Source organism: Cololabis saira, chromosome 16 (genome assembly GCF_033807715.1).
Source record: "Cololabis saira isolate AMF1-May2022 chromosome 16, fColSai1.1, whole genome shotgun sequence".
Taxonomy (NCBI): domain Eukaryota; kingdom Metazoa; phylum Chordata; class Actinopteri; order Beloniformes; family Belonidae; genus Cololabis; species Cololabis saira.
In genome coordinates, this window is record NC_084602.1 from 7,962,686 (window position 1) to 8,103,391 (window position 140,706).

At 42.9% G+C, this 140,706-nt stretch overlaps 7 protein-coding genes across 10 annotated transcripts in view; 4 read left to right on the forward strand and 3 right to left on the reverse strand.

The window, feature by feature from the left end:
* The first annotated feature begins 18,185 nt into the window (after positions 1-18,185).
* On the forward strand, positions 18,186-19,397 carry LOC133462663 (G-protein coupled receptor 151). Its single transcript, XM_061744005.1, has one exon. The coding sequence runs from the start codon at positions 18,220-18,222 to the stop codon at positions 19,357-19,359; it is 1,140 nt and encodes a 379-aa protein (XP_061599989.1). The 5' UTR covers positions 18,186-18,219; the 3' UTR covers positions 19,360-19,397.
* Positions 19,398-36,778: 17,381 nt separating this feature from the next.
* mavs (mitochondrial antiviral signaling protein) lies at positions 36,779-45,869 on the forward strand. The gene is made up of 5 exons (XM_061744293.1): positions 36,779-36,873; positions 37,145-37,267; positions 38,094-38,274; positions 40,785-41,371; positions 44,940-45,869. The coding sequence occupies exons 2-5, from the start codon at positions 37,145-37,147 to the stop codon at positions 45,534-45,536; spliced, it is 1,488 nt and encodes a 495-aa protein (XP_061600277.1). The 5' UTR covers positions 36,779-36,873; the 3' UTR covers positions 45,537-45,869.
* Positions 45,870-48,154: 2,285 nt separating this feature from the next.
* Positions 48,155-59,273, forward strand: pank2 (pantothenate kinase 2). 2 transcript variants are annotated; one of them, XM_061743794.1, is made up of 7 exons: positions 48,155-48,524; positions 50,648-51,000; positions 53,876-54,129; positions 55,223-55,399; positions 56,722-56,845; positions 58,464-58,589; positions 58,674-59,273. In XM_061743794.1, exons 1-7 carry the CDS (start codon positions 48,326-48,328, stop codon positions 58,722-58,724), a joined length of 1,284 nt encoding a protein of 427 aa, XP_061599778.1. In that variant the 5' UTR covers positions 48,155-48,325; the 3' UTR covers positions 58,725-59,273. The 2 variants fall into 2 exon arrangements, with proteins under 2 accessions (XP_061599778.1, XP_061599779.1); XM_061743795.1 differs by having other exon boundaries at positions 55,223-55,366.
* Positions 59,274-65,576: 6,303 nt separating this feature from the next.
* On the forward strand, positions 65,577-112,057 carry loxl3b (lysyl oxidase-like 3b). Of its 3 annotated transcripts, none has more exons than XM_061743433.1 (16): positions 65,577-65,793; positions 76,596-76,958; positions 78,300-78,463; positions 80,624-80,841; positions 83,164-83,229; positions 86,373-86,429; positions 88,942-89,149; positions 89,976-90,156; positions 93,292-93,446; positions 94,739-94,909; positions 102,626-102,785; positions 105,482-105,725; positions 107,933-108,048; positions 108,897-109,033; positions 111,449-111,560; positions 111,666-112,057. In XM_061743433.1, exons 2-16 carry the CDS (start codon positions 76,604-76,606, stop codon positions 111,740-111,742), a joined length of 2,421 nt encoding a protein of 806 aa, XP_061599417.1. In that variant the 5' UTR covers positions 65,577-65,793; positions 76,596-76,603; the 3' UTR covers positions 111,743-112,057. The 3 variants fall into 3 exon arrangements, with proteins under 3 accessions (XP_061599417.1, XP_061599418.1, XP_061599419.1); XM_061743434.1 differs by lacking the exon at positions 94,739-94,909 and adding an exon at positions 100,630-100,785; XM_061743435.1 differs by lacking the exons at positions 83,164-83,229; positions 86,373-86,429.
* A 3,622-nt stretch (positions 112,058-115,679) lies between these two features.
* Positions 115,680-119,451, reverse strand: mrps26 (mitochondrial ribosomal protein S26). The gene is made up of 4 exons (XM_061743478.1): positions 119,140-119,451; positions 117,142-117,288; positions 116,893-117,016; positions 115,680-116,056 (listed from the first exon to the last, which is right to left on the reverse strand). Exons 1-4 carry the CDS (start codon positions 119,355-119,357, stop codon positions 115,925-115,927), a joined length of 621 nt encoding a protein of 206 aa, XP_061599462.1. The 5' UTR covers positions 119,358-119,451; the 3' UTR covers positions 115,680-115,924.
* A 9,471-nt stretch (positions 119,452-128,922) lies between these two features.
* Positions 128,923-131,473, reverse strand: neff2 (neuronal intermediate filament family member 2). Its single transcript, XM_061743144.1, has 3 exons — positions 130,342-131,473; positions 129,557-129,681; positions 128,923-129,030 (listed from the first exon to the last, which is right to left on the reverse strand). Exons 1-3 carry the CDS (start codon positions 131,350-131,352, stop codon positions 128,970-128,972), a joined length of 1,197 nt encoding a protein of 398 aa, XP_061599128.1. The 5' UTR covers positions 131,353-131,473; the 3' UTR covers positions 128,923-128,969.
* An 8,812-nt stretch (positions 131,474-140,285) lies between these two features.
* Positions 140,286-140,706, reverse strand: part of LOC133462404 (nanos homolog 1-like) — an 895-nt gene continuing 474 nt past the window's right edge. The window contains exon 1 of the mRNA XM_061743638.1: positions 140,286-140,706. This exon is cut by the window's right edge and continues 474 nt beyond it. Coding sequence (XP_061599622.1) covers positions 140,389-140,706 — 318 coding nt within the window. The 3' untranslated portion in view covers positions 140,286-140,388.

Consider the following 140,706-nt stretch of genomic DNA (forward strand, 5'->3'; position numbering starts at 1 on the left):
TCTGAGTCTTCTGCAACAGAAAACATCTCAGAAATGATAAGTGTCTCATCACAAACTGACAAGGCTTCTTTCAAAAATGTATCAGAACCTTCAGAACCAGAGAGGGTGTCTGAACAAGAAGCTGAGAAATCATCACCAACGGAGCCTGAACACAGCAAAGACAAGATGTTAGAAGTTGTTGTAGAGAATAGCAACAATGAGCTTAACCAAGACTTTGCTGCAAACGTGGGGGTGTCAGGCCCAGAAGAGGTCTCTGAGCTGAAAATGACCACTGAATCGCAATTGGTTTCTGAAGTTTCTGAACAAAAAGCCAAGAAGCGTAGACGCAGAAAAAAGAAAAAGCCAGAGCAATCTGACGATGCAAATCAACCTGAAGATGGTTTACCAACAGCAGACTTGGTGATTGATGTAGAACTCACCGAAGAAAGTAACCAGCCTGAGGTCGGTGATAACTTGGCTGCAAAAGTGGGAGACCCTGAACCAGAAGAGTTGTCCAAACTGGTACCAACCCCTGAAACAACATCGGTCTCAGAACAGGATGGGGTTGCTGGACAAAAAGCCAAGAAGTGTAGGCGCAGAAAGAAGAAGTCAAAAAAATCTGAGGATGTTAATCAGGTCATTGAATACCTACCTCAATCAGAAGATGGTATACCAACACCAGACTTGATGATTTTGCAAGACTTGGCAATAAAAGTAGGAATTTCAGAACCAGAGGGCGTCTCTGAGCTGGTGGGGGCCAATGAAAAGGAATTGGTCTCCAAACCAGAAGATATTTCTCAACTAGAAACAGAGAAAGCGTCACCAGCGGAGCCTGGACCTGAGAATAACAAGATGTTAGAACTGAAAACTGAAAAAAGTGACCAGTCTGAGGTCGGTGCTGCAAAAGTGGGAGACCCTGAACCAGAAGAGTTGTCCAAACCGGTACCAACCCCTGAAACGCCATTGGTCTCCGAACAGGATGGGGTTGCTGGACAAAAAGCAAAGAAGCGTAAGCGCAGAAAGAAGAAGTCAAAAAAATCTGAGGGTGTTAATCAGGTGATTGAATACCTACCTCAATCAGAAGATGGTATACCAACACCAGAGGGCGTCTCTGAGCTGGTGGAGGGCAATGAAAAGGAATTGGTCTCCAAACCAGAAGATATTTCTCAAATAGAACCAGAGAAAGCGTCACCAGCGGAGCATGGACCCGAGAATAACAAGATGTTAGAACTGAAAACTGAAAAAAGTGATCAGTCTGAGGTTGGTGCTGCAAAATTGGGAGACCCTGAACCAGAAGAGTTGTCCAAACCGGTACCAACCCCTGAAAAAGCATTGGTCTCTGAACAGGATGGGATTTCTGACCAAGAAGCAAAGAAGCAGAGACGTAGAAAGAATAAGAGGTCAGTAATTACTGAGAATTTGAAACAATTTGAAGTAATTGAAGAACTCCCTGAACCGAAGGATGCTGTTATAAAAGAGGACACCAAAATGGTATATAATCCTTCACTGTGGAGACAATTTAAGAAGTTCCTCACCCCGGCATGTCTGCGTCAGTACAAGCACAAGAACACAGTCCAAGATTGAGTGCAAAAGCAACCGGGTTGTCACCAAGTAAACAGCGAAAACAAGATTGACAAAACAAAATTGAACAGTTCCAAAACCGAAGTCATACAAACTGGCACCCTTCACCAGGTCCAGTCATCACCCATAACCACCATCTCCTTCTCCGGTCAAGACATCAGAACTGTGCTGCCCGAACTCTGATGAAAACTCGTATATACGACCATATCACCCCTATTCTTCAGAACCTACACTGGCTTCTCATAACCTCAAGAATACAATACAAGATTTCCCTCATCACCCGCCTCTGCATCTACAGCAATGTCCCTCAATACCTCAAAGACCTCCTTACCGCTCACCAGTGACTAATGCGTTATTTAGTAACGTATTACAGTAATGCTGTTAGTTTTGGCGGTAACTAATACTCTAACACATTACTTTTTTAATTCAGTAACGCAATTACCGTTACCAAACGGTGCGTTACTCCCTTATTTCTGGCTACAGTGAAGCTTTTTTTCCCCGCACGCGGAGACCGGAGGAAACGTAGTGTGTGAGCATTCAAAAACATGAGCGGTCATGGCGAGCCAAGAGAGCAAGGAGAGTTTTGCAACGTGGATATATTGTCATTACAGTAATCCCTCGTTTTTCGTGAGGGTCACATTCCAAAAAGAATCCGTGATAAGTGATTTTTTTTTTTACAATTATTATAAAAGGCTTCAAATTGCGGAGATCAGCACCGCCTCGCACGTATTTCACTGCTCTTCTGAGCCGCTGCATCCTGACTCTGTAGCGTCTTTTTCTCCTAAAGCCCGCGGTGCAGTAACTAGTTACTATTTTTCAGTAACTAGCACAACACTGCCCCTCACTCATCCACCCGTAACCTCTGCTCACAAAACACCAACCACCTCCCCCACGACTCCGCTCCATGGGAGGCCGAGCCTTCTGCTCCGCTGCCCCCACATCTGGAACTCCCTCCCTGAACACCCACATCTGGAACTCCCTCCCTGAACACCTACGTCCACCCCAGTCTGTGGACACTTTTTTTTTTTAAAGATTTTTTTGGGCTCTAGTGGCCCAAAAAAAGGGGTAGAGAGAGAGAAGGGGGGAGACACGCAGCAAAGGTGCGCAGGCTGGATTCAAACCCGCGACCGCTGCAGGAGGACTGTAGCCTCAGTATATGAGCCGCTGCTTAACCCACTGCGCCACCGAGCGGCCCTGTGGACACTTTTAAAAAGGGGCCGAAGACTTTTCTGTTCAGGAAGTGATCCACTGGGCGGTGCCTCTCACCCTTCTTCTTTTCCCCTCTCTTCTCCTCTTCCCTTCACTCTATTCTCCATTTCCATTTTTATTTATTATAAGTATCTCACAGCCATCATTTTTGTCCATCGTTCCTGTAGTTTCTTGTGCTGGCCCCCTTTTTTCTCTTTTGTGCATATTTGCAGGCAGGAGCTTCAGGAGCTGCGTGCTGGCCTGCGGTCCCCCCTCTGGTCATCCCGCTGCTGCTTCCACCTGCCTGCAGTCCCCCCTCTGGTCATCCTGCTGCTGCTTCCACCTGCCTGTGTGGATGTCTGCTGTGTGTTACTGACATCCCCGACCACCCCCTTTTGCAGCACCGACCCCAGACTGATTACTTTTTTCAGTCTGGCCTTCGGCAGGAGGGCCCCCCCTTATGAGCCTGGTCCTGCTCAAGGTTTCTTCCCTCATAACCCTTCATTCACACTGAAAGCGTCACGGGCGTCATAAGCAGCCGGCTGCCATTCATTTTCTATGAAAACGCGCGTCGAGAGGCAGCGGGAGCAGCGCGTCAATTTGAAGTTGAAAAATCTGAACTTTATGCAAATGAGCAGCTGCGCTGCCGAGGCAGCGTCCAATCATAGACCGGGATTCCCGAAGCAAGAAGCCTCAATCTAGTTTGTACTTTCATGTAGACACAAACGTACACTCATTCACATGCGTACATGAGCAGAGCTGTGCACTAACAAACTTAGTAACTCAGTAATTAATATATTTCATCCAGCAAACTTACATTTTTGCTGATTTGACTGCCGTTTTTAATTCAATTCAATTTTCAATTCAATTTTATTTGTATAGCGTCTAATACAACAGATGTTGTCTCTAGACGCTTTTACCTGAACTGCTCATGTGAAACACGTAACTAATGGTTGAGGAGCTGTATGGTCTGAACGATTTTATTTGCTACATCGATCCAACGCAGAATAATTAAAAACCGTGCTTATTAACCACCCAGGTCCGGGGATCGGGCCTCCCCTGGCCGGGGGGTGCACGGGCGGGCGCGGCGGCGGGGTGGCATCATTCCCAGGTGTCTATGTCTTATGTTGTCAGTATGAATGGGAGGATGTTGGAACATTTCCCCCTCTGTCTGGGGGCTCCGGCGGCACCGGGGGCGCCCGTGGAGGTACGGTGGGGCCCTGGCCTGGCTTGGAGGGCCAGCCCCCGTCTACTGGATGGCCGGTGGGGGAACGTGGGTGTCTTACCGGGGCCGGCTCTGCTGGTCCTGCCTCCTGGCTTCGGCCTCTTCTCCCCCTCCTTCCCCCCCTACACGATTCATACGCACATAGGCTAAGGGGCGGGGGGTCCGGGTCGTGGGGGGCATTGTCCCGCGTGGCCCGGCACTCCCCGCCTCACGGTTTTAACAGCAATGTAGACACTGCACATTCAACACTTAATAAATACATTTGACAAGGACACGTAGTTCGGGAGGGGGGGGGGGGGGGGGGTCGGTGTCAAATCGATACTTGGCCCTCCCCCTCCCTGTTTTTATGGCATTAATCACATGCACTCAACACCAGGGTTAGGAGGGGGTCCCACATCACCCGCGTTCCCTCGCCGGCCTGGGATAGGTGGGTCGTGATGCCCGGGCCTGGCGGGGCTCGCCGTGCAGCCTGGGGTGCCTTCTGGCGGTGCTGGACCCCCCCAGGGAGGGGGAAACGGTGCGTGACTGTGTGTCTGTGTCGGTGAGAATGCGATGTGGAAGGGTCCTGCCATGGAGGATTTGAGCCTCCATTGGCAGGACAACAAAACTTAATAATTTATCAATATTATATTATACAAAGATGGTTATTATTATTATTATTATTATTATTATTATTACTATTATTATTATGTATAGTATATCTTATTATTAGTATAGGTATCGGATGGGTGAATGGATGAATGAATGGGATGCCTGGGTCTGGGGCCCTCCGTTGTCGGGCCCGTGCGGGTGACGCCCTGTTGGGGGGTTCCCTCTCTCCGGGCCCGTCTCCGGTCCCCCCCGCTGCCTCCGCGGCGGGGCGCCCCTATGGTCTTGGAGGGCCACTTTCCGCGGGCCCCCTCAATTAAATTTTATTTGTATAGCGTCTAATACAACAGATGTTATCTCTAGACGCTTTTACCTGAACTGCTCATGTGAAACACGTAACTAATGGTTGAGGAGCTGTATGGTCCGAACGATTTTATTTGCTACATCAATCCAACGCAGAATAATTAAAAACCGTGCTTATTAATCACAAAACACAGTTTAAACATCATGACCAAATCCGCTCCGACCCGGTGTGTCAGTGTTCACCGCAGACAGACTGCAGCTTCACCGGGACCAACGATGGTTGCTGTTGATCCGGGACCAACCTTGTTAAGGAGCATCAAACTCACTCTTATTTATGCGGAAATAACGACAAAATATAAAGAAGGCTTCCCAAAGTGTGATCTATGTTGAAATAGGAAACTGAAGATGTGCAGCTATATATTAATATGTGTAGACTATATACACTTTGTTCCCTCCAGTTCTGCAGTGGAGCTTTAGTCCCTCTCACTGCAGGTGACGACAGTACATGCAGCTTTCAGTGTGAATCCACCAAGCAGCGCGATGCTGGTGTCAGTAGACTTTTGACGCTTTCAGTGTGAATGCAGGGTAAAGGGGAGTTTTTCCTTGCCACTGTTTGGCTTAAGGTTTTTCTCCCACTAGGGGAGTTTTTACCTGCCATTGTTTATGTAATAATTGCTCGGGGGTTTATGTTCATGTTCTGGGTCTCTGGAAAGATCCTAGAGACAACTTTTGTTGTATAAATAAAATTTAATTGAATTGAATTTAAATTTTTCCCTGGTCTTTTATAGATGTTTCTATTGTCTCTGTGCTTTTATGATTTACTTCTGTTTTTTTATGTGTCTTGATTTTATTCCTTTTTGTTTATTTTGTTTGCTGGTATCTCTAGCACTTTGAGATTATTTTATGAAAAGTGCTTTACAAATAACATTTATTATTATTTTTATTATTATTAGATTAAGAGCATCGCAGAGGTTTATGTTCACTTTCAGTAAAAATTTTGGGTTTCCTCCCATTATTAACTTTTACTTCAAGAAAACAGTCCATTCCTAATAAAGAATAAATAAAAGGAGTTAAAAACGAGAGTTTTTTTCATAAATCTTTTCATCATACTGTGATTCTCGATTGGTGGGAAAGTGATATGTACAAATTATCTGCTCTATTGTGGATTTTTTTTCTGAAATTATTCTTCTAAAAACTGGTTATGTACATGGAGAAATCATCTTCAACATTACTGAATTATCATTATTGAAATTAAGAATACATAACAAAATACTTGAAAGGAATTAAATAATTTTTATTTTGTGTGTATTTATTGGATAAAGGCGTCATCCAGAGGTCCTACGTTTGCATCTTTTCCAGGTTGCAAACTTTGCATTTAACTTTGCTGTACTGGAGTTGAGGGGGATGAGGGGGGATGGCATCCCCCCTGAAATAAAAACGGTCCAAATCATCCCCCCTGTAAAACTGCCATTCCTCCTTTCCATCCCTTATGTCATTTCATCAATGAATGTGGTTTTACTGCTATTTCAACATTTAGAGTCATCACCAGAAAAATAACACCAGAAAAATGATTTATTTGACCATTTTCACTACATTTTCACTTGAAATAAGTAGGAAAATCTGCCAGTGGGACAAGATTTATCTTATTATTACAAGCAAAAAAAAATCATGTTTCACTGGAAGATTTTTTTTACTTATTTTAAGTGAAAATCTACTTGAAACAGGTGAAAATTGTTGTTTTTTCCAGTGATGAGTCTTGTTTTAAGTGTGTTGAGATTTTTTTACTAAAATTAGACATTTTAACTAGAAATAAGACAAATTTTCTTGTTAAGTCTTTGAGTTTTTCCAGTGATCCATTTTACTTATCCTGTGAAGGACAGAGTCATATTGATAAGTTCAGAAAAGTGTTTTTTATTGTTGTGTTTTGATGTATTTGATGTAAGCCCAGTGGATATTTAAAGCTTACAGAAGGCTGCATTTAACTGCTGCTATGTCATTCCTGCAGTATTTCTGCAGGTGTTTTGGTCACTGCTATTATTTGTAATATATTATATTATTTGTAATCAGCACAAATTATCTGTCCCCATATGATAAAATCCACCATCCCCCCTGATTTTTTTTTACAACTCGAGTACTGGTTGTGGCCACTGCATGTATTTGCTTTACTTACGCAGTGAAAGGTTTCCTGCATCAGGGTAGCTCTACAGGACAGACATTTGTCACAGCCATGACTGCTTTTTTATGATGCGGATCCCTTCGGACAAGAAAGTGCTCCTCTTTGTTGCTCTTCCAGAGCATTTCCAAAGGGAACATCATGGAGTTCAGCTCTGGCTGCTGTTCATGTGCTCTCCTCCTCTCCGTCACTCCCTTCACTATTGTTCTGTCCTTTTCTTGCTCAGTAAAGTCCCCTGGGGGTGTACGAGAGATCTGACTCTCGCACAATACCTACTCATGGAGGCTTGAGTGCTGGATCCAGAGATGGACAGAGAGAAGGAAGAGAGAACTAACTCATGGGCATTTGTGTGTCTTGGTTGTTGTCGTTTGTTTCCAGAGGTGGGTAGCCAAAAATTGTACTCAAGTAAAAGTACTGTTACTTCAGAATAATATGACTCAAGTAGAAGTAAAAAGTAGTCATCCAAATAATTACTTGAGTAAAAGTAAAAAAGTACTTGGTGTAAAAACTACTGTAAAAGTACTGATTAACTGTTGAGTAACGTCTGATTTATTTTTTACAACCATTCAAACAGACAAAAGTGCAAAATAATCATCTTCAGGCAAATTAAATCAATAAAATAATAAAATAAATTAAAATTAAAATTAATAAAAAATTTGAAATAGCTTAAATTAAAATAATCTTAAAGTAAATTCAAGTACTTTAATAAATAATAAAATAAATAAAATAATAACAGAATAAATAAAAAAATAAATAAAGCACAAGTAGCACAAAAATTCAAGCCTTTGTACTTTTGTTTTTTAACCAGGCTCCGCAGGCAGAACTAGAACCATGAACTCATATAAACTCTGTGTGTGTTTGAGTCTGTGTAAATGTGACAAAACATGCAAAAACAAACATTTTCCCAAAATAATTACTCAGTGATGTCATGAGATTGACGCGTACGCGGATAAAAGGGATAAAAGAAAAGTAACAGCTCAATGTAGCCTAATGTAGCGGAGTAAGAGGAACAGTTTCTTCTTCACAAATCTACTCAAGTAAAAGTAAAAAGTATAGTGATTCAAAACTACTCCTAAAAGTACAACATTTCCCAAAAATTACTCAAGTAAATGTAACTGAGTAAATGTAACTCGTTACTACTCACCTCTGTTTGTTTCTCGAGAAAAAGCTCCACGATAACGGCGTAGCAGACAGACATGTGGCATACACACCACCAGGCGACTAAAGCGCCACATCTGGAGCTGAATACTGTCAGCATGGGAACGGGGTTTTACTAACAACATGAATCAATGATGACAACGATTAAGTTAGAATCAACTAATTGCCCTTTGTGGGATGTTAGTCATCCCTGATAAATATATGACCCGGTTTCTTTTATGCATCTCACACATCGTCCTTGTTGTTCAGTTGTTTCTCCTTTTCCTCAGTTGTTCACTTGTTTGGTTTTGAAATGTTATTTTGTTTTTTTTTTTTTGCTTGAAATTCCAGCTTTAGGTTAGTTTGATGAATTCTTTTGCTGTTTGGGGATTGAGACCCGTCACCCTTCAGAGGGACCGGTTCCTGATCGACCCCCAACCCCCCTCTGAATGTAGATATAATATTATTCAAGAGAACTTTTTGGATAATTATCATTCCGTCTCTGATATTTGCTTTAATTTCACAGCTTTGAGGGATTCCTCCGTCATTGTGACACAGTCATGGGTCACCCGAGTCTAGTTTTTATTTATTCATTTATTTTAACCCTTTTCTTTGTGCACCATACAACCAAACTTAGCAGCAGGCCTGATGATCTTGAACCAGTGCACGCTGGTAGGAAGTCTTTCACCGTTTTCACGTGACATTGAAGTCTCTCTGGAACAAGCAGCTGCAGACAGGGCGGGTCAGGAGCTGCACACTGTCCTCCCGCTGCACCGACAGGGCCCATCTCCGTCCTGCATGGCTGAACTCTGCACCCACGCGCATCACACGCACTGTGATTTCATCCTGGGATCTTCAGAGTATCACTCCCAAGTATCTGATGTCTCTTTCTGCAAGATCGTGTTTTTGACATATTCAAACCATTTTTATATATATTTTTGTAACCCTCCTGGTCATGTAACGTGAGAATATTCAGAAGAAGGGCATCAAAAACAAGTTTCAGCTGGACCTCCAACATGATCACATTAGTAAACTCAGCCGTACAGTCAGCCGGCGGCGGTCGCAGCAGCTCTCTGCGTCGTTAGAATCTCAGCCCGCACCAGCAAAGTATTTCTAGAGATGACAGGACTGGGTTATGCTGGAAAACTGAGATGTACGGAGAAGAAAAAACAGTTCAGTCTCCCAAACCGTTGGTTTTTATGACCCCTGCGTACTAATCCCGCCAGGGTGACTTGTTTACAGCCACACAGAACCACCAGTAATGTGTAACTCTGTAGGACGCCAGTGGTCGCAGGTACCAATGAGATTCAGGCCCTGTTTACACGGAGCAAAAACGGTGGTGTTTTCATGCGTTTTGGCCGTTTGTTTACATGAAAACGAAGCTCAAAGTCACCAAAAACCATCATTTCTGAAAACTCCGGCCAAAGTGGAGATTTGCAAAAACTCCGTCTTCACGTTTGCTTGTAAACGGAGGGAAATGGACATTTAGGCTTCAGAACGTCACGTTATGTGACAGAAACGTCACCACACTGCAAAAACTCAAAATCTTAACAAGAATATTTGTCTTATTTCTAGTTAAAATGCTGCACTGCAAATCTCAAAATCTTACCAAGAATATTTGTCTTATTTCTAGTTAAAATGTCTCATTTTTAGTCAAAAAAATGTCATTACACTTAAAACAAGACTCATCACTGAAAAAAAGTGAAAATTTACTTGAAACAGGTGAAAATTGTCAAATAACAAGTTATTTATCTGGTGATGACTCTTGTTTTAAGTGTAATGAGATTTTTTGACTAAAAATGAGACATTTTAACTAGAAATAAGACAAATATTCTTGGTAAGATTTTGAGATTTGCAGTGCAGCGTCATGAGTGCGACCTGTGTTTACAATTTGTTTGGCCACAGTCAATATTTTCTTGTTTCTAGTTTTATATTCTAACGTCACACTTAAAAGTAACTCCACTTCTCTGTCACTCCAAACGAAAGACTCTCGTTCATCTTGGAAGTAACTGGAAGTTACTCGTGTCATTTGTTGATGTTTTTTTCCAGGATTCTGATTGGCTAGCATGACTTTATGCTTCTTGTTACACGGACTGTTTGGCTGCTCATAGCACCTTAACAGCGTATTTACTGTATGCGGGTTCGTGTAAACGAGGATATTTTTCAAAACGTAGAGGGGGAAATATCCATTTTTGTAAATACCCGGCTATGTGTAAACGTGGCCTCATTCCAGACCTGCTTGTCCTGCACCTCGGCATATCCATGACCAGAACTCTGCAGGGAGGCGGTGAGACCGGCCGGGGCCTTTCTAGTAACTCCAGCTCTGGTGCCGGCAGTCTCCTTGCACATCTTCGCAATGTCGTCCATCCGCTTCTTGTTTTTCCCAGAAAAAGATCCAAACCAGCAAACAAGAGAAAGCATTAAAACAGACTCAATAAAAAAAGAATTGAAACATTTCAAAAAACCATCACCATTAAAACTCCACAGTTTACAACAGAAATACTTGCGCTGGTGGGCCTTGGTACAGCGTGTGTTGAAGATCCTCAAGTCCAGCCGCAGGCCGGGAAACACACTGCAACGGTTCTGAAAGGGGCTTATTTGTCTACCTTAGCGGGACAGGAAGAGTCCTTTGGGACGTTCATGGTCTGGGATATTTGATTAACTGGAATCACGGTTGAGGGAAGATGGATGGGATGTTTTTTCTTCTGTAAAGCCGGGCATACATTCAAACGATATTTTAAATTGTTTGATTCAGCCCCATCTCACGCACGACTAGATCGCTGAGTTCAAAAGTTCACAGCCCACGATTTATGTTCTCACACTGTACGACCCGATGCTCTGATGCTCCGTCTGCTCACACTATACGTTCATAATCCTCACATCGGCAGGGGCGCAGCTTGTGAACAGGCAAGGCAGGAAACTGCTTGGGGCCCCGAGTTGTTGGGGGGCCCATGAGGCCCCCCGTAAAAGAAAAAAAAAAATGTAATTTTTTTTTTTTTTTAATTATTACTATAAACAAAGACCTATTTCCTGTCAGGGGTATTGAGGACTAAAAAAGTATTTTGAAGGCTGTTTTTACTCCACAGATCTCAAAATGTGGTAACCGCAAGGACCACATCCTCCTCCTTAAACAAACATAGGGCATTTATCAATGACATCTCAGTAGCCAGTAAGAAACCTCCCTCAAGGGCCCCCATGTCGTCATTCCCATGATCACGGATCATCCACCTGTACGCAGTGTCAAAAAAAAAAAAAAACTACACACAGTGTCGTGTGCACAGAATTTAACGTTCATTCTGGAAGTTTTAAATGGAGCCGATTCAGCTCAGCCGAAGGTAAAGAAAAACATAATTTGGAATAAAAAACAAAATTTCATAATTTCCTGGGTGCGCCGTGTGAAACTGATGATTTCAACCTCTTTCTGTTGTTGTTGTGGAAGACCCAACCCCGTCAGCCGGGCCGCCCCACAGACAACCCTGCTGCTGGTCCATCCATATCTAACCCAGCTCCAAACAATGTGGATAAATTCAAGTATTTGGGTGTCACCCTTGACCCAACTCTCAGCTTTAAAAACCATGTTAAAAAAATGAGAAATACACTGAAATTTAATCTTGCTAATTTCAGATACATAAGGAATTCACTCACAGTTGAGGCCTCCAGTATGTTTCTGAATGCTAGGATTATACCGCATTTTTTTATATTGAATTACAAGCTGGTCTCAGTCAAAACAGTTCAAAACCACTTGAATCATTATACAAATGTGCCCTAAAAATCCATGATAAAAAACCATGTTGCTACCATCATTATCATATACTCAACAAATATGAAATTTTAAACTTTGAAAATCTGATAAAGCCCTCAAATGTCTGCTTACTTTTTAAAATTAGCCGTAATGCTGCAGCTCCCCCCTTGAAAATGTGTTACTCTCTGCTCTGAGAAGTCTATCTATTTTAGTCTAATCTATTGTATCTATTGTCTTTTTGCTTTGTTCTGCTCTTTTACTTATTTTTTCCTTTTCTACACTAATTTGAATAATCATTTTTATGTACTATTCCATCAACCTGCCCAGGGACTACAGGTGGAAAATAGCAAGTTGCTACAACTTGGCACAATGCATATTCTCTTGTAAAAGATTAATGTCTTATTGTGCACTGTCCCTGTTTTGAAATAAATAAATAAATTACAAATAAATTACAAAATTAGCTCTGGGGAAAGGAAACGACACAGCCGTTTTTGTGCGGATTACATGAATAAATACTTTTCATTTGCGGGGAAAGATCTACAAAGATCTACAAAGATCTGCAAGCATTCTCATTTCTAACGATACGTAAAAATGAGGGAGTAACTCTTCCATTAGTTTCAGATTTCTTTTGTCCCAAAGTACCTTTTTATTGGCACCAAATCTGGATCTGGTTGTGTCGTAATCATCCTTCATTCAAGATAATGTGCTTGGTGGTTCAAATACAATATATATGTTTTTTTTCACATAACTGTGTAACTTGTTCGTGTTAGCTAAGGTAAACACACAACACTTAAATAATATGACACATTCTTTAAAAATAAGATGAAGATCATGATCATTTGCTCCCATGAAAATATGTTTTATCTCTTCTCACTTTGGACCTCTATTGAAAACAAAACTTAATGTGAAAAAATACAGTTTTCAGCACAACCTTCCTGTTATGTGTGTTTTCCAGCATCTACATCAGGGCTCGGCAACCCGCGGTTCTTTAGCGCCGCCCTAGTGGCTCCTGGAGCTTTTTCAGAAATGTTTGACCTTTTTTCCTTTTTTTCTTCTTTTTTCTTTTTTTCCTCTTTTTCTTCTTTTTTTCCTTTTTTCTTATTTTTTCTACTTTTTTTTGTTTTTTTCTTTTTTTTGTTTTTTCTTATTTTTTCTCTTTTTTTCTTCCTATTTCCTTTCCATTTTAATCTCGACATTTCAACTTTTTTCTCGAAATCTTGACTTTTTTCTCGACATTTCGACTTTTTTCTCAACATTTCAACTTTTTTCACGAAATTTTGACTATTTCCTCAAAATTTTGACTTTTTTCTCGACATTTCCACTTTTTTCTCGACATTTCCACTTATTGTGCATAATAAAAAAAAATCTTCCCCCAGTTATAGCTAATATAGAAACATGCAGCATGTGCTGCCTTCATTCTAAGGTTTATACAAGACTTTTAATTTTTTGCGGCTCCAGACATATTTGTTTTTTGTGTTTTTGGTCCAATATGGCTCTTTCAACATTTTGGGTTGCCGACTCCTGTCCTGAGTGAGATGGAGAGCTAGTAGCAGAGACCTGTTTGGATTCTTGGTTTCACTTTGTTCCTAATGTGCCAGTTATCCCTGATTACTGCTCACGGTCAGGCTGCACCTGCTCATGTTGTTAAATCATCCCTCTAAATGCCAGAGGAGCCTTTTCCTTCTCTTTTATTCCTGGGAGTTCAGCAGATCCGATGCTCCAGAGTCCCTTTAAGGCCTCTCCACACGTCCATCCTACTTCATAACACCTCCCATCGTCCTCGCCCCGTGCTGTGATTGTAGTCGCAGGTCTCCTAGCAACCAGCCCTCTTAAGAGGAGGTGACAGCATTTGAGTGGGCACCCTCACTTCTCCACATTCGACCCCCCCGGCCCCATCCTGTGAACCCCCCACCCCCCATCAGCATCTCACCCCCGCCGTCTGGATGCTCTTCAGGCGGAGTAAACACTCATCCCTCTGTGGGGCCGTCTGCTTCCTGAGCTTCAGGGCCGTCGGGATTACTCCAAACAACCCCTTCATTCTTGTTATTCCAAAAACAAATAAGTTTGAAAGTTTTGTGGCGCTCCTTTTTCCACATAATAATGTGTCATCCAACAGATGACACATTATCAGTGGTAAAATTATTGCTTAATTTTGTTATGAAATCTTATTGGCCGGATCATGATCCAGTCAGATGTGACATCATCAAATTAATTGTTTTCAACCCTTTTGTGCACTTTTAAATAAATGCTGTGTTTTTTGCCATTTGTATTTGTATTAGAAAACAGTCATTTCCATGCAGTAAAAGCTGTTAGCTTGTGTGCTAATGACACTAATTATAGATGAAACAGAATCGTAGGAACATCTCTTTACTCGTAGTTCCTGGAGTATCCAAATGTAGATTTGGAGGACGGCCTTCTGCTATCAGGAACCGTTACTATGGAACCAACTTCCAATCTGGGTTAAGGAGGCTGACACCACCTCCACCTTTAAAACTAAACTTAAAACATTTCTGTTTAGTAAAGCCTATAGTTAGTGTTAGTAAACCTCTAGTTAGTGTTAGTAAACCTCTAGTTAGTGTTTAGTAAACCTCTAGTTAGTGTTTAGTAAACCTCTAGTTAGTGTTTAGTAAACCTCTAGTTAGTGTTAGTAAACCTCTAGTTAGTGTTTAGTAAACCTCTAGTTAGTGTTAGTAAACCTCTAGTTAGTGTTTAGTAAACCTCTAGTTAGTGTTAGTAAACTTCTAGTTAACTACTACTAAGAGTGGATTTTAGGCAGAATCGTGCATTTGGTGATACAAGCATGAAAATTGGCATGAGCAGTCTCCATGGGTCAGAGATGGCAGCCATTCATTGAGATTGCCACCTGGATTTTTAAATAATATATTTTCCCATGTTAATTTGAGCACCTAAAAAGGCCAAGATTGGATCTTTTACTGTTTTTTGTCTAACTCCTCACCCTTGACCTGTCCGATGTGGTAAAACCTGCCAGGAGTTGCCTCCTAACGGCATAGTGCTAAGGGTTCAGTGAAGTGCACAAGCTCCCTTACCACGACAAGGTCAGTCACAAGGGAGGGTTTGTGACTCATTTTTTTTCTTGTCAAGTGACTCAGGGAGACTGCCCATGCCAATTTTCATGCCTATATCACCAACCAAACAATTACATCACTTAATTGATCGACCAAGGTGGCAGCCATCTTGAAAAATGGCTGCCAACTTGAACTTTCAAGTTGCCCGAACAATTTTCTTGTCAAGTGACCCATGGAGACTGCTCATGCCAATTTTCATGCCTATATCACTAACCAAACAATTACATCAATTAATTGATCAACCAAGGTGGCGGCCATCTTGAAAAATGGCCGCCAACTTGAAATTTCAAGTGGCCCGAACAATTTTCTTGGCAAGTGACCCATGGAGACTTCTAATGCCAATTTTCATGCTTGTATCACCAAATGCACGATTAGGTGACTTATCTGCTCCACTATTAGTGTTAGTAAACCTCTAATTAGTGTCAGTAAACCTTTAGTTAGTGTTTAGTAAACCTCTAGTTAGTGTTCGGTTAAGATCTGTCAGGGTTTGACATTTCCCCCAGTTTGTGTTTCTGTTTTGCCCCGCCTGTCTTCCATATGCGCTGATTGTTCACACCTGTGTCTCGTTATCCCCTGTGTATATCTGGTCTTGTCTTTCCCTTGCTCCTTGTGGTTCCGTACTGTGCTTCCCTCCATGTGTCCTGCCAAGTTTTTGCTTAAGTTTTTTGATCCCTGTTTTTTTGATCCTGCCAAGCAGCGCTTTTGGTTTTTGTTTTTTGTAAATAAACCCTTTTTTGTTGAACTCCTGCATTTCGCTCTCCTGCTTCTGGGTCCTCACCACACCAGCCTGACAGAACGGACCACCAGCATGGACCCAGCGGGAGAGAGTTCCACCTTCTGGGACATCGTTTACCGGGAGGCGGAACTCACTATTCCTGGTCGGCGGCACCCAGATGAGCTGGAATCCCCGGATGAGCATAATCTCCCTACCACGCCTGGCTTGGGGTGGCCCCTGGAGCATTCAGGCTCTGGACCGACGCCGACGACGGGGGCGATGCCAGTCCCAGCTAGCCGCTGTTCCGGCGGTGGTCATGGGCGCGTCGTCGGTGGTGGTCCCGGACGCATCAGCCCCTGCTCCGGTGAGGGTCCCGGACCCCCCCCGCAGCCAGCACCACGGACCCGGGTTCCCCCGCAGCCAGTGCCACGGACCCGGCCGTCTGCCAAGTCCCGAGGTCGGCCCCCGGAACTTTGGCCGTGTGTGGGCTTGGCCTTTTTTTGTTGAACTCCTGCCTTTCGGTCTCCTGCATCTGGGTCCTCACCACACCAGTCCTGACAAACATCTAGTTAGTGTTTAGTAAACCTCTAGTTTCAGTAGCAAGTTAAAATTTGTACCTGTCACAGCCTGTTCTTTCATGGGAGGCTGATGGAAATCCCAGTCCTTGTTGTGTGTATTTGAACAGGTGACACATATGAATACCCAGGTAGTGGTCAGAATCATGTCCTCTTTTATTCAGATTCCAGTAAGGGTCTTTCCTGTGTGGAGCTGACCTGAGTGGGTTTGTCTTCAACTTTGACTTCCTGCCAGTCAAAAAACATGAGCGTTGGCTTGACCGGTGGCTCTAAATTGTCCAGGTTGGAGAGGTGAGCATGTACTGCCTTTTGTCTTGTCTTTATTGTGTGTAAAGTGTTGTTTGCAGGGGATCGCAAATTTGGAATAGGATTGATGATAGTGGCCTCAAGGTGTTGCCTTCTATCTCCAAGTTTAAAAGACAACTAAATAATAATATTTTACTAACCTATATATAATATATAAATGCTTCTTCATGGACTGCTGGGATGTATGTGTATGATTGTATGTGTATGTAATGTTAAGTATGTATGTTAAGTGTTTTGGTGTACTTTGTATGCATTTATCCATCACCATCTCTTTACAGATGGTAACTGCTTATTCCATTGACTGTACCACTACCCCTATATGAACTATGAGCCCCCACCTATAAGCTTCCCTAGCTTCCTTGGGGGACCCATTCACTCTACCCACTTAATTCGACTGTATTATTGTAATTATTATTATGGTATTGTGAATAAATTCAAATTCAAATATTTGGCTCCTGATTTAAGTTATTTGTAAAAAATAAATACAATATTTCTTACTCTTCCCAAGGATGAAAGCATTCGAGGCAGTTTGAGTTTGCGGGGCTTGGCCTCTTTAGTGGAGCAGCGTGCCTACATTTCCTCTGCGTAATTGCCACGTGAGGTGATAAATGTGGGACATGTCACTGCTCTGCTGACTGATTTACAAGTTAAATTTGTATCTATATGAATAGATAAACAGACAACCCAGGAAAAAAAGGGGGGAGGGTTCGTCACTTTGACACTTTGCTGACATCAGTCGTGTCTCCTCCGCGTGAGCGCGGATCGCATCACGTTGCGCTCGCATTTGTGCAGGCTGCAGGAGTTGGGCTGCAGCCCGGATCCTATGGGCTCAAATTAAAACCATAAATATGTTATATCTGTAAATAAACTTTGTTCTTGTAGAAATACTTTGTAAATGTGTAAAAAATATTTGTACTTGTAGAAATATTTTGTGTAAAAAGAGTAAGTACCTCCATGATCCAGCACGTGCAGATCGTCCTTCAGCAGAAATCAGAACTTTGTTCAAACTTAATTTATTTTATCTTGTGCTTATTGTATTTTGTGCATGTGTAGAACATTTTTGTAGCTGCATGTGGAATTAATTCGTCTGTGTGCAAAATTCGATATACAAAGCTACAAACTTTTTTTTTACAAAAGCTACAAACTTTTTTTACAACTACGAATTATGGCAATGTTTTGACGACCTGAGAAACGGATAGAAAGAACTGTAGGGCAAATCCCACTGATTGTGATATTGTGCGTTGTACAATAGCCTTGGTAAAAACTCAAAATATACATAGCCTACTTCTGCCATTTCTTCTGCCATTTGCTAGTCGGTGTCGGTACAAATATGTTTTGCACATGCACAAAATATTTCTACAAGTACAAAGTTTATTTACAGATACAAAATATTTATGGTTTTAATTTGAGCCCATAGGATCCACGCCGGGCGAGTGACGTGAGCGGCTGACGACGCTGAAAGGCAGAACTTGAGAAAGCTTGTACCTGCCCGCCTGCGCGCCCGCGCACTCGCTGATGCGCAACGCAGTCAGACGCGTCTCTGGCACCGCGGCGAACAGGAGAGGAGAGGGAGCAGGGCAAGTTTTATCCAACTAAGGAATACCTGTCGAGGGCAAAGGAGATGGATGTGGAACGACCATCCAACGTGTCGTTCTTCGACTTCGTGGGGGGACTGCAGCTGCTGCGCGGGGAGGACGCGCGCACCGCCATGCCGGTCGTCCTGATGGGAATCTGCGTGTCCGGAGCGCTCGGAAACCTGCTCGTTCTGCTGATTTTCATCCGTGACTTCAGACACGGGAAGGGCTCCGAGGTGAAGGCGCTCCTCGCCTCTCTGGCGTGCACGGATCTGGTGATCCTGCTGCTGTGCGCTCCCGTGCGCGCCATCACCTACTACGCGCAGAGCTGGACGCTGGGCGGTTTTGCGTGCCGCACCACGGACTGGTTCCAGCACTCCTGCGTGGTGGCCAAAACCCTCATCGTCGCAGCCACAACCAGAGCCAAGCACACCCTGGTCACAGCCCCGGGGCCCGTGCACAGCCCGACGTGGATCCACGCAGCCCTGGCTTTTATCTGGATAGTGTCCATGCTGTTCCCCATCCCGCAGCTGCTTTTCTCCTCCCTGCTGCCTCATGGAAGCGGCTTCATCTGCGTCTCCGAGATGCCGGCGTGCGCGTCTGACTTCATGAGCCTGTTCTACAAGATCTACCCCACCGCCACCTTCGTGGTGCCGGTGGTCTGCACGCTGGGCTACTACACCAAGACCCTGCACACGGCGGTGAACCACGCCCCGGCCCCGCACCAGCACCCCAGGGTGATCCTGGTGCTGCTGTGCCTGAGCGGGGCCCTGGGGCTCCTGCTGCTGCCGGACTGGGCCGCCTTCACCTGGATCCGCCTCGGCTACAACCCCCCTCCCGTGGGGCTGGTGATGTGCGCGCAGGTGCTGCTTTACGCGTGCAGCTCCCTGTCTCCGGTCATCCTCATGACCATGTACGACGACGTGCGCCAGGGCCTGGTGGCCGTGTGGTTGTTGCTGCTCTGCAGGAGCAGGAGGAGCATGCAGAGCTCCAACAAGTCTCCAAAAACGGAGGGCAACGGTGCGGAGGTCGCGGCCAACGCCGTGGCCAACGCGCTGGAGCAGCAGGAGCAGGAGGAGGAGAAGACGATCCCCGACGTGGAGCACTTCTGGACCGGCCGCAGGGACACGCATGTGGACGAGCAGCACGACCCCATCCCCTGGGAGACGGAGGAGAAGATGCTGTAGGAAAGAAAGGCTGGAGAGTTCGTACAGCCTTGCCCAAAGGCTGTAGTCTATACGAGAGAGTATTAGGGCCATGCAGGAGAAAAAATATTTGAGAGGGGAAGATATTTTTTTATTGTGCACTTCGAGAAAAAAATCGAAATGTCGAGAAAAAAGTCAAAATTTCATGAATAAAGTTGAAATGTCGAAAAAAGAGTCAAAATGTTGAGAAAAAAGTTGAAATGTCGAAAATAATTTTGAAATACAATTTTGAGAAAAAAGTCTAAATGTCGAGAAAAAAGTCTAAATGTCGAGAAAAAAGTCAAAATGTCGAGAAAAAAGTCAAAATGTCGAGAAAAAAGTCGAAATGTGGAGAAAAAAGTCAAAATGTGGAGAAAAAAGTCGAAATGTCGAGATTAATGTTGAAATACAGTTTCGAGAAAAAAGTCGAAATGTGGAGAATAATGTTGAAATACGATTTTGAGGAAAAAAGTCGAAATTTCGCCTTTTTCTCAACATTTCAACTTTATTCATGAAATTTTGACTTTTTTCTCGACATTTCGACTTTTTTCTCAAAATTGTACTTCAACATTAATCTCGACATTTCAACTTTTTTCTAGACATTTAGACTTTTTTCTCAACATTTCAACTTTATTCACGAAATTTCGACTTTTTCTCAACATTTCGACTTTTTTCTCGACATTTCGACTTTTTTCTCGAAATTGTACTTCAACATTAATCTCGACATTTCGACTTTTTCTCGAAGTGCATAATGAAAAAAAAATCTTCCTCCTCTAAAATATTATTTTTATTTTTCTCCTGCCTGGCCCTAGTACTCTTCAGTATAGTCACTAGGGTTGCCAACTCTGGAAAACAAATAAGGGACACCTCATCGGCAGGGCCGGCCAACAGGGGCGCCTCCAAAAATGTTTCCTAGGGGGGACCAGATGGGGCAACTTAAATTCTTGGGGTGGACACCAAAACTAATAGCCATCATTACAGGATTTTATTATACGGAAGAGTATTAGGGCCAGGCAGGAGAAAAATAAAAATAATATTTTAGGAGGAAGATTTTTTTTTCATTGTGCACTTCGAGAAAAAAGTCAAAATGTCGAAAATAAAGTCAAAATGTCGAGAAAAAACTCCAAATGTCGAGATTAATGTTGAAATACAGTTTCTAGAAAACAGTCGAAATGTGGAGAATAATGTTGAAATACAATTTCGAGAAAAAAGTCGAAATTTCGCCTTTTTTCTCAACATTTCAACTTTATTCACAAAATTTTGACTTTTTCTCAACATTTCGACTTTTTTCTCGACATTTCGACTTTTTTCCTCGACATTTCGACTTTTTTCTCGAAATTGTACTTCAACATTAATCTCGACATTTGGACTTTTGTCTCGACATTTCAACTTTTTTCTCGAAGTGCATAATGAAAAAAAAAATCTTCCTCCTCTAAAACATTATTTTTATTTTTCTCCTGCCTGGCCCTGATACTCTTCCGTATAGTCACTAGGGTTGCCAACTCCCTCATCGACAGGGCCTGTGGCCAACCCGATTGCCTTCACCCTTCCTGGCGTGGTGAATTTTTTTTAGCCCCTTTTTTTGTAAGTGAAACGGTTTTTTTACTATTTGACTCGAACCTGAATTGAATTGGATGCATATTTATGAATGCCATGAATACATGGAAAAAAAATTATTATCCAGCAATTCACTTTAATACAAAATAACAAAATGAACTGAATAAAATAAGTATCTTTCTTAAACAGAAACTCGTCCTGCTTAACTTAAAATTGTATAAATGAATATAAAACAATAGAAAGAAAGCAGAACATCCATTCTGTAATAGTGCACATTTTTAGTGCAATAACAAAAGAAAGTCTGTAGAAAACTTGTAAACATATTTGTGTCTCAAAGGCCATGACTGTAGGCTACAGATGTAGTAAAACAGAAAAAATAACTTATGAACTCAACAGCTCAATGCCATTTTCCATTGGCATTTTATGACTATTTTTTGACTCTCACAGTGATACGGGACAAAGTGCGTCCCTTTTCAGCTCAATACGCGTACTTTAGTTTATAAATATGGGACGATTCTGTTTTTTCAGGTACGGTTGGCAACCCTAAGGCTGTAGTCACCCGTTTATGTTCCGGTTCTGATTAGCGCTCAGATATACTTGTACATTATCATCATATTTCGATGTTAAACTCGTTCTCCCTCTTGCGGTTTTTGCAGCATTGTCTACAGAATAACTGTATTTGTACAAATACGAACTTATTGTAAATATTCATAAAACATCAAACATGATGAAGGTGTGATTCTGTGAGTGTAACAAATTATGTTGCTATTAAAACAGTATCTGGACTGTTGCTGTTTTCCTGTTTTGCCTTCCATGTCATGGCTTAATATTAATCATAGATAAAATACAAATCAATCTCCCCATTACATGAAGGAGGTTCTGAGATGAAATTACCGCTGAAACGGGAACATTTCTCCAGCAGAATCACAACTAATCCAGCTGTAATTCAGGTAATGGATGACATTTCATCTGGCTGCATGTTAAGCTCTTCTGCAGTTGTATGTCTGAGCGTAATCTGAGTCCTCTTCTCCAGTATGAATTAATCCATTTGTTTCACTCATCTGTTTATTACACTGCACCTGTAATCTCGTTAAACTCATCAGATGAAGCAGAATGAAAAGTAAACTGAACATTTCTGCACTGAAAATGGAAATATAACAAAGCAATAAACAAAAACTACTGCTACAATTTATTTATTAAAACCAGAAATGTAAAACAAATAGTTTACAGAACACAAATGCTTTGAGAAACCGTGCTTTATTATTTTCTCCCTTTGTCTGTATATATGACTATGTTTACATGCAGTCAAAATTCGTGTTATTACTGATATTCCGGTCACTAAAACATTCCGAATATTACGTTTACATGGTAATTAATCATTTGGGATATCTGGATCAAACCAGTGATGCGCGGAGAACATCATGATGCAATTACCGTCATTTCCGCTTCTTCTTCCTTTATCCAAATTGAAAACAAATGCTGCTTTGCGCAACTTTTCGCTCACCTTCTTTTAAATCTCGCTATCCCAGTACTTTCTACCGTCTACAAATGCAGAAATGTTCATATCCTTCATTACATTTATTAAGTGATTAGTCTCCTCCTCACTCCAAAAGTGTGGCGTGGTCTTGGTTTCTCCGTGTTTATAAGAACTTCCTGGACTCAAAAGACCAGGGGCCTTATGTACTAAGAGTGCGTGGATTTCAACGTGAATCCGTGCGTGTAATTAACAAGTACGCAAAAATTCATATGTACAAAACTGTGCGTACGCCCAAATCCACGCAGGTTTCTCTGTACATCCCAATCAGCGTGGATTTGAGCGCACATGCGGGAGCACAACACTCCGCCCCGTTTCCTCCCTCAAATATATGTTTGAATGTGATAATGAAGATAATTATCCATTAAAAACCGCTCATCCTAACTGAGCTGGAATAAATAATTCATTTTGGGGCATTTCTTCCGATTTCAGCTGGTGTCGGACTCCAGTCCTCGAGGGCCGGTGTCCCTGCAGGTTTTAGATGTTTCCCTGCTTCATTGCACCATGATACAAGTGACTGTGTCATCAACAGAACTATCCAGACTTTGATGACAAGTTGGTGACGATAATTAATTAGAATCAGGTGTGTTAAAGCAGTGAAACATCTAAAACATGCAGGACACCGGTCCTTCTGGGATTCAGTTTGACACCTACAGTGTTCTTTGCTTTGCGTTGCGTTCCGTGAAGAGTTGTGGTTTTATTATGATCGTACGGGTTTTTGAAAGTTTATGGGCAGCGTTAGTGCATCATTACACTCTGCTTTTCTTGTTTCTATTTTAAGAACCGACACCAGAATTTTTGGTGGATGAAAAACGGCTCCTCGTTCCGCTTTATTGTCACGCATATTATATAACGGATTAAGACCAATGTACACGTTTATTTAGTCTTACACATTATGGATGTCCGCGATCACCACTCTCATAAGTATAACAATGTGAACAACATTAATTTATATTTAAAACATGAAGCATCATGATCTGATTCCTCTGCTGCAGAAATAAAGACAATTTGTGCCGACGGGATTATGGAGGTGCAAACGTGGGAAATAAAGAGCAAAGTTGCTGTAACTCGGAGTGTTGCATCCGCAGGAGGAGAGACCGGTCTAGTTGTTTCTGCCTAAATCTGACTTGATCTCATTCTTGAGTTTCATAATCTGAAACTCTGACGTTTTAGCGCTCTCGCTCAGCGGGCTGCTGTGCGCGCTCCCGCGGCCAGAAATCAGAAGAAATCAGATTCTGGCAATCACTTTTTGGCACAACGGTCCATCACGGGAGAAACACTTTCTGGATCCTGCAGAACATGCAGCTGACTCCATATCAGACTCTGAAAGTTGCCTAAACATTCAATAAAAACTATTTCATGCTGAATCACATCAGTTCGCAACCAACCTTTCCGTGACACCTTTTTTTTTATTTAAGACATCTTTACAGAACCGGTTTTTGCTGCAAAATGCATTTTAATGTTTTTCTGTCCAGACACAGTTATGGGATGTTTTAGGATCTGGCTTTTATCTCGAGTATTCGTCCCATACGGTCGTCATGGTGACAGAGATGTCCGACCTGTCAGCAGGTCCAGCTGAAGCATCATGTTGGTCTGAACCGGAGCAGCTGGTCCAGTTCAGGCAGAGATCCAGAAGATCCTCTTGGTACCTAAACCAGCTGATGGTCCAGTGTTAGTCCTGGACCAGCAGATCAGTCTGGTGCCTGAGGACTCGCTCCTGATCCTGCCATCAGCAGGTTCCTCTAACGGAGCCAAAGCTCCATCGGGATTTGCGGGTTCTTGAGCTCCTTTAGTTGTTTGTTCAGATCATGTGGTTGATTGTGAGATTGTTGCAGCTTCACTCGTGTGTAACTTATCTGGTGATGTCGGGACTGTCATGTCCTTCACGTGGTCGTGAACTTATTGTTGACGTTACGTTTCCCTCATATTCTGCACTTCACTGCATCACCAGTGAGTGTCGCCAACGGACAAAACCTCAGAAAAGTGCGTACAACAGCATTGATGCGTGAGTGAAGGACCGCAGCTTTCTACGTTCACGTCATTCTTTGTACATCCGACCGTGAGCGTTGAAAGTGGCGTACGCACGTTTTTTGTGCGCCGCACTCTTAGTACATAAGGCCCCAGGATTCCTTGCGAAAAGAGCATGCGCAGATGTCCTGCTGCAGAATCAAAAGGCTGTCAATCTGATGCGTCCCTGATAGTAATGCATGATGGTATTTCTCAGCACCGAGGACGCCAATAATCCTTTTGGAGGAATACACCCCTGAACTTGCAGCGATTTCCATCATGCTTCTTTTATGTGTTTTATCTTATTGTCACTCGCTGGAAGTCTGGCTTTTTGACCACACCCCCGTCTACTGTCCACAGACAGGTCTGGATAGTAGTGGACAGGTCTGGACAGTAGTGGACAGGTCTGGACAGTAGTAGACAGGTCTGGACAGTAGTAGACAGGTCTGGACAGACAGGTCTGGACAGTAGTAGACAGGTCTGGACAGACAGGTCTGGACAGTAGTAGACAGGTCTGGACAGACAGGTCTGGACAGACAGGTCTGGACAGTAGTAGACAGGTCTGGACAGACAGGTCTGGACAGTAGTAGACAGGTCTGGACAGTAGTAGACAGGTCTGGACAGACAGGTCTGGACAATAGTAGACAGGTCTAGACAGACAAGTCTGGACAACAGTAGACAGGTCTGGACAGTAAACAGGTCTGGACAGTAGTGGACAGGTCTGGACAGTAGACAGGTCTGGACAGTAGTAGACAGGTCTGGACAGTAGTAGACAGGTCTGGACAGTAACAGACAGGTCTGGACAGTAGACATGTCTGGACAGTAGACAGGTCTGGACAGTAGTAGACAGGTCTGGACAGTAGTAGACAGGTCTGGACAGTAGACAGGTCTGAACAGTAGTAGACAGGTCTGGACAGTAGACAGGTCTGGACAGTAGACAGGTCTGGACAGTAGTAGACAGGTCTGGACAGTAGTAGACAGGTCTGGACAGTAGTAGACAGGTCTGGACAGTAGACAGGTCTGAACAGTAGTAGACAGGTCTGGACAGTAGTAGACAGGTCTGGACAGTAGACAGGTCTGGACAGTAGTAGACAGGTCTGGACAGTAGTAGACAGGTCTGGACAGTAGTAGACAGGTCTGGACAGTAGACAGGTCTGGACAGCAGTAGACAGGTCTGGACAGTAGTAGACAGGTCTGGACAGTAACAGACAGGTCTGGACAGTAGTAGACAGGTCTGGACAGTAGCAGACAGGTCTGGAAGGTAGTAGACAGGTCTGGACAGTAGTAGACAGGTCTGGACAGTAGTAGACAGGTCTGGACAGTAGCAGACGGGTCTGGACAGTAGTAGACAGGTCTGGACAGTAGTGGACAGGTCTGGACAGTAGTAGACAGGTCTGGACAGCAGTAGACAGGTCTGGACAGTAGTGGACAGGTCTGGACAGTAGTAGACAGGTCTGGACAGTAGTAGACAGGTCTGGACAGCAGTAGACAGGTCTGGACAGTAGTGGACAGGTCTGGACAGTAGTAGACAGGTCTGGACAGTAGTAGACAGATCTGGACAGCAGTAGACAGGTCTGGACAGTAGACAGGTCTGGACAGTAGACAGGTCTGGACAGTAGTAGACAGGTCTGGACAGCAGTAGACAGGTCTGGACAGCAGTAGACAGGTCTGGACAGTAGTAGACAGGTCTGGACAGTAGACGGGTGCAGGAGGGTTCACTCTGGTTTCTGCCACTTCTGAGCTGATAGCTCTAATGGGTTTTCCATCTGCTGCACCAAGTTTCTTCTGCCTTCAATGTTCCCTGCTTTTTTGTAAATCTTCAAAAGAGCGTCAACAACATATTTTGACATCCCCATCTGCTCTGACTTTCTTTGCCCGGGAGGGATCGTGCTGATGTTGCATAACAGCGTGTTGTCTTGTTGCTGTGCTCAGTCTCGACCCGTTACATGAAGCTCCTGCCAATATAGCATCAACCAGCGCTTCAAAAAATGGGCTTAAAACCGAGTTGATGATGTCCCAGGGGGTTTGTCGAGTTCTTTTCAAAAATATATGTTTACCACACACCTCTAGGTAACACAGACAGCATGCTTCGTAAACGTCCCTTACACAGAAACACACACATACACACATGCATGGCCTTTGACATGTAACCATGATATCAATAGGCAAGGCACATGTATTTATATTTATTTATTTGTTGCACATTCCGGCAACAAGGCAATTCACAGCACGTTACATAATGAGAACATAAAGATTAAAGATTAAAAAAAAAGCTATTGGATTTTTGAATGTGTTTGTATTCTCATCTCACCTAAGTGAAATATCCAGCTCAATTCAAGTCCTACTTTATCAACCCCTGCGTATTACATGGTGCACTGAAGCCATATTTCCATCATCTGGTCACTTCATTAGGTGTGTGTCTCATAAAGTGGTAGGTGAGAGTTATCAACATAATAATTAAGTCAGTGAGAGACAAAGTTAACAACGGTAACAAAGAAATATAGTGAAAGCACATTTCAGAATAAGTGCTTTGTTTTTCTTTCTTTGTTTATCCCAACTTCTTCTAATATGATACTGTACAAAACTATTATGATGCTTCTCAAACACAAGGATGATTGTGGATGATGGTGGTGAGGAGGATGCCTCAGAAACAAACCAGAAAAAACTGCTTCAGTTTTAAAAAACATCTTACATTTCGAAACACTTGATGTGGGTTTTTTTCCATATGAATCCCCAGAAGTCAAAAATAATATGAGAACATTAATTTTTCAGGTCTACTACATGGACTCACTGATTGGCTGCAGAAAAGTCTGTTATGCAATGCAGCATAACCCTAACAACCTAACCCCTAACCCCCTAACCTCTTAACCTTTTTAACCTTAACCCATTAACCCTAACCCCCTAACACATTAGCCCTGAACCCCTAACCCTCTAACCCTAACCCCTAACCCTCTAACCCATTAGCCCTAAACCCCTAACCTTCTAACCCCTTAACCCTAACCCCCTAACCCTCTAACCATAACCCCTAACCCCTGACCCCTTAACCCTAACACCCTAACCCATTAGCCCTAAACCCTAAGCCCCTAACCCTAACCCCTAACCCCTAACCCCTTAACCCTAACCCATCAACCCTAACCCTAACCCTAGCCCCTTAACCCCAACCCCTAACCCCTTAACCCTAACCCCCTAAGCCCCTAACCCTAACCCCTTAACCATAACCCCCTAAGCCCCTAACCCTAACCCCTTAACCATAACCCCCTAAGCCCCTAACCCTAACCCCCTAAACCCCTAACCCTAACCCCTTAACCCTAACCCCTTAATCCTAACCCTTAATCCTCATTGACATCATCACACAAGCTATTTCGCTTTTCGCGCACGCATCAATTATGTGATTGAGGTTATAGCAACGAGAATAGGCTGGGAGTGGCTCAAATAACACTAATAAATGACGTAAAATAAACAACGTTAACAAACGAAATGAATTAATTTAACAAATGAATCACTTGGCCATTACATAGCTGTGGAGGAAGAGAATGTTGCTGACCGACTGCGTCCCAATCCCTCGTCTCTCTTCCAAGATGCTCCACAGACACTAAACGCAGTTTCTCCAGATATCTGACTTTCCTTGCTTTGTTTTTGTTTTGTAAAGACCTTGTTTGAGGTTCTTTTCCACGTCATTGATTTCCATCTGGTCGCTAGACTACATCCTGATCCCGCAGTGTTTTTTTTAGCCGCCCACTCCCGCCCGCAGCAAAGTTCAAACCACCCGCTCCCGCGAGATTTGCGTTGGCTCCCGTGGGACCCGGCGGGACACAATCCCAATGCAGCGCTCTACCCATAACCCTAACCCTAACCCCCAACCTTAACCCTAACCCATTAACCCTAACCTCCAACCTTAACCCTAAGACATTAACCCTAACCCCTAACCCCCAACCCTAACCCTAACCCCAACCTTAACCCTAACCCATTAACCCTAACCCCAACCTTAACCCTAACCCATTAACCCTAACCCCAACCTTAACCCTAACCCATTAACTCTAACCCTAACCCCCTAACCCTAACCCCCAACCTTAACCCTAACCCATTAACCCTAACCCCTAACTCCCTAACCTTAACCCTGTACTGAAAACAGAGTGAATAAAACACAAAGTGACCCGAGGGCAGACCTTTAGAGACATGGTCTATTCTCAATGAATTGCTAATGTGTAGGAGTGCACTCTGGCTCAAGAGCTTTGGGGGCTTATTTTCACCCCCCTCTCTTGAACCTTTCTTTTCACCCAGGAAGACTAAAATGTCAAATCTGCAGGGGCGTCAGAGCCACAGGCGGCTGCTGCTTTTTACTGGTAAACAAACTGAAGACTAAAAGCAGGTCTCTTCTTTTCACAGGTGCTAAAAAGCTGGGTGACTAACACGCAGGTCATGTGTGTCGATTCTGGTTCATCCACAGTATTAAACGGCATCCGGGAAAATCTAAAAAGAAATACACAATTTAATTAATCATTTGTGTTTGTTATTCACTTGTTTTTTATTGATTTTCATAACAATGGGGACGAGGTTCGAGGGTTACAAACATTAACGACGTCCGAAATGGAAGAACAGATAAATACACAAATCAGTAAAGGGCAGCACATTCTACAAAAGAAAGCTGCATTAAAACATAGCTTAAAACACAATCTGGCATTTTTCTTTTCTTTACCTTCAGGACATTCTGTCATGCAGATTTCTGCTCTGGGGATCCAGTCTTCAGAGTACATGTTCTGTTCACTCCTCCAGGTCATCTGTGTCACAATTCTAAAAGTCTTGAGACAAGTTTGTGTCTTCTTGAAGACTTCAACCCAGAAGACATGTTCAGTTCCATGATGCCTTCTGTATTTTTCTCTATGTGTAAAGATTTTCTTTATCAGTTATGAGCAGGTTCTTCGAGGTACAAAGTGTCCATAACATTTCAGAATGGAATGATTATTAAACCTTGAGCTGAAGAAGCTTTGTGTCCCTATGGTATAGTTTATGTGTACCAGGGCACTGGAGTATCAGCCAGTCATCCCAGTTTGGCAATCCACGGGCAGGAAACATTACAGGAATACAGTACAAATGCTCCGCTCTCACAGCTCCGCTGCTGCTGGTTTGAGATGGTGGGGTTTATCTCACATCCACCCCACTCTTCTGCAGGATGTACTTTTGAACCCTGTGTTACACCTTTGTGTTCCCCACTTCAGAGTTAAAGCAGATACGTAAGATATGAAGTTGGCAGGAGATAGAGATGAGGAAGTGACTGATGAAAAGAAAACTCCTTATACTCTCTTACCTTTACCCTTTTAAGTAATTCATTGACATAACATTCTATAATCACTTTCAAATATATACTTATTTCTTATCTGGAACAATGCTAAACATACTTAGAGAACAGGAAGTACCTTGTGTCAATAAGTAACTTTACATCTGGGCAGACATGAATCACATATGGAGTTCTCCATGGTTCCATCCTGGGACCTTTCTGTTTAAAATCTACATGCTACTACTGGCACAGATCATAAAGATCAGTTCATCAGCTCATTCAGAACTCTGCTGCTCCAGTCCTCACTAAGACATAAAAGTGGACACATCAGTCCAGCTCTGAGCTCTTTACCCCAACTGTCTGTCCATTAGAGGACAGACTTTAAAGTTCTGGTGCTGGTCTATAAAGATCTGAATGGTCCATGACCAGAACTCATCAGGACCTCCTGACCCAGTATGAAACTTCCAGGCCCCTCAGGTCATCTGGATCTGTTTTTATCAGTTCCCAGAGTCAGAACCAGACATGGAGAAGCTGCATTCAGCTTCTATGCTCCACATATCTGGAGGAAACTCCCAGAAAGACTCAGATGAAACACAGGTTGAAGTCTCACCTGTTCTCAACTGCATTTTAATAAAGTTTTAAACCTGCAGCTATAAAACGTAATCATATTTTACTACTGAATTTATCTGATTTTCATCTATTGTTCTTATTAATTTCTTTTTTCTTTAAATTCTAAATCATGCTCTGTATTGAATGAATGAATGAATGAATGAATGAATGAATGAATGAATGAATGAATGAATGAATGAATGAATGAATGAAAGCTTTATTCCGAGCATGGGAAAACATAAAATAACACATAAGTCAAAATAGTAAAAACAACAAAAAATATAGATAAATAAAACAAAACAATGTTACCTTGTCCGAAAAGGAGTAGAAAGAAGCATATGCTATCCTACCCCTTCTCCCTTCTCAGAAATTACTATCCTCAGTTGATTTCAGTATCATATTACATATTTACATTACATATGTACACATTTACAACAAGAACATAAATAATGTAAGTAAACAAGTGACTAAATGATGTGTGGAAACACGTGGTGATTGTCAAAGCCCTTCATCCTCCCTGTATCCTGTGAAAACCATATTTTTGTACCGCTGTTTGAACTGGCTCATCATGGTTGGACATTGCTTGAGCTCCGCACCCAAACTGTTCCACAACTTCACTCCCCATATGGAAATGGTAAATTTTTGGAGTGTTGTGCAGACACAAATATGTTTTAAATTGTTCTTCCCTCTCAAATTATAATCGAAATAAAAAGTATTTATGTTTTAATGTCTTTGAAAATCACAATTCATCATTTTGTTGTTAAATTGTGCTGTAAATAAATTTGCCCCGCCTTTTTATGAAAATATGTCACTTTTTCATGCAAGTATCCATCTGTTTCTTTCTCCACAGCTGATTTCACACAGCTGTGTTTCAACCTACCTCCAGTCGTTCCTCTTGTTCCCTTTTTCTCCAGGGAAAAGAAATCGGTTTTCTGTGACCTGTTTTTGTATTTACACTTCACTTGTTTGAAAGGAACACTTTAAACTGGAGTTGACCCGCGGCTGGACGGAGTGCCACTTACTTTCAGAACAAAGACAAAGGCACTGGAGGAGATGTCGGACCCACTGACAATCGCCAACTGGCATCTTTGAAACGCAGTATATAAGTCATAGAGCTGACACACGTCAACACACACTGCAGGAAATCACTACTACAAGCAAACCACTGATTTTACATTAGTTTCATGCACATTTAAGAGTTCTTACATTAACATAGTGACAAAAACCATAATTATAGAAAAAGAAATCGTTGCACCCTGGAGCCCCCGGTACAGGGGGCAAATGCCTTATGAGAACATACATGACGGTCTCAGAAAATGAGAATATTGTGATTTTCTGTAATGCAATTGCAAAAACAAAAATGTCATACATTCTGGATTCATTACAAATCAACTGAAATATTGCAAGCCTTTTATTATTTTAATATTGCTGATCATGGCTTACAGTTTAAGAAAACTCAAATATCCTATCTCAAAAAATTAGAATATTCTGGGAATCTTAATCTTAAACTGTAAGCCATAATCAGCAATATTAGAATAATAAAAGGCTTGCAATATTTCACTTGATTTGTAATGAATCCAGAATGTATGACATTTTTGTTTTTGCAATTGCATTACAGAAAATAAAGAACTTCATCACAATATTCTAATTTTCTGAGACAGTCCTGTAAACCTGAGATCAATCAGGGTATAAAAGAAGCTTTGGAACCAAAGTCATCATGAGGAAAAGAAAATATCTATTTTCAGCTCAAAGAGTCATCAAAAGATTTGTGTGTTCAGTTCTGCAAGTTACAGTCTGTAACTTCTTAATACATCTGCTCTAACTTCGGTACATTTACAATAATATGTAATCAAGTGTATCTTTTTTCTTAGTGTTCTCATGCTCCTTCCTGGTGTCACTGTTTGTCAGGTGGCCCAACAGTCTCTGCTGATCCCTCTTAAGTTATTTGTCTTGAGGCTTTTTGTCTCATTAAAGCATTTATATGGAGCCAAATGCTTTATATCCATTATATTGTTATCAGTCCAAACGGTGCCCAAACTGGTGTAGTAGTCCTGTGCTTCTTATTGTTTGCTGTATCACTCTATCCTGACTAGTATCTGGAGTTTTAACCCTCCGTTGTTGTTTCCAACGCTATTCTGAGCTTTGCTCATGTAATGACTCATGTACTTGTTTCTCTCTGCTGAAGATGAAGGCCAACCGTCTGTAGCTGCAAAGTGTTGGACCCTGATGGAGCTCCATCATGATCAGTGTTTTCCTGCCCTCCGCTAGCTGCTGTGGGTCAATACTGGCTATTACAGTAATTAGTTAATTAGTTAGTTAGTTTGCCCTGGATGGAGAAAATGCTTTGTTTAATGCATCACATGTCAGTGTGAGGGGGGTTTAAGGTATAAAACATATAGCCATGGACATGTTAAGGTCTTAGAGTGTATTTCATTCAGAGGAACCATTACAAAGTTGACGTCCTTGACGTCCTTAAAAAATATTTAACAACTGCAAGATAGTGACCTAATGTCCAGCCTGATGCCGATGTCCTTTCAATAATTCTCTTATTCTCATTTATCTTAGTTTCACACAGTCACCAAGACATCATTTATTATGAAGAAATAGATTACAAACTGCACTTTGCCAGTTTGATTGGAAATAAATCTTAATTCAACTGTATCATGAAGCACTTCAGTGTCAGTAAGCAAATGTCGCCATCTTGTGGTCAAAATGAGCATCTGCAGTTCTCAATAAAAAGATTACACACAGCACATAAGAAAAGAAATATAAACAAAATGAACTCAAAAACCATACACAAGACAAACATCCCCCTAAGTTCAGGGACACCATGAACAAATCCTTCGGCTTCACACGGCCTTTAAGAATATGATAGAAATATGGATAGGATATTTTTAAAAGGTTTAATTTGCAGTGAGGGATTCTGAGTAAAGGTTCTGGTACTCTTGAATAACTGTAGATTAATGCATGTGACATCTGCTACAAACCAAAGCAGATATTTTAAAACAAATGAATTCATATGTAGCACTAAAGTTTACAAAGGGTGTGATGAGTTCTAAAAGGCAATGCAAAGTTATACTAATACATCTAATAAATGGGTCACTGATATAATAATAAATAGGGGTGTTAGTCTAGTGGCTACAGAGGTGGGTTTGGGTCTGGAGGACCAAGGTTCAAGCCCCGGAACAGCAAACAAGATGAACCACCTTGGGCCCCTGAACAAGGCCTTAACCCTAATTGCTCCATGGGCTATTTCTCTTTTTAACTGTGGTATTTAAGTATAACGTTAAATACCGGAAGGATTTCCTTTGTGTAACTAAGTGTACTTATTTGAGACTGAAGTGGAAAAACTTTTGAACTATTAAAAAATTCTACTACATATATATGAAAGAAAATACTCTGAATATCTGAGATACAACATAATGTTATGAAGCATGTGCAGCGTACACATGGGTCATAAAAAATAATTTAACTACTGTATTCATACCATTTATTATTACCTACATCCAGTACTGGAGTTGAGGGGGGATGAGGGGGGATGGCATCCCCCCCTGAAATAAAAACGGTCAAAATCATCCCCCCTTTCCATCCCTTATGTCATTTCATCAATGAATGTGGTTTTACTGCTATTTCAACATTTAGAGTCATCACCAGAAAAAATATTTATTTGACAATTTTCACCTGTTTTAAGTAAATTTTCACTTGAAATAAGTAGGAAAATCTGCCAGTGGGACAAGATTTATCTTCTCATTACAAGCAACTTTTCTACTTATTTTAAGTGAAAATCTACTTAAAACAGGTAAAAATTGTTTTTTGTTCCAGCGATGAGTTTTGTTTTAAGTGTAATGAGATTTTTTTTACTAAAATAAGACAAATATTCTTGTTAAGATTGTGAGTTTTTGCAGTGATCCATTTTACTTATCCTGTGAAGGACAGAGTCATATTGATAAGTTCAGAAAAGTGTTTTTTATTGTTGTTTTCTGATGTATTTGATGTAAACCCAGTGGATATTTAAAGCTTACAGAAGGCTGCATTTAACTGCTGCTATGTCATTCCTGCAGTATTTCTGCAGGTGTTTTGGTCAGTGCTATTATTTGTAATATATTATATTATTTGTAATCAGCACAAATGATCTGTCCCCATATGATAAAATCCACCATCCCCCCTGATTTTGTTTTACAACTCGAGTACTGCCATCACTAGTATTTTGAGTCTATTTGTGTATCTTAAATACACATGGAATATAAAATTTTACAATCATAGTTAGTAAACAACGCTCCCTCCGTGACCAAGGGGAAGGATTAGGATTAGGGATTAGAGACAGATGTCAAACACAAAACATGATTCAATCCATCACGACAGTCTTGTGGTTTAGGATCAAGTGTGGGACGCCTCGTCAGATTAGCTGCTTTTCATTGGTCTGTTTGTGATTGACGTGGCTCTCGTCCAATAGGATTAGAGAGCAGGGCCCTCGGGGGCGTGGCCTGCACCGCTGCGCAGATGTGTGTCAGAGCAGCGTCGAGCAGGAACAGTAGCAGCAACGAGCAGGAAAGGTGAGTAAAACATACCTGTCACCGCCGTGCAGGTACTTAAATCAGCTCCTTAATCACGCTGGAACTGGAATTTAATGCATTGTTCCGGTTTTGCATCCGCTCGGTTGTCATTTAACTTTTAGCTCGCTCTCGCAGTTGTAAATAGCGTCATGTTAAATCTATTTAAAGCCCCGTAGTGCTTTAAATGTTGTATTTTCGGTCTTCTTTAAATAGTTAATATCTCAATATCTCTATTTAAACTCAATATCTGTCGTTTAATTATAAGTAATGAACTTATTTAGCGATTTAAGACTGGCTATTATAATTTACAGAGCGTTGCTGTTTACGTGCTGATTATTGTGTATTCTCAACCGAACCTTTTATCTCATGTAACTTGTTTTAGAAAGAATTCCAGTCCAGACTCGCTTGTTGAAGGAACTGGACCTGACTCAGGTCCAGTTCACCTGAGACCTGATCCAGACCCCCAAAAACTGATCCAGACCCCCTCAGACCTGATCCAGACCCCCTCAGACCTGATCCAGACCCCCTCAGACCAGATCCAGACCCCCAAAAACTGATCCAGACCCCCTCAGACCTGATCCAGACCCCCCAAAACCTGATCCACACCCCCCGAAACTTGATCCAGACCTGATCCAAACCCCCCGAGACCTGATCCAGACCCACTGAGACCTGATCCAGACCCACTGAGACCTGATCCAGACCCACTGAGACCTGATCCAGACCCACTGAGACCTGATCCAGACCCACTGAGACCTGATCCAGACCCTCAGACCTGATCCAGACCCCCCGAAACCTGATCCAGACCTGATCCAAACCCCTGAGACCTGATCCAGACCCACTGAGACCTGATCCAGACCCACTGAGACCTGATCCAGACCCTCAGACCTGATCCAGACCCCCCGAAACCTGATCCAGACCTGATCCAGACCCCTGAGACCTGATCCAGACCCCCAAAAACTGATACAGACCTGATCCAGACCCCCGAGACCTGATCTAGACGCCCCGAGACCTGATCCAGACCTGATCCAGACCCACTGAGACCTGATCCAGACCCCCAAAAACTGATACAGACCTGATCCAGACCCCCAAAAACTGATACAGACCTGATCCAGACCTCCGAGACCTTATCCAGACCCCCCGAGACCTGATCCAGCCCCCTGAAACCTGATCCAGACACCCTGAAACCTGATCCAGACCCGTCAGACCTGACCCAGACCCCCCCAGACCTGACCCAGACCCGGTCCCCCCAGACAGGCTCCTCCAGAGCAGGAACCGGCCCGGTGACCTGCCCGTGTAGAGGTCATTGATCTGCCCCGGCGCCAGGCGTTTGTCCTTGTCAGGATCCTTCTCCCACAACCGTGTCAGATTAACCTGCAGCCTCTCACCACTTTACACTTATTAAAAGTGCGTGTGACCGACCGCACACCCAGTAAAGGTGACCTGAGAGTCCTGTGAGTCCTGCGGCCTGCGTGCCCAGCTGCACTAGGAAGGGCGTGTGTGTGTGTGTGTGTGTGTGTGTGTGTGCGTGCGTGTGTATCAGCTGAAGCCGGGCCTTCGCAGCCTAATAATAAAATTACAAAGACTTTGCTCTTTGTTTGTCACCTCTGAGATTTATTGCTTTTTCGGACACACGCCGAAACCTGCTGTTTCTGCTGTTGGTCCGACATCAGGTGAAGACACCGCCCCCCCCAGCTGAACCTGATAGCTGAAAACTTCAGCCGGTTGTTTTGGTGCAAACAATCACAGGAGCTTAAAGTGTATTCAACACAAAAGGTTTTCCCAAGCTCTCTCTGGACCTTGGGATCGTGTGTTCAGACCCAGGCTGTTGAAACGTTTCTGCTGCTCAGATCTGAAACTACGTGAAGATGATTAATCAGTTACCCGTCTGGGCCTGTCTCGCTCCACAAAGCTGCAACCTTGAGAAGTGATTGTTGTTTTTTCCTTTTGTGGCTGTGCAGACTGTTCCTTTTTCTTTTTTCAAGGTGAGAGAAGAAGTCATTTCTTTTTTCTTTTTTTTTTTTTTTTACAAGGCACTCTTTTTGATCGTCTCTTTCACTTTTGGTTTCACTTGATAAAAGTCTGCTCAGTCGTTACAGACAGCAAAGACAAAATCACTGGTTTTACTGGGTGCTTTCCCACATTAAATCGTGGGGTGAAAGTGAAAGTCCAATCACATGTGGCTGGCTGTGCAGCCGTAGATGTGTGTAGGAACCCGGCATTTGTAACTTTTCTGTCCACTCTTTATCTTTCCAGATGCCATTTGCAGCCGACAAACTATATAATGGTTATTTACGGCGGAAGATGCCGACCATCGTCAGCAAGGTGAAAGTGAGAGAGATCATGATCCATCTGCCCTGCCTGACGGGCCACGACAGGGTAGGTGTCATAAGGCCTGAGGTGCAGAAATGTAAGGGAAATGTTATGAGTATTCTCATATATACAGATATGACCATCTGTATACAGGACTGTCTCAGAAAATTTGAATATTGTGATAAAGTTCTTTATTTTCTGTAATGCAATTACAAAAACAAAAATGTCATACATTCTGGATTCATTACAAATCAACTGAAATATTGCAAGCCTTTTATTATTTTAATATTGCTGATCATGGCTTACAGCTTAAGAAAACTCCAATATCCTATCTCAAAAAATTAGAATATTCTGGGAATCTTAATCTTAAACTGTAAGCCATAATCAGCAATATTAAAATAATAAAAGGCTTGCAATATTTCAGTTGATTTGTAATGAATCCAGAATGTATGACATTTTTGCATATTCTAATTTTCTGAGACAGTCCTGTATGTGAGAATACTCTAAAACCTTACTGATGTGACATTAGAACTAAGCTCTCAAATGTTTCATACTGTTTATGCTTTAGCAGCTCCCCCTGAACCTTTTACTGTAACACTATAGTACAAAGATTTATTGTGTAGATGTAGTAACATCCTGCAGAGCAAACTCCATTCAAGTAAATAACCCTCAACTACTAACCTCCTCATCAAATGCGCTGGAGAGCCGGTTTTGGTGAGAGCTACGTCTCCATGTAAATTGCTTGTTCCACGTTAATTCTGATGTACAGTTCCTAGTTTTCTTTTTATCTTTTATTAATTTCCTCGATACCGATACTACTGCAAATCTTTGCTATGACTACTCCTTAACTGTGTGTTGTATTGCCGTGTCTTTCCTTTCTCCGTATTTGTAGGACACTATCGAGGCGAAGCGAGAAACCTGCGGTAACTATGACGGCATGGTGCTCCTCCTGGATTGTCTGAAGAGGAGAGAGAACTGGCCGGAGCAGTTCATCGAGGCCCTGGAGGCGTGTGAGCAGACGGCCATCGCTGCAGAGATCAGAGCGGAGTACAGCGCTCTGAAGGGGGGAGCCAGTAAGTCACTTAATAACTCACCATTAGCCGTGTGCACAGTTTAATGTTTCGCCTGGTTTTGCCATTGAGGCATTTACAGTTGGGCTGACTCAAAGTGATCCATCCTAACTAGGATTAGCAGTAGGGATGGGCGGTATGGACTAAAAAATGTATCACGATAATTTCTGGCATTTATCCCGATAACGATAAAAATGACGATAAAAAAATACCAATTCAACTCCACCTTTGTAACTATAAATCTATCACCACATTCAGTCTTTGGAGCCCCCAAAACACTAAATGCTACTAAACTACACCAATTAAATTGAATTAATAAAAAACAATTAAACTAGTAGACCTGTTTTTACCGTGAGATGACAAATTCTTACCGTGGAGAATTTTTTTGACGGTATATTTAAAGGAGCTTGAGGCTCCTTTTAAGAAATGAGAGTCTCTAGCGCCACCCTTCACCACGACGGCCGTTGGGGTTACTGCAGCCAACAGTGAAGCCGGCACGGGAGAACGGGGAGAACGTGCATGCAGCGTCATGTGACGTCACATCCCCAGCCCAGCGCGGGAAATTCGGGACCGAATTGCAGCACATTTTGCAGCACACAGCCTGTTCAAGGCAAAGGAGAGATACACTAGAGAGTTCATTCTTTTGGGTTTGGAACGCTTCATCTGACATTATAACTAGAAAACTTAAAACGTATACGGATTTTTTTCATAAATCCTGCCACAATCCTGCCTCATGCTCCTTTAACGGTAAAATATTGCCCATTCCTAATTAGCAGGATTAGGCCAGCCCTCTTCCAGATGTAAAAGCACCTAGATTAGTCTGAGACCAAACGCATGAACAGTTTGACTCCACTGGCGCTTCCCATCCTGCGCTCTGCTCGTCAGTCACGTGGAGAGGATGTGTAAAGCTCTGTGCAGAAAGGTTACCTGGTAATTTCAGGGTATTTTTGGCTCCGAGCTGATGTCAGATATACGTCATGAGGGCTGATGTTTCTGGGCCAGTCAGTAATGAGTATAAGCTCGTATGTGCAGCTGTAGAAAACTGCCATCCTTGACAGATAACTCACAACTCTGCAGATGCTGAGGAGGAGCAGATACTGTCTTGACCTCAATAAACTAAATCTCCTCTGTTGGCACAAGACGGTGCAGTTTCTGCTGCCTACATGTACTGTACAGGACTGTCTCAGAAAATTAGAATATTGTGATTTTTCTGTAATGCAATTACAAAAACAAAAATGTCATACATTCTGGATTCATTACAAATCAACTGAAATATTGCAAGCCTTTTATTTTAATATTGCTGATCATGGTTTACAGCTTAAGAAAACTCAAATATCCTATTTTTGATTTGAATATTTGAATATTCTGGGAATCTTAATCTTAAAATGTAAACCATAATCAGCAATATTAAAATAATAAAAGGCTTGCAATATTTCAGTTGATTTGTAATGAATCCAGAATGTATGACATTTTTGTTTTTTTAATTGCATTACAGAAAATAAAGAACTTTATCACAATATTCTAATTTTCTGAGACAGTCCTGTATGTTTATTTCAGTCTGTTTCCAGCCCTCATTGGACATTAATATTGTATATATAATGTCCAATGATATATATATATATATATATATATATATATATATATATATATATATATTCGTTCCAAAAAGAACCCGTGATAGGTGAAATCTGTGAAGTAGTAACCTTTAATTTTCTTACACTTATTATACAAGGCTTCAAATTGCGGAGATCAGCCCCACTCCAACGCGACCCGATTAATTGGATTTGAACGGGAGAAAATGAAAAAGGATTATGAAAAAAAATACACTAAGTACAGTAGGACAGATAGTGACTGGCGCATATTTCACTGCTCTTCTGATGCTGCTGCATCCTGACTTGCTCTGTAGTGTCTTTTTCTTCTAAATCCCGCAGTGTAGGTGTGTTTCTTCCAGAGAAGAACATAGTTATGGGTTGTTGTTGTCGCTCTTTTTTCTTCTGGGCAAAAAGATTCTTATAAACCGACATGCTACCATGGATTATATCTGAGAACGGTAATGAACGATTTATCAAAGGGTCCCGTTCTTGAGCTGCTGCTGAAGCTCATTGGCCGTTCTCAGCATTGTTGCTAAGCAACCAACGTTATTGACACAGGAAGTGAAGAAGCGGGGAGAATGTTTAGCCAATCAGAATGCAGAACACGATGCAAATCCGTGAAGCAGCAAGACGTGAAAGGTGAACCACGTTATATCCAGGGATTACTTTATTACATATTAATAGATCTGAATGATATTTTACTACCTGCACGAGCTGATGCAGGGAATAACCGGCCTCTTTTAGCCGGTACTTTGAACCGGAGTGCTTGAACTGCTGTTTTACTTCAGACACTTCAGTAAATGAGTTAATGATGAACGGATTTCTCTGTAGTTTAACGGTCAGCTGGTTCTTCAGGGTTTTTCTCAGAGTCATTTGTCGTCATCCCAGATTGAAATATCCCCACTGCTTGTTTGGTTCCAGGTTCCGGTGCCGGCTCTCCTCCCACCACGGTGGTCAGAGCCCACGTTCACCCGGCTCCGGCTGCAGCGGCCGCCCCTCCCGAAGCCCCTGCAGGGCCAGATGCTCAGGTGGCAGCTCCGCTGGAACCCCCCACGCAGCAGCAGGCCCATCAGGACACACCTGAGCCGGAGCCGGAGCCTGCAGCTCCGTCTCCACCGTCAACACCTCCTCCGTCCCCCGAGGTCCCGCACGCTCAGGTGACCGATACCCCGCCGCCGCAGACAGAGGTCAACTCTCACCCAGAGCCAGAGGAGAACACGGAGTCGGATATCCAAGATGTTTCTGGAAACACAAGTGACAACGGGAGTTCTGGAGGCGAAGAGGAAGCTGCCAGCGTTGTGAGCGCCCCCCCAACAGCAGCTGCCACGAACCCCGAGCCGCCTCAGGGTCCAGCTCCTCCTCAGACGGGCTCAGACATGGCAGACGGATCCTCCCTTCCAACGATGACCCCGGAGAACCGCCCGGTCCAGGATACGGCCCCTCCGGTCCACAAAACCACCGCCCCGGTCTCACAGGCGGGGGGGACTCCTGCACCTCCGGCTCCACAGGTAAATGCCTCTGCTTGTTTGCTGTAAATAACTGTTAAGGTGACCAGGAGTGTCTGAGATTTAGCTTGAATAACTACTGATATAATTATAACGGTGTCAGAGTTGGTGTTTGGTTCTGCTTTAACTGTTTATTGTTTATTGTTGGCTTTGTCTCGAACACAACAAAACCCAATCAAATTAAAAGCATCAAAATATAAAAAAAGCTAAAGAATTTAAGAGTCTCATTCAAAAATAAAAAACACAGCAAAACAATGTGTTCGAGAGGGAACAGGAGGAAGCAGAATGCTTATTTAGTCCTGTCCCTTCCTCACTATATCATATCATATATAACCTATACAAATTTAAAAAAAATAATTATTAACTGTGATTTAATTGATAAACCTGCAGCATCCCATAAAGGTGTGGCACTGATCAGTTTAACCAGAGGAGTTAGTTTACTTTTTGTGTTTCTGAGCAAGGTGTGTTGTGTTGAACTGGTTCCCCGATTCATAACAACATGTACACAATACACAATGTGTACGGTTTATATATACAGGACTGTCTCAGAAAATTTGAATATTGTGATAAAGTTCTTTATTTCCCGTAATGCAATTTAAAAAAAAAAAAAAAAAAAAAAAAAACGTCATACATTCTGGATTCATTACAAATCAACTGAAATATTGCAAGCCTTTTATTATTTTAATATTGCTGATCATGGCTTACAGCTTAAGAAAACTCAAATATCCTATCTCAAAAAATTAGAATATTCTGGGAATCTTAATCTTAAACTGTAAACCATAATCAGCAATATTAAAATAATAAAAGGCTTGCAATATTTCAGTTTATTTGTTTATTTAATAACGATCCCCATTAGTCTTCACCATGGGAAGACTATTCTTCCTGGCGTCCACACATAGACATACAAAAGATTACAATAATCACAACTCAAAAAGGGTGAAAAACATTCACTAGAATTCCTAAAATAATAAATTGAAGCAAAAATAAAAGATTAAGTAACCAACCAAAACCATCCACATCCTAAGTAACAATATTTGCTACTATCACCAGATCTGTATCCACTTTTGTACAGAATAGTTTGCAACGACTTTATAATTTATAATATACTTATACTACTATACTATATATACTCATAGCCTACAGTAATTTAGAATATATTTACTATTACATTTATAATATAATTACAATTTGCAAAATAATCACAATATATACCTAAACCGATCTTGTTGATTTGTAATGAATACAGAATGTATGACATTTTTGTTTTTTTAATTGCATTACAGAAAATAAAGAACTTTATCACAATATTCAAATTTTCTGAGACAGTCCTGTACATTTAGATTCTTATTCCAAGCCAGTTCTATAAGTCCAGACTTTATCCTTTGAGATGTGGCAGCATCCAGATAGTCAAAGAAAGGCTCCCAAATCCGGTAGAATGAAAAGGGTTTGTCCCTCAGGGCGGAGGAGAAGCTTCAAACGGGATGACATTTGTCACAGTTAGCAGCCATTGAGATAAAGTGGGAGCTTTATCGGAGATCCACACAACCAGAATGCATTTTCAAGCACAGTGCAACAGAATATGTAGAAGATCTTTGTTACTGAATTCAGCTGGAAGCTCATCCTCTAATCCCAATAGGCAAGTCCTTGCGCCAACCTGTAAAGGGCACTTAAAAATGTTATGAAACTGTGAAATAATTGTAGACCAAAATTGCTGAATGTGAGGACAACTCCATAGACAATGAAAGTGTGAACCTACATTGGCTTGACATTTAATACAAGCATCGGAAAGGTTTGGGTTCATTCTCTGCTCGGCCTGAGGGCTGATATAGATCCTATGCAAAATCTTAAATTGTCTTTCCCATATTGAATTGGATGCAAGAACACTAGTGGACCGGCTAAACAATGTTTAGCATCTTTGCTTACAGTCGACCGTTCCACCTCTGCTGCTGCGATACTTGGAATAAAACATGAATGCTCAGTCTCTGGATGTGACAAAGCCTTGTTGTTTAATTCCATAAATACTTTATTCACAAATTCATAATTATCACACTAAGACTTGTAAAAAAAAGTTTGAATTGTCTGACTGTTTCTCAGAATTTTGAGACTAAACCAACAGAAACCACCACAACAAAAACCTGCAGTGCTGTAAAAGCTTCATTCCCAACTGCCTGTCCATCATCGTTATCCCAAATCAAGTTATATAAAGATGTAAAGTGATAGTAAAATGCTTAACAGGCAGCAGTTGTCTCTGAGTATTCAGCTTCATTACTGGTGTTTTCTTAGCTTCGAGTCACATTTACATATATTGATTGAAGTTTTTATTTACGTGTCATGCACATGAAGTGCCCAGCCCGAGTGGGCTTACAAGACACCAAAAAAAGAAAAAGAAACATAAAGCAAATGAAAGCCAGACAACAGGCCCTGTACCAATTAAAAATATAAACAATCCTGACGCTTTATCAAGGCTTCAGAAACAAAATGAGCCAACTTAAAAACAACAAGTTAAACAACCTGTCCATTCTATCATCGTCAGAGCACCAGAACATTTCTGGGTTTTTAACAGACATTTCAGTAAATAATGGAGTTCTCAGTTCATCATACAGAGGGCAATATAACAGAAAATGTGATTCACTTTCCACTTCGTTAAGTTCACATAATTCACACAACCTTTCCTCTTCAGGAATGTTTTTAAATCTGACGACTTCAAGATTCAGGGGAAGGATTCCTGTTCTCAGCTGAGCCATTAAAGACCTTTGATTTCTTGTTAGGTTTGCTTTAACATAAGGTTCAGGGCCATAATTGTGCTTGATTTGGATGTATGTTTGTAATTTGGGCTTAAACATCATTTACCATATTTTCTGGACTATAAGCCGCACCTGCATACAGCATAAGCCGCATCCGCTCTAATTAAAAAAAAATATATATATATGCAAGCCGCAGATATTTATGTTGTTAGATTAGATATTTACTACATGTACAGAAGGATTTTGAACTGTAAATGATGTACATGTTGTACCTAAATAGATCCTTTCCTAACAGTGTCTTTTAACACGGCAGCAACTTTGCTGATTAAAACGGGACAGAACCAAGAGAAAATAACCGGTATTTATTTATCTGTTTGAAATCTGCTTCTACCTACTTCTATCTGCTAAAGAAGAAGTAGCATATTCTTCTTTGCATTTATTTTGTCTTAGTTTTGATTCTAATTCCGGTTAGAGCGCCCCGAGTGGTGGAAGAAAAATCCACATTATAGCCGCACCTTTGTATAAGATGCATGGTTGAAAACCTATGAAAAAAGTAGCGGCTTATAGTCCAGAAAATATGGTAATCATTTTTAAACAGCATTCCTGTGCCTCTTCAAACTGAATTGTCACTAACCTCGTGAGACCTGCCCCCTGCTGTAGCCTGGGTGGCAGTTCTCACGAGGTTAGAGGCGACAACAGGAACAAACTCGGAACAACAAATCAGAGATGGATGGATGTAACGAGAGAGAAGGCATTTCTGCTAAAAAAGCAAAGAAATGTATGTGACGTATATGACAAGATGTACATTAAAATCTGATTATCTGCAGGTCGCTGAGCAGGCAGCTCCAGCCCCTGCCGACGACGATGACGACGTGTTACTGAGCAAGCCGGGCGTGCTCTTGAGCGTCCTGCCGCCCGATGGCCCCAACGCTACGATGGAGGACTCCACCGTGCTGGTGCAGCCCTACTCCGGCGACAGCGGGCGCCTGGAAATCAGCGAGTCTGCTTCCGACGCAGTCACCGTGACCTCCGTCCCCGCCTGCTCGGCCGCCGCGGCGGTACCGCCGGCGTGCCAGGAGAACGGCCTCGCTCCCGACCACAACCAGCCTGAAGAAAACCACTACGAGTCCCCGAGCATGGGGGTGCTGGAGAACGTGGTGCACGTGTCCGAGATGCCCTCCATCCTCAACCTCGACGGTCAGGATACTTCACCACACGTGGAGATCATGAATGGAGAAACGGCCAAGGATCAGCTGTCGAGTTTAAACGGCCCTGGGAAGGAGCGCTGCGTCCCGTCTGAGCCTGCAGCCGCGGAGAACGAAGACCCTCAGACCAGCATCACCCAGCCAAACACAAAATACATCCTCACTGCTGCAGGAGTGGGCGCCTGTGCCCTGCTGTTCGCATGGAAGTTTAAGAAATAAGGCTTTTTAAAATATCTTAAATCAAAGAAAATATTAGAGTTTAAGAATCGTGGCTGAGGATACGAAGGATGTGGTGCACCGCACCAGAACGGCACGAGTCAGACGTTTAATAATTACGTACGGTAATAAGAGCTGCCTCGCCAGACCTTTAATCAAGTCTTTAATCACACATTTGTTATCAAGGCTGACTGTATTTTATCTTTCTACTGTTGAGTGAGTTGTAGTCGGGGCATTTGATGTAAGTCGGTTTGAATCTCAGGTTATTTATGCACTTGCTGCAAATGTGGGATTTGTGAAGGAACAGAGTGGATGTGAATCGATGGGTGTTTGCAGGTTTTCTCATGTGATGAGCAGGATACGACTGTTGTCATCCAGTGGACGTAGAAGGATCCGAATGGATTTTTATATTGATGCAGATTGTGATAGCAGGAGCACCAAAAGCTTATCTTACTCTTTCTAATCTCTTCCTGTCGACACTGGGAACGCGGACTGTAAATTATGGCTTGTGCAATTTATATTTATGTGTACATATGCATAAATACTCTATTTGAGTATTTAATTACTTATTGGGGGAAGCTCATGTGTATTAAATCATGATATAATAGAGTTTTAGCAGTCAAAGAATCAGTTCCATCATGGAAAACTGTTTGAATATATATTTTTCATACTACAGACCAGTGGCTGCCAAATGAAGTATGACATGGAGATATATATATATATATATATATATATATATATATATATATATATATATATATATATAACCTCATGATCATTATAGGGCTCATGATATCTGTCCCCTGTCATCATTTATTGTATATTTAATTGGATTGGGGGGGATTTTTGTCAGTAAATTTTTTCCTTTATTTTTAGTGTTTGGAAATGTTATTGTAAATGTAAAATATAATATAAAAATTAATGATATATTTAAAAAAAAAAATATATATATATATATATATATATATATATATATTGCTGGACTTGAACCGTTGGAAATGAGCGTTTAGCTCAGCCTGTCAGGGCTTTTCCTTTGGCCCAGTGGTCTGGTGTGCTTTCTGCCTTCTGCATCAAATGATTCGGCAATTTATCTTCTAATAGTTTTTCTCATTTAAGTAGGTACTGTTGAAATGTGTGAGGATGTACGAGGTGTGAGATGTTATTTTAAATACCATTGTTTATATGTGTTATATAGTTAAATGTAGGATGTTTTCTCATTCCAAGAGTGTGGATGAGCTTCATATATTATAGTTGTAACTTTAAAACAGAGGAAGTTATAATCCTGGTTAAATTTTAACTGAATATTATGCAATGTCCTTAACTATACACTCCTGCGTTCGAACCAATAAAAATGGAAACCACAGACCTCAGAGCGAATTTAACAGACTATTATTAATCTGCTATTCCCCACATGTGAATGATTTTATCACAATGGACCAGCAGGAATGGTATTTGGGTGTTGGTGTTGATTTGGTGACAAATATTCTGAATATAAGGCATGTCTGAATGTAAAAACTTTAGGTTTATAGTTTAGTTTATAGTTGTATTTGGATCCCCATTAGCTACAGCAAAACTGCAGCTATTCTTCCTGGGGTCTGACACATAATACACAGTACATTACAACAAAAATTAAAAGCAAACCTAAAGAGGTTGCCAAGGTACAGTTATTATAATAGCTTGACTCAGTTTAAAGGCCCAGCTTTGTCTATGATGGCTCACCAGATGACTGGAGTTTAAAGAAAATATTATTACTAGGAATGTGGGCGGCTAAATGTAGGAAGCTCAACTAATGCAAATTGCAAAATTAATCATTTTCGAAAGTATGAAAGGATTTCCTATTTTTCTGAAAAAGTTGTTATATCTGTGTTTTAATCTTATCATTTTTAAACCCCATTTGTGAAGATAATTGCAATATATTTCCAAAGATGACTTGGGGGGAGGTTGCATAGCACCTGCGTACAAGTATGTAATATAGATCAAAAAGATATAATTTCACCGTCTTTTAAAATGCATTATCTTTTCAATCAATCATTTATCATTGAGATTCATTATATTTACATTTTTACATTCAAACAAAATATGAAACTCATCTCCAATACGGTTGACGTTACAGAGGTTACAGAATCTCTGACTTCTATCCAGACCTTTATACCTTCCAGTGACTTTTAGGATAATGCTTTTATTCATCCTAAAATTACAAATGGCCTGTCTAGACTTTTGAAAACAAAACAAAAAGCACAACACATTATAACTAGCCAGGGGGGATGAAATTATAACTGAAAGCCAAAACATTTACATACATTTATGGTTTTGATTGCTTTTTAATTTGTAGAAAACTTCACAATTCACAATGAAAAGTAAAAAAAGAGGGTGTTTTGTATAAGAATTTGGATTTGTGGATGTGGAATTTTGCGAGGATAATCAACAAATTAATAATAAATGTTTCTTTTGGCTTTGTTCTAATCGTTACATGGTCAAAAACACCAAACAACACATCCTTCCAAAATAATGTATTTTATTATTATTATTATTTGGTTCATAATGTCCCCTGGAGCAGCGCTGTGATTGGCTGAGCCTCTTCCTCACGCCTTGGCCCCGCCCCCCGCCGTCTGGCCCCGCCCACCGTCTTGACAGCACAGAGAGACATGTAGGACCGACCCAGAATCCTGGTACCGACCCTGGCACCGATCCAGCCTCCCGGCGGGCTCTGCTCCGGTCCCCGTAACAGAACTGGCGTTTAGTGGTCCGAACAATCCGAACCTCGGTATATATGTGTCCAGCGAGTGGCAGCAATGGCGTGTAACGGCCACCAGCGCGGGGAGGAGGATGCTGCTGCTGCTGCGGACGGAGGAGAGGAGCCCTGGAAGCTGCGGACCGACACCGAGATGCAGCCCGGGACCCGGCCCCGGACACAGCCCGGGGACCAGCCCTGCTCCACGGCCAGCTGCACCGCGAGGCTCCGTAGAGACTCCGTTAAGAAGACGAGGCCACGTATGTGTTGGCGGGGCTGCGTGTATTTGCTGGGAGCTGCTGCATGTGTGCGGGGGGAAATATAGACATATGTAGACGCCCCATGGAGCTGCTGCGATACGTCAACGACGCCGCCATATTGGATGAGGCAAGACTGCGCTGTAAACTAATACAAGTAAATTGACTAATTTTCATAAAGCGCCTTTCTACAAAGAAATGTACGTTTTACGTCTCATTTATTCATTCACACACGCACTAATATACTTGTGAAACAGTTAGGCACCAAATATAATATATTTAATTTTCTCAGATGGCAAAAATAAGAATGTTATTGATCCCACATAGGAGTAATTCATGTTATATCAGCTATAGAGAACAACGTAGTGCCGAAAAACAATATATATCCCCCCTCACAAAAATAAGAAAAATAGATAAACATATTTTCTCATCAAAAAAACAAATAAAAAATTTTCAGACAATAAAATAACTGAAAAATCTGAAAATTGTTCAAATATGTTATTTTGTTTACATAAAATGTAAAATATATTTATGTAAAATATGCTTTGTTGATGAGAAAATATGTTTCTCTATTTTTCTTATTTTTGTGAGGGGGGATATATATTGTTTTTCGGCAATACCTCGTTCTCTATAGCTGATATAACATGAATTACTCCTATATGGGATCAATAAAGTTCTTACTTTTGCCATCTGAGAAAATTAAATATATTATATTGTGCCTAACTGTTTCACAAGTATATTAATGCATGCGTGAATGAATAAATGAGACGTAAAACGTACATTTCTTTGTAGAAAGGCGCTTTATGAAAATTAGTCCATTGACTTGTATTAGTTTACAGCGCAGTCTTGCCACATCCAATATGGCGGCGACGTTGACGTATCGCAGTGAAAGGCGGGCTGCGTGTATTTGCTGGGAGCTGCTGTATGTGTACGGAGTAAAAGGCGTTCCCCGCCGACGGCGGTGCGCTGCAACAGCCCTGCCGACAGCAGCACCCAGGGGTGCACGTCTCCTGTAACACAATAAAGATAGCTGGAAGCTGCACCGGGGCGCCAGTAAAAGCGAGACTCGGCCCGGCCGTGGGGTTTGTTGTGATAGCAGTGAGCAGTAAATAGACTGAATCTGTTTTGCAACAAGATGGCGTTCGCGGCTCCCGCTGCACAGAGAACGAAGCTGCTCCTGACAGCAGCTCTCACTGTACCCTCTGTACAGAACCATCTACACACACATATGGGCTCATCATAACAGGGGCTCCAAAAATGTTTCCTAGGGGGGGCCAGATGGTGCCACTTAAATTCTTGGGGTGGAACCAAAACTAAAAGCCATCATTACAGGATTTTATTATACTGTTGTAGTATACAGGCTCGGAAATACTTCCTTTTTTTTTTTTACTTTCTAACTTGTCTGCATATATATTAATGGTTAATACCATGTTGGCATATGCATTTTTAATATATATCATATATATTTTAATATGTCATATTTATTTTATTAATACATATATATGTATTTTTTTGTATATGTGTGTGTGTGTGTGTGTGTGTGTGTGTATATATGCATGCATGCATTTTTAATATATATCACATATTTTAATATATCATATATTTAGTTTATTATTACACACACACACACATATATATGTATATGTGTGCGCATTTTTAATATATATCATATATATTTTAATATGTCATATATTTATTTTATTAATACATATATATTTATATATGTATTTTTTTCATATATGTGTATATATATGCATTTTTAATATATAATATCATATATTTTAATATTTAGTTTATTAATACACACGCACATTTTGCATATATATCTTTTTTATTATTATTAGGCTCAGAAATACTTAAAGAACCACCTACTGATATGCATTAGGCCCAAATGATTTGGGATGAAATGCATAACTGACGATAGAATCTACGTGACCGGCAAGTGTTTTTTTTATTATTTTTATTGAGGCCAGTGGGGTGGCCAGCAAATTTGTAGGGGGGGCCGTGGCCACCCCTGGCCCCCCCCCCTGGTGGCGCCACTGCATCATAATAAGACATAGTGTATTTTTTTCTTATCATTATGAAATTTCAGCTGTTGTCTGAAAGAGAAATGTCTCATTTGGCAGCGTTTCCGTGGTTTGGGATGGACATTGGAGGCACCCTGGTGAAGCTGGTGTACTTCGAGCCCAAAGACATCACAGCCGAGGAGGAGCAGGAGGAGGTGGAGAACCTGAAGAGCATCCGGCGCTACCTGACCTCCAACACGGCCTACGGGAAGACCGGCATCAGGGACGTGCACCTGGAGCTGCAGGACCTCACGCTGTGTGGCCGGACCGGCAACCTGCACTTCATCCGCTTCCCCACGCACGACCTGCCGGCCTTCCTGCAGATGGGCCGCAACAAGCACTTCTCCAGCCTGCACACCACGCTCTGTGCCACCGGCGGGGGGGCCTACAAGTTTGAGTCTGATTTCCGTATGGTGGGTCTGCTTCTGCGTGTTCCTGTTCTGTTTGATGAGACGGTGGAGGTGCCGGTGTTCTGCCAATCCTTGCTCCATGCCGAGAAATGTACGGTGGCCGAGACCCGCCATTGCTGAAAATAAAAGTATAGCTGCAAACAGAAACAAACGCCGCTGCAAATAAAATAAACACTGCAAACAAAAAGAAACGCCGCTGCAAATAAAAGAAATGCTGCAAATATAAAGAAACCCTGCTGCAAATAAAATAAAAAAATGACGCAAATAAAAAAGCCACAACGGAAGTGAATTACCGGGGACTATTTTTGCCGATGCACCGGTGTTGCACATTAAAAATTACACGTAGCGACGTTGAACACTAACCTTTTCACTTATTTTCTAATTCGTTGTTCTTCTTATTCATCGCTCTTCTTATTTCTTCCTTTTCACTTACGTCCTTCATTTTCTTCTTATCCTCTCACGTAGAAAACACCGGTGCATCAGCAAAAATAGTCCCCGGTAATTCACTTCCGTTGTGGCTTTTTTATTTGCGTCGTTTCTTTTTTAATTTTCAGTGGCGATTCTTTATATTTGCAGCGGCGTTTCTTTATATTTGCCGCGTTTCTTTTATTTGCAGCGGCGTTTGTTTTTATTTGCAGCGTTTATTTTATTTGCAAAGCGTTTATTTTATTTGCAGCTGCGTTTATTTTTATTTGCATTTTCTTTAATTTTCAGCAATGGCGGGTCTCGGCCACCGTAGAAATGCTGCTAAAGTTTGCATCATTTCTTGCACGATGTAAAATGGATAATATGGGATGTTGAGTATTTGATCCTTCAAAATACACTACGCATGACATGAATTGCATTACACTTTGTGAACATTATACGATAAAGAGAGAAAAAAAAACAATTCTATCTCTTTATTTGATATTCATTCAGTCATTGGCCTTTATTTAACTAGGCAGGTCATTAAGAACACATTCTTATTTACAATAACGGCCTGGCAAGCGACAAGGACCACTTGGGGAGCAAAAAAGAAGTGGACTAGGGAGTAAAACACAGTAAAATTGTAGCTCTACAAAGGTAGAAAACCATTAGGTAGCATTTCTTGGCCAAAGCAGCAGAAATTGGCAGAACACCGGGGCTAGAGCATACCTGTCACGTTTTGGATGTAAAAATAAGGGACATTTTCCACCAGCCCAACTGAGATCCAGTATCCTACATTTTTAGACAGGTTTACAACTAATCTAAAATATCTACCTGTCAAGCACTTACAAACTACAATTATGTGCTCAGAATCTGATAGGACGACCTTTGTTGACACTGAAATGCTGTGGACATTCCTATCTATGTAATTCTTATAATAGAGCCTAAATGAAAACACAAAAGGGAATTAAAGAACATGTATGTATATTAAATATTTTCAGTTTATATACACACTGGTTGTTTTCAAGTGAAACATTTACATTTTCACTCGTGGGTCTCTGGCGTTAATACTGATGACACAGACTCATGTTTCTGAGCCTCCAGCATGTCTGGTGCTGCTGACGGACATCGATCCTCCCCCCATGAGAGACACTAACATCTTAATTACAAATATTTCAGAGCGGGTAACTGAGCCCCATCCTGCTCTCTTTAGGAAAGTAAATTAGCTATCTCATTTTAAGAGATATTTACATGAAGTCTTCGCTTTTTTTGGCAGAAATGCTTTCACTCTTGTTACATCCATCCATATCTGATTTGTTGTTCCGAGTTTGGTCCCGTTTTCGCTACTAACCTCATGAGAACTGCCCCCATGCTACAGCAGGGGGCAGTTATCACGTGGTTAGTGACAATTCAGTTTGGAGAGGTAATGCTTTTTAAAAATGATTATATTATAAAACGTGAAATTTACGGGAAAAAACTAATACGTATGGAAGAGTATTAGGGCCATGCAGGAGAAAAATAAAAAACATATTTTAGAGAAGGAAGATTTTTTTTCATTTTGCACATCAAGAAAAATGTCGAGAAAAAGTAAAAATGTCGAGAAAAAAGTCGAAATTTCGTGATTAAAGTCAATGTTGAGAAAAAAGTCGAAATATTGAGAAAAAAGTTGAAATGTTAAGAAAAAAGTCGAAATTTTGTGAATAAAGTCAATGTTGAGAAAAAAGTAGAAATGTTAAGAAAAAAGTCGAAATGTTGAGAATATTGTTGAAGTATAATTTCAAGAAAAAAGTCGAAATGTCGAAATGTTGAGAAAAAAGGCGAAATTTCGACTTTATTCACAAAATTTCGACTTTTTTCTCGAAATTGTATTTCAACAATCTCGACATTTCGACTTTTTTCTCGGCATTTGTTTTTTTTCTCGAAGTGCACAATAAAAAAAATCTTCCACTCTCAAATTTTTTTTCTCTTGCCTGGCCCTAATACTCTTCCGTAAATACGGGAGGACGGTGGGAAAGAGAGATAAAATACGGTAGTTTCCCGGCCAAAACGGGAGACTTGACAGGTATGGGCTAGAGATGTGTCCGATTACATGGTTATTAGTTTATAAAGTATTCCTGGAATCCACAGTAGCAACATAGAACTACATCCCCAAAAATGTTAGTTCATGCACCTGCTAATTTCAGGTGTGATGAAGTCTCCCAAAATAAATGGGAGCTAATTATTTTTCTGGCACTAACACCTTTTGTCTATAAGTAGCAGTTCCTCCTCTGGGACTGGTGACGACGTGGAGATGAAACTTTGGTTGTAGTCGCACAAAAAAGTGCAGAAAACCACTGAATAGAGATAAAGGTCCTGTTTTCCGACCCCCTCCTCCTCCTCCTCCTCCTCCAGTTTCCTGTTTCTGTGTTCCCCGGGCCACATCCCTTTTATTTATGACATTGTCCCTGTTTTTCCTCTTTTTTTTCACACACAGATGGCGGACTTGGAGCTGCACAAGCTGGACGAGCTGGACTGTTTGATTCGCGGTGTGCTGTACATCGACTCTGTGGTGTCCAGCGGCCCTTCGGAGTGCTATTACTTTGAAAACCCCACGGACCCAGATCGCTGCGTGCAGAAGCCGTACACGCTGGAGAACCCTTACCCTCTGCTGCTGGTCAACATCGGCTCTGGAGTCAGTATCCTGGCCGTCTACTCGGAGAACAACTACAAACGCGTCACGGGGACCAGGTAACCACCGGCTGCATTACTGGAGCTGAAACCTCAGGCCTGCGTTGAGCTAACGGCTCGGGATTGCATGTGTGTGAAATATCAGTTTCGTGTTATGTGATACTTTGTAACCATAGATACGGTCAGGTTACAACTAATGCAGATATAATTGGATTATTGCACATTCTGTTTGCGTTTAAAGAGTTTGTGCCGGGAGAAGCACACAAACATTCTACGTCTTAATTTTTGTCTTGTCATGCTAAATAATCCACAAATTTATTATTGTAAAATTGATACATTTGTCAGTGGGGAAAACTCACTAACTTCAACTACCTGTTTTCTTATCAATTTTATTTCATTTATATAGCGTCTATTACAAGATGTCTCTTTCCAGAGACCAGAACATAAACCCCAGAGCAATTATTACATAAACACTAGCAGGTAAAAACTCTCCTAGTGGGAGAAAAACCTTAAAGGGGACCTATTATGGCATCTAATACCTATTTTAAACAAGCTTTTGCCAGTAGGGGCCCCCTGCCTGGTGTAAGCAAAAGCAGAGATGCAGTTTTCATTAATCTGTCACTGTCACTGTCACATCTGTTGGGGACGTGCAGGACCAGGCTGATGTTTCTGAGCACCTGAGCCTCAACATGGGACCAACTATGAGCTGGACGTGTTTGAGTGTTTGAGTGTTTGAGGGGGAGATGCAGAGGAAAATAACACCCCCTTAAACGTGCCTTAACTGTTGCTGTGAAGAGAAATGAAACAGTCAGGAGGGAGGAGCCAGCGTGAATAGGTTGTTTCTCCTCTAAGTCACGTCTGACATATAAGAAACTGAAATATTGGTCAAATTACTCCAATAAATATAAGTGAGAAACTTGTTGATGCATTTAAATCTGCTCGGGGAGCATTCAGGTCCCTAAATGAAGCGAAACAAGCTACAAGTGGCGTGTCTGTTGATTCCAGGAGCTAATGAACCCCGAGCATGGGACCGTTGTGAAGGTCGGCTAATGATCTTCCGTCTCCACTCAAACGGGTCTCAAAACCAGCAGACTGATGGCGTAACACTCCTAGATCCTGAGATGTTCCTCACTGGTGTTTGTTTGTGTCACAGCCTCGGGGGCGGGACCTTCCTGGGCCTGTGCTGCCTGCTGACCGGTTGCTCCACTTTCGAGGAAGCGCTACAGATGGCTTCTCAAGGGGAGAGCACCCGTGTGGACAAGCTGGTCCGGGACATCTATGGAGGAGATTACGAGAGGTTTGGACTTCCAGGCTGGGCTGTGGCCTCAAGGTGCAGTTTACAGCTGCTTCTTACTTCTGTTTCTTTGTTGTTGGTGACAATAATCAATTCCACTTAGAAGTCCAGGGTGGAAAAAACGTTTTTCCCCTGTGCATATACATGCATATACAGTAATCCCTCGTTTTTTCACAGAGGTTACGTTCCAAAAAGAACCCATGATAAGTGAAATCCGCGAAGTAGCAACCTTTTTTTTTTACAATTATTATAGAAGGCACCCTATAATGTAATAATTTCCTGAAAATGTAATAACGCCTCAAAATGCAATAAAATATGCACTTAACTCAATCAAAAATATAATAAAACCCAATAATGTAATAACTTCTCCAATAATGTAATAAAATATCCTGACGGATATTGTAATAACATTTTTACCAATAATGTAAAACCTTATTACGTTATTGGGAATTTATTACATGGTACTCAAAGTCTGCAATTTAACCCAATAGTCTGGTGTTTCAAATCCAGTGTACTGTATATGACATTCTTAGATACTTAAAACACAAAATGTAGAACTCTAGACTGAAAATGATATAACAAACATAACAACAAATATAACAAATATATATTACATTATCAGTTTTGGAAAAAAAAAAAGACCCACCTGAAAATGTAATAAATTACCAATAATGTAATAAGGTATTACATTATCGGTAAACATGTTATTACAATATCCGTCAGGATATTTTATTACATTGGTGAAGTTATTACATTATTGGATTTTATTACATTTTCGATTGAGTTAAATGCAAATTTTATTACATTTTCAGGCATTTTCAGAAAATGATTACATTGTAGGGTGCTACAAGGCTTCAAATTGCAGAGATCAGCACCTCCCCGCATGTATTTCACTGCTCTTCTGATGCCGCTGCATCCAGACTCTGTAACTAAACATCTTTTTCTTCTAAAGCCGCGGTGCAGGTGTGTTTTTTCCAGAGAAGAACATAGTTATGGGTAGTTTTTGTTGCTCTTTTTTCTTTTGGGCAAAAAGATTCTTATAAACCAACACGCCACCAACGATTCATCAAAGGTCCCGTTCTTGAGCTGCTGCTGAAGCTCATTGGCCGTTCTCAGCTTGTTGCTAAGCGACCAATGTTATTGACACAGGAAGTGAAGAAGCGGGGAGACTGTTAAGCCAATCAGAATGCAGAACCCGATGCACAATGCAGATCCGTGAAGCAGCGAGACGTGAAAGGTGAACCGCGTTATAGCGAGGGATTACTGTAAATGACAGTGGACGACAGCAAATGTTTGAGTATTTCTCAAGTGAAACGGGAGGAAACCTTCTCAGGGTGGATGTTGCTTGTGTTTCGTAGTTTCGGGAACATGATGTCCAAAGACAAGAGGGAGTCGGTGTCCAAAGAGGACCTGGCCAGAGCGACACTGGTCACAATCACCAACAACATCGGCTCCATCACCAGGATGTGCGCTCTCAATGAGGTCAGTTACGCTGCGGCGTGTGCACATGTTTATACAGACACAGGTTTATCATCATCGTTGTGTTCAGAAGGATGTTGAGAGGTTTGCTGAGACTCCTCTGAAGTGAAGGGACCTGCTCCTGCGGCGTTTCCTCTCTGCGTTCAGCCTCTTTACGGTGCTGCCTTGTGGCATCTCGATCAAGCAGCATTGTACAGGGCTATGAACGCGTAGAGGAGGGAAACTGCAGACCACAGGTGGCCACGGTGAAGAAAACAGCCATTCTTTCTCAATATCCAGCTGTTGTTTCCCTGGGTGGTGTACGCCCTGTAGAGGAAAACCACACTGATCATTCTGAGTTATATTACCGTATTGGCACGAATATAAGACGGTGTTTTTTCTTTCATAGTTCTTTTTATTGACTTTCACTTGCACATAAACAAAACATTAAACATTCCCTCCCCACAACGAACTTCCCTTACCCCTGCTGTCACTCAATGATGTTAGGATTACTCTACTTAGTGAAATTTTACAACATATGTTTGTATAACAAAAATGTCCAGAGTGAGAAACCAATTACTACAAGGCACTTAGTGAAACACAGTATAATTGAAGAGTAAAAACGGATTGTAGAAGAAGCATGACAAGGCCTGAGACGTCAGCAACCCAATACGGGTATCTGTCAAAAATTAATAACTAGGGGTTTATCAAAGACGGTGTTTTTTACATTGAAATAAGACTGAAAAAGTGTGGGTCGTCTTCCATTCGGGGTCTAGACATTATACAGGACTGTCTCAGAAAATTAGAATATTGTGATTTTCTGTAATGCAATTACAAAAACAAAAATGTCATACATTCTGGATTCATTACAAATCAACTGAAATATTGCAAGCCTTTTATTATTTTAATATTGCTGATCATGGTTTACAGTTTAAGAAAACTCAAATATCCTATCTCGAAAAAATTAGAATATTCTGGGAATAACTGTTAAACTGTAAGCCATAATCAGCAATATTAAAATAATAAAAGGCTTGCAATATTTCAGTTGATTTGTAATGAATCCAGAATGTATGACATTTTTGTTTTTTTAATTGCATTACAGAAAATAAAGAACTTTATCACAATATTCAAATTTTCTGAGACGGTCCTATACCCATCACAATGCTAGATGGCGCCAGATATCTTTAAAGTGAATGCTGAACTTAACTCCCCAGGCCAAAGCGAACTCCTGTCATGAAGAAGAAAAATAAAAATGGCGGTAAGAGAGAAAAGATAAGAAAATAAGAGAAGAGATAACAGAAAATGGAGAAACGTAGCGACAATCTGGAGAAAAGTGGGTGGAAGATCGGCAGGTTAACAGGCAGCTGAGGAGAAGTTATGATGCAAACTTCAAGATGATTTGAATGAGTTAAAATAACATGCTTTTTCTCTCGAATATATTGTTATAATCATTTGATTTCAGATCTACTGTAATTATTTTCTGTACAAAAAAATTATTTTGCTGTTCAAAAAGTCCTTTTTCAAACTTGAGTCCTGAAAAAGAGGGGCTCGTCTTATAATAAGGTTCGTCTTATATTCGGGCCAATACGGCACTTTATTTTATCCCTATTTGCATTTTCCCTCTTTTTTTTTTTTTTCTCAGAACATTGAGAAAGTTGTGTTTGTGGGGAACTTCCTGCGAGTGAACACCCTCTCCATGAAGCTGCTGGCCTACGCCATGGACTACTGGTCCAAGGGCCAGCTCAAAGCGCTCTTCCTCCGACACGAGGTACACAAGTCCACTCAGACGTCACACACGCCGACGCTCACCTTCATTCATAACAACGTCTAACAATGTCTGTGTTGGTTTCAGGGCTACTTCGGTGCAGTGGGGGCCCTGTTGGAGCTTCTTCATCCGTCCTAACTACACCCTGAAGAATCACCTGTCAACCTGCTGCAAAGCCCCTTAGCACTTTAGACAGCTAGGAGCCGCTCCCAGCGCGGCACGTCGCTCCTCCCACCCGCCGGTTACTGCTAAATGTTCCATGTTGCAGGCGCGCGCCTGGAAGTCATGCGTGCTCTCAGAAAGCAAGCTCCCGTGTAAAGAAAGTGGTGTATGTTTTCCCAGGAATCTGCTGGTGTACTGTAGCAGGTGGACGTTGGTTTCCCGCCTCGGCACTGACAAATCTGACGATGTTTTCAGGACTTTTACAGGAAGCAGCAGATTTTGGTCAGAAGCATCTACAGGAAATTCACCGGGGTGGCCTGAAATACTTTGTTTCAAAAGTACTAGTGATCAGGAAGTGTCGTCCCATTGACTGTAATCCCTCCTCAGTGAACAACCAGGTTCTGGGCCAAGTAGTTGTTGATGTACTTTTACTTCGGTTTACCCAACAGAGGTACAAGATGGATGGGTGGAGACTCTAGTGCTGGCTGCCATGGATACAGATGTACACCCAAAGATTGATTTGTTTTATTTTTCCTTGTTTCCACCTTCAAGAACAGGGATTGTGATGTTTATGAAATGTTTCACGGTAGCTGGAACTGTTATCTCCTACAGACTAATTGCCCCCCAACTATTAATGCATTGATAAATTCCAATCAGGTTGTAGTCGCTCATAACATTTGAGTTCAAATAAGTCACCTTTCAGATGGTTATTTTGGGGTTAATTGTTTCTGTTCCCACCTATCAACTACCGGGGAGTAAAACACTGCATCGTTTACATGCTTTTGTGTGCGTGTGTGCGTGCACAGTTAATTGTGAATAAACTAACTGGGCCTGTGAGTGACATGGTTACTGATCGTTTAGCTGTTAGTGGAAGTTTTCCTGCAGTTCTTCCTCAAGCTGAGGCACTAACACTGTTAGTGCATCACAGTTATGTGTGTTTCCTTCCTCTTTAATCGCTAAATATTGTAACATTCAAATTAGCTTCCTTATTTACTCCTGAAACTGTAACATGCTCGCCAGGGTTTGGAAAGTTACTGAGTAGTTGCCGTAATCAGTCCCCCCCAAAGCTACTGCATCCTTATTCTAGTAAAGAGAAGTCCGAATGTGATGAAACGGGTATATTAACCAATGATTTTGGTTAATAATAATGGCATTATGACTTTAAATTCAAGCACTCAAAGAATGAAAAGCTAAAACTCAGCGCTTTACCTCCAGAGGAGGTGTCAAATGTATCCATCCATTATTTCAGACCCAGGGAGCGAAAGGCAGGGACGAGGTCTGAGACGTGAGACCCGAGCTGGTGTCAGGGTCAGTGTGTCCTCCGGGTTTGCTGTTTACTTCTGTTGATTTACATAATGCTCATCCATCAGCTGAACTGTCATTTGTTGGTTCAATAATCAGTCCATCAATGATCACAGGGACCACAATGAATCTTAAACGGTCGCTGAGTCAGTAAATACCGTAGTTAGACTTTCTCCATTAAATGGAGATGTTGTATCAGTAAATAACGTGCTGTAAATGTTTTTTAAGTGCCTTTCATGTTTTGTGCAGATTTCATTAATATTTTGAGCAATGTGATTTTTTTTTTTTCTCTTCTTTTTTTGGGGTGAAAATTCTCAACTTTGCTTGTACATTGCACAGGAACCTTTTCACTTTTTTTTCTAACTAAGCAAACACATTTCCCTAATTTACTAATTCAGTCATACTTTATTAGTCCCCCAAGTGAAATTGAATAAAATATAAACTCCATATCTTTGTTATGGCTTTTATTTTTTATTTATTTATTCATTTTTACTTCAGAACCTGTAAAGAAAATGTCTTTTTCCAAGTTTAACCCTGCATACCAGCACTCAAGTTCAAAAATCAGGGGGGATGGTGGATTTTATCATATGGGGACAGATAATTTGTGCTGATTACAAATAATATAATATATTACAAATAATAGCACTGACCAAAACACCTGCAGAAATACTGCAGGAATGACATAGCAGCAGTTAAATGCAGCCTTCTGTAAGCTTTAAATATCCACTGGGCTTACATCAAATACATCAAAACACAACAATAAAAAACACTTTTCTGAACTTATCAATATGACTCTGTCCTTCACAGGATAAGTAAAATGGATCACTGCAAAAACTCAAAATCTTAACAAGAATATTTGTCTCATTTCTAGTTAAAATGTCTAATTTTAGTAAATCAAGACTCACTTAAGACTCATCACTGGAGAAAACAACAATTTTCACCTGTTTCAAGTAGATTTTCACTTGAAATAAGTAAAAAAATCTGCCAGTGGAACAAGAATTATTTGCTTGTAATAAGAAGATACATTTTGTCCCACTGGCGGATTTTCCTACTTATTTCAAGTGAAAATTTACTTGAAACGGGTGAAAATTGTCAAATAAGTTATTTTTCTGGTGTTATTTTTCTGGTGATGACTCTAAATGTTGAAATAGCAGTAAAACCACATTCATTGATGAAATGACATAAGGGATGGAAAGGAGGGATGGCAGTTTTACAGGGGGGATGATTTTGACCATTTTTATTTCACGGGGGATGCCATCCCCCCTCATCCCCCCTCAACTCCAGTACTTATGCATACCCTTAATGACTCTCTGAAATAATGTAGTTCAAACAGCACAGAGATGCAGAAAATGTGCAGGTTGCAGGCCAGGATGTCAGCAGGCGTCTAGCAGAAGTCTACACAGACGGGTGGAAGCAGCAGTGGGATGATCAGAGGGGGGACTGCAGGGCAGGATGCAGCTCCTGAAGCTCTGGCCTGCAAACATGCTCAGAAGAGAAAAAGGGGGGGCAGACCAGCACAACAAACTACAAGAACAATGGAGAACGCGTCTGGGAAAAAACTTGGAAGCTGGGACTTTAAAGGCGTGGCCTTTGTGGTGCCCTTAAACAGTTGGACCTGGTAGGATTCAACACTTGGGGGCAGTACAGCAATCTGAACTGAGAGAGTTAGTCCACGGGCCAGAGCCCAAAGTTTCACTTGTCAGCACCACTCAAGGTGACAAAACTTGCTTGTCATTTTTGAAAATATCCATGTCTGTAGATGATATTTTGGTAAGATAACCTTCCTGAGTGGCAGCTGGATCATAGTTTAGTGACATGTGATCATTCTGTACTTGGTTAATCTTCTTAACACTACCTTAAGTACACAGAACTTGATAGCCCAACTATAATCAGATCTTGACATATTCCCATTAATAACAATGTTAATTTAGTTTACAATATCGTTATGTTTATAAAAACTTAAGCTTGTTCTTTATCTAATTGTGGTCCCTTTATGTCGTGTATTTGCATGATAAAGACCAGTTTGTGGCTGTTATAGTTTCATAGGAGCTTAATGATGCTCTTCTAGTTTAAGGCTCACAATGACCTGCAACAATGATATAGTAGGGGGTATATTATACATTTCCTGAATCTTTATGGTCCTGTGAGTATTCCAGTTTTTGTATTTTGCGTCTCTGTTGTTCCTAGATGACACAGGGATAAAAGATACTATATCATTTAGGCGAAAATTGTGTACAAAACAGGGCCCCCTGTTTATAGTTTAAAGAGCTGCAGTGACCTCTATGTTGGTCAGAAAGATTCACATCTTAGCTTTAATGAATGGCAAGGCAAGGCAAATTTATTTATATAGCACAATTCAACACAAGGTAATTCAATAATTTACATTGACATTAAAAGCGGCAAGACATAATAACAAATAGGTAAGAATAAGAAAAGAAGTAAAATAATAAAAAGCACAAGCTGTTAAAAAAAATAAAAAATAAGGGCAGTAGAGTACAGCAGGTTTAATTTAAGAGTACGCTTGAGTAAACAGTAATGTTTTTAGTCCTGATTTAAAGGATCTACAGTTGGAGCAGACCTCAGGTCTACAGGAAGTTTGTTCCACCGGTGAGGAGCAGAATAACTGAACTGCCTCACCTTGCTTGGTTCTGGTTCTTGGGAACCACAACAAACCAGATCCAGATGAAGCTCAGGGGTCTGGGAGCTTCATAGGAACTAACAGATCAACCATGGATTTTGGTCCAAGAACATTCAGGTCTTTGTAGACCAGCAGTAAGATTTTAAACTCTATCCTTTGACTCACTGGAAGCCAGTGTAGTGATTTCATGACCGGTGTAATGTGGTCCAGTTTCCTGGTGTTTGTAAGGACTCTGGATCAGCGTTCTGGATCAGCTGCAGCTGCCTGATAGATTTCTTGTTAAGGCCTGTAAAGATGCCATTGCAATAATCCAGCCTACTGAAAATGAATGCATGAATAAGTTTTTCCATGTCTTGTTTAAACAGAAACCCCTTAATTCTAGCAATGTTTTTTAGGTGGTAATATGCAGATTTGGTGATAAACTTTAGATGGCTGTTGAAGTTCAGGTCTGAGTCAATAATTACACCAATATTTCTGGCTTGATTTGTAGCTGTCAATGACATGGAGCCAAGGTGAACGCTGATCTTTTCCCTTTCATTTTTAGGGCCAAAAATTATCACCTCTTGTCTTTTCTGCATTTAACTGGAGAAAATTCTGGCACATCCACTCATTGATTTGGTGAATACAGCTTAAAAGGTCCCATTTAAAATGATACCAAAGACAATATTGTGAAACATTGACAGATTTCCTGTACATGAGTCTAAACCAGGATATGCACCAGCATCTAAAATGTAATTTTCTGAAGGGGGTGGTAACTTCATGAGCTGATAACTATGATACAACTGCCACTCAGGAAGGGTTATTGTAGCAGGGCGAGTGCTACGGGGCCCGGCCGACAGGACAGAGAGGACACAGGGTTTTAGTGCACAAACTGTTTTATTCTCAATTCACCCACACACGTGCACAAGCCCCTTCAGCCAGCCGACCCTCTTGCTGCTGCAGCCACTTCTTATCAAGGCAGGCAGGGTGGAGAGTTTGATTGGGAACACCTGTTCTCAATCAAACTCTCCACCCTGCCACAGTTATCATACCAAAATATCATATACAGACATGGATATGTTCAAAAATGATAAGCAAGTTTTGTCACCTTGAGTGGTGCTGATGCGTCTGGCCCAAGGACTAAGTCATTTTGTTTCTGTTTGCTTTGTTCACATAAATGATAACAGCTTTATTGAAAGGAAAAATAATGAGTGTGTCTGACCAGGATAGGCCAGGTCCTGGTAAAGAAGATGCTCCATCAGCCAAGGACCTGTAAATGAGACTGGACCTGGCCGTTCAGAACCATCCCATAAGGCTTGGTTCTGTCCACCTCAGAGCTAGAACACATGCAGAATGGTGGGAGGAGAGGAAGATGGGGAAGGATACTCCTCTGATCTGGGTCTGTGATGTCACAGAACCTCTGGATGGATCCCTGGATTACACATTTTTAAACCTGCTTCTCCTAAACACAGTGTTAGGATTTTGTTTCTTAGTTCCTGATGACTTTAAACCCTCAAATAAATGGTCTTAAATGCAGAAAATGGTGAAAGATCCTCGTCTGGTGCACTATAAGAAAACCAGGGAACAGATGCAAAATGCAATAACTTATTTCATAATGTGGCAAAATTTAATACAAAATGGGGCAGTTTATTACAAAATGAAATGAAAAAGTTATTACATTTTGGACGTTGTTAAGCCTTTTGTAATAAACTGCCCCATTTTGTAATACATTTTGTTATTGCATTTTGAGAAGATTATAAAATGCACATGCAACTTTTTTATTTTCTAGGAAATGTAATAACATGGTGCATTATGTAATAATACCTATTATTGTTGTTTGTTTAACAATGAATTTATACAAGAGTGACTTTTGTTGTTTTTTATGCAATTTCCCTTAGAGCTACAGTATGTAGCCCAATAAATCTATGTATAATACTCCAAATATAACTTTAGTTGCCTATTTGAAGTTTGGAATTATATAGGCCAATAACAAACAAATAAACTATGCTTTAGAATTGTTATTACATAATATACCATGTTATTACTTTTTCTAGAGAATAAAAAAGTTGCAAGTGCATTTTGTAATAATCTTCTCAAAATGTAATAACTTATTACATAATGTGGCAAAATTTATTATAAAATGGGGCAGTTTATTACAAAATGCGGCTTTATTACAAAAAAATGAAAAAGGACATTTTGGACACACTAGCCGCTTGATGAGTCTGGTCTGATGGATAGATATATATATATATATATATATATATATATATATATATATATATATATATATATATATATATATATATATATATATATATATATATATATATACAAAAAAAATGAAAAAGGACATTTTGGACACACTAGCCGCTTGATGAGTCTGGTCTGATGGATAGATATATATATATATATATATATATATATATATATATATATATATATATATATATATATATATATATATGTCCGTAGGGGGAAAAACAAACTAAAACAAACTAAAACACAAAAGGTTCCACATAATTCTGGAGGCGAATATAACAGATTTTGGCGATTATAAAATATAAAATAAATGCACATAGCCTACACAAGTGGAAAATTGACTCTGTTACACATATATATATATATATATATATATATATATATATATATATGTATATATATAAATAATAAAGGCTTTATATATCTATGTGATGGAGGATCAGGGATGGAAACTCCTCCGGGGTCCCTGCGTCCACGTGTGCGTCCGCAGGCACGTAGTCTGCCGTGAAAGAGGAGCCGCATTGAGGTTTCTGGGGGGGGGGGGGGGGGGGGGGGGGGGGGACTGTTACGGAACCGTCTATGAAAGGGTCAGTGTCTTTCCAGGGAATAACCGGCCCCGCCCCCACAAAGCTGCACAGCTGGCAGTTTGAGCCTGGGACGCGCCTCGCACTGCTCGCTGTCGGGGCCAGAAACACGCACCGTGCTGGATGGAGGACTAGACCCAGGACTAATAAACGTGGATGATCATTAGTTTTCTGTTTTAGGGAGGATCAGTTCATGAACGTCAGGATAACCAAGTCTCCCAGGCAGCTCCCCCCATCTCTCTCCTCTGAAACCGTTATAACCTCCTCTTACTGGGATCAGAAGGTAAGACTCCGTTTTTACTGTAAGATTTGATGTGGAGGCTAAAGTGTAAGAGTAAGATCCAAAACGCTTGTGTTTTGTTATATCAGCTCTGGACTGAATCAGGATCAATCTGCTGAAGAATGTGCTGCAACAAAACCCAACTCTGGCTGCTTTCTCTGACTAATCTGGAGATTTGTAAAGTTTAAAGTTACAGCTTGACTAGGAGAAAGAGCTTTCCTGCCTGGTGCCTGAACACATAAATGTGAATAAAACTACGCTCCTCTTACAAATATAATTGATCATATTTGCAGATAAGCATAAACCTAAATGACAAGCTTCAGACTTTTCAGAATTAAAGGTTTGTATTTTTCAGGATTTGCATCTGAACTGTTTCTGTAATTAAAAAGCAGCATAACCTCAGAATGTCATCCTCCTCTGTGTCCATGTGTGGTTTTCTCATCGTCTGATCATCTCAGCGTGATGTGGCTTCCTGTTTTTAGGGATAAAGTTTCACTGGGTTCCTTTGAGGACACACAACAAGCTGCAACAAGGGGGAGAAAACACTTTTTTAAAGAGCAGAGTTTATTTCAGTCCACAGAAGCTGAAAGTCTCTGGTAGTGATTAGCCATTAGAGCCGTGCAGGTTTTAATGGGAGTCTGGGCCCCGGAGCGTGGCGGGGGAATAATACTTTGTGATGAGCAGAACTCCTGCATGAACTCCTGCATGTGGGCGAGCAGAGTTGATCCACAGGGCCGCCCACGGCCCGCTGGCTTTCAGCCTTTCACGGGACCTGATCCATGAGCACATTGGTATGGAGAGTCGCTGGTCCGGTCGGGCTGAGAGGAGGAGAAACAGTCTTGTGAAAGAGTCGGCTGAGCTGGAGCGAGACAGGCTGGAAACTAAACACAGATACCAGCTCCGGCGTCGGAGTCTGGCCGTGGTCGTCTCCTGGCAACAGACCACATCCATGCATATGATATAACATGCTTTTAAAGAATCTCACCTATTATTAGAATAGAATGGAATGTCTTTATTGTCATATGTACAGGTACAACGAAATTGGATGCAATCTTCTTTAAGGTGTATGGTTTAAAAAAATAGATATATTAAAACAACAACTATAAAAAATAAATAATCTGTCACGGCTCAGACAGGACAGAGAATCCAAATGCACAACACCAGGCAGATCAGAGTCCAAGAGGCTTTATTCGGGTCAGAAGGCAGGCAGGGGTCAAACCGGGCAGACAGGCAGATCAGGCAAACGAATCCAGAGGGGCAGGCAAAAATAAAAAAAAAACGGAATCAGGCAGGGTCGCAAACAGGCAGGCAGGCAGGCAGAAAACAGAACAGAATCAGTGGCTGGAAAGCGAGGCATCTACACTCGACAATCTGGCAAACGAAAGGTGGAAAAGGGCCGGTATATAAGGGGAACTGATGAGCGAAACCAGGTGTGGAGCTGGGTGGGGACGCACAGGTGAAGGGAATGAGTGGATTACTGGTTGATGAGGGTGGCAGGATCTGGAATGATAGGAGAGTCAGTAACACAGTAAAAAACCTATGAAACTGTGAAACCATGACAGAACCATGACATAATCTCTAAAAGGACACAAACAGGAAGACAACATACAGTATTCACATTTGGCAGGTATTGCACGATTCTATGGCAGGTATTGCACGATTCTATGGCAGGTATTGCTCGGTTCGGTCAGTATTGCACATGGAAAAAGTCAGTTTGAGTACTTAGCAGTATTGAGTGTAGTTATGGCTCTGGCAAAGAAAACTGTTCTTGAGTGTGTTTGTGCGTGATTTCAGTGTCCTGAAACGTCTGCCTGATGGCAACAGTTCAAAGAGTGAGTGTCCGGGGTGAGATGGGTCCTTGATGATCTTCCGGGTGTTGTACAGCTCCTCCAGGGAGGGGAGAGTGCAGCCCATTATTTTTTGGGCCGTTGTGACGACCCTCTGGAGCGCCTTCTTATTTGCCACTGTGCAGCTGGAGAACCACACACATATGCAATAAGTGAGGATTCTCTCTATGGAGCAGAGATAAAAGGACACCAGCAGCTGTTGATTTAGATGATAGTTTCTGAGAATTCTCAAAAAGTACAGTCTCTGCTGTGCCTTTTTGATGATGGTGGTGGTGGTGTTGACACTCCAGGTCAGGTTGTCCTCTATTTCCACACCCAGAAACCGGAAGCTGGAAACCATCTCCACACAGACCCCGTTGATGAACAGAGGCTGAATGACTGTTCATCAACGGGGTCTGTGTGGAGATGGTTTCCAGCTTCCGGATTCTGGGTGCGCGTATTTTCCCATAATCCAACCTTGTACCAACTACAGTGGTTTCTGAGATCAGCCCCTACATGCTTCACCTCTCACCACCTTATTTGGAGGTGCAATCCAAGGTTAGCACAGCTGAACCGTTGGTAATTATCCCTTTCACCCACACACACAGTGACCGTGCATGCAGGGAAACAACCAGGGAGTACAGCTGGTGAGAGCTGAGGAGTGAATGGACCTGGAACTGATGGAGGTGTGAGGAGTGAATTGACCTGGAACTGATGGAGGTGTGAGGAGTGAATGGACCTGGAACTGATGGAGGTGTGAGGAGTGAATGGACCTGGAACTGATCGAGGTGTGAGGAGTGAATGGACCTGGAACTGATCGAGGTGTGAGGAGTGAATGGACCTGGAACTGATGGAGGTGTGAGGAGTGAATGGACCTGGGACTGATGGAGGTGTGAGGCTTGAATGGAGCTGGAACTGATGGAGGTGTGAGGCATGAATGGACCTGGAACTGATGGAGGTGTGAGGGTTGAATGGACCTGGAACTGATGGAGGTGTGAGGGTGAATGGACCTGGAACCGATGGAGGTGTGAGGAGTGAATGGACCTGGAACTGATGGAGGTGTGAGGAGTGAATGAACATGGAACTGATGGAGGTGTGAGGCTTGAATGGAGCTGGAACTGATGGAGGTGTGAGGAGTGAATGGAGCTGGAACTGATGGAGGTGTGAGGAGTGAATGGAGCTGGAACTGATGGAGGTGTGAGGAGTGAATGGACCTGGAACTGATGGAGGTGTGAGGGTTGAATGGACCTGGAACCGATGGAGGTGTGAGGAGTGAATGGACCTGGAACTGATGGAGGTGTGAGGAGTGAATGAACATGGAACTGATGGAGGTGTGAGGCTTGAATGGACCTGGAACTGATGAAGGTGTGAGGAGTGAATGGAGCTGGAACTGATGGAGGTGTGAGGAGTGAATGGAGCTGGAACTGATGGAGGTGTGAGGAGTGAATGGAGCTGGAACTGATGGAGGTGTGAGGAGTGAATGGACCTGGAACTGATGGAGGTGTGAGGAGTGAATGGAGCTGGAACTGATGGAGGTGTGAGGAGTGAATGGAGCTGGAACTGATGGAGGTGTGAGGAGTGAATGGACCTGGAACTGATGGAGGCGTGAGGAGTAAATGGACCTGGAACTGATGGAGGTGTGAGGCTTGAATGGACCTGGAACCGATGGAGATGTGAGGAGTGAATGGAGCTGGAACTGATGGAGGTGTGAGGAGTGAATGGCCCTGGAACTGATGGAAGTGTGAGGAGTGAATGGACCTGGAACTGATGGAGGTGTGAGGAGTGGATGGACCTGGAACTGATGGAAGTGTGAGGAGTGAATGGACCTGGGACTGATGGAGGTGTGAGGGTTGAATGGACCTGGAACCGATGGAGGTGTGAGGAGTGAATGGACCTGGGACTGATGGAGGTGTGAGGGTTGAATGGACCTGGAACCGATGGAGGTGTGAGGGTGAATGGACCTGGAACTGATGGAGGTGTGAGGAGTGAATGGACCTGGAACTGATGGAGGTGTGAGGAGTGAATGGACCTGGAACTGATGGAGGTGTGAGGAGTGAGGGCTGAAGCTGGATCGGAGGCCTTTCGTTTAATCTTAGTTAAACTGTTAACCAGTCTTCAATCTTCCCTTTGCCTTCAGGAGAATCTGATATATTCCTGCTTTCTTCATTCTCTGAAGTACATTAAATGCCAGTGAGCACCGACCCAGGAGTCACCTTTCTCCACCCTTCTCCGTCTCCTACGTCTCTCATCACCCACTCTGGCCACTGATCTGATAGTTGAGCTTTTGTGTAAAACATCTGATGCTTTTATCGTATCATACAATTATTTTTTGAATAAACTGTAATCCCCCCCTCATCCCAAATAAAGATAACAAAGTATAGCCTTTTACTTTCACTCTTTTACTGCCTCAATCTTAATAACTTGTAACATGAAACCGAAAACCTTCTAATGAATCATAACTGGTACCAGGACCTCCCGTCACGCCTTGCACACGGCCGTCTCCAGCCTGAAAATACTCATTTTTGTTGCGTAATAGTTGAAAAATGGCTCCAGCTGTTATCAGAGTTTTTCCTGTCTGTCGTCCAGAAGCTCTGAAACATTCACATCTTCAGAGAAAACATCTCCATCTCTCCGCTGTGCTTTCAAACCAATAACATTTAATCTATTTGTCAGACTACGCTTTGGCTTGAAGGGTTTTCTTCACTGGTACATCACTTAGTTTGAATCAGTCATCGCTGAGCCGTGTGGTTTCATTTACAGAGCAAATAAATATTCTACGATGGGATTTTCAGACTACGTCAAAGTTTCGGGAAGCATTCCTCCCCCCTGGATCCTCTGTAGTTTCAGTCTGTCCAATAGGAGGTATATTGTTTTCTCAACTTTTAATCTGTGGCTTTTCTCTGAAAAGTGCGGTCGTATGTGTTTGTATATAATCATCTAGTACTGTTTAACCTAGAAACATGATTCAAAAACCAGAAATACTGCCTCTGTTGAAGGACGCATAAGAAAAGAGAGAAAAAAAGATTTATTGTAAAAAATTCCCTCAGTTAAGAGACTTTCTGTGAGTCAGAGTGGAACTGACATTTCAAGACATCATCTGTGGAACGTTATTGGAGGATATTAAAGGACCTCTATTAGCATTTTACCTTTTATTGTACTGACCACAGACTGTAATGGTACTGAGGGAACCATATGTGCAACGTGTGGCTCTCTTGCTGGCGACAGAAATGTAACGTGGGTTTTATGGTGTTTCCTGAATTAGCGGCTGTTTAAGACCCAGGGCCGGTTCTAGAAAATGATGACTAGGGTGCATCTCAGATCAGAGGGGGTGCACATGCCTGGCACGTTATTCAACACTAAATTATGCATTTTCCCATAATTTCAAGCGGAATGATACTAGCAAAACAAGAATATTTAAAGTGTATTTCAAATGCTTTATTGCAGCAATATTGCTGCAGAACAAAGAAAATGCTACATTTAGTCTGGGCTACCTCACCCATCAGACAATAGAAAATAAAACAGAAAAATAAATAACAAAAATAAATATAACCATAAATATAAACTTACTTGCATCGTTGTGCTTGAACCACCTCCGAATATCCATTGTTACTTTGTGTTAACGGAGCAGCAGAGAGCAGCGTCTTGCTGGTGCAGGTAACTGCGCGCTGGAAGCAGATGAGTGACGGACACTGAAGGCTGATTTATGGTTCCGCGTTACACCAACGTGGAGCTTACGGCGTAGGGTACGCGGGGACGCAAACGTACGGTGCGCGTCTCCGCATACCCTACGCCGTAGGCTACGCCGTCGATTTAACGCAGAACCATAAATCAGGCTGACGCGCGCGCATTTGTCAGTTTTGTTTTCGTCTTTTCAACTGAGCATGCAAACACATAAACTGAGGGTGCAATGCATGCTTATGCACCTCGTAGAACAGGGCCTGTTGAGACTTCAGGTCGCCATGGAGACCGGTAACCCGTTCTACACACACAGTCACGGGTTGGTCACAGACGTTTTGAAGTGGTAGGCTGGGCACCAGAGAGAGAGGTTGGCAGCTTTTTCAGGAAGTGCTTGATCCAGTCAAACCCGGTGTTGGACCAGCACCACCAGCAGGAACTAATCCCCCCCCACCATGGTTCCTGGCAGACCAGTGGGTCGGTACACATACCAGTCCCCCAAAAGACTGAGAGAGTGGACTCAGACCATGTAGCTACTCTCAGACCATGTTTTGGTAGCGGCAGCTTAAACGTGTGGTTAATGGATAAACATACCCCCCCCCCCACACACACACACACACACACCTTCAGTGACTAAAAGCTTCCAGTCCAGATTGCTCTTCCAGGCATCAATAGTGGACTTATGTGCCGTCCACTTGAGCTGAACTTGAGCATTGGAAAGAGTTGACTGAAGACTTCATCAGAAAAATATACAAGATACGTGGAGTAAAGAAAAGTGCTGTCTGTCCCCCATTAAAGCTTGGGATAAAAACCGTTAGAAAGGGAAGTGTTGCTGCTTATTCTGAGCTCACCGGAGCCTGAATACTTGGCATTTTTCCCACCGTCTCCCCAGAATTGCATCAACACTGGCCAGATGGTTTGAATTATCCAGCCGATTCGGCTCGTGCAGTTAAGGCTGTAAAAGTATTCAACCGCCTCTGTGTGAACTCGCTGCTAAAATGATGCAGCCAATGAATTTTCCCTAAACATTTGTGGGTTATTTATGATATACTAAAGACACCAGCACAGTTCTATGTCAGAAATCGCAAACGTGGGAATTGAAACTCCTCTGCTAAGAAGCAAAGCTGTCGTAGTGGATGCATGGAGCTGTTTGCCATCGTCCCGGTGAGAGACGGCTGCTCGGGATGTTACTACCTGCATGAACCTGGCAGCTGTCCGTCAGCGGCCAGTAACGTACTCTCATGCAGGTGCAGGCCTTTGAGCTGAGGAGGTCCGGCTCCTGTGTAGTCCGGGGGGTCGGTCCATGCTTGAAGAAATGGAAAAGAGGAATGAGAGTGACCGAACAAGAGACCGAATAGTTTCTCAAATGCAACCTAATCTCCGTGCTAACAGGGGGATCCTTTGGGGTAAAAGTAGAAGAACTTGTCTGCAGATGTGGATGAGATGGCAAACGGTGCTTTCAGGTGTGATCCTGAGCATGTGCCGTGTTTCCCATCACATGATCGTTTTAAAGGTACCTACAGGTCACTACAGGTACCTACAGGTCACCACAGGTAGCTACAGGCACCTACAGGTCACTACAGGTAGCTACAGGTCACCACAGGTAGCTACAGGCACCTACAGGTCACTACAGGTACCTACAGGTCACCACAGGTACATACAGGTCACTACAGGTCACTACAGGTAGCTACATGTACATACAGGTCATTACAGGTCACTACAGGTAGCTACAGGTACATACAGGTCACTACAGATCACTACAGGTCACCACAGGTCACTACAGGTCACCACAGGTACCTACAGGTCACTACAGGTCACCACAGGTAGCTACAGGTCACCACAGGTACCTACAGGTCACCACAGGTCACCATAGGTCACTACAGGTAGCTACAAGTACCTACAGGTCACCATAGGTCACTACAGGTCAGTACAGGTGCCTACAGGTCACCACAGGTCACTACAGTTCACTACAGGTACCTACAGGTCACCACAGTTAACTACAGGTACCTACAGTTCACTACAGGTCACTACAGGTCACCATAGGTCACTACAGGTAGCTACAGGTCACTACAGGTACCTATAGGTACCTACAGGTCACTATAGGTCACCACAGGTCACTACAGGTAGCTACAAGTACCTACAGGTCACCATAGGTCACTACAGGTCACTACAGGTAGCTACAAGTACCTACAGGTCACCACAGGTCACTACAGGTTACCACAGGTACTTAGAGGTCACCATAGGTCACTACAGGTCACTACAGGTCACTACAGGTAGCTACAGGTCACTACAGGTCACCACAGGTCACTACAGGTCACCATAGGTCACTACAGGTCAGTACAGGTCACCACAGGTACCTACAGGTAGCTACAAGTACCTACAGGTCACCATAGGTCACCACAGGTCACTACAGGTACCTACAGGTCACTACAGGTCACTACAGGTAGCTACAGGTCACTACAGGTCACTACAGGTAGCTACAGGTCACTACAGGTACCTACAGGTCACTACAGGTACCTACAGGTCACTACAGGTCACTACAGGTAGCTACAGGTCACTACAGGTCACTACAGGTAGCTACAGGTCACTACAGGTACCTACAGGTCACTACAGGTACCTACAGGTAGCTACAGGTCACTACAGGTACCTACAGGTACCTACAGGTCACTACAGGTACCTACAGGTCACTACAGGTACCTACAGGTACCTACAGGTCACTACAGGTACCTACAGGTCACTACAGGTACCTACAGGTCACTACAGGTCACTACAGGTACCTACAGGTACCTACAGGTCACTACAGGTACCTACAGGTACCTACAGGTACCTACAGGTCACTACAGGTACCTACAGGTACCTACAGGTACCTACAGGTCACTACAGGTAGCTACAGGTCACTACAGGTCACTACAGGTCACTACAGGTACCTACAGGTACCTACAGGTCACTACAGGTACCTACAGGTCACTACAGGTACCTACAGGTACCTACAGGTCACTACAGGTACCTACAGGTACCTACAGGTACCTACAGGTACCTACAGGTCACTACAGGTACCTACAGGTCACTACAGGTCACTACAGGTACCTACAGGTACCTACAGGTACCTACAGGTCACTACAGGTACCTACAGGTACCTACAGGTACCTACAGGTCACTACAGGTACCTACAGGTACCTACAGGTACCTACAGGTCACTACAGGTACCTACAGGTACCTACAGGTCACTACAGGTACCTACAGGTCACTACAGGTCACTACAGGTACCTACAGGTCACTACAGGTACCTACAGGTACCTACAGGTACCTACAGGTCACTACAGGTACCTACAGGTCACTACAGGTACCTACAGGTCACTACAGGTACCTACAGGTACCTACAGGTCACTACAGGTCACTACAGGTACCTACAGGTACCTACAGGTCACTACAGGTACATACAGGTACCTACAGGTCACTACAGGTCACTACAGGTACCTACAGGTCACTACAGGTACCTACAGGTCACTACAGGTACCTACAGGTCACTACAGGTACCTACAGGTACCTACAGGTACCTACAGGTCACTACAGGTCACTACAGGTACCTACAGGTACCTACAGGTCACTACAGGTACCTACAGGTACCTACAGGTACCTACAGGTACCTACAGGTCACTACAGGTACATACAGGTACCTACAGGTACCTACAGGTACCTACAGGTACCTACAGGTCACTACAGGTACCTACAGGTCACTACAGGTACCTACAGGTACCTACAGGTACCTACAGGTCACTACAGGTAGCTACAGGTCACTACCGGTCACTACAGGTACATACAGGTACCTACAGGTACCTACAGGTCACTACAGGTACCTACAGGTACCTACAGGTCACTACAGGTACCTACAGGTACCTACAGGTACCTACAGGTCACTACAGGTACCTACAGGTCACTACAGGTCACTACAGGTACCTACAGGTAGCTACAGGTACCTACAGGTCACTACAGGTACCTACAGGTACCTACAGGTACCTACAGGTCACTACAGGTACCTACAGGTACCTACAGGTACCTACAGGTCACTACAGGTACCTACAGGTACCTACAGGTCACTACAGGTACCTACAGGTCACTACAGGTACCTACAGGTCACTACAGGTACCTACAGGTCACTACAGGTACCTACAGGTCACTACAGGTACCTACAGGTACCTACAGGTCACTACAGGTACCTACAGGTCACTACAGGTACCTACAGGTACCTACAGGTACCTACAGGTCACTACAGGTACCTACAGGTCACTACAGGTACCTACAGGTCACTACAGGTACCTACAGGTCACTACAGGTACCTACAGGTACCTACAGGTCACTACAGGTACCTACAGGTCACTACAGGTACCTACAGGTCACTACAGGTACCTACAGGTACCTACAGGTACCTACAGGTCACTACAGGTCACTACAGGTACCTACAGGTACCTACAGGTCACTACAGGTACCTACAGGTACCTACAGGTACCTACAGGTACCTACAGGTCACTACAGGTACCTACAGGTCACTACAGGTAACCACCGGTCACTACCGGTCACTACAGGTACATACAGGTACCTACAGGTACCTACAGGTACCTACAGGTACCTACAGGTCACTACAGGTCACTACAGGTACCTACAGGTCACTACAGGTAACTACCGGTCACTACCGGTCACTACAGGTCAGTACAGGTCAGTACAGGTCACTACAGGTCAGTACAGGTACCTACAGCTTGAAAAAAACTTTCTACAAGTAAGAAATGTTCTTTCAAATGAAACTGAAACTGACATTTCAACATGAACAAAGCAGCACAGAGGACTGTTTTTACTTTCTTTCCTTTTCCATCCGGCGTCCCTGTTCAGCCTTGACCCAAGCACACAGAGATTCCTCCACATTCTCAGACTCTTCTGATAATATTATGTGCTGTAAATGATTGGAAATGAAAGGATTGAAAGTTGTCACAGTTTTTGGTTGAACAGTTTTGTGCTTAGTTGGTGCAGTTTCAGCTTCTTTACTTCTGAGAGCCTGCTTCCTTTTACGTATTTAACCACATCACGGACGTCACTTGTCAACCTGATCTCACGATTTTTGTGAGATCAGGTTGTCACTCGATTACATCTTCTCCCTTAGCATTTAAGTTTGTTGAGCTATTGTTGTAGTTTGATGATGACCTTTTGTAATCTCTACATAAAGAAGGCCCAACAGAGTAAATGATGATGTAGCCCACAGTAAAACTGAGTTTTCCTGTTGTGATGTTGTGTTTTTCTCGTGTCGGTGTGCAGCTGAAGCCATGCAGGAGTCGAGACGCAGGCAGCAATTAGCTCTGGGCCTGGTGTTTGGCTTGTGGCTTCCCTGCTGCCTAGCCCAGACCACGCCGTCGAGCACGACCGCCCCGACGCCGACGCCGGCGCCGTCGCCGTCGCCGTCGCCGTCCCCTCAGCCTCCGTCCCAGCGGCTCCAGGTCCGGCTGGCCGGGTACCCGCGGAAACACAACGAGGGCCGCGTGGAGCTGTTCCACAAGGGAGAGTGGGGAACCATCTGCGACGACGACTTCTCCATAACCAACGCCAACGTGCTGTGCCGCCAGCTGGGCTTCGTGGAGGCCACAGGCTGGACCCACAGCGCCAAATACGGCCAAGGTCAAGGTAAGAGTTGATTTCACTTACATGGTTGGGTAAGTCGTGATGTCATCGCTCTCAAGGACAAAGTTTCACTGAATAACACGACTGTTACCTGGAGCTGTTGATACTTAGAAGCTCTACATTTTTTCTTTTAGAAATTTTTATTGGTTTTACATTAAACAATATACAGTACATATGTTTACGGCGTTACAGGTTATACAGAATACAAGCATAGTATGGCTGTAATATTCAAATACATACAAGTATTGTCCCTTTGAGTCCAGATGTACATAAAAATGATTGTCCATTGAGGTTTTTGTATAACCCAGGATTACAGAAGGAGCATATACAATATACACGGCAAAAACTCAAAATCTTAACAAGAATATTTGTTTTATTTCTAGTTAAAATGTCTCATTTTTAGTTAAAAAAAAATCTCATTACACTTAAAACAAGACTCATCACTGGAAAAAACAACAATTGTCACCTGTTTCAAGTAGATTTTGACTTAAAATAAGTAGAAAAATCTGTGTATATATATGTATGTGTATGCGTATGTATGCGTATATATATGTATATGTATTAAATATCGTAATAATGCACATATATATGCCTTTGGTTTTTACTGGCATGGTATCAATCATTAATATGTGTGCAAACAAGGTAAAAAAAATTTTTTATTAAATAAAAAAAAAAAAAAAACGAAACTGGTGAAAATTACAAGTTATTTTTCTGGTAATGACTCTTGTTTTAAGTGTAATGAGATTTTCGGACTAAAAATGAGACATTTTAATTAGAAATAAGACAAATATTCCTGGTAAGATTTTGAGTTTTTGCATTGTAGCGCAGAAAGAAAGAGAGAAAGAGGAAAGAAAAGGGAAAAAAGGGGGGGGGGGGGTGTACTATTAAATTGCAAAAATAATAATGAAGGATATTATGAGGGGAAGCTGCCGCCTCACTCTAAGAATAATATTCTAGTTGTCATTCAGTGGTGTTTGTAAACTCTCATAATACTCCGAATTCTCCTAAAGTTTTGCGAGGAGCCTTTAACGGTGTATCTGATTTTCTCCAGCTTCAAGAAGCTATACATTTTAGCAGTTTTCGTGTGTCAGAAGAAAAAAACAAAGAAAGGAAAGTTAGGTAATCTCATGATATCTTCCACCCCACCCAACCTGCGTCATGACCCTTTGAACTTGGTAAGATATGCTGATATGCTACTGCTAACTGAAGTATACTAGGTTGGGTCTGGGTTCCCAGGACGAGTGCAGCTTGCTGCTGCTTGAGCGCGGGTGTTATCAGCAGCCAGGTTCCCCGGCAGGCCTGGAGTCATGCCGGAGCCTCACTGACGCTCTGCCGCCCCTGCAGGAAAGATCTGGCTGGACAACGTGTTGTGTCAAGGAGGAGAGAAAAGCATCGACTTGTGCAAATCCCGCGGCTGGGGCAACAGCGACTGCACTCATGACGAGGATGCTGGCGTGGTGTGCAAAGATGAGAGGATACCCGGCTTCGTCGACTCCAACGTCATCGACGTAAGTTACTGAGGACATTTACACACTGTGGGGAGGTGATTGATGCTCAGGGGGATCAGTCTATTCATGAATACTCACACTCTCTCACACGGTACGGGCTCCGTTATGAAACACACCCAGCACTTGCTGCTACTGCTGCACATGTGCTTTGCTCTGAAGCCCCAGTCTGGATCTATCAGCAGGAATCTCCGCTGTGTTTCCCTGAGCTGATTCAGTGTATCCACAGCTCTGCTGGTAAACCTTTCAGTGGACTTGTTGGATCTTGTCAAGGTTTCACATCTAACTGCGTAAAAGCTTTGAGTAAGTTTGTGTTGCAGATTTCTGTAAGTCGTAGTTATGGAGAGAAGGTGATCACTGATGGAGACTCTTACCTCTAGATCTGTCTTCAGTTAAATCACCATCCATCCATCCATCATCCATCCATACATCCATCCATCCAACCACCCATCCATCCATCCATCCATCCATCCATCCATCCATCTATCCATCCATCCATCCTTCCATCCATCCATCCATCCATCCATCATCCATCCATCATCCATCCATCCACCCACCATCCATCCATCCATCATCCGTCCATCCATCCACCATCCATCCATCCATCCATCCATGCATCCATCCATCCATCCATCCATCCATCCATGCATCCATCCATCCATCCATCCATCCATCCATCCATCCATCCATCCATCCATCCATCCATCCATGCATCCATGCATTATTTGCAAGACCTGATAGTGCCTTATGTTCCTGGCAGAGCTCTCCGTTCTTGGAGTGCAGGTTTACTCGTAGTTCCTAGAGTATCTAAATGTAGATTTGGAGGGCGGGCGTTCTGCTATCAGGCACCATTACTATGGAACCAACTTCCAATCTGGGTTAAGGAGGCTGACACCACCTCCACCTTTAAAACCAAACTTAAAACCTTTCTGTTTAGTAAAGCCTATAGTTAGTGTTTAGTAAACCTCTAGCTGGTGTAGGTAAATCTCTAGGTAGTGTAAACTCTAGTGTGTTAGAGTCAGTAGTCATAGTTGCAGCTATAGAACAAGACTATAATAGTTAGTCTCAAACATAGCTTCGTGATAGATATGCTGCTATAGGCCTATGCTGCAGGGGGCACCGACATGATCCGCTGGGCAGTGCCTCTCACCCTTCTTCTCCTCCTCCCTTTTTTCTCTTTTGTGCATGTTTGCAGGCCGGAGCTTCGGGAGCTGCATGCTGGCCTGTGTATATTTCTTTAACTGAGCGGTCCGAGGTGGACCGGGTCACTCCAACAGTTTGAATGACTTTTCATGTGCGTGACGTGCTTCGTGTCTTCTGCACGTGGCTGTCGGGGAGATTCAGTGAAACCTGGCAGCTAAACTGCATGCCACAGCCGCTTGTTTTGTTGTCTCCAGATAAACCGCAGTGGAAGTGAGTCATCTTGGTCGCAGACGGTCCCGTACAGAACCTCATGACCCACTCAAACCAGAAAGGACTCTTCTGCAGCCATGACTCACGGTTTAGTCTAGAAAATATGTTTGCACGCACGTTACTGTGAGGAAAAGGAAAAGTTGTGATTTTAGGCAATACAATTTCTTCTATACATCGTGCTACAGTGTCATATCTTTGTTAGTGTGCATACATAATCCATTTTTCCCAGTACTTGTCACATTTCTGCAGTTCAAGTTTCAATACAAAAGTGAGTCTCTCCATACAATAAACACCTTCTACAATCTTCAGCCACTGATCTTTTGTTGGAGGGTCAGCCTGTAACCAACTACGAGTTATCGCTTTCCTGCTGCTTGCCAGAAGTATCTTCAGCAAATATGTATCTTTGAGAGGAACAGTTTCTGGCATCTTTGCTAAATATAGTGTGATGAATGAGCAATCTAACTCCACTCCCAACATTTCAGATATTACAGTTGCCACCTCCTGCCAATATGGCTATATCTTTGGGCAAGCCCAGAAAATATGGTAATGGTTTGCCATAGAGGTTCCGCATTGCCTCCAACAAAATCCCCCGGCTCTGAGTGTGTGTTTGTAGTGCTGTTGTGCTCACCGAAAAGGTTTTGATTGAATTAAGATCCTGTCAAAGCTGTGTCACCTGGACCGTCAGGTCTACATCCAGTGACTGTGTCTCATGTGCCAGACTGAGACTGAGACGTCTCTCTGTCCTCTCAGACCCAGCTGGATGAGAGCAGAGTGGAGGAGGTGCGACTCCGGCCCGTGGTTGCCACGGCGAAGAAGAGGATGCCCATCACCGAGGGCGTGGTGGAGGTGAAGCACAAGGACGGCTGGGCGCAGATCTGCGACCTGGGCTGGACCATCAAGAACAGCCGCGTGGTCTGCGGCATGCTGGGATTCCCGCATGAGAGGAAGGTCAACAAGAACTTTTACAAGTAAGTGAACCCTCAGGCTGAGACAGAGGGTGGGTGTGAGACAGCTTCACCCCCCAGTTAAAGCTGCAGCGGTGCCGGTTAGAGGGCTTTTAAGCAAGTGTGGCAAACTTGTGTTTATAACACATTTGCTGCGGTTGGTAACAAATGAAAGAGCAGGAGTGGAAAGGCGGTTAAATAAGCCCCTATGAGGTGTTTAGGAATCCCTTTCTCTTAAAGTCAGCGTCCACATCAGACGCCGAGAACAACAACAAAGAGGCAAATCTATGCTCTGATTGGACGTAAACCAGCTGCACCTCATCTCAGCGGTGACTCAGCGTTATTTACTGAGGTGTCTGAAGACAGATAGAGGCGAGACGTCAGTCGGGAAGTTTCCTCGGTGTGTGTGAACAGCTCGAGTTAACAGCTGCAGAATATATCAGTCAGTTCAATTCAAAATACTTTATGAATCCCTGAGAGGGAAATGAATCAATCAGTCCATCAATCAATCATGGATCATGTCATCTCGGCCCACTTGTTTGTTTATTAAGCAGACATGATGAGGTTTATATTCTCATCTAACAAAGATTCAGAAAACCACAAATCAGAAAAAACACTGGGATGTTTTAGGAGAAAGACTTTTATTTATTTGTAAACAGGATGAGCTCCACTTGTTCCAGGCTTTCTCCCGCCAGCGTGATCCATCTGTTTATATACCGGTACATCCGTTGTTGCGTTTCGAGCCTGCGACTGAGCTAAACTAAAACTAAAGTTAAGACATTAAGCTTCTGTGACGCTTCTTCTCACGCCGCTTGAGAGGTTTTCTAAAACCGAGGAACTGTGTTAAATTGTCCCAAAGAGTCCATCATTACCTTCATCTGCACAATTGCCTCCCGAGGTCTGATCAGGAGTGCTGGCCCGTCTAGTACCAGACCCTCCTCTTCCTCAGTCATGCGATGCACGCTGAATCTGTCCGTGGCACTCACTGCGTTTAGCGCAGCAATGACGTGCTGCCACTCACTCGCTTTATTTTATACTATTTATATACTTTTTCTACTTTTACTTTGACCACCAAATAATGTGGTTTTCCTGCCTCCCCCTCATCCACAACATCTCCATCTCAGTCTCCGTGAAATTTAGTGGCACGGTGGCTCGACACGTCTCATTCATCCTGACGCACAGCAGAAACAGACTGCAGGAAGCCGCTGTGCAGGATCAGCAGGCTCATTTATACGCAAATACAATCATCATGTAGTTTGCATTGACCATTTATGGTAGGAAGTGGGCGTGTAGAGGGCGGGATATGAGGCAAATTCACGTGCGCAACCTTCCAGCTGGACTGTGATTTATAAAGGGAACATTGTGCGTGCACACGGTTTTATAAATCAGGATTTTTTTGTGCGCCCGCCATTTTCAGCTTTTGGGCGCACGTGCACTTTTAGTATGAATCCTACGCACTCTTTTATAAATGAGGCCCCAGGTATTTTAATACACGATTTAATTGAGGAGCAGGCAGGAGTGACCATCCCCCCAGCTTTCCAGTGCCGTCCCGTCCTCCCGACTCAGGAGGGACGTTTTCTGTCGTCTCTCTGAAGAAGAGACAACTCTGACCAGACCACAAGCAGCGATTCAGCCTTCGTTCAGAGAAGAGTAGACATTATAGCAACCAGTGTTTACCGCGGCCGCAAGAGGGAATGTGTGCAGTCCAATGTCCCGTTTACAGCAGCAGCACTCATGATGAATGTTTGTTGTTGTGTTCCGGTTCTGGGATGTTTTTCTTCTCCCTCGTACCAGAAAAGACATTTTTCTTCTGTCTCTTGGCCTCATCAGAGGAACTTAAAGAGTTATTGTCGACCGCCCGCCTGCACAGATAGGATGTGCAGACTTTCAGTGAATTCTGGTCCAGTATGAGACTCATTCCCGGCTCCTCGTCTCCTCGGTTCAGCTTTTATTCAGGCCCAGATGTTTCACAGTAGCACGAGTGGAAATGTGTGTTTTCACTCAGGAATGTGAGAGGCTCTGGGGAACGGTCGGGGGTCGAGGACTCGGCTTCCAGAAGGAGGTCACATGCTGAACAAAAATATCCACCACGAGACGAAGACGAAGGTCCGGCCGAGCCGGATCCGCTGCGTGACTGTTATCAGGCAGCGGTGTCTCGGTGTCTCGGAGTCTGTAAAATGTGATGTGTTGACGACCTGTGAAATGTAGAAAATGCCTGGTGCCACTGACCCCTGCAGCCCACGGAGGGCGCTGGCCCGGGCCTGTGTGCCGCCAGCTCCAGGGGTCTGTTTGCGTGTGTAGCTTCTCGCCTGCATGTGATGGAATCTGACTTTGCCATTATTGCAGACGTCTGAAAAAGCGAGCGGCGGAGAAGGTCTCCAGTCCAAAGGTTAATGTTTCAGCTGGTGGAAGGTACACTGTGGAGGGGAAAACCCTCCGTCCAGCCCTGCCGGGGGCGGCGACGGGGGGTTTCCTGCTGGGTAGACGCCGACGGCGTAGCCGCTGGTCGTAGATACAGTAGATAGCTGACCTGTCTCCTCCAGATCATGTTCTGTCCTTTTCTCCATCCTTGCTACTGTCATGGCACAGATTGAGAGATGCTAAAGTGGATTGATAACTATGATTCTTCTTCAACCAGTTTCTCTTATAATCAGTACTCGAGTTGTAAAAAAGAATCAGGGGGGATGGTGGATTTCATCATATGGGGACAGATAATTTGTGCTGATTACAAACAATATAATATATTACAAATAATAGCACTGACCAAAACAGCTGCAGAAATACTGCAGGAATGACATAGCAGCAGTTAAATGCAGCCTTCTGTAAGCTTTAAATATCCACTGGGCTTACATCAAATACATCAAAACACAACAATAAAAAACACTTTTCTGAACTTATCAATATGACTCTGTCCTTCACAGGATAAGTAAAATGGATCACTGCAAAAACTCAAAATCTTAACAAGAATGTTTGTATTATTTCTAGTTCAAATGTCTCATTTTAGTAAAAAAAATCTCATTACACTTAAAACAAGACTCATCACTGGAAAAAACAACAATTTTCACCTGTTTCAAGTAGATTTTCACTTAAAATAAGTAGAAAAATCTGCCAGCGGAACAAGATTTTTTTGCTTGTAGTAAGAAGATAAATCTTGTCCCACTGGCAGATTTTCCTACTTATTTCAAGTGAAAATGTACCTGAAAAAGGTGAAAATTGTCACATTTTTCTGGAGTTATTTTTCTGGTGATGACTATAAATGTTGAAATAGCAGTAAAACCACATTCATTGATGAAATGACATAAGGGATGGAAAGGGGGGGTGGCACTTTTACAGGGGGGATGATTTTGACCATTTTTATTTCAGGGGGGATGCCATCTCCCCTCATCCCCCTCAACTCCAGTACTGATTATAATTGTTAGACACATCAGATAAAATGTAAGAAATCAAAAACATGTTAAAGTGTTTGGTTTGATGGACGTCAGTTTTTGCCATGCCAGTAACTGGAGCCTGATTCTTCCTGTAACAAAGCTTTTAAACTATTAGAGCTAATAAGTGATCCAGCAGTCGTGATGGCATGGTTCCTGGACGAGGCGCTGGGTTCTCAAACTGGATCATTACACGTCCCATCTGCAAGAATCTGCAAATAGTTTTCTGTGCCGGTTTTAGCTCAGGGACAGATGGACAGAGTCTGCCACGTTAGATAAGACAAGATCGCCGCCAGCTGTTTTAAAGACATAAAAAAAGTCAGTGGAAAGAATAACCATCAACATATAAAATGAAATCTCTCCATCTGTCATAAAACCTGACAGATGGCTGGAACATGAAGAAAAAATAATAATATCTGCAGCTAAGGTGTACCTAAGTAAAAGTAAGATTACTTTAAAAAGTACAAGAAAGCACAAAAACAACCTCCTCATTCACAGCTTTTCTGCAGACTTTAATTTTTTCAACATTGAATGTGCTGTTAAAGGCACATTAAAGGTAGGGTAAGGGATTTCTGGAGGTTGCCACATCTACATCTAGTGCAGGGGTCGGCAAACCGCGGCTCTAGAGCCGCATGCGGCTCTTTAGCGCCGCCCTAGTGGCTCCTGGAGCTTTTTCAAAAATGTTTGACCTTTTTTTTCCTTTTTTTCTTCTTTTTTTTCTTCTTTTCTTCTTTTTTTCTCTTTTTTCTTCATTTTGCCTTTCCTTTTTAATCTCGACATTTCGACTTTTTTCTCTAAATTTTGACTTTTTTCTCATCATTTCAACTTTTTTCTCAACATTTCGACTTTTTTCTCGAGATTGTACTTCAACATTAATCTCGACATTTTGACTTTTTTCTCGAGATTGTACTTCAAGTTTAATCTCGACATTTCGACTTTTTTCTCGAAATTTCGACTTTTCTCTCGACATTTCGACTTTTTTCTCAAGATTGTACTTCAACATTAATCTCGACATTTTGACTTTTTTCTCAAAGTGCATAATGAAAAAATCTTCCCCCATTTATAACTAATATAGATACATGCAGCATGTGTTGCCTTCATTCTAAGGCTTATACAAGACCTTTCATTTTTTGCAGCTCCAGACATATTTGTTTTTTGTGTTTTTGGTCCAATATGACTCTTTCAACATTTTGGGTTGCCGACCCCTGATCTAGCAGTATCAGAAAGGAGGATATGATGTGCAGTAATGCTACGCAGCTTCATCCCGGCTTGCCAATGTTTGGATTAACTGGAGGCTGGATGGAGCTTTCTTTGGCAAGACCTTCCACAGAGGAAGTTACTTTAACTGGAGCGATGGCGAGTAAACGTTTAACAACCCACCGATACAGTCCACATGCCATCTTCTGCTTGATAACCACGCTTTCATGATCAAACCTGCTCAGACCTCTACTCTTTATTTATTCATCCTCTCAAAAAGTAAAGTCATGCCATGAATGTCACATGTTGGAACTTGAAATGAATGAATGCTTTAATGTTTGTGTTTATGTGGACTAAGAACGGTTGTGTCTGGTTCAGCTAATCTGTGAAGCTTAAATATCTAACCTATCAGTACTTTACAGGACTGTCTCAGAAAAGTCCTTTATTTTCTGTAATGCAAAAATGTCATACATTCTGGATTCATTACAAATCAACTGAAATATTGCAAGCCTTTTATTATTTTAACATTGCTGATCATGGCTTACAGAAAACTCAAATATCCTATCTCAAAAAATTAGAATATTCTTAATCTTAAACTGTAAGCCATAATCAGCAATATTAAAATAATAAAAGGCTTGCAATATTTCAGTTGCTTTGTAATGAATCCAGAATGTATGACATTTTTGTTTTTTTAATTGCATTACAGAAAATAAATAACTTTATCACAATATTCTAATTTTCTGAGACAGTACTTTAGATCACGAGCACGCTCAAGGACAGAAACCTGCTACGTAGCAGACATGTGCTTCACAGCTGTGTTGAACGGGACACATCCGTTCCATCATCACGTAACCTTTGTTTTTGTGATTTCTTTTTCATTTTGTCACCTCCTTTTCTCTCAGAGCTGCAGTCTAACCAGTGTTTACCTTACAGGCAGGCACCCAAAGCTAAAGTTAAATCTAAGTCTAAACAGAGCAGTCCTGGAAAAAGGTAATCCGAGGACAAACATTCTAATAAATCTAATCAGGTCTTTCCACATGTCCCACAGCTTTGCCAAAAAACAAAAGTGTTAGATAAACAACATCATGCATCCATCCTGAACATGTAACTGCACAAGGAGAACCTTTTGAATGGACTTTCAGAATGAAAGCATACAGCTAAAGACAACAAGTATCAAACATTAATGTCTGACTTTTAAAGCAAATGCCTTCTGCAGACAGAACAGTTGGATGTTAAAACAGGAGAGAAAGAGAAGTTGTGTTTATGAAAATGTGAAAACCTGAACAATACCACTCTCACCAGTGGAGCTTGTGGAACCAGAGTTAGTCTAGTGTGAAATAAGAAGCAGACACAGGAGAAAACACTGGCCTGGATTTGTCTAAAGGAGGAACAGAACAATCTAACCATCAAAGATCAGAGCATGTTGGCTCTGACGTGAGCGAGAAGTTAAATAAGATGGGCTCCCATGAAGAGACTTCCTCCAAAAAACGCAGAGCTAGTGATTGGATCAATAATCAACATCACCAGCAATCATCAGCAAAGGAGCTGCTTTGATTGACAGCTGCCACGCTGGATGTCTGCAGGCAGCAGCAGGTCGCGGGCTCTGGTGGTTCTGCCCAGCACCTGACCCGAGGTGATCAGCTGACAGCTCGGCTCCTCCCCGGGCTGGGCCACACTCATAAAGGCCGTTGGCAGATGTGATGACGCCAGTAGAAAGTAATCCCTGATCGCTGGCTCATGATGCCAAGTGTACCCCAACAGGTGCTGCACCTTTCAGCAGATACCCAGAGACTCCGAGAGGGCAGGGCTGATGAAAGTGAGTTGTCAGAGCTCGTTCCCTCCCCCGGAGTGCAGGACGGTCCCCCTCTCATCCACCAGGGCGCTCCTTCAGGACCACATCAAGTCCAGGAGACACGGTCCTGTTCATAATTTTTATGGACAGGATTTCTAGGCGCAGCCAGGGGCCGGAGGGGATCCAGTTTGGGAACCACAGGATTTCATCTCTGCTTTTTGCGGATGATGTTGTCCTGTTGGCTTCATCGGACCGGGACCTTCAGCATGTGCTGGGGCGGTTTGAGGCCGAGTGCAACGCGGCAGTGATGAGAATCAGCACCTCCAAAACCGAGGCCATGGTTCTCCACCGGGAAAGGGTGGCGTGCCTTCTCCGGGTGGGTGGAGAAGTCCTGCCTCAGGTGGAGGAGTTCAAGTATCTCGGGGTCTTGTTCACGAGTGAGGGAACGATGGAGCGTGAGATTGACAGACGGATCGGTGCAGCGTCCGCAGTTAAGCGGCCGATGTACCGGACCGTCGTGGTGAAGAGGGAGCTGAGTCGAAAGGCGAAGCTCTCGATTTACCGGTCAATCTACGCACCTACCCTCACCTATGGTCATGAACTTTGAGTAGTGACCGAAAGGACAAGATCGCGGATACAAGCGGCCGAGATGAGTTTCCTCCGCAGGGTGGCTGGACGCTCCCTTAGAGATAGGGTGAGGAGTTCGGTCTCCCGGGAGGAGCTCGGAGTCGAGCCGCTGCTCCTTCACATTGAGAGGAGTCAGCTGAGGTGGCTTGGACATCTGTATCGGATCCTCCTGGACGCCTCCCTAGGGAGGTGTTCCAGGCATGTCCCTCTTCCCTAGGGAGGAGTTCCAGGCATGTCCCTCCTCCCTAGGGAGGTGTTCCAGGCATGTCCCTCCTCCCTAGGGAGCTGTTCCAGGCATGTCCCTGCGGGAGGAGACCCCGGGGAAGACCCAGGACAAACTGGAGAGACTATGTCTCTCGGCTGGCCTGGGAACATCTCAGACTCCCCTCGGAGGAGCTGGAGGAAGTGTCTGGGGTGAAGGAAGTCTGGGCATCTCTGCTGAGATTGCTGCCCCCGCGACCTGGGAACGGATAAGGGGCGGAAAATGGATGGATGGACATGGTTTCAGATACTGTGTTGTTTATTGATCTGAGCCCAGTTTTGTCCGGCCAATAACTCTCAGCCGTCTATACAAGCTCGGACTCCTTTCCCCGCAGGCAAGGTACTGCCGACTTCGGCTGCCAGGGATCGGCTGTCCAAGACGATCCCGATCCCGTAACCCCAGACCCCAATCTGCAGGCCGTGCTGGAGAGGTGCTGGTAGGGGGATTAGTAGCCGGGGGGGAAAAGGCGGCTCCCAGCTTCTCTACCATGAACTGAGCTGAGCTGCATAGTCTTCACACAGATGTCAGAGTGGTATCCATCCTCCAGAAGAGAATCACTCTCAGACATGTGAAAGCTTATGAACAGAGATCCTCCTTCTTCAGCTCTTAAACACACTCTTGGGGATGTAAACGGCAGTTTTGGTGAAACTGAACGGTAATAATCTAATCTAGCTAGATATGGACAGCACCGAGTATTTCAAGAGACACACTTCTGCGTTCAGTTCAATAATGTTGTGGGTCCAGAGGTTAGAGTATTATCTCTCGGCCATCCAGCCACTCGGTGTCTGATTCGCCACTTTTGCCGTCTCTGCTCCGCTCAGGTTGTATTTGGAGCGTCAGAAGAACTACTTCCACATCCACTCGGTGGCCTGTACGGGTACAGAGGTCCACCTGGCCGCCTGCCCCCTGCAGTTCACCAAGCCCAACGCCACCTCGCCCTGCGCCGGCGGCATGCCGGCCGTCGTCAGCTGCATGCCCGGGCCCATGTTCATGCAGAACACCGGGTCCAAAAAGAAGCCCAAAATTTCGGTAAGGAATACAGTATGTATATGTTGCTTAGCATCGTTGTCGCCGGGCCGGCTGAGTAGGGATAGGCGATATTTTACCGTTCACGATGTACCGTCAAAAAAATTCCCCACAGTAAGAATTTGTCATCTCGTGGTAAAAACGATAAATTCCCCTTGATGACGTTTTTGTGTAAAGACGGACGACGCACATTATACGTGTGCGTGAAGGAAGGAAGGAAGGAAGGAAGGAAGGAAGGAAGGAAGGAAGGAAGGAAGGAAGGAAGGAAGGAAGGAAGGAAGGAAGGAAGGAAGGAAGGAAGGAAGGAAGGAAGGAAGGAAGGGAGAAGGAAGAAAGGAAGGAAGGAAGGAAGAATGGAAGAAGGAAGGAAGGAAGGAAGGAAGGAAGGAAGGAAGGAAGGAAGGAAGGAAGGAAGGAAGGAAGGAAGGAAGGAAGGAAGGAAGGAAGGAAGGAAGGAAGGAAGGAAGGAAGGAAGGAAGGAAGGGAGAAAGGAAGGAAGGCAGAAGGAAGGAAGAATGGAAGAAGGAAGGAAGGAAGGAAGGAAGGAAGGAAGGAAGGAAGGAAGGAAGGAAGGGAGAAGGAAGGAAGGAAGGAAGAAAGAAAGAAAGAAAGAAAGAAAGAAAGAAAGAAAGAAAGAAAGAAAGAAAGAAAGAAAGAAAGAAAGAAAGAAAGAAAGAAAGAAAGAAAGAAAGAAAAATTCCCGTTGATGACGTTTTTTGTATTTTTTTTATCGTTATCGGGATAAATGCCAGAAATGATGGTGATAAATGTTTTAGTCCATACCGCCCATCCCTACCGCTGAGCGGGTCTGATTCTCTTTGTGCTTCAGAGCAACGTGAGGCTGAAGGGCGGCGCCCGGGTGGGCGAGGGCCGGGTGGAGGTGCTGAAGGGCAGCGAGTGGGGGACGGTGTGTGACGACCGCTGGAACCTGCTGTCCGCCAGCGTCGTCTGCAGGGAGCTGGGCTTCGGCAGCGCCAAGGAGGCCATCACAGGAGCCCGGATGGGACAAGGTAAGGAGCGCTGCGGCTTTGAGCGCACAAAGAGAACGCCGTTCTCCTGCATGCTGGAGTTCAGTTGTGTGATAATCTGTCAGTACGTTTACATGCAGCAAAGAAATCGGATTTCTGATCGTATCAGATAAAGACATCCAGAAGACTGAATCACTTGTCTGAGTTTACATGCTGTTCAGAGAATCAGATAAATGTCCAGAGCATGGCTGACTCCGTGATGCTATGTGGCGCTCTAACCATGGTAACCATGGTAACCATTTCAACAAAGAGCCACTTCCGGTTGACCTGTTTTGTTTGGCGCCAATGTACGCCTTCCGTATATTTTTCCACTTTACTTTGATCTGCTCCGGTGTCCTGATGAAGCTTCTGCCATCTCTTTCTCAATCTTTTTAAAGGTGTTTAAACAACTATTTAACACACGCCTCCTTTCACTTCCGGGTGAACGCCCCAGAGGAAATTCTCGAGCATGTGCAGACTGCAATATCCGATGTCTCCATATACATGGCATTAAAATTCCAGACTCTAAACGATTTATCTAGGTGTTGCTATCCGATTATTAAATGTCCGATATAGGTCCGAAGTAGATCGGATTGAGGTGTTAACATGCAGTTTAAAAGTCTGAACGATGTCTTATACATCAGATACCCGATTGAACTGCTGCATGTAAACGCACTGTGTGTGAGTGTTGCGTTTGTTTGGCAACCTCTGAGCCAGTGATGCTGAACCCTGACTGGCAGGTTTCTCCGGTGAACGTTCTGCACAAGGACGGAGACTGGCAGCACATCCGGGGGCAGAGACGTTCCTTCACAGTCACATGGTGTAACATCTGTTGTTTCATGTTGCAGTCTCTGTCTTCCTGAGTGAACGCAGTGAAGATTTCTGCTTCTCAGGGAAACAGATTTTGCTTCACTCCTGAGCGTCTTCGTTTGTCTCCATCAGCGCATCAAGTTCTTCCGTTTCATGTACCAGGGAGTTCATGGCCTCCATGACAGTTGAGAGAAGAAACCTTGGCTCTTCCTCCTCCTTGCGCCCCATTTTACATCTGCTCAGTGCTCACCATCCTCAACGTCTCCCTTTTTCTGTTCATGATTGTCATGGTTACTCAACAGCCAGAATTAGCAGCTTTCAGCTTTCCAGGAAGATCCACCTTCAAAATTCACGTAATGTCAATTTAGATAAAACAACTTAGTTCAATATAGAGCCTCTTTACTGGAGATGTCTGGGTCACTTTAACCTTTCAGGTGAATCTACATCCAGACCGGATAATCTGCGCTCTCATTCCTTAGATTTGTATTACCTAAAGGAATGCTTTATATATAATAACACGCATGAATGAGAGGTGGACGTGTGTGTGTTCAGCTGCCTGGAGATCCCATCAAAGGAGAAACAAGCAGTCCTTTCAGGCTCAGTTCTGGGAAATGTTGGAAAGGTGCATGATGCAGTGTGTGCACAGCCACAGAGGAAGTCTGTTGACCTCTCCTCGATTCATCAGAGGAAGCAGCAGAGCTCAGACTGATGTCAGACCACCAGCCTGCTGAATTCCTCCTAGGAACATCCCTGAACATCAGACGCAGCTTCCTGAAGGGAGTTCTTTCACACAAACTACATAATTAAGAGCCTGAAACAGCAGTGACATGCAGTCTAGTCTAGTTCAGAGAGAAAATGTGAACCGGGAAAAAAAGTAAAATGCTGCTTGCAAAGAGTTTGCAAATATTCCTCCAGCATCATTTGGGTTATAGGCGTCCTGTCATTCACTGTAGACTAACGTAGTAGAGCAACATTAGATGACATAACTACTCAGTCAGTGTGTGGAAACATTTCTGCAACTTAAATGGTAAAGCTCATGTATATACAGGACTGTCTCAGAAAATTAGAATATTGTGATAAAGTTCTTTATTTTCTGTAATGCAATTAAAAAAAAACAAAAATGTCATACATTCTGGATTCATTACAAATCAACTGAAATATTTCAAGCCTTTTATTATTTCAATATTTCTGATTATGGTTTACAGTTTAAGATTAAGATTCCCAAAATATTCATATTTTTTGAGATAGGATATTTGAGTTTTTTTAAGCTGTAAGACATGATCAACAATATTAAAATAATAAAAGGCTTGCAATATTTCAGTTGATTTGTAATGAATCCAGAATGTATGACTTTTTTGTTTTTGTAATTGCATTACAGAAAATCACAATATTCTAATTTTCGGAGACAGTCCTGTATATGTATATACATATATATATATATATATATATATGTATATATATATATATATATATATATATATATATATATATATATATATATATATATATATATATATATACATATATATATATATATATATGTATATATATATATATATATATATACATAATGACTATATTGATTGAAATCTTTATTTCGAGCATACAGAAAAAAGAAAAAAAAATACACAAAACAAAAAAAGAATACAAATAAACAGTCATTAAACAAAATCAAAGGAAAAAAATCAAAGGAGTAGGATGAAGTAAAAAATATATATATATTGTCATCGTTACGAGGTACTTTCTGGAAGGCATCTGGGTCTTGGTCAGAAAAGAACATTTAAATAGAAAGAATAAAACAGACATAAGCTTTTCCCTCATTTGGTCCCTTGGCCTTGGAGAATGTCACGGTCTTGTTCTTAAACTGTGCGGCTACATCCATGCTATAAAACGTATATTTGCTGTTGCAACTCGTTATAGAAATACCATGTCTGACCCGATGTTGGTCTGCTGTACTATCAGAGGAACCACACTGACAATACTGTGTCCATGAGTGGAACCGGTGCAGGACGTCTTGTAATACCAGCACGGTCCACTAGAGGAAGACCCGGGTCCTACGACAGCAGCTGCACATCAACTCTGATGGGGTTTGGTTCCCTCTTGTGGACAGACTCAGCATTGTTCTGGGAATCTAAAAATATTCAAAACAGTATATCCTAGTTTTCCAGTGATTGCAGGAATAAAATTAAATGTACTGCTCAATCAAGAAGCTTTAATATTTTCTTGAAACAGCTGCTTTTCACAGACCGACCAAGTTCTGCACGGAAATCTTGCAACATTAAAAAAAAACAGTATAACTTTTGAGCCTCTGTCTGTCTGTCCGTCCAGGAATGGGTCCGATCTACATGAACGAGGCGAAGTGTCTGGGCACTGAGAAGTCCCTGTGGAACTGCCCCTTCAGGAACATCACGTCAGAGGACTGCAAGCACGTGGAGGACGCAGCCGTGCGCTGCAACGTGCCGTACATGGGCCTGGAGAACTCGGTCAGGCCTGAGCCTCCTCACTCACTTAGTGACATGTGAAACATTTGAAGCAGCAGTTAACTTGAGACGTGTTGTGTTCTGATCCGAGTCTACTGACCCCATATTCTCGATGGTACAAAGATGTGAGATTCGGGGCCCCGAAGTCTCCCATCTGCAGCCTACTAATACGTTTACACTGCTGTCACAAAAAGGTTTTGAACAGTTTGAGACAAACTGTTCAAAATCTTCCAATATTTCAACTTTTTTTCTTCAACTTATAGAGGGAATGTGTATGACGTCACAGATGCTTCACAGCAGTTTATGCCCACTGAGTGGCAGAAAGACTGAGTGTCAGAAAGACTGAGTGTCAGAAAGACTGAGTGTCAGCGTAAACTTTCAGTTTGAGCAACTGGAAAACATCTAAAATGGGAAAGAGTTGTTGTACGATCGACTGTACTCATAAATTAATCAAGAAATCAGAGTTATCGTTTTACAGACTGCCGAAAAATAAGCTTAAGAGAGACAAATAGATCGCTGCAATTCACAGAAACAACTGGATTCCAGACACCGAAACGTGGATTTGCGGTTCCCATTTTGTATCAGGTAACGTTGGATTTTTGGGTAGCTAACGTTAAACGGTCAAATCATAAAGTTCGGTGTCCTCATCACTTTAATTTCTACAACAAATCCTGCCTTGAAGTCGGACCAAGCGTCAAGACTTTTGTAAGCCTTCAAGCTTTGCTTCGTGTATTTCCCCGGCGTAGAAATTAAGTACATATAAATATCAGGAAACTGGATTGGTGGCCAAATATTAATGTCCATGGACCACTGGTTCTTGGTAACTGTACCAAATATGAATGTCCATGGACCACTGGTTCTTGGGGTAACTGTACGGGTCTCTGTCAAGTCCAACTGACTTTAATTTAAGCCCATAATCGGCTGTTATCCCGTCTTCTCCACTAGTTGCAGCTGTTTTTGCCACTCAGTGTGAGTAAGGGGACGTAAGTGGGGAAGTGACGTCAATGCAAACCCTCTATAGTGTAGTGTAAGAACTTTTTCTGACAAAAGTGACCTCTATTTAACATTTACTTTTGAATAATTCGTGTTTTCTGTGGATACACATGCCGGGTCAAAGCTCCACAGAATGGAGGCAGGAACTTCAATCAATGAAGGGACAAACATTCTGACCATCATAATTTAAATCCCCCCCTGACTGTGTAGTGTTTGACGCCGGCCGGAGCTCCATCCACCTGAGATAGAGCTCCTGTGTATCTCGCTCTGCTTTCTGCTGCCTAACCGCTCGTCTCACACAGATCCAAATCACAGGGGGACGGACCCGCTACGAGGGCCGCGTGGAGGTGCTGAGCTCCGACGCCAACGGGACGGAGAGGTGGGGTCTGATCTGTGGTGAGAACTGGACCACCAAGGAGGCCATGGTGGCCTGCAGGCAGCTGGGCTTGGGCTACGCTAACCAGGGCCTGCAAGTAGGTCCTTAACACCCCCGGGTCAGCAAACTGCAGCAGAGCAGTCTGTTTGCTGTGTAGTGCAGAGTGCATGATGTGCTGTCAGATACACCCAGTGGCAAGCTGTTGGAGGGAACTTCAAATCTATGCAACTAAAAAGATATAAACTCCAGAAAACAACTTTACAGTCAATTCAAGGTTTTACACATCAAGAGATAATAAAAAGAAAAGCTCCTTGGTCTTTGTCAGGTCCCGAAACGAGGCTACTACAACCTCAGATGAACAACAACAACAGATGAAACTGTTAAAAATAAATAAGGCAAAAATGAGAAGCCGTGTGGAAAAACATGGACACCCTTGTAACTTCCACAGGAATGAAGGTGCTACCTGATTACGTGTGAGCACCTCTTTCAAAAAGGGAGCTTTGACGGTCACAGGGCTGCTCTGGAACATCACTCATTCACTCACTCATCTTCTTCCGCTTATCCGTTCCCGGGTCGCGGGGGCAGCAGTCTCAACAGAGATGCCCAGACTTCCTTCACCCCAGACACTTCTTCCAGCTCTTCATCGGGGAGTCCGAGACTCTCGGCCGATTGTATCCGCGATCTTGTCCTTTCGGTCACTACCCAAAGTTCATGACCATAGGTGAGGGTAGGTGCGTAGATTGACCGGTAAATAAATCGCCTTTCGACTCAGGTCCCTCTTCACCACGACGGTCCGGTACATCGACCGCATAACTGCGGACGCTGCACCGATCCGTCTGTCAATCTCACGCTCCATCGTTCCCTCACTCGTGAACAAGATCCCGAGATACTTGAACTCCTCCACCTGAGGCAGGACTTCTCCACCCACCCGGAGAAGGCACGCCACCCTTTCCCGGTGGAGAACCATGGCCTCGGTTTTGGAGGTGCTGATTCTCATCCCTGCCGCGTCGCACTCGGCCTCAAACCGCCCCAGCACATGCTGAAGGTCCCGGTCCGATGAAGCCAACAGGACAACATCATCCGCAAAAAGCAGAGATGAAATCCTGAGGTTCCCAAACCGGATCCCCTCCGGCCACTGGCTACGCCTAGAAATCCTGTCCATAAAAATTATGAACAAAACCAATGACAAAGGGCAGCCCTGCCGAAGTCAGACATGCACCAGGAACAAGTCTGATCTACTGCCGGCAATGCGAACCAAACTCCTGCTCCGATCATACAGAGACCGGACAGCCCTTAATAGAGGGCCCCGGACACCATACTCACTGAGCACCCCCCACAGAATGGCACGAGGGACACGGTCAAATGCCTTCTCCAGATCCACAAAACACTGGTTGGGCAAATTCCCATGAACCCTCGAGCACCCTGCGGAGGGTATAGAGCTGGTCCAGTGCTCTGCGACCGGGACAAAAACCTCATTGTTCCTCCTGAATCCGAGGTTCAACTATCGGCCGTATTCTCCTCTCCAGTACCCTAGCGTAGACTTTCCCGGGGAGGCTGAGAAGTGTGATCCCCCTGTAGTTGGAGCACACTCTCCGGTCCCCCTTTTTAAAAAGAGGGACCACCACCCCGGTTTGCCACTCCAGCGGTACTGTCCCCTTCCTCCATGCAATGTCGCAGAGGCGTGTCAACCAAGACAGCCCTACGACATCCAGAGACTTGAGGTACTCAGGGCGAATCTCATCCACCCCCGGTGCCCTGCCACTGAGGAGCTTACGAACCACCTCAGTAACCTCGGCTTGGGTGATGGATGAGCACGCCTCCGAGTCTCCACTCTCTGCTTCCTCAGTGGAAGGCATGTCAGACGGGTTGAGGAGATCCTCGAAGTATTCCTTCCACCGTCCGACGATGTCCCCAGTCGAGGTCAACAGCTCCCCACCAGCACCATAAACGGTGCCGGCAGAGTACTGCTTCCCCCTTCTGAGGCGCTGAACGGTCCTCCAGAATTTCCTCGAGGCCGACCGAAAGTCCTCCTCCATGGCCTCCCCGAACTCCTCCCAGACCCGAGTTTTTGCCTCCAGAACTGCCCAAGCCGTGGCTCGCTTGGCCTGCCGGTACCCATCTACTGCGTCAGGAGTCCCACAGGCCAACATAGCCCGGTAGGACTCCTTCTTCAGTCTGACGGCATCCTGTACTTCCGGTGTCCACAACCGGGTTCTAGGATTGCCGCTACGACAGGCACCGGAGACCTTGCGTCCACAGCTTCGAGCCGCCGCGTCGACAATGGAGGCAGAAAACATGGTCCACTCGGACTCGATGTCCTCTGCCTCCCCCGGGATCCGAGAGAAGCTCTCTCGGAGGTGGGAGTTGAAGATGTCCCTGACAGAGGGCTCGGCCAGACGTTCCCAACAGACCCTCACAATCCGTTTGGGTCTGCCCGGTCTGTCCAACCTCCTCCTCCGCCAGCGCATCCACCTCACCACCAGGTGGTGATCAGTTGACAGCTCAGCCCCTCTCTTCACCCGAGTGTCCAAGACATGCGGCCGAAGGTCAGATGAAACGACAACAAAGTCGATCATTGACCTCCGGCCTAGGGTGTCCTGGTGCCACGTGCACTGATGGACACCCTTATGTTTGAACATGGTGTTCGTTATGGACAAACTGTGACTAGCACAGAAGTCCAACAACAAAACACCGCTCGGGTTCAGATCGGGGAGGCCGTTCCTCCCAATCACGCCTCCCCAGGTATCACTGTAGTTGCCCACGTGAGCGTTGAAGTCTCCCAGTAGAACAACGGAGTCTCCAGTTGGAGCACCATCAAGTACTCCTCCCAGGGACTCCAAGAAGGCCGGGTACTCCGCACTGCTGTTCGGCCCGTAGGCACAAACAACAGTGAGAGACCTTTCCCCGACCCGAAAGCACAGGGAAACGACCCTCTCGTTCACCGGGGTGAACTCCAACACATGGCGACTGAGCTGAGGGGCTATAACCAAGCCCACACCAGCCCGCCGCCTCTCACCCTGGGCAACTCCAGAGTAGTGGAGGGTCCAGCCCTTTCAAGGAGCTGGTTCCAGAGCCCAAGCTATGTGTGGAGGTGAGCCCGACTATCTCTAGCTGGTATCTCTCAACCTCACGCACAAGCTCCGGCTCCTTCCCCCCCAGCGAGGTGACATTCCATGTCCCCACTGTGAGGGTTTTGGTCCAGGGATTGGGTCGTCGAGGCACCCCGCCACGACTGCTACCCAGATCACAAGGCACCGGCCTGCCATGGTCCTTCCTGCGGGTGGTGGGCCTACAGGAAGATGCTCTGGAACATGAAGATGTGTATTAACACAATACAGCCCAGCCAGCCATTTCCACTCACTTCATGAACATTTTCTGGTGAAATGGGTTAAGTACCGTTCCCATCCACTGCTGTTTTCACCGGTACAAACCATACCAAACCAATCACAGCTGGGGAAGGGGAGGACTCATACAAACAAGGCTCCCGGAAATCAAGTCCAGAGGAGCCGAAGAAAACCAGAGGATGTCCGGCCGGGCTGGTCTGTCCATCATTCAATGTTGAGAAGCATCACTAACAGCATTCAGGGTGTCTTCTCAGGAGGAAGACGGCCCAGTCAGGTAATCCCAAAGTAAAATCCAGCAATGCGCTGAGAAATGAAGAAAAACCAGGAGCTCCATCCCAGACTCTAGAAGCCCTGGTTAGTATGATACGTGTTCAAGGTCAGGACTTAACCATGTTTGGAAATGTTTGGAAGAAAGCCTCTACTTTCCAGAAAGAACATGGAAGCCATGGAGTCATGGAAGTGGTTTCGGTTTGCAAAGTTGCGTCTGAACGAACCTCAAGACTTCTGGAGCAGCGATTAGACCAAAGTGATGATTTTTGGCTAGACTGCACATCTGCATGTCTGCGGCTCAATCGCTGCAGTCTAACCCGTGTTAGACTGCAGCGATTTTACTGGAGGTCACCGGGAGTAAAATCTGAGGTCAAGTCTCCAACAATTATAGTTCCACTGCGACTAAGTGATGCAACAGGACCATCGTCTCAAACACTGCAAATATACGCTGGAAGAATGACGGGACACAAACCTCAATCACCCAAATTTAGCCTGCAGAGCAGAGTGAGCCAGAATGATGTCATCCAGAAGCCCGTTAACCGTAACGATTAAATGACAGGGTGTTCTTAAGTTTTCACACACTGCTTCTCCATCCCACCTTAGTACTGAGCTCAGTACTTAAACACACATTGTAATGTGTTGTGTTATTCCTCTGAGGGTTGGATTTATCTCATTTTCAGACCTGGAAAGGACCAGGTGACTTTTCTTACCCACAAGTCCTTGGAAATGGAGGATCACCCACTTTTTTAGTTTAGTTTAGTTTAGTTTATTGTTTTGCACAGTTTTAAAAATATACAGGAAATGTCAAATATAAATACTATAGGTGTAGGAAGAGGCAAAAAACCCAATGGGCTCATTTGAAGCCTCCACCGAAGTTATTAAAATTTCATGTGTTATAAAGAACACAAGATTAACATACAAAAACAAAAAGTATAACTACACAAAAGTGATGGCAAACTAATATAAATATTAGAAATATTAGAAATAATAAAGAATCAAGACAAAAAAATAAGTGTGTGTGAGTGTGCGTGGGATATTGTTTTTACAACTTATGTTACTTATATTGACTCCTGAGCAAATAAGATGGTACATGTCACTATGAGTGAAACACAAAAAAAACAAAAAACAAAAAGAACATGGATACATGTACAACATTACATTGGGAAAACAGTTACAAAACAGCAGTCAAGTTCCTTCAAACGTCTTTTGTAACATTTCAAAGAGGAAGAGCTCTATGCCAAGTGGGAAAAATCATTCCACAATTTAGTCCCTAAATCTCACCGAAAATTGACGTCTGCAAGTGAGAAATTAAGGAGGACGAAGATCTGAGGATTGTCGAGTTTATTTCAGAAACTGGAGTTTCTGAAATAAAGGAGTAGATGAAGCGTGTGACTCTGATCGAGTTGCAATCCTAACAAAACGTTTCTGTAGGACCAGAATTTTGTGAAGAGTTGTAGGAAAAGTATTTGCCCAAACTATATTACAATATGAGGGATAAGGATAAATTAAACTATAATAAAGTGTAAAGAGACAACTCGTCGTGACAAGATGACTAACACGCCTTATAATGCCAATGGATTTATTGATTCTTTTGGTAACCCAGTCAATTTGTTCTCTCCAACTCAAACTCTCATCAACAATAATACCCAGGTTTCCAACGAGTTCAGGGTGTCGTCTGTGTCTCCCAGGGGCGATGCGGGTGTGTCAGCAGTCACGTAAACATGTGTCTGGTGTCTCTTCTAAGGTGGCCACTGAGCGTGTCCAGTCATCTGCCCAACATGGATGTTCAAATATCTAACATTTGCAGTCATTAGTTTCATATTTGTAGATGTTTTACAGATTGGACCTAATATGACGTGCATATATTTGAACATGCATGCATTAACAGATGCAGGCGCTGTATTGTGTCTATTATGCAGCACATTTTTCTTCCTCAACCTGAAAAAAGCCACAGACTTTTTACAGTTTGGTTCCATGTGAAGAAACAAGCGCACATGAACTCTCTCATCAAACTCTTACCGCCTAAGTTCCCGGAGCCACAGCGAGCTCCTCTCCTGAAACAGACTAACCCAGCCGCTGCTTCATCGAGAGCTTTTCCCCTGGCTGAGGACTCCAGCAGACGCTGGCAGTCTCAGCTCAGGCGGGTCAGAGACAGGACAGGAAGTGTCACCCCTCACTGACTCCCCGCAGGGCCTTTCTGCAGATCCGGATTCGGGGCGGCCGGAGCAGTTATGAGGGCCGGGTGGAGGTTAAGGTGGGGTCCCGCTGGGGCACAGTGTGCAGCACAGGCTGGACCACCAAGGAGGCCATGGTGGTCTGCAGACAGCTAGGGCTCGGATACTCCATGCATGCCATCACTGTAAGTAGGACCAAAGACATAAATGAAGTCATTCCTTTATGAGTTACTTGACAATTGCAACGGAAGAAAAAAACCTGTCAGATCACGCTTCCACATAGATAAATGTTGATGTCTATGTGGAAGCGTGGTCTATGTGGAAGCGTGATCTATGTGGAAGCGTGATCTGACGGGGTGTTTTCATCTGTCAAATCATCCTAACTGCCAATATCTATGTGGAAGTGTGATTTTACGGGTTTTTTTCTTATGCCGAAGCATCGTACACATAGATCTATGTGGAAGCACATTCTGACTTCCTGCTGTTAAATCGTCTATTTGCATGAAAAAGCCTTTGAAAAAAAAAATAAACTGAGATAAAAGAAACGGGGATCGTACGGTAGTATTTTCTGCCGAGGTAGGACACCTCGGCAGAACACCGGCTCGACACATGTCTCATTCATCCCGACGCACAGCAGAAACAGACTGCAAGCAGGTTCTGCACATGCTCAGCAGGCTCATTCATATGCAAATACAGTCGCCAGGTGCTTTGCATTGACCATTCATTGTAGAAAGTGGGCGTGTAGAGGGCGGGATATGAGGCAAACTCACGTGCGCAACCTTCCAGCTGGAATGTGATTTATAAACTGAACATTTCGTGCAGGTGTGCGTGCACACGGTTTTATAAATCCAGATTTTTTTTGTGCATGCCATTTTCGGCTTTTGGGCGGACGTGCACTTTTAGTATGAATCCTACGCACTCTTTTATAAATGAGGCCCCAGAGATCTCTTAGTTTCATGGTTCCAGTTGCCTGGCCAGCCGTCCTGATTATTTTCCTCTTCCATAAAAAGATCCAGTCGAGTTCTTTTGGCTTCACCTTCAAGGTGCAGGAGGCGGTAGCCACAGATACCACTGTGGGTGTCATTGGATAGACACACAAGGGAAACGTGACACAGGCAGAGCACCGGCGAGGCTGCTATCAGCAAAAGATGTCCAAAATGTCCAAAGTATCCCGGAGAGCTGGGATAAGCTCCAGCCGCCCTGACTGCAGAGATTAGACCTCCAAACACTCCAGATTTCCTTTTTTTTCTCTACTTCACAAATATGTGTATCGATAAATGTGATAAAATGGCACTTTTTTTGGCGGCTGCCTTTGTTACGTCTGTTTTCATATGAAAATGGTCCATTGGGGGAGTGTTTGCACGCATGCAAAATACCAGGCATGCACAACGTATCAAACATTTATCAACGTGCACATTAATTATATCGCAGAAACACAAAGTACCACAGTAAAAACACATGCAGACGAAACTTCCCTTCCCCCTGATGTCAATTTAGTTGTTGCAGCATGAAGTTTTCTGTTGATCTATTTGAGATAAAACCAGGTTCTTGGACTATAACACAGTTTTAATCATGAAACCAAACAGAGTAGAGTATTCTACTCTTGCATAACAAAACATACCAGAGCTACAGTCTCAGAGCTACAGTTATTTGTTTTGGCTTCTTGCAAATATCCTGCAGATGTGAGGCGGTGCAGCGGAAAAATACTGGGATGACCAAAGAAAATAGAAGTTCATAGTCTGATTTATCTAATTGTAAGCATGTTATTAGTTTGTAGTGGTTGAGCAGTCTTTCAGTACGTGTGAGCATACAATGGCTTGAACAAAGTCGCCCCCTACCCCCCCCCAGTAACCCTAAACCCAGCATTACATCATGTCCTCGGTCATCAGCCAAGTGGCTCACATCTGGTTTCCAGCAGACCAATGAGAAGAGCAGCATCTGCAGCTCCACATGGCAGTGATCAGGTCCTGACTGATGCTTTCCACTGCGTGGCTCCTGATCTGTGACTGTCCCACCCCCTCCAAGGAAACCTGGTACTGGGACAGCAGCAACGTGACGGAGATGGTGATGAGCGGCGTGAAGTGCACCGGCAGTGAGATGTCTCTGAGCCAGTGCCAACACCACAAGACCGTCAACTGCCAGCGAGCGGCGGCAAAGTTTTCAGCTGGAGTCATCTGCTCAGAGAGTGAGTCCCAACACGTCACCAGTCACGTTACACCGAAAAGAAAAAGTATGTGAACCCCTTCATAGGTTAAAGCAGCTCTTGTCAGGACTAGTGTGGTGAGGACCCAGATGCAGGAGAGTGAGAGGCAGGAGTTCAACAAAAAAGGGTTTATTTTACAAAAAAGGCAAGAACCAAAAACCAAAAGCGCTGCTTGGCAGGATCAAAAGTCACACAGAAACCAGGATAAAAAAACTAGAGCAAAAACTTGGCAGGACACATGGAGGAAAGAAACAGGACGGAACCACAAGGAGCAAGGGAAAGAAAAGACCAGATATACACAAGGGGGTAACGAGACACAGGTGTGAACAATCAGGGCAGATGGAAGACAGGCGGGGCAGAACAGAAACACAAACTGGGGGAAATGTCAACCACTGACAGCTCTGAACCAAACTAACTTAAATAATGTGGTTCCAGATGTTCAGATTACCGATCCCAGCTAGTTTTCCTTGGAGTCATTAGGCAAGGCAAGTTTATTTCTACAGCACAATTTAACAGTGCATTACAAAGACTTTTAAACAAATAAAAAGCATGACTTAAAATGTTTACAAAAAATACAGAGATAAGAACCATAGATACAAGTCAGATAAAAGCAGTAGATATATCGTATTTTCTGGACTATAAACCGCTACTTTTTTCATAGGTTTTCAACCATGCAGCTTATACAAAGGTGCAGCTATTCTGTGGATTTTTCTTCCACCGCTCGGGGCGCTCCAACCGGAATTAGAATCAAAACTAAGACAAAATAAATGCAAAGAAGAATATGCTACTACTTCTTCAGCAGATAGAAGTAGGTAGAAGCAGATTTCAAACAGATAAATAGATAAATAAATACCGGTTATTTTCTCTTGGTTCTGTCCCGTTTTAATCAGCAAAGTTGCTGCCGTGTTAAAAGACACTGTTAGGAAAGGATCTATTTAGTTACAAACATGTACATCATTTACAGTTCAAAATCCTTCTGTACATGTAGTAAATATCTAATATAACAACATAAATATCTGCGGCTTGTATATCTTTTTTTTAAATAGAGCGGATGCGGCTTATATGCAGGTGCAGCTTATAGTCCAGAAATTATGGTAATTAAGTTTTAGAACTGTAGATTTAAAGCTTTACTAAAACATAGTTGAGTCTTGAACCTGGACTTAACCTGGAGTGTTTCAGCTGATCTGAAGCTTTTTGGGAGTTTGTTCCAGACATGTGAAGCATAGAAGCTGAATGCAGCTTTTCATGTTTGGTTCTTACTCTGGGAACTGATAAAAAACTGGACCCAGATGAGCTGAGGGGTCTGGAAGGTTCATGGTGGGTCAGGAGGTCCTGATGTGTTCTGGTCCTGGACCATTCAGATCTTTATAGACCAGCATCAGAACTTTAAAGTCTGTCCTCTGATGGACAGGCAGCTGGTGTAAAGAGCTCAGAACTGGACTGATGTGGTCCACTTTCTGGTCCTAGTGAGGACTGGAGCAGCAGAGTAATGAATGTTTTTTGTATGTGATGTGGGAGACAGCTGAAGGGTCTGGGGTCCATGGCGACCGTACGAGCAGATGGACCTGAGAGATGGATGGAGGACGAGGACCATAGACTCCGAAATGATGTGGTGATGTGCAAAAGTTCAGATAGCTGGTGCGGGGCGAGGCCAGGATGATCTTGAGAGTAAATGGCAGGATCTTATATTCAATGCTGGATTAGATTGGAAGTGAAGCTGCTGAAGGACAGGATTGATCTGATGGATGGAGGTTCTGGTGATAATACAGGCAGATGAGTTTTGTACTAGTGAGGTCTGTTGATGGATTTGTGAGGAAGACCAGAGAGGAGGGAGATACAGTAGTGGAGACAAAGAGTAACTAGGGCATGAACCAAACTAGCAACATTTGTTGGTGACAGCAAGGCGGTTGATAGTTCAAAGCTGAAAGTAAATTGTTATTGATTTGAGATGTAACTGAAAGAGTGCTGTCAAGCATGACACCCAGGCTCTTGGCTTGTGATGAAGGAGAAACAGTCGTTGATTGTGACTGAAAAGCTGTCAAATTTAGTTAAGAATAGATTTAGAGGCAATAAATAAAACCTATGTTGAGTTTTAAGAAACTGCAGGAAAAAGAGTATTTAATATCTGTGAGGCAGTTATTGAGAGAAGTGGGTGGACAAATACAGCTGAGTGTCATCAGCATAACAGTTGAAATTGATGTTATTGAAAATTGGGCCAAGAGGGAGTAGATAAATGATGAAAAGAAAGCGGACCAAGGACAGAACCCTGGGGAACACCGGGGGTTACTGGAAAAGAGGGAGCACTGACATTTTCTTTTCTGTATGACCTGCGTGCGGCCAGAAAGGTATGAGTTAAGCCGGTCTAGGAAACTGGACTCTACCTGTGTATGTACCAGAATGTACCTGTATTTACCTATTTTCTCAAGAATAATAATTATGATTTGTTATCAGCTTAAGGGCATTGTTTTGATCTATTACTGTGACTTAACTGAAGGTTACGTCGCATTTTATAGCAAATTATTTGAAAATCATATCAGGAGGTTCACATACTTTTTATTCCATGAAACAATTACATTTTATTATAATTGTATGACACATTTTAATCAAAATGTAAGTGACAGATATATTTCAGCATGGCTGTGGTGTGAAGTTAATCAGACTTCTCCGTGTGTGTCCAGCCGCCTCTGATCTGGTCCTGAACGCCCCGCTGGTGCAGGAGACGGTTTACATCGAGGACCGGCCCCTGCACATGCTCTACTGCGCCGCTGAGGAGGACTGTCTGTCCAAGTCCGCCGCCAAGGCCAACTGGCCCTACGGACACCGGCGCCTGCTCCGCTTCTCCTCCCAGATCCATAACATCGGGCGGGCGGACTTCAAGCCAAAGGCTGGACGCCACTCGTGGGTCTGGCACGCCTGTCACGGGTAATGTCACACTTATGAATAAAGCCTGAATTATGGTTTCACGCCAAATCAATGCCGTGCACACGCCGTCGTGAACCCTTCGGACTTCTCCGTCACTCCATTTCGCCGCGGTGCAGTACCCCCCGTGACCGCTAATTCGCAATCTTTTCCTGAATGGTTTATCCGACTTTTTCTTCACAGTGAATCAAAGGGATAAGGACAACTATTGTGCAAAAAAACAAAACCAAAAAAATCACACATACACGAAGAAAAGAGCGCTGAAAGTTCACGACTGCTTCAAACCGGAAACTGGAAATGCGTTTCTACCAAGCGAACCAATCACAGCCCTCTCGTCTGCGTGTGGTCTGCGTCACCTCGACGCGTAGTTACAATTTTCGGGAGGTGCACGTCAGTGACGGCGTCAGTGACGCCGTCAGTGACGGCGTGTGGTTTGCGTCGACGCGAACCACACGCCGTAGGCACGGCGTCGTTTTGATGCAGAACCATAACTCAGCCATAAAGAAGAACGGCTCCTTTTGAAAAAGTGTGATTTTTATGCTCAATTCATAATAAACTCAAGTTGAGAAGGATTAATCTGCTTAGTAGACCTTTATCACAATTAGGTTTGATTGATTGATGGACCTTTTTGGATGTTTGATATCTGTTCTTACTTTTCCTCAGCGGACGCATACAAGAGGAAAATGTGCCACTTTTCCACTAGTCTCACTTCAGCCCGCGGCTCCACCCGTGTGTTTTTGCACAGCCAGGGGAGAAGTGGGGGGGTTTGGGTGAAACTGCTGTGACGTACTCGATTGCGCAACCCCTTTGTTTGTGTCGGCGCTGATCAGAAATCAGCTGGAGCCGGGAGCGGCTGAGAAAAAAACAGCCCGTCTACATCGCTTTTTTAATTCTCTCCTCAGCACCAGGTTTATGAACATCTGCACCTCAGAGTTGGATCACCAAACAGACGTTTGAGCTGTATAATAAAATCGCAGCGAGTCGCCTCGCGCTGACTCCCGCTTCCTGATTCAAACGTTTGACGGCCCCGCCCCCCGACCAATCAGAGGCACGGAGGGTGATGACGGCCCTGCCCCCCGACCAATCGGTGGCGAGGAGGGTGGTGACCTCAGAAATAGTCCCTGCTCAGCCCGCAGTAGAACCTCGCCAGAATGGTTACAGAAATAGTATCTGCTTGGAGCGGCTCTACCCGTCTCAGCCCTAGTGCGAAAGCGCAAAACGGGGCCGTGGCGGGTAGAACCGAGGTGAAGCGAGACTAGTGCAAAAGGGCCAATGATGAAAAATGTCCAAAGCAAGTGACTGTAACTTGCTTTGGACAGTAATTAGTAATCAGGTGATCGTTGATATTTGCATAAACAGACTTTGTGAAAAGTCTCCCCCATTAAATTCATGGGGATTCACATCTTGAGGGTTCTCATGGTCTGTTTCTACATCTGCCTGGTTAAGAAGGCTGAGCAGGGCCTCTACTTCCTGGGGGTCCTGGGGGGGCCAGACTACAGTCAGAGACCTGCTTCGGTGCCACAGTTGAGAATACAGATTTGATGTGGGACGATGGGTCAAAAGAACTGCAGAAAAGCTGATTGGCTGTCCGCCTGTGTGAACTCTCTGTGCCTTCCTAAAGCAAAATCAGTTGAGCATTTCCACCTGAAGCAGCTCCCGTTCAGGATGCTGCTCCAGCAGGAGCTGCAGGACCATCGAGAGCAACACATACAGACTCACAAACGGCTTCTTTTCATTGGCTGCTCCGACACCAAATATCCACTTTTAGTACCTTTTAACCACTTTTTAACAAGATGTGCAAAACTAGGTTTTCTTTTTGTATTCAGTCTTATTTTAAATGCACTTCATAGAAGCTGCATTGAATAATTTAATTGCTCAGGTGACCACACAATGGTAATAAAGATGATCTGATCTTATCTTTTTTTGTATACTAGTACTTTTTATTTATTACTATTTTATTCTCCTTCTTATTATTATTATTATTATTGTATATACTGTGTATAGTGTTTTTTATTATTATTATTATTATTATTATTATTATTATTATTGTGTAATATTGATGCCTCTTGTGTTTTGCACTATCCCCTTTGCTGCTGTAATCTGGAAATTTCCCCTCTGGGGGACTATTAAAGGATTTCTTATCTTATCTTATCTTAATCAAAGTGCAGAAGTGTCAGCTTTGTGTTGTTTTTCCCTGCTTGTTTGTGCAGCCACTATCACAGCATGGACATCTTCACACACTACGACCTGCTGAACGCCAACGGCACCAAGGTGGCCGAGGGACACAAGGCCAGCTTCTGTCTGGAGGACACAGACTGTCAGGAGGGTGAGTGGAACACTTCATATAAAACACTGTTGTTTCATGGTCATTTATAAGCAGAGGTGGGTAGTAACGAGTTACATTTACTCCGTTACATTTACTTGAGTAAGTTTTGGGAAATTTTGTACTTTTAGGAGTAGTTTTGAATCACTATACTTTTTACTTTTACTTGAGTAGATTTGTGAAGAAGAAACTGTTCCTCTTACTCCGCTACATTAGGCTACGTTGAGCTGTTACTTTTCTTTTATCCCTTTTATCCACGTACGCGTCAATCTCATGACATCACTGGGTGATTCTTTGGGAAAAATGTTTGTTTTTGCATGTTTTGTCACATTTACCCAGACTCAAACACACACAGAGTTTCTATGAGTTCATGGGCTTGTTCTAGTTCTGCCTGGTTAAAAAAGAAAAGTACAAAGGCTTGAAATTTTGTGCTACTTGTGCTTAATTTATTTTTTTATTCTGTTATTATTTTATTATGTATTAAAGTACTTGAATTTACCTTAAGATTATTTTAATTTAAGCTATTTTTTATTAATTTTAATTTATTTTATTTTATTGATTTAATTTGCCTGAAGATGATTATTTTGTACTTTTGTCTGTTTGAATGGTTGTGTTAAAAAAATAAATCAGACGTTACTCAACAGTTACTCAGTACTTGAGTAGTTTTTTCACCAAGTACCTTTTTAGTTTTACTCAAGTAATTATTTGGATGACTACTTTTTACTTCTACTGAGTCATATTATTCTGAAGTAACAGTACTTTTACTTGAGTACAATTTTTGGCTACTCCACCCACCTCTGTTTATAAGACACATCTGGTTTCATAACCAGCTTTTTATTTTTGACACTCAGGTGTTTCTAAGCGATACGAGTGCGCCAACTTCGGTGATCAGGGCATCACCGTGGGCTGCTGGGACTTGTACCGTCATGACATCGACTGCCAGTGGATTGACATCACAGACATCAAACCTGGAAACTACATCATGCAGGTGAGCGTGAGAGGCACCGAGTAAAGATCTGCTAACCAGAGTTACAGACCACTAAACACTAGATATGAGCTACCAGGAATGTCTTCTATGTCCGGCGCTGGAGACACGGACACATGAAGGTCCCAATCCCCCTAGTCCTACTTTTCAGCCCTACCCTTAAAGTTAGCACGTTCCCGTGAGGGTAGAGGTGTCCCAATTCCTCTTTGCATGTAGGGCTAGTGAGCATAACGAGGGCTAGTGTGTATCAATCTATCCCTTCACAGTGAGGGATTTCAGATACTGACTCACCAGAAAATCTTCCCAGAATGCTTTACGTCATCATTTGCAGACTGAATCAAACAAAAAAACATTGCAGACATTTCTAATTTTTAGTGAATAAAATCAATATTTTGGGTTAGTTTCTGCATAAAAATGCGTTTTGATTAAATTTCTAGCGAGAAATATATATTTTACTTTCATAATATTCACTCAGTGAATGTACATATTCACTCGCTTGCTCGTTGTTGCGAAGTTTTTTCAGATCTCGCCAGAATAAAGGCTGATTTATGGTTCCGCGTTACACCAACGCACAGCCTACGGCGTAGGTTACGCAGCGACGCGCGCCGTACGGCTCTTCTCATCCCCGCAAATTTCCTAACAGGCGTTATTTGGATAAACTGAGCCCAGGTTGGGGATCTTAACGGTTACTTTTACGCCTGAAAAAATATTAAAACTTAATAAAGTGGCATATTTACAGCGCTACAGCGGAAATTAAAACAGCTTTTAGCTCTCAGCTTCCTGATATGGTGTGACGTATGTGCAAACGTAACTACGCAGTCGCTTACGTACCCGAACGTAAACCACGCAGTGACGTAGCAAGTGGTGTCCCCATCCCTAGGGAAGATTACAAGGGCCCTACGCCTTGTGGCTTCATTTTTAGGTTGAAGTAGTAGTGGGTTAGGGCTAGTGGTAGAAAGTAGGGTGAACATTGGGATTGGCCCTTACTTTGTTACTCAGGCCCCGATTACACGTAGCAGAAACGGTGGTGTTTTTGTCCCATTTGGCTGTTCGTTTACACAAAAGCGAAGCTCAAAGTCACCAAAAACGATCATTTCTGAAAACTCCGGCCAAAGTGGAGATTTTCTAAAAACTCAGTCTTCACGTTTGCTTGTAAACAGAGAAAAAGGGACATTTAGGCTTCAGAACGTCACATTATGTGACAGAAACGTCACCAGCGTCATGTCTGCGACCTGTGTTTACAATTTGTTTGGCCACCGTAGTTACTCGTGTCATTTGTTGATGTTTTTTTCCAGGATTCTGATTGGCTAGCATGACTTTATCTTCTTGTTACGCTGCCCCCTGTAGGTTTGGCTGCTCATAGCACCTTAACAGCTATTTATCCGGGTTTGTGTAAATGATGGTATTTTTCAAAACGTAGAGGGGGGAAAAATCTGTTTTTGTAAATACCCGGCTATGTGTAAATGTGGCCTCGTCTTCACCTCCAGCAGGTGTGTTATCTGTTCTCACAGGTTATAGATTTTTTTTAATGGGTCGACAATTTCTCTGTGTTTTCCATAAAATATCTGAGACATGTTTTGATGGAAATAGCATAAAAATATAGGACTGAAGTCCCCTTTTTAACCACAGCGTTTCAGCTGTGTTCACAGCCGCTGGTTTAAGGGGGCGGAGTCCTTTAGGCTCCAAACATCACTATGTGATCAGCGACGATGCCCCCTCGTGTCGTATACGGCCTGGTGTGGCGGGATGTGGGTTCAGCACAGGGATGGCGTGAAAATGAGCCGCTGTAAAGTAGTTCACATGTCCCGCTAAGGCTGTAAAAGTAATCAGTGAAGTGGAACGTGAGAAGAAACCACAGGGTAAACCGTGGCGTGACTCCGCCTGCAGATACAAACCTCATGTGCAACGTGTTCATGGTGCAACTCCACCAAATCTGATTCTTTCTCAGTCTCAAAAGGCTTTGTTTCTTTTATTTTGCCACGTTTTTTCTTTTTTTTCAAAATCGCAAAGTGTGAACCCGGCACAAGATATCTTTATATCTTGGTTTTCACGCAGGCAGTCGCCACGGTAACACTGTGAGCAACGCTGATAAATCGTCTGAGATCTGATCTGTGATGTCACAGTTTCAGCCTGTGAAAGTATTTGAAGGAAATGATGAATGCTGAGTATGTATTTAAGGAAAATCCCCAAATAGCCTTGAAATGTTTACGTATTCTTCTCCATCGACGAAAAAGTCACGTTTCTGTGTCGGTAGACCAAAAAGAAAAAATGTAGTGTCTTCAAAAGTCACCGGTCCAAATCGTCCCACTTCCACCGTCTCCGTTGCATCTTTATGTTTTAAAAATGGTACAATCCAGAAAGGGTCGGGATCCCTTTGATGGGGCAGTGACTGAAGGATCTGGTGATGTTTCTTCTCAGATTGTTATCAATCCTAACTCTGAAGTGGCTGAGAGTGACTTTACCAACAACGCCATGAAATGCAACTGCAAGTACGATGGACATCGGATCTGGTTCCATAACTGCCATATTGGTGAGTAAAATAGTAAAATACAGTAAATACTGAAGCTGTCAGAAGTACAACGTGTCCTCTGTTCACTATTTGACCAGCACGTTTGTTGTTCTTGATCCCCTGCAGGCGATGCGTTCAGTGAGGAGGCAGAGAGGAGGTTTGATAAATACCCCGGAGAGCACAACAACAGGGTTTCCTCATAAACTGTAATCATACAATAGAAGGATGATCAAGGTGGGGTTTGGATGAAGAAGCATAGACCTCACCTGGTCAAAGATGAACACACAAACCTTTTGTTTTCAGGTACTAAATGGATCCCCACCACATATTTTTAATTAGTAGTCATTGAGAAAGCCGGCGTGTGTTGTTATTATACTTGAATGTTCAAGTGGGCACGTTTTTTCTCTAGTCTAATGGAAGTGTATGCTATATTTTTGTTAAATATTTAGATTTTATAAAGTCAGTCATGCAGTCTGTATGACAAATGTACAGCATTCTATTAAATAATTGTGTTCCTAGTTGGGATTGATGTTTTATTTGATCTATTTTTAATTTATAATCAGATTTGCTCCGGTATAAACACTGTAGTTCTTCTCGTGTCATCCGCTAGATCTAAACATGAGTCCATCTCCATCGACTCCCAGGTTAAGATGTCAGACTGTAGCAGAAATGAACATATTAACCGCCTGGTTCAAAAAAAACATTTTGGTCTCAATCATTTAATTTTACACTGAGAGGGGTAATTTTTTTTGTACCACGCCAGGAGAGTTTATACAGGACTGTGTCAGAAAATTAGAATATTGTGATAAAGTTCTTTATTTTCTGTAATGCAATTTATAAAAACAAAAATGTCATACATTCTGGATTCATTACAAATCAACTGAAATATTGCAAGCCTTTTATTATTTTAATATTGCTGATTATGGCTTACAATTTAAAATTAAGATTCCCAGAATATTCAAATTTTTTGAGATGGGATATTTGAGTTTTCTTAAGCTGTAAACCATGATCAGCAATATTAAAATCATAAAAGGCTTGCAATATTTCAGTTGATTTGTAATGAATGAATGAATTTTCTGAGACAGTCCTGTATACAGCATCAGATTTATTTCTAATATGATTGATTGACAGTCGGCTAAGCCAATGGCTAGTGATTATCACTTCCTCTTCACTTCCTAATCATCATGCTATGGCACTTAGCGAAGCAACCAGCCCTTTGTTCTAACCCAGTGTGGGTGACGCAACAGAAATCTTTTTATCTGGCCGTCATGTCAACATGTTAAATAAACAGTATATTTCGCTGTAAACGCAGCAGCTCTGGAGACATTTCTGCAATGATCTGCTGAAAGAGCTGATAGCCAGAGATAACTTTGACATACGTCTATTTTAGTTTTCTAGGGTCAAGACATTGACCTTTAAGGGTATTTACCATTAAGAAGCAAGCGTCTTGTCTATGTTCTTTGTAAAGCTGCTGCAGGTATCCTGAGTTTCCCCTGAGGTTTTTGCCTTAGATCATTATGATCATCATCATCATCATCATCATCATGATCATCATCCCACAAACCTGCAGGGCTGACCTGACGCGGGAGGAACTGCAGACGTCGTCACGCGTGAGCTGGTCAACACTGTTTGAAGGAAACACCAAATGAGAGGGGAGCTCTGCAGGGTATGGAGGTAGATATGTGTCTTAATTATTCAATCAAAAAAAGATTGCTTCAATCAAAAAAATAAATAAAATCAAAGAAAAAAAGTGAAAAAATCACTTCAAATCAAAAAAAATATTTTAAATCGAAAAAAAGTCTTCAAATGCAATTTTTTGGGTCTCAAATATTTTTTTGCATTCAAACACTTTTTTTGGTTGAAAAAGTGTTTTTTGATTTGAAGTGATTTTCTTTCATTGAAAATATTTTTTTCTTTTTGAAGCAACTTCTTTTCTGATTAAGTGATAAAGACACAAATGTCCAACCCATAATATGGCTCAAACACAAAAAAGCAATACTTCAAAAAAGTTGCTTCAAACAAAAAAACTTCACCTCTATCAAAGAAAACATTTCCAATCAAAGAAAAACAGTGTTCAAATGCATTTTTTTTTTATCTCAAATATTTGTTCAAACACTTTTTTTCTTTGATTGAAAAATTTTTTTTTGATTGAAGTGAATTTTTTTTAAATTGAAAATATATTTTTTAATTGAATAATTAAGACACAAATCTACCTCTATAGTAGGGCGCCACCTGCAGGGCTGCTGCTGATAGTGCATCATGGTGAGGACGATGCTGGGCCCCTTCTAGCTTTCTTTGGGGCCCCTGTTTGTTGAAACCATCGCCGATGGGGGAGTTCCCCCCTGTGAAGACGATCCCTGTGATGCTGTTACGCTTTAAAGGAAAAGGGGCTAAAATTCAAATTCAAGCTGAGCCACCAAACTAAACTAGATACAACAAGCCTATTTTGTTGGGACTAGTTAAGCTAACATGATGGCAGATCGGAATCTTTTGGGAGACAAAAAAATGCAGGATAATGGAGGAAAATGTAAAAAGACAAGAATTTCTGATTTTAGAAAATCTCAGATATTCTGACTTTAGAAACTGAAAACTTTAGGAGACACCACTCAGAATCTCTGCGTCATGAATGCACAACTTTGCAAGAAGAAAAATGAAATTAAGTGTCTTCACAAGTGTGAGACAATCTGTGAATTTCTGACCTTATAAACTAGAACGTTTGTTAGAAAATTCTTTCAAATCTCAAACAGAAGACACATATCTGCAAGATACTCAGAGTAAATGTTTGCGCATAAGAAAGACTGTGGCGTGATGTCATGGACGGGAATACAAATTAATTTACTCAACCTAAAGTTCACAAACATCGTCTCATGTGTCTCACTGTCTCAAGGTGAAGGAAAGTGTTTTTAATGCTGTTTCAGACTCCAGTCCTCTGATGGAGCTGCTGGTCCACATCTTTCTGTTCCAGTTTGTGAACCAAGGATTGACAGACAATCTTTTCTACAGACTTCTGCAGTTTAAGGTAGAACCCTGGCGATGGATTACAGAGTGCAACTTTAAGTACTTTTCAAAGTACAACCTGATGAAATTTCAAATGAGCTCAAAGCACTGATGCAGCATGAACGCCGAGGCCCTGGGGAGGAATTTCAGGTGATGCGGCTTTACACCTGGAGATGCTCCGCTACCAATCAGTTTTCAGTCTCCCGCTGGAGAGTCGAGTTGCTGTACTGAACTGTCTAGCATTATCATCATGTTGCTAAAAGCACATTATTTTACGCTGGAAAATCCCACCAGGGAAAGTGACGTTCTCAGCCAGGCTGCGGTTTGCAGACGAGACCCAGATCAACACTGCAAAAACTCAAAATCTTAACAAGAATATTTGTCTTATTTCTAGTTAAAATGTCTCATTTTTGGTGAAAACAAATCTCATTTCACTTAAAACAAGACTTGTCACTGGAAAAATAACAATTTTCATCTGTTTCAAGTAGATTTTCACTTAAAATAAGTAGAAAAATCTGCCAGTGGAACAAGATTTTTTTGCTTGTAATGAGAAGATAAATCTTGGCACTGGCAGATTTTTCTACTTATTTCAAGTGAAAATTTACTTGAAACAGGTGAAAATTTTTCTGGGAATGACTCTTTAAGTGTAATGAGATTTTTTTTGACTAAAAATGAGACATTTTAAGTAGAAATAAGAAATATTACTGGTAAGATTGAGTTTTTGCAGTGAAGGATTGTCCCACATGAGCAGCTTCTGCTGGCAGTTGAAGATGTTGGATTCACTGAACATCTGAAGATCTGGATACCGTTTCCCAGGTCAGGAATACGACTCGGAAACTCCATTTAATATTCTTTATCCAAAGTTCATTTGATTTTAAAAAAAGTTTGTCAATTTTACAAAAAATAAATAAAACACTGGAGCATCTACTTGAATCCTGACTGAATCTCTGATGTTTTTTCTTGACAGGAAGAGCACGTGTTGTGATTGGTGGAGGCCACATTTACCACCATGGTTCATATTTACTCGTTTCATCCTTTTGCATTAAATAAACTGAATTTTATTTACTTAAAATATGGACACAAATAGATGGTGAATGTCACGTTTTCATTCCTTGCTGTTCAGGAAGAGTCGGTACGCCCAACGCCTTTTCATGGTATTTTACTTCACACACCAACAACGATCACGTTTCAGTAAGAATAACAACGACGGCTGCCGTGAAACCGCCCGATCCAGGCGTGAGCAGACTTTCACGACACATTTCAAAAAGATTCTCAGTGTTCAGGTGCATGAAGCGCTGAGTTTGATCTCCGACGGTCAAACAACGGCAGCTCCTGCTGGTCCGTTCTCGTGTCCTCTGAGACGGACGGGAGTGGACGGGTCGGCCGCTTCACCGCAGCGCCGTCTGCTTCACAACTCTCCCCTCTTTATCGATGGCAAAGTTGTAGTTCTTGGGATTGTCCAGGGCCTGCTCGATGCGTTGGTCCAGGTTCTCCGGGGTGATGAAGTTCTTCACATCCTCCTGTAGGTGAAGATAGATGAAGATAACCGTTAACAACAGCTCGGGCTAAACCAGAAACTCTTCACCATACAGGTCATCAAAACGGGCTTTCACTGCCCGAAAATTATGTTTCTACAAGAAAAGCAACTGTGTGAACACTGAGTTTCTGCAGGAGTTTGGCTGCTAGAGAGCTCCACACCTGCAGATAGGCCTGTGTGGAGAAAAACATTGATTTTCCGATTCTAAATTGATTCTCATATTAATTCCTAAAAATTTATTTGTATGTCTGAAGATCAATTTTTTTTCATCATTACATTACAACTTTTGTTATTTTTTTGTTTATGCCCATAAAAAAGGAATGTTTTGTTGGACACAATAATAACTGGTGCCATGTTTTTGCCTTTAAATATGTTTAAACGTATGAAAACATTAAAGTTTTCAGTTATAATTCCATAAATTGTCTATATTTCATTACTTTTTATACAGTACTGTCTTGGGGTTACATTTGCATAAAATGCTAAAAACCAAATTATCAAAAATTTAAAACTGAAATAGACCTTAAATGGAAAAAATTAAAACGGAATGTGGGAAAAAATAACAATTTCATCCGTCTCTGTTTCTTCCCTGGATCTGTTTGATAATTCTGCCCCACGATGTTTCTGAAAGCAGTTCTATCAGCATTCTGGGAGCTGATTGGTCCTTACAGCATCATTAGCTGCAATACTTGCTGTTGAATCTCAATATAATACTAGTAGTAATATGCTGCAGAACTAGTCATATAATTAATGGATCAAATCTTGATAATCAATTCTGAATCGGAATTGATTCTTGACATGTGAATGGATCCCCAGCTGTACCTGCAGCTGCAGAATCTCCTCCTCCTTCTGTCTGATGAGCTCCTGCAGTCCCTGCTCCCGCCGGGCCGTCGCTTCCTCCTGCCTGCGCTGAACTTCCTCCTCTTCCTTCTGGACCCTCAGTAATCTAAGATACAGGGGGAAAAATAACCAAATCACTGCTGGAACGTGATTGAACCCTCATTGGTAAAAGGAAGTAAGAGAGACGAGAGTGGAGCGCTCCTCATCATCAGCTCCAGGCGTTCCACCCACCTGGCTTGGAGCATGCAGAGGTTTTCCTGTTCGTTCCAGGCCATGAGGGCGCGGTGCTCCGCCGCCTCCTGCTTGGCCCGCTCCCCCGCCCGCGTGCCCGTCTCCTCCTCGTACTTCTTACGCAGCAGCTCCTCCTTGAACTCCAGACTGGAAAAAGGAGGAGTTTTCATTTGTCAGCTACTAATTAAAAAAGAGGAAATCTGTCTCGTCCTGTCTTTAAAAGGAACCAGTAAGAGTTAGTTAGTACCCCTTATCTTAATCCTTTGCTCTTTTTTGAATATAATAAACATAATAAGATCAGAGGGGCTCTTCATATTAGGAAAGTACTCAGTATCTCAGAAAAACAATGTGTTTCAGGACGTTATTACTTATGAAAAATTAAGCCAGAAAGACATATCCACATGGGAAATATGCCGTACCCCCATGAGCATGCAGAAATAACCCACGGTCATTTCCTGTCTGACTCTCAGCAGGTACAGGTTTCCCTTTTTGTGTTTAGGCCGGACCCCCCCAGTTTGGTCCCATCTGTTCATAAGAGGACTTGTGGTTTGTTCTGAAGCAGGTTTGTGAATATTACTCTGGCTTCTGAGACAGAAGAGGCTTTCTCCTTTGAAATCCATCCAGACAAACAGCTCAGGCTTTGTCCAGTCAGGTGTTTTGGTCAGTGCTATTATTTTGCAATATATTATATTATTTGTAATCAGCACAAATTATCTGTCCCCATATGATAAAATTCACCATCCTCCCTGATTTCTTTCTTTATTTATTTTTTTTACAACTCGAGTACTGCTAACTGTGTAGTTTTCAATTTTAGCTGTGTAGTCATTCATGGATAAAACATCAAGCAGCACTGGTGGCTAATGTGCTCCAATACAGCAGGTCTTATAATTTTATTTTGAAAACTGCCAAAACTCAAAATCTTATACTTTAACTTAAAACTTAACTAGAACTTAAAATGTGCTTGACACAAATGAAAGTTCAATTGAAACACGTGGGAACAACACCTAACCTTTTAAGTTACTGTATGTGTGTTATCAGGTGTAATGGCATTTTTAGGTTAGAAACAAGAACATTTCTTGGTAAGATCCTTAGTTTTTTGAGTTAAGGCAGTGAATTTGGTCAACTGGTGTAAGTTCAGGGTTTTTAAATGCACAGCCATGAACCTACTGGATTATATAATTTAGTCTTAATGAAATGAATTAACATCTAACATCTTATGTATATTTATAATTACTCTTTAACTAAACAAAAATATGTTTTATCCGATTAATCGATGGAATTTTCAGTAGAATACTCGATTACTAAAATATTCGATAGCTGCAGCAGCCCAAGTTCAGAAAAGTGTTTTTTATTGTTGTGTTTTGATGTATTTGATGTAAGCCCAGTGGATATTTAAAGCTTACAGAAGGCTGCATTTAACTGCTGCTATGTCATTCCTGCAGTATTTCTGCAGGTGTTTTGGTCAGTGCTATTATTTGTAATATATTATATTATTTGTAATCAGCACAAATTATCTGTCCCCATATGATAAAATCCACCATCCCCCCTGATTTTATTTTACAACTCGAGTACTGGTTGTGCACTGCAAAAACTCAAAATCTTACCAAGAATATTTGTCTTATTTCTAGTTAAAATGTCAAATTTTTAGTCAAAAAATCTCATTACACTTAAAACAAGACTCATTACCAGAAAAATAACTTGTTATTTGACAATTTTCACCTGTTTCAAGTAAATTTTCACTTGAAATAAGTAGAAAAATCTGCCAGTGGAACAAGATTTATCTTCTTATTACAAGCAAAAAAATCTTGTTCCACTGGCAGATTTTTCTACTTATTTTAAGTGAAAATCTACTTGAAACAGGTGAAGATGGTCAAATAATTCTGGTAATGATACTTGTTGACTAAAAATGAGACATTTTAACTAGAAATAAGACAAATATTCCTGGTAAGATAATGAGTATTTGCAGTGTGAGTGTTAGTGCTGGTGTCCGGTCCTCACCGCAGCGCCGCCAGCATCAGCGTGTACTCGGAGTACCGCTCCTTCATCGCCAGCATCTCCCTCGGGTCCACCGGGGGGGGCACCTTGATCCGGCCCTGCTTGGACTTGGCCACCGGGTCTCCGCGGGCCTTGCGGCCCCGCACGGCCGCCAGCAGCACGCTGGCCCGCGGGGCCAGCAGCCGGGCCGCCGGGGCGCTGCCGACGATCACCTGGAACATGTCGGTGTTTTCCTCGAGGCTGGACGGGGGTGACAGCAGGGCTACCGACTCAATGCAGCGGCCATGCTGGTGTCCTCTAGCAGCGGAAGTGTTACCGAAGAGCAGGGAGCAGGACGGAGCTCGGGCACTCTGCTGCCACCTGGCGGCGGTGGCGGGCCAAGACAGTCTGATTCCGCATTGACGGCCGGTGTTCTGCCAATCTTTGCTACCTGCCGAGAAATGCTACTTTGTGGTTCTGCGCATGCGCACAGTCGATTTTCAAAGTTTGATTGCCACGCCAATCATTTCTTGCACAATGTAAAATGGATAATATGGGATGTTGAGTGTTTGATCCTTCAAAATACACGACCCATGACATGAATTGCATTACACTTTGTGAACATTATACGATAAAGAGGAAAAAAACAACAATTCTATCGCTTTATTTGATATTCATTCATTCGGCCTTTATTTAACCAGGCAGGTCATTAAGAACATTCTTATTTACAATGACGGCCTGGCAAGAGACAAGGACCACTTGAGGGAAAAAGAAGTAGTTTAGGGAGTAAAACACAGTAAAATTGTAGCTCTACAAAGGTAGAAAACCATTACGTAGCGTGTTTTGGCAAAGCAGCAGAAATTGGCAGAACACCGGTTAAAATATCTTTACACATACAAGGCCGCCCCTCCCTAAACGCAGAACCCGCACTGTGTGTAAGGCCTCATCTTCCAAAGAGGGCCACATTTTGCGCGAGGGGACACATTTGCGCATATGCGCAATGGATGAAGCGGAGGAGAGAGAAGAGACGTGTAATCTGATCGTGCAATGATTGACAGCACTCGATATCTGACCAATCAGAGGGCTGCCCTGCAGGCAGGCTCTTGCAGCGCTGCAGAAGGTGAGGAGATGTCGACATGTCGTCCTAAAGACATCACGAGTCAGGAGCGAGCAAGAGAAAGAAAAATGCAAAACATGAGGAAACTCGTGCTTCACTTGAAGGTGGGTATGTTGTTAAAATAAAACTTTGGGTTTAGGTTTATTAGACAAGAACATACACACCAACAAGACAGTGTACAAGCGGTGTCACAAGAACGTTTGTTTTCATTCATAGGCTTAATTTTCTTTCCATCAATACCTGGTGGGCCGGGCTAGGCTCAAAATGCCCGGGCCGATTTTTTGTCCCAGTCCAGCCCTGTGTGTAGCTGATGCATTTGTTGACAGAGAGAACTAACTCAACTCAGAAATGGCACAGCATTTGTCATACGATGACCTCATTGATGACTTTGCATCCAGAAAATTCAGACGTGTGCGTCTGTAAAAGGCACACATGCATGTTATATAAACATATTTACAGGCTTGGTCTACATCTTGGTGTTATTATTGAGTCAGACATGAACTTCAACAGCCATCTAAAGTTTTTCAATAAATCTGCCTACTACCACCTGAAAAACATTGCTAGAATTAAGGGGATTCTGTCTAAACAAGACATGGAAAAACTTATTAATTCATTCATTTTCAGTAGGTTGGATTATTGCAATGGCATCTTTACAGGCCTTAACAAGAAATCAATCAGGCAGCTGCAGCTGATCCAGAACTCTGCCGCCAGAGTCCTTACAAACACCAGGAAACTGGACCACATTACACCGGCCATGAAATCACTACACTGGCTTTCAGTGAGTCAAAGGATAGAGTTTAAAATCTTACTGCTGGTCTACAAAGACCTGAATGCTCTTGGACCAAAATACATGCTGGATCTGTTAGTTCCTATGAAGCTCCCGAAGACTCTCTTTATAAGTGTTGTAATATACCTGAAGTTTGTTTTTGCGCCACTTGCGTTCTGCTTGTCTACATATCCTTCTCTGTTCTTTAACTAGTGTTGCGTTTTTCCAGGGTGACTTTTTCCTCCCGGACAGAACTTTGGTCTTAATTGGGGCGATAGAATCAATAACAGTCATAACATTGGAACTGAAACTATTAACAAGGTCATCAACTAGAACTGAGGGAAGGGTTGGTGATGGTGTAAAACCCTGGATGAATAGTGCACAGGTGTTATCATTTATATAACGCTTTCTGATTACCTCTGCTTCACCTTTCATAGGATTGGCAACAGAGGTCATTTTAAACAAAACACAGTAGTGATCAGATAGAGCAACATCGTTCACCACAACCTCTGAGATATTAAGACCCTTGGAAATAATTAAATCTAATATGTGTCCTCGGTTATGCGTTGAATCTGTGACATGTTGGGAAAGCCCAAAATTATCCAGAATATTTAAAAGTTCCTTAGCACATCCATCTTTGGGATTATCAACATGAATGTTAAAATCACCCACTAAAACAACACAATCAAAATCCATGCACATAATTGACAGTAGTTTGGCAAACTCATCAACAAACCTTGCATCATATTTGGGGGGTCTGTAGATGGTCACTAAGATTGCTCGACAGGGGGATTTTAACTGAATGGCAACATATTCAAAGGAATCAAATTTACCATAAGACATTTTCTTGCATTGAAAGCTGTCCTTGAACAGAGTGGCAACTCCGCCTCCTCTCCTATGTATTCTTTCTTCACTAAAGAAACAAAAATTCTGGGGTGTTGACTCAATAAGAACTGCTGCACTATTATCCTGACTTAACCAAGTTTCAGTTAAAAACATAAAATCAAGGTTGCGCTCGTTAATAAAATCATTGATTAAGAAAGATTTGCCAACCAGAGACCTGATATTTAAAAGGGCTAAATGTACATCCTTAACAGGAGACACTGGTGAGATTCGAGGATGACATGCTATACTCAACAGATTAGCAGATTTAACTGAACTTTTTTCATTTCTCACCAGTTTGATACATTTTCTGTTACCTATTATCACAGGGATAGAGAAAGCTGATTTAACTCCATGGGGCCCAGACTTTTCCTGGGACAGAACAATGTTAACATTGACATCACAACCTGGACCCGGCCCATATCAGACATCACTGATATGGTAGTTCAGAGGAGGTGAGGGGGGGCGGTGACTTTTGGTTAGCCGCTTTGTCCGAGGTGGTGGTTTGGGAGGGGTTGGGCGATGTGGGGGGTTAGATAAAGGATTTTGGCATGGTGTTAGTTGTAATCCAATATTCACCAGGCTTTTCATTCTGTCAGTGAATTCCAGGAGTGGGATGTCCTGACTTCCTGGAGACAGAATGCTGGGTGGGCTCTCGGGGGGTGAGGGTCTGTCTCCTGTTGGGGGCGCTGGGGGAGACTCCCCCTGTTGGAGTGAGGATAAGGATGATGATGCAGTTTCTCTCTGACTCAGTTTTCCATGGTCAGTCCTTGTCTCAGTGTTCTCATCACAGCGCCGCCTTATCAGTTGTTTTGGAACGTCCTGCCTCTTGTTGTTGGTGGGGGCCTGTTTGTGACGTCAAGGGCGAAACTTTAGTTTCAGAGGTGGGGGGGACACAAGTAACGGTACATTTGTGCGTGTAGCTGTAGCGTGGATGTGCAGTGTGGCTTTGTAAGACTATGTGTGTGTGAATGCAAACAAACAATTTTAATATGGATTTACTTTTTTAGACACTTTTTAACTTTTTTTTCCTGATATATGTATTTATTATTATTTTCGTTTAGTGCTATACAATAATAAAAAAGAGTCTTTAATCTTGTGACCTCTTTTTCTGTGGGCATCCTTTATTTTTGATAAACGCGCCGCGTCCTGGCTGTCTGTCTGTGAAGACTAATTTATGGTTCTGCGTTAAGTCGACGCAGAACCTATGCCGTAGAGTTACGGCGTTAGTTACGTGTGCACTGTGCGGTGCGCGTCGCCGCGTACCCTACGCCGTAGGCTCTGCGTTGGTGTAACGCGGAACCATAAATCAGCCTTGAGCAGCTCTGAGGGGAGGAGGGGAGGAGGGAGCGGGAGCGGGATGCCGTCGCACAGAGAGTGTCTTGATGATTCGCAATTACAGGCTGAGCCTACCGTTAGTTCTTAAACTATAAAAAGTGGGGGGGACAAAAACATGATTTTGAAAAGTGGGGGGGACATGTCCCCCCTGTCCCCAGTGGAAATTGCGCCCATGTGTGACGTAGATGATAGAAAATGTTGCTACTGAATAACTGTCCACCAGCCTTATTCAAACGAGAGCCACCTGCCCTAAAAAGATGCTTGCGCCCCCAAAAAATGAAATTATCAATGAAATTAATTGATTGAGCAGCACATGCATCTTTAAGCCATCTGTTTAGCGCCATCAGCCTGCTGAATCTCTCATCTCCCTGCCGAACCGTCGGTATTGGTCCACTGAAAAAAACCTCCGTATTTAAACATGCAGCTGTGCTCATCAGATCAGTGAAGTCTTGCTTTAATATCTCCGATTGTTGCTTCACAACATCAAGGGCTCCTGTGTGTATGACAACAGCTTTAGCTGTCGGATGCTCTGCAGCAATGCTCCGGATCTTCTTTGTGATATCAGATACCATGTCGTTGGTAAAACACAGTACTTTTGTGTTTTTGCTGCAGAATGATTTTATCTCATTGACAGCTCCGTCGCCCACTATCAGCGTACGAGGCCCAGTCGTTAGCTCTGCCTGTAGCCCTTTAGCAATGGATTTAGCCTCATACCTGTCTCTGGAGCCGGAAGATGAGCCTTCTCTCAGGGATTCTGGAGTTTGAGAGAGTGGAGTAAATCTGTTCTCCAGTAGAATCCCTGTGTCCTCAGGCGATTTGCTCTTAGCCGTTGTTGTAGCCTTCCTCCTGTTGCCGGGTACTGGGGTTGAATAGCCATTCCTGTGCGATGGTAGTGCAGGCCACTCGATGTCGTCCAAGGTCACCAGGTGCTGGGTTCTGCCTGATAACCGTCTTCTCAGATCTGAGGGAGGCGATTTGTAGTGCTTTGGCTTCGCACCAAAAGAGTTCCAGGGAGGGCTTGTTGATGTCGTCTTGGTGGTGTTAGTTAGCTTTCTGTTAGCCTGCTCCCTTTTGCTGTTTTGGGAAGTCGGTAGAGTAGATTCATTCCCATATTGTCCATTTATCTCTCCATTCACTTCGAGCCTGTGAATTTTCGTTTCCAGTACTGCTATCTTCTGGAGCAGTTTGTGGTAATCATCCATGGAAAAGGAAAAGGGAGGCATCTTGCTGCTAGTTAGCTTCTGCTAGCTGCTGCTAGCTGAGTTCCTCAATCCCCGTCACGATAGCGCAGGCTCGTGCTGCTGATAAGCTATGCTCACAGAGAACTAAAACAGTTTAAAATAAAAGTGGTAGACTTGAATAACTATTATAAATAGCTCCTGGTGGTAAGGTATCCAGGTCCTGCTTTCCAGAAATTGTTTTGCAGAAAAGAAAAGATTGCAGAGGAAAGAAGAAAAACAAAAGCGGGGGAGCGGAGAGCGAAGCGTCTGCACTCAGCAAGAGGCAGACGTAAGTAAAGCACTTTGAATTACCTTGTGTTGAATTGTGCTATACAAATAAACTTGCCTTACATAGCAATCAGCAGCCATCTAACTCACAAAGTGATGCCAACCCAGAAGAAACAACTATTGCAGACCCTTAACTGGCCCTTGGAGCCAAACTCCAAAAGTGAGTCCATCTCAATTGACCTCCATGTTAAAAATTACAACTTTATAACAGAAATAAACATATTTACACCCTAGCTCTATTTCTTTACATCAATGACAACTCTGAGGAAGGTGAATTTATATAAAGCATTACATTCAACTCTAATATGAGGCTTAGCCTTTTGATTGACAGTTGGCTCTGTTAATGTCCTCATTAGTCATCGGCAGGCGAGAAGTAGTTGTCTGTTCTATTAATACAGCGTTGGCTAAATGCAGCAGTAATTTCTTATTGTGCCTCCGAAACAACACCCGAAATAAGATATTCTGCTGCAAACGTTGTCAATAACTCTGCAGCTCCTTTAGCATGGATTGGCTGAAGGAGGAACAGCCGATCCGTACTGCAGCTCCTTCATGGCATGTAGCTGTGGCTATCAGCTCCTTCAGCATGCATGTAGCTGTGGCTACCAGCTCCTTCGGGGCATGTAGCTGTGGCTACCAGCTCCTTCATGCATGTAGCTGTGGCTACCAGCTCCTTCATGCATGTAGCTGTGGCTACCAGCTCCTTCATGCATGTAGCTGTGGCTACCAGCTCCTTCATGGCATGTAGCCGTGGCTACCAGCTCCTTCATGCATGTAGCCGTGGCTACCAGCTCCTTCATGCATGTAGCCGTGGCTACCAGCTCCTTCAGCATGCACGGCTTGAAGGAGCTAGTAGCTACAGCTAACTTTCATGGAGAGGCAGTTGGCGTCATTCCAGCCAGGCAATGTGGTGCCATGCAGTGTGAAGACAAAAGGGCGTCAACACTGCTCTTCAGAATACCTATGTTTAATATTTGTTTATTTTATTGACAAAACAGCACGTACCTACGTGCAAACCTCAACACCGCTCAAGATCTAAACTAGCAGTGTCTCCGAACGTCCAGTGATCTGATTGGCTTTTATCTGACATTACGTAGTGGCAAGTACTCTTCTTCTATACCGCCACTACGTGGAACAATAAGGAATGACCTCAAGTGAACTTACGGTAAACTCAGAGGCTCCAGGGAGACACTCGCATGACCTCAACAAATGCATGTATGAGCATCTCTGAAATGTAAATCAATTGAAATGTTGTTTGATGACATGTTTTCACCACATTAGGATATTTCAGAGAGTAGAACCCTTAATTATAAATTGTAGTTGATTAGCTTTAGTTGATGTAGTTAATTATAGTCTAATTGTTGAGAAGGTTGAAACATGTTTATCACATGCAGCTACAGTAGTAGTTTAGGCATCAGAATTTATCCGAAGTGTCGTCTTACCATCTTCTTGACACTTATGTAAATTAATTCAGATTAATTTGAATGAGAGAAGTTGTTTGTGTTTTTTTTGCACATATGTTGTTACAAATGCTGGTTTGCCAGGGCGTGTGCTCGAACCTTTCTCCCTTCATTATTATTCTGTAGAATAATTTATCTTGAGACTGATTCTGCTGTTAGTTATCATTTTCCTGATTACATCAGGTGGTGCCCCGTTTTGATTAAGTCATTTTGATAATTCAATTTGATGAATAATCTACTTTATTAATTATTAAGGACTGTCATCCGACAGTCATTAATAACTCTCTTGATAACTGAAACAGCATCTACTCTGTGTGGCACAACACGGTCATACGACCAGACCATATGACTTTGTCGTCTGCTGACTATTTTTGAAACAGCGGAAGTGGGAGTCAGGATCTATAAATTGGTCCAGAACTAAAGATGTCTCCGTCCATCTTCTTCGAGGTTAAGAACTCCTTCTTCTTTGTTTTGAAAGCCCTGCAGGTCAAGATAATAGGAGAGTTACGCTCATAAAAGAAGTCTCACCGGGAGGCTTTTCATGAAAATTAGATTAAACCGTTCATGAGGTGACTTTTAATGGTTGCCATGTAAATGAGAGAGTGGAGTGGCATGGTGGTTGGGGCTTCAGGCTCATGATCCGAAGGTCATGGGCCTGGTTTAAATGCATTCTTGGGAAAGATGCTTTACTCTCGGCTTTCCTCACTTCACCCAGGTGTATGAATGGGTACCTAGCTTTGCTAGCATCCTATCCTAGGGGTGGTTACCACCTGCTTGTTTGCGCTACATAGCTATAAACACCTATGGGCCACAAGGCTTGAAAAGGACATAGGGAAAAAAGGACTATACTTATGTAAATGAGACTAAGTTCATCTAAGCATCGATTCGGAAGGTTTCTCAAGTTTAACAGAGATGTTTAACACATCGTGCAAATGTGAAGGCAAGTGGGTGAATGTGGATGAATATATGAGTTGATTACTCTTCTGTAAGTAGCCTAATCACCGATAGTTGGCAGACGGCTGAATCCCTAATGAATTAGTTAATGTCACGTTGGAACTATCAAAAGATGTCCTTTCCCTTCCAGTGCACGTCACAGGAAGTTCATTTGACTTTAACTCAAAGGTGCACATGTGAATTAGTGTAAACATCACTTGTATGAAGCCCCTATATTTTTTTGTTTTGGTTGTATTTGCACAAAAAAGCTTTGATTTTCCTTTTTTGCTGAGACTTTGGTTTACAAATGTAAATGTATTGCTTTCCAGCACCCCCGCATGAACCTCAGACCTGGCAATGTCAATAAAATGACTGCGGCGTCTGCTGACCCGGCTAGCAGTAGGCCGGTGACCAGGGGTCCCAGTGGAGCTCTGCTGGTCCTGAGACAGCTCTGTAGCCACACTGGGAATGAGGTTGTTTGGACCAGTTTGATGAGAATGAATCTAAAGTAGTATTAATCAGCATCACACATTAGCATAAGCTAAGTCAGTCAGTAAAATGGCTAACTGTGATTGACATGAGGTGTTCCAGTCGGCCATTTGCAACAGTGGGGTCACGGGTCCAGTTGTTTGTCCAGTTCTTCTTATACAGTTTATGAAACACTTAGGCCTTTACAGAGAAGGACCGTGGCCTGGATTTGAAGCGGGAACACCAAACCGTATATATATATATACCAGACCCACATGCACCTAAAAGCCCAAAATACAAAAGACCAAAGACGCACTGTGATGCAGGTCAATTATGTTTACTCAGCTTGTTGCCAGCTGTTACAGGTACACCCATGGTGGTGGAGAAAAGAAAAGTTTCACAGATGTAAAGCACCGTTTCCATCTAAAAGCAGATTAACAACAACAACTCCTCGTTATCTCTCAGTTTCATCGTTTAGCTCTGAAGAAACGAACCAAATGTTCAAATCTACCGCTGACACGCTCAGGGACACACCGCATGAAAAGCAAAAGGGGAAACCAGTAACAGTTAATCTTCCACAGCATTTACATGTCCAGGCTGTTGCGTAAGAAAATACTTTTTTTTTTATCATTCATTTGAAATAAAATGTAAAAAAATTGCCAAATTGACTCCAGGTTTTGCAGGCCTGGTTTAAATGTAATTACTGAGGAAGCCTAAAGAAAGAGGAGAACAATGTGTGTGGACATAAGGAAACAGAAATGTTTAGGGTTACTGGCACGCTGAAGTACAGAGCTGGAGGTGCAGGCCGCGCTGCGGGCCGGTTCTGGTGGAGGGGCTGCCGGTCCGGCCCGAGCGCCGGGGGGGGGGGGGGGGTGACGGTGTTCCTGCCTCCCTCACAAACAGCTGCTCAGGCGTTTGGAGCGAGGCCCGTCGGGGGATCGGCCCCCCGTGCTCGGATCTCAACCCGCATCCCGGACGGGCCCCTGCCCGAACCGACCCGGGCGGCCCGGCTAGTGTCGGTAACTAATGCAGTGCAGCCGCTGGCGCGCTGGGCGCGTCTCCGTCGTCTTGATGTGTGGTGGCACCGTGTGTAGAAGAAGGGGGACTTCTTGTAGACCTCTTGTTTAGCACAAGGGCGCAGCTGTCTTGAGGGAGATGACTTAGTTTGCGATGTTTTTTTTCTTTATTTTCCTTTTTGGAAAAACAAATAAATTGGTGTTTCGGAGGGAAAGAGGGAGGAGGGGAAGTGATGGAGGGGGGACAGGGTGATGGAGGGGGGACAGGGTGATGGAGGGGGGGCAGGGTGATGGAGGGGGGGCAGGGTGATGGAGGGGTTCGTTCAGGGAGGAGGGGGCGTTATGTCAGGTTTGTTGCCCGGTTGGCTTTTACATCAGAGCAGGAAAGGAGGGATAGGTCAGCCGGATCTCCTCCCCCTCCAGAAGTTTCCTGGGAGAAAAGAGGAACAAGACAGTTCTGCATCAGACTCTGATCCCGGATAGAAGCTCCGTCAAAGATGGAGCGTTTCTCCAAGCATAGGTCACATAGGTTTAAGTTTCAGTTGAAACAATATCTTTTTAAATTTAATGAATGATGATTTGTCATTTAGAAGGAACAAAGTGAAGGTTGAATATAATTATAGGTAGTGTAAACCCTATCATAATAAAGGTGAAAAGTGGTCAAATAATTCTAGATAAGGTCATTCCAGGCAGGTATTGGTTATAAAGGTGTTTTATTTGATTTCATTTCTATGTATGTATGTCTGAGAATGATGGTGATTTAGTTATCCTCTGTATAGATTGTGATTAAGGGAATTGTGTCTATTATTGTTTTGTTTTGTCATGTATAATGTACAGTATGTCTGTTATGTATTAAGTGTTAATTTGTGTGTTGTGTGTATGTCGGACCCCAGGAAGAATAGCTAATGCTGTGGCTAATGCTAATGGGGATCCTAAATAAAACAAACCAAACAAACCTGTATGCCGCTATCTCGATGTCGAGGGCCATCTTCACGTTGAGGAGGTCTTGGTACTCTCTCAGGTAGCGCGCCATCTCCTGCTTGGCCTCGGTGATGTCGCCCTCCAGGTCATTTATCCTCATCTACAAACACACACAAGCATATGTACACGTCTGTCATATCTTCAGTTTTCAATTCTACAAAGGCCTCTGCACCTTTTCTTTTCTTCTTTCATTCATTTCATTCATGTTTATTCAGACTATGCAGATTTTTTCTTTGGGTCCCCAAACATTTAAAGACCTGCTGTACATATTTTATTTAAAGTAGCTTGTGGCAGGATTTATGAAAAAAATTCGTATACGTTTTAAGTTTTCTAGTAATAATGTCAGATGAAGCGTTCCGAACCCAAAAGAATGAGCCCTCTAGTGTATCTCTCCGTTGCCTTGAACAGGCTGTGTGCTGCAAAATGTGCTGCAATTCGGTCCCAAATTTCCCGCGCTGGGCTGCGGATGTGACGTCAAATGACGCTGCATGCGTGTTCTCGTCCTGGCGCTAATGAGTCTCATTTCTTATTCTTGCCTCAAGCTCCTTTAAATTTAATCTGCTAGAAAGACATCACTGCTCTGTTTTCTTTCAATTTGAATGAGTTGTTCAGATTATTGAATCTCCATGTCATCTTTTTTTACTCTGACCTTCGCTGGTCATAATGAGGTCATTCTAACTCTCCTCTGGATGCTGACCTCACAGTTTTGGGCCCCCTGCATCTACACGGTCCCCACAGGGACGACATATCCCTCATTCACCTGGTACTTCTCCACGTCCTTCGTCTGCATCTCCTCCAGATCTTCCAGCTGCTTGTGCAGGGAGTCGATGACGTTCCGAAGAGCCTCGATCTCCGAGGAGCGCGACTGCAGCAGCCTCCGGTACTCCAGCGTCTCCTCCCGGATGGCGTGCACGGCCTCGTTGTTTTTGCTGGCCATCTCCGCCACGCTGGCGAACTTGCTCTGGTACCAGTCCTCGGCGGCCTGCATGTTCTTTCCCGCCAGCCGCTCGTACTGCCCCCGGATGTCCCGCAGGGCGGTGGAGAGGTCGGGCCTGGACACCTCCACGTCCACGCTGATGCTGGCCACCTGCAGCTGGGCCTGCAGCTCCGCCTGCTCCTCGGCAAACACCTTCTTCAGGAACACCATCTCGTCGCACAGCGACACCACGTTGGCCTCGGCGTCGCAGTTGTACACCACGGCCCTGCCGGCCTCGTCCCGGGCCCGCTGCAGGGCCTCCTCGGCGTCCAGGCGCCGCCGGGCCTCCTCCTCGTAGCGCTCCTTCATCTGCTCGTACACGTCTCTCAGGTGGTCCCTCTCCGCCTCCATCCGCATCTTCTCCCCGTTCTCTGAGTCGATCATGGCCCTGACGCTGCGCACCTCCCCCTCGTAGAGCATCTGCAGGCGGGACGGGTCGTTCTGCCGCCGCCGCAGCGCGTCCAGCTCGGCCAGCAGGGCCCGGTTCTGCAGCTCCAGGTGCCTGACTTTCTCTATGTAGGTGGCGAAGCGGTCGTTGAGGTCCACCAGCTGCTCCCTCTCCTGGGAGCGCAGGCCCATCAGCTCCGTGTTGAGGGAGCTGGCCTGGGTCAGGTCCATCCTCTGACAGGCGTCCTGCAGAGAAGACGACGCCGTCGTCCGCAGGATCCTCTTCCCGGACGGAGGGGCTCGGGAAGACGAGTAGACGGATGAAGACATGGAGGACTTGGTTGTGGCTCGGGAGCCTTTGAAGCTGTCCCAAGGGCGGCGGTAGGAGAAGAAGGAATCGTAGCTCATGATGACGTTTTTTTCTCTTTTTTGTAAGGTTTAAGAAAAAGATGTATGTTTCAGTTTCAGAAGGTTCTTTTTTATGTCCCCCTTGTTCTGCACACCATCAGTGAGGATGAGCGAGCGTTTTTGCACTGCACCAGTTCGGTGATGCTGCAGATCCGGAGCTTTTATAGCGCCGGGCTGCTCCCCCCTCCACCACGGAGAAACACCACTGCTGTCAGCACTTTGCTGGACCAATGGCAGGCCTCTGCAGTGAGGAGACCGGAGGCTGCTCTTCACGCTCGCTCTCAGCCCCAGCATGCAGAGCAGTCGTAGTACACAAGATTTTCATTTTTACAAGCCCAAAAATGGCCTCGGCCTCTAAAACTAGCTCCAACTATCCGATTGCTTTTTATACCTGCAGCGCAGACTCAGATGCACGTCCCTAGAGATGTATACAAAAATAAAATGAGATGGGAATATGAGGGATTGCTTGTGAGAAAAACTCAATACTACATCTTTTCACCACACCATTAAGTGGAAATCAATATGCTGTGAATAAAGAGAGCAAGAGGGGAAGGAGCTTCTGCGACTAAGAGCTTTTAATACTCCAGGAAAACACTGAATGAACATAAAGATAGTCTCACACCTAAATAGATTTATAGTCTCTCCTTCGTCTTCAGACTTCGGCCTCGTGTTTCAGCTTGCAGAATATTTCCCTGACCATTTTCTTCTTTATGAACTTTTCCTCTTGGTTTGTCCTCTAACTTCCCCGTCACCTCCTTGGTAGACATGTATCCATTTACTTCACAGTGGATACCATTTCTACTTCCAGAGCATCTCTCCACATCTCTGTTGGATCTAATTAGACTGTGGAGTCATGACTCATCGATGTTCTTCATTTGTCCTGACCCATGGTGTGCGTGGGAGACGCCGCCGCCGAAGAAAGTGCTGCCTGCATCTGCTGACACACAGAAACCCTCGCGGGGCTCAGGGCGCACATGTAAATCATCCTTCTGTAGGGAAAGAAGCATCGACCTGAACCAATGAATGGCTATCGCCCTGTTCAAGGGACTGCCAGAAATGTTCATACTGATGATCAATAAAGCCAGCAAGCCTAGTCACGCTGCTCTGCAAGCACCCCAACCCTGACCGTGGAACATTTGAGACATGAAATGGCACGCGTCGTTAATTTGGGGTGATAAAGTGAACTATAAACTCTAAATTCTTATCTAATCTGTGTGCTCTTTGTCTGCACAGCGTTTTATACGGAGGGTTTTATGTCTCGGACAGCAACCGGCGTTAACCAGCAGGTGACACTATTTTCTAAGATAGTGGTTTTCATCAATTCAATTAAAGTACATTTTATTTATATAGTGTCTGTTACAACAGAAGTTGTCTCAAGGATCTTTCCAGAGACCCAGAACATGAACATAAACCCCCGAGCAATTATTACATAAACACTGTCAGGTAAAAACTCCCCTAGTGGGAGAAAAACCTTAACCATCACTGAGGTTTTCCTCCCAAACAATATTAATTTATTGATCTGGGGGGAAAAAAAACGTAGCTCCTTCAGATGACACAACAAAAAAGTGTGACATCATGGCGTAACGTTGTTCACTGCTGGCGGACGTCGACGCAACGCTCTGATCTAGATGCATTTAAAGGGGCAGTCGTAAAAAGATTGATCACGTACACAGATCCAGATGTATTTAGGCAGAGGTTTTATACGCCACCCCCCCCCCAATTGATTTATACTTAAACAATCAGCAAACAATCAAAGGGTGTGTTTTAAGAGATTTCAGAAAAATATGGCATTTAAGAGTAACACCTATTTGAAAATACCTCCTTATTCAGGGACTAAAAAGCTTTGGGTCACTGACTGAAGAGAAGTGAATCTTCCTGTGACAAATACAAGTAAACACATCTTCAGTTGATGTCAGGCTTCAGGTCGGTTGGTTGACTCGAGCTACTAATAATACAGGACTGTCTCAGAAAATTAGAATATTGTGATAAAGTTCTTTATTTTCTCTAATGCAATTAGAAAAAAAAGTAATGCATTCTGGATTCATTACAAATCAACTGAAATATTGCAAGCCTTTTATTATTTTAATATTGCTGATTATGGTTTACAGTTTAAGATTAAGATTCCCAGAATATTCTAATTATTTGAGATAGGATATTTGAGTTTTCTTAAACTGTAAGCCATGATCACCAATATTAAAATAATAAAAGGCTTGCAATATTTCAGTTGATTTGTAATGAATCCAGAATGTATGACATTTTTGTTTTTGTAATTGCATTACAGAAAATCACAATATTCTAATTTTCTGAGACAGCCCTGTAACTTCAAGAAGATACAGTTAAGGAGATAATAATTAAACCTGCAAGAGAAAACCTCCTGAGCACCAATGGCTCAAATTTGTCCTTTGTAGAGAACATTTATAAACTTGAACACCGCCCCCCCAACCACACACATACAGAGACGCCAGTTTTGTTCTCTAAAGAGGACATTTAGGACTTCATTGGGATTCCATATTTGTAGGGATGGGGCTTCCAGAACTTCCTCTTACTCCCCAAAGAAAAGGACGTCCATCACCATGAGCAACTCTTATAGAAGTAAGAAAAGTAAGTTCAAAATCATTTTAATTCAGCTGTTTTGGCTGCAAATGTTGCTGTTTAAACTTATACAAACATCTTTAGAAGACTTTTAATAATTTTCTAAAATAATTTCATTTAAAGGAGCTTGAGGCCGGATTGTGGCAGGATTTATGAAAAGAATTCGTATACATTTTAAGTTTTCTAGTAATAATGTCAGATGAAGCGTTCCAAACCCAAAAGAATGAACTCTCTAGTGTATCTCTCCTTTGCCTTGAACAGGCTGTGTGCTGAAAAATGTGCTGCAATTCGGTCCCGATTTTCCCACGCTGTCCTGCGGATGTGACGTCACATGACGCTGCATGCACGTTCTCCCCGTTCTCCCGTGCCGGCTTCACTGTTTTTTTTTTTTTTTTTTTTTTTTTTTTTTTTTTTTTTTTTTTACCTTGTCTGCACACATATTATTGATTGATACCATGACGGTAGAAACCAAAAGTGTATATATGTGCATTATTACTATATTTAATATATGTATATATATATATATAAAACACATATGCGTACACATACATAAATATACACATACAAACCCAGTGTTTTTTTGTTTTTTTTGGGGGGGGTGACGACATCCACTGCCAATCCAGGAAGCAGGAACACACGGAGACACACGTCAAGCACTGGAAATCTGCAACCAAAAACCACAAACAAAGCACGAAACCGGCACGGAGCCAACCAAAACAATAACAGCAATCGACCTAAATCTTAAGATCTGATCGCAGTCTGAGCTAAGCTATCGCTACCGCTACCTAAACCCAAAAACTAGAGAGCCAGCATGCAGGTGAACAAGCCGGATTCGCTGTTGGCTGCAGTACCCCCGACGGCCGTCGTGGTGAAGGGTGGCGCTAGAGAGTCTCATTTCTTAAAAGGAGCCTCAAGCTCCTTTAATTTACTAAGATTTCTGTCTGATGAGGAGGATGAAGGTGCAGTTTTTGAGCAGCAGAGGAGCTCTGGGGGGGGGGGGGGGGGGGGGTTCAGGCAGAGGCCCGGTGTTCTGCCAATCCTTGCTACCTGCCAGATAATGCTACTTTGTTGTTCTGCGCGTGCGCACAGTTGATTTTCAAAGTTTGATTGCCACAACCATCATTTCTTGCACGATGTAAAATTGATAATATGGGATGTTGAGTATTTGATCCTTCAAAATAAACTACCCATGACATGAATTTCATTACACTTTGTGAACATTATACGATAAAGAGGAAAAAAAAACAATTATTTCGCTTTATTTGATATTCATTCAGTCATTGGCCTTTATTTAACCAGGCAGGTCATTAATAACACATTTTTATTTACAATGACGGCCTGGCAAGAGACAAGGACCACTTGGGGGAAAAGGAAGTGGTTTAGGGAGTAAAACACAATAAAATTGTAGCTCTACAAAAGTAGAAAACCATTAGGGGGCATTTTTTGGCAAAGCAGCAGAAATTGGCAGAACACCGGGACTCGGATCCAGCAGAACCAGTAGTTGGAGCTGAAATAAACAAATAAACTTGCCCTGGTGGATCAATACAACTGATTTTTTTATCAATTTTGGCAAGTAATTTTTAATAATTTAACAAGCAGACGGATTAGCTCAACTTCAGCGAACTCCTACTCGAGGCCCAGTTGAGTGCACGTTTTAGACGTTTCAACTGATTCCAGTGAACGTCGTCATCAGCGTCTCCAGGGTCTGCACGAGTCTGTTAGTGACAGAGGTGTCAAGTAACGAAGTACAAATACTTTGTTACCTTACTTAAGTAGAAATTTTGGTTATCTATACTTCACTGGAGTAATTATTTTTCAGACGACTTTTTACTTTTACTCCTTACATTTTCACGCAATTATCTGTACTTTTCACTCCTTACATTTTAAAAACAGCCTCGTTACTCTATTTCATTTCGGCCTTTAAATAAAAACTATCCAGTTAAATTGCTCCATCCGGATAGAGTGAATTTGGTTGTGGTTGTTTCAGATGTTCTTGTCCAGTTTTGTTCTTACATCCGTTCCCTCTGATTCCTGCAACTAAACTTGGATGTACATTCCAATAAAGGTTAGGATAAATGATAACATGCCTCTGAAGTTTGACTTTTTGCACCATTCCAATACTTATAGGCAACTAGTCATCATATCTCCTGCTCTCTGAAACACATGTTAATGCTCAATAGTACACATATATGGTTCTTTAATATATTTGCATTATACTAAGATACATTCATTTTCAATGGCTTTCGTCCTTAATGGCTTTTTTCCCCCTTAAATTACTTTTACTTTTATACTTTAAGTAGTTTTGAAACCAGTACTTTTATACTTTTACTTGAGTAAAAAACTTGAGTGGATACTTCAACTTCTACAGGAGTATTTTTAAACTCTAGTATCTATACTTCTACCTGAGTAATGAATGTGAATACTGAAGACACCTCTGGTTAGTGACACGTCTATCAGGGTTTGTCGAAGCATCTACAATACGCAGGATGCCAACCCCGAGGGCGTGCACGCCTGGACATAAACCGTGTCCCCAACAGCTTTGAAACGTTCAAGCTAACAAAGAACATTCTGGAAACACATATTTCTGATAAAGTTGAGTTCAACAAGGCAACGAGTCAAGAATGACAAGAAAACAGACAGGAATTAGACTGAGGATCACATCTTCACATCTTTCAGCTGCTGAAATTAGAAGGGTCACAATTCAGGGGAGGGATCTGGCAGGAAGACGTATAAAGACATATAAACAAGCATCTTTAGTGTCTCAAACAGAAACCTGCCACATTTGAGCAGAGCTGGGTAGAGTAGCCAAACATTGTACTCAAGTAAAAGTACTGTTACTTCAGAATAATATGACTCAAGTAGAAGTAAAAAGTAGTCATCAGAATAATTACTTGAGTAAAAGTACTAGTAGTACTAGAGTACTTTGTGAAAAAACTACTCAAGTACTGAGTAACTGTTGAGTAACGTCTGATTTATTTTTTTAACAATCAATAAAATAAATTAAAATTAATAAAAAATAGCTTAAATTAAAATAATCTTAAAGTAAATTCAAGTACTTTAATAAATATTAAAATAAAGAAAATAACAACGAATAAAAAAAGAAATTAAGCAAAAGTAGCACAAAATTTCAAGCCTTCGTAATTTTCTTTTTTAACCAGGCAGAACTAGAACAAGCCCATGAACTCATAGAAACTCTGTGTGTGTTTGAGTCTGTGTAAATGTGACAAAACATGCAAAAACAAAAATTTTTCCCAAAGAATCACTCAGTGATGTCATGAGATTGACATGTACGTGGATAAAAGGGATAAAAGAAAAGTAACAGCTCAACGTAGCCTAATGTAGCGGAGTAAGAGTAACAGTTTCTTCTTCACAAATCTACTCAAGTAAAAGTAAAAAGTATAGTGATTCAAAACTACTCCTAAAAGTACAAAATTTCCCAAAACTTACTCAAGTAAATGTAACGGAGTAAATGTAACTCGTTACTACCCACCTCTGCATTTCAGACTACAAGTAATGTCAAGCAGGTTTACTTGTGTATCTGAATACCATCCAGTCCTTAATGTGATGTATTTGTATGTTGTCCCTGGAGGAGGAGGATAAGCCCGTCTCCAGTGGGTTGGTTTACTCTAATTTGTTAACTATTTTATAGTTATTTTCTGCTGTAACTTGTTCAGTTGTGTTGGATCAGGGGGATGTTTGGAAGATAGCGTGAATGACGGCTACACCGCTCACAGAGATGCAGAAAGCAAAGGGAAGCTTGGAGAGAGATGTGATGGATGAGTTCAGAAGCTGGATCCTGATTTCTGGTGAACTGGCAGTCTGGGTGTTTTTGTTTGATATTTTATTTTTTCAGCCCACTGGCACATCGACTAGACACTTTTCTTGAAGTTTTCCACCCACCTGTTGCCTGTTGTCTTTTTGCAATAAAAGAGGCATTAACTCCCATCAGCATTCATTTTGAGAGATTGTGAATAAAGTCAGTATAAAAGGACTGAATGGAACACAACTTTTAAGATGTTTTGACAGAACACCTCTTGAATCTACGGAAGAGTATTAGGGCCAGGCAGGAGAAAAAATAAAAATTATAATTTAGAGGAGGAAGATTTTTTTTTTCATTATGCACTTCGAGAAAAAATTTGAAATGTCGAGAAAAAAGTCAAAATTTCGTGAATAAAGTCGAAATGTTGAGAAAAAAAGTCGAAATGTTGAGAAATAAGTCAAAATTTCGTTAATAAAGTCGAAATGTTGAGAAAAAAAAGTCGAAATGTTGAGAAAAAAGTCGAAATGTAGAGAAAAAAGTCAAAATTTCGTGACTAAAGTTGAAATGTTGAGAAAAAAGTAGAAATGTTGAGAAAAAAGTCAAAATTTTAAGAAAAAAGTCAAAATGTCGAGAATATTGTTGAAGTATAATTCCGAGAAAAAAGTCGAAATGTTGAGAAAAAAGGCAAAATTTCGACTTTATTCACGAAATTTCGACTTTTTTCTCGAAATTGTATTTCAACATTAATCTTGACATTTCGACTTTTTGTCTTTTTTCTCAAAGTGCACAATAAAAAAAATCTTCCACTCTCAAATTTTTTTTCTCTTTCCTGGCCCTAATACTCTTCCGTATGAATCTGACGTTGATTCTTCATAAGCCTTCTTTTAAACATCTCCCAATTTGAAAAGTACATGCACTACAGCAGAAGACTGTTGTTAAAGCATTTGAACATTAGGTGGCACCGTTGTGTAGTGGGTGAGTGAAATGCTTTTTATAGTCGGGAAAATACTTTTAACTCGAGTTATCAAAGTTTCATCTACAATTACAGCAAAAGTGATGAATGTGACCACGAAAAGCAACTTAAAGTCTCAAATAGTCACCAAGAAAAAAGGCCAATTACATGTTTATTCAGAAGTAATTTACAGTGGATATATTTCCCAGTGTTACATAAGGTAAAAATAAGTACATAAAACATTTCTATTGACAGTTTAAGACTTTGGAATGTCAGGTTTTTCATTTCTAAAATTGCTTAGACGTTTCCAAGAAACTGCAGGTACATCTCCACATGGAAAAAAACAACCTTTATACATGACTAAAGGAGCTTGGAGCACATTACCAAACTGCATGTCTGACCAAATCTTCCTGCTGTACATTCCACTCACATCTTGTAAATGCTAACCACGTAAAAACGTTCAGAAGAGAAGACATCCAACATATAAACAGTACAGAAGTGTTGCCTTTAGGATAAGTTTCAATACAAAAGTGAATTCCTTTGGTAGAAAACATTGCTCTCATGAAAACATGTGCTTCATTCAAAGAAGTGTTTGCATTTTGCATGGCCTGCTGTCATGCGTCTTCCATCCACAAACCATGGGACGACGGGACTAAACATTCACCCCGCGTAAAGATGATTAGTGCATATTCACCCACGCTGGCATGTCGTGTCTGCACTGGCTCTGCGTTTCTCCGGACACCTTCCTCTTACAGCATGAAGGTGCTCATTCACAGGTCGATCTGTACAGTTACTTTGGTTCATGTTTCTTCAGCGAGTCTTTAGATTGCTGGGGGGGGGGGGGGGGGGGGGGGGCGGACTTTTACGCACGGCGCGTCAAAAAGTGTAAACTATGTGCTCGTTTATAGTTACAGTAAACAAAAAACATCGCAATCAAAGCTGTGGCAACATTTAAAAAATAGAAATCTCATTTTGTCTTTTTTTTTTCGCCTCTCAAAACGTGTCCTGTGCGTTAAAAACGGGCCAGATTGCTGCCTTGTTGAAGGCTGATTTATGGTTCCGCGTTGCACCGACGCAGTAGGGTACGCGTCGACGCGCACAGTTGTGCCAAAAAGTGATTGCCTGCCAGAATCTGATTTCTTCTGATTTCTGGCCGCAATGTCAGATTTTCAGATTATGAAGCTCAAGAATGAGATCAAGTCATATTTAGGAAGAAACAACTTTTCATTAACTGTATTTGGCCTTTCAATCAATTTTTGGCAGGTGAAAATGCCTACTTTGTGTTGTAATGGTCCTTTAAAAGAGTTAAAAGCAATCCTGTGATCTCTAGTGTTTATATTATGAAGCTCAAGAATGAGATCAAGTCATATTTAGGTAGAAACAACATTTCATTAATTGTATTTGGCCTTCAATCAATTTTTGGCAGGTGAAAATGCCTATTTTGTGGTCCTTTAAAAGAGTTAAAAGCAACCCTGTGAGCTCTAGTGTTTATACTATGAAGCTCAAGAATGGGATCAAGTCATATAAACAACCTTTCATTAACTGTATTTGGCCTTCAATCAATTTTTGGCAGTTAAAAAGAGCCATTTTCAGGGGAGAAATCAGATTCTGGCAGGCAATCACTTTATGGCACGACACCGTACTCCGTACCCTACGGCGTAGGCTCTGCGTCGATGTAACGCGGGACCATAAATCAGGCTGTAATGGGTAGACTGCGCGTCCGGCTCGGCGCTCAGAAGATCTTGAGCCGCTTCCCGACGGCTCTGGCCGGCCTGGGCGGCCTCTGGCTGGGCTGCTCCCGGGACAGGGGGCAGTACTTGATGGTGTGCGCGTTGTCGCCGTTGGCACTGCAGAGGGGGCAGGTGTAGGCGCGCAGGATGGGGCACAGCACCCTGCCGTCCGCCGTCTTCAGGATGTGGGTGCCGTACACCTCCTCCGGCGCGCCGTTGTTCCTGCAGAACACGCACACCTTGGGCTCCGGCTTGCCCCGGGTCTGAGTCTGTTTGCGCCGGCAGCGGTCCGCGGACAGCACGTCCAGGGCGGGGAAGCC

Bases quoted from the DNA above. Each gene is read 5' to 3' on its own strand.
- mavs (XM_061744293.1), top strand. From the start codon at position 37,145: ATGCCATTTGCAGCCGACAAACTATATAATGGTTATTTACGGCGGAAG. The intron at 37,268-38,093 runs GTAGGTGTCATA...CCGTATTTGTAG, and splicing joins GCCTGACGGGCCACGACAGG to GACACTATCGAGGCGAAGCG. The intron at 41,372-44,939 runs GTAAATGCCTCT...GATTATCTGCAG, and splicing joins CTGCACCTCCGGCTCCACAG to GTCGCTGAGCAGGCAGCTCC.
- neff2 (XM_061743144.1), bottom strand. From the start codon at position 131,352: ATGAGCTACGATTCCTTCTTCTCCTACCGCCGCCCTTGGGACAGCTTC. The intron at 129,682-130,341 runs GTGAATGAGGGA...GTGTGTTTGTAG, and splicing joins AGGACGTGGAGAAGTACCAG to ATGAGGATAAATGACCTGGA. The intron at 129,031-129,556 runs GTTTGTTTGGTT...CTTTTCTCCCAG, and splicing joins ATCGAGATAGCGGCATACAG to GAAACTTCTGGAGGGGGAGG.
- LOC133462663 (XM_061744005.1), top strand. From the start codon at position 18,220: ATGGATGTGGAACGACCATCCAACGTGTCGTTCTTCGACTTCGTGGGG.
- mrps26 (XM_061743478.1), bottom strand. From the start codon at position 119,357: ATGTTCCAGGTGATCGTCGGCAGCGCCCCGGCGGCCCGGCTGCTGGCC. The intron at 117,017-117,141 runs GTGGGTGGAACG...CCTGTATCTTAG, and splicing joins CTCTGCATGCTCCAAGCCAG to ATTACTGAGGGTCCAGAAGG. The intron at 116,057-116,892 runs GTACAGCTGGGG...CTTCACCTACAG, and splicing joins AGGAGATTCTGCAGCTGCAG to GAGGATGTGAAGAACTTCAT.
- loxl3b (XM_061743433.1), top strand. From the start codon at position 76,604: ATGCAGGAGTCGAGACGCAGGCAGCAATTAGCTCTGGGCCTGGTGTTT. The intron at 90,157-93,291 runs GTAAGGAGCGCT...CTGTCCGTCCAG, and splicing joins AGGAGCCCGGATGGGACAAG to GAATGGGTCCGATCTACATG. The intron at 93,447-94,738 runs GTCAGGCCTGAG...CGTCTCACACAG, and splicing joins ACATGGGCCTGGAGAACTCG to ATCCAAATCACAGGGGGACG.
- pank2 (XM_061743794.1), top strand. From the start codon at position 48,326: ATGGCGTGTAACGGCCACCAGCGCGGGGAGGAGGATGCTGCTGCTGCT. The intron at 55,400-56,721 runs GTGCAGTTTACA...TGTGTTTCGTAG, and splicing joins GGCTGGGCTGTGGCCTCAAG to TTTCGGGAACATGATGTCCA. The intron at 58,590-58,673 runs GTACACAAGTCC...TGTTGGTTTCAG, and splicing joins CGCTCTTCCTCCGACACGAG to GGCTACTTCGGTGCAGTGGG.